General features: G+C 46.7%; 1 protein-coding gene across 1 annotated transcript; it reads right to left on the bottom strand.

The window, feature by feature from the left end:
• Nucleotides 1-8,212: 8,212 nt before the first annotated feature.
• On the bottom strand, nt 8,213-79,298 carry LOC146174607 (putative cytochrome P450 301a1, mitochondrial). The gene is made up of 10 exons (XM_084585417.1): nt 79,248-79,298; nt 79,139-79,199; nt 37,745-37,985; nt 33,970-34,164; nt 27,650-27,847; nt 21,516-21,672; nt 14,671-14,828; nt 10,404-10,482; nt 9,191-9,412; nt 8,213-8,393 (listed from the first exon to the last, which is right to left on the bottom strand). Exons 1-10 carry the CDS (start codon nt 79,296-79,298, stop codon nt 8,238-8,240), a joined length of 1,518 nt encoding a protein of 505 aa, XP_084441543.1. The 3' UTR covers nt 8,213-8,237.
• Between the last annotated feature and the right edge of the window lie 64,881 nt (nt 79,299-144,179).

The following is a 144,179-nucleotide window of genomic DNA, read 5'->3' on the forward strand; positions in this document are numbered from 1 at the left end:
AATCCGTCCTCTCTTCGATCATTGATACGTCCACGGTTGATCATTTATGCGCCTCGGGGTAGGCCAGCCGTGGGAACATGGATGCGTGGTTGTAGCAACGATCACTTGCATGGCACACTCTGCAAAATTCCAAGAGTCAGCTTCTGCAACGAAATGTGCAGCGCACATTTTCTACCGCGTACCTAAGTCCGGCGACGCATGCATATCTCCCGCTTGTTTCAAAGCTGCGGCCGTTCAGTCGGGTCACGCTGCCAGCTGGTGGAGCTGATTCAGTACGTCGCGTCGCCTGCAGCTATGTGCGTGACAGCGATGCTTGCCGTACCCAATCCTGAGTGAAGACCGTGATCTAATGGATGAACTCTGCGTAGTATCTCATCGAGAGTCGCGGCTAACTGATATCATAGCGTAGCAAGCGGAATGCGCACATACGCGTTCGACGTGCATATAGCCATGAACCTGTATATCGACGTCCGCCGTATCTTTACGAGAATCGAATGGGTACGTCCGACGTACCTTTAGACACTTCGTATTATTAATTCGAAAGTATTACTTCGCTATTTTTACAGATTTCTGTGAGCAGGCCACGTTTGCAGGCCGCGTCCGCAGGCCGCGTCCGCAGACCGCGTCAGCAAAATCGTGTCCGCAGCAGTTGTGAGAAATGAGAAGTGGTAGAAGTTAATGAGTGGTGTCAATTGATAAAGGTGATGTAATGTTTTGTCCGAAAAAAGAAATAGGTCAATAAGTTATTTATTTAATTAATTACAGGCGAAAAATATAAAGATTGTCTGCTGCAGTTATAATTGGAGAGTGGTCGAGGTAAATGAGTGGTGTCAATCGATAGAGGGTGACGTATTGTTGTGTGCGAAAACATAATTAGGCCAATAGGTTAATGAGGTAATTAATTAGAGGCAGAAAATGTAAATGTAAAGGCGAAAATGGTTTCAGCAGCCAATGGCTTGGTGCCACATTTGAATGTATCAAATACTAAATTAGTTAATGAAATTTAGACCTCCAACCTCCAGATCGGTTTCTTACAACTAACGAGCGGAGAGACTGGAGAAAATTACAAACAAACCGATTCTTTCCATAGGAAGAGAGAGAGGAACCATCATCTTTTTTTTTCAATCAAGCAATCAATCATTTATTTTAATAAATATACATATTGATGGAATCAGAGAGAAAGAAACCTGGGATGCTCTCCTCCGCAGTCGGGCTGCGGAGCAGCAAGCTCGAGTAATCCGTCTGGCACGGGACGCTTTGAGAAAGACGTCCCCCTGCGGGGCTCCCTCTCCCTTGGAGGCACCCCAGGGTCTTACTGAGGGAGCGGAGGGACCTCTACATCGACGGCAGTAAAGTTATCTTGAACTTGAAATTGAACCTATTTAAATCAGTCAAGGTGACGTCAAGGATGTGACTTCACGCAACCTGAAGTAGAGCCAAAAAAGGGCATGTGGAAACCAAGGTGGTGCAGCGTGGAACATCATTTGAGATCGCTCAGTTCTTTATGCAGCAAATCGTGTTGCGTCATGGCGCACCATCCGTAGTCGTCACCGATAGAGGCACCGCGTTTACGGCACAGCTAATGCATAACGTGCTTGAGCTTAGTCAGACGAGCCACCGCAAAACTACTGCCTGTCACCCGCAGACGAATGGTCTCACGGAGAGTCTCAACCAAACAATCGCCGACATGATCGCAATGTACATAGTCGCAGCACAAAACCTCGGATGAAATTCACCTCTATCACATATGCCTACATCGCGGCCATCCAAGAGAGAACGTGCTTTACACCACTGCGCCTGGTTTTGGATACCATGCTTCCGTGCTGCACAGATGATCATCCACTCACGCCAGACGCCGAGCAATTTTCTCAGCGCGCTAAGGAAGCACGTCAGCTTGCCCACATTCACATTCAGCAACAGCAGGGTACGTATGCACGCCGCTACAACCTTCGTGATCGACATGCCACATACCATCCTGGAGAGAAAATTTGGGTTTGGACCCCAGTGCACCAGTCTGGCTTGTGTGACAAAGTGATCTCACGCTACTTTGGACCTTACAAAGTTTTGCGCCATGTCATGGAAGTGACATACGAAGTTTTTCTAGCTGGCACTGTGCAGCCCTCGCATCGGCAACCACGCTCCGAGATCGTGCTCGTTGTCGTGTCAATCGAAACGCAGACGAAAGGCGGCTGCGTTTCCATGGAGGCGAAACGAAGAGGCGTCCGTGTGCTGTGCAATGTCAGCGCACGTTAAAGATCCCCAGGTGGTCGAAATTACTCCGTAGCCCTCCACTACGGCTCCTCTTTCTCTCTATCCACTTTCATTCCCACCTTCCTCCCTTCCCTTAAGGCGCGGTTCAGGTGTCAACAGACACTAGTGTGACAGATACTGCGCCTTTCCCTTCCTGTGAACCAACCAACCAACCAATTGTCCGCATGAAGCCGTATTTCCCGCGGTAATGTGCAGTGTGAGCTTGTACCGGCCATTGCTCGCGCTCAGCCTCAGAGTTCCCTCTTTTTAGGGAGGGGAGTAATGCAACCTGGTGTTCTCAGGTGGCGCCTGAAATAAAAGAACGTTGAAGTGGGTTCGCGTGCTGTCGGCGGAACGCTGCTTGTTGAAAAGCCTTGCCTGGCTTTTTAGTGAACTGTAGATCTGCTTTCCGTGATAATATTTAGGTGTATGCGTCGAAGAATGCGTATTTGCGTGGTATAACTCCGAACTGCGTCAGAAAAGATCAGCATTTGTTGTCCACATTTAAACTGCACGTGGACGCTAATAATGACAGCGTCCACATGCATGCTGGATGTAAGAGTGTCAAAAATTCAAAAGCTCGCGGTAGGGTGTTAGCGGAAGGTTCTCTAGCCTCGGTCGTGGCCATATTGTAGGCGCTTGGCGCTTAATTGCGCTTTAGAACTTTACCGCTATCTGTACCTAGAGGATCCCAGAAGCACGTACTTGCACGTGCGAGTTCAGAGACCGGAATAAAACGTTTGATGATCCAATAGCACCAATTTCCAGGGTATGATGCCGCAATGTACATGGTTGCAGAAGATTGAAAGTCTCGGCCAGTTGGTATATTATTGAATTGAAGTTTCTTTGCCCACACACATGAAGAGGAAAACCACTCAGGAAAAGGACAAGAAGAAAGGAGAGGCATACACCGGAATGACTGAACCCTTAACCAATCATATGGAAGATTCACCTGCCTCCAGCACTCAGACTTCCAAATTTAGACCTCTGGTTCCAGAAGACCAAAGAAGAACACAAGCCTCCGAGGTCCAAAATTTACATTGAGGCAGTGGGAGAGGATGCGCGCTCTGCATGTGACGGATGCGACTGCACTAAAACACAACTTAGCTTGGCTGGCAGAGGAGTGCGAATTTAAAAAGACGCCCAGCGAAGAAGAGAGGCTTTGTAGAAGATTGCAAACCTGGACCAGTTGGTACGTTATGAAGAGGAGGACCAGTATAAAAAGGAAAATGACGATAGGAGATGCACACACAACACCTCTACGCTCGAAATTCTGCTTTTTTGACTGGTGCTCTTCACAGCGTTAACGATCCCTGCTTGTTGGTCTCCTTGCGGACCCTCGTTTGAACATAAACATTTTTTTACTCACTCAATGACTAATCCCTTAATTTGCGTTTATTTTCTCTCACGCGTACTGGATGGATGGATGGATGGATGGAATATAGGAGCGTCCCCTTTGAAACGGGGTGGTAGCAGTAGCTATCATGCTCATTTTTCTCTCTATATCTTAATTATTGATTTAGAATGGTTAACTAAACCATCATTCTATTTATTACATTTTTGTTTCTACATTACTAACAATATGTCACTTCTGCTTTTAAGCCACCAATCTTCCAGTCGTTTTTTGCTAGTTTCCACCGCCAGTTTATTCACCCGGCCACTGGTATCTCTAAACCCCAGAGATTCAGGAACAGTTACTGCGCCTGCATCAACTTCCGGATGGATACCATTACATTCGAGTATAATATGGTCAATTGTTTCACTGCAGTTTCCACATACAGCACATGTGTCATCTCCATTGTTAAATTTCTTTTTGTAGCTGCGTGTTCTAAGGCACCCTGATCTAGCTTCGAAAAGTAGGGCACTGCCTCTTGAGTTATCAAAGCAATCTTCCTTCCTGATCTGCATTTTCCACTTACGGTATAATTCCACACTCTGTTTCTTTTCCATCGAATTTATCCAATTTTTACCTTCTGTGTTTTTCACCTGTTGCTTAATGCTCTTTATTTCTCCGTCCTTGTTACTAGCATACTTACTAGTTAGTTTCCTAGTTCTTTTCCTCCAGGTATTTAAATACTTTAGCTGCCCATCTGTTACTGTCCAATTTCCTCAGGCGTTCCTCATATAATATTTTACTCTGAGCTTCCCGTACTTCGAAAGATGCCCAGCCCATATCTCCCTGTACCGCCTCATTTGTAGTTTTGCCGTGGGCACCTAGTGCTAATCATCCAACGGATCTCTGATTTATTTCTAATGTCGACTGTACCTCTGATTTTAGGCACAAAACCGCGTTTCCGAAAGTAAGTCCGGGCACCATAATTCCTTTCCAAATATCCCTCAAAACCTCATACCTATTGTATCCCCACAATGCCTTACGCTTCATTATCCCGGCATTCCTTCGCCCTTTGGACTTGAGTGATTGCTCATGCTTTCCAATGTATGCCACTCCTTCGTTTACCCATACCCCCAGCTATTTATATTCAGCTACTCTAGGTATTTCATGGCCTTGTATTTTAAGACCCTGATAAGTTGAGCCGTTGAAAATCATCAGAACCGACTTAACTGCGCTGAAACTGAAGCCTAGAGCGTCCCCTTCGTCTCCGCAATACTTAACTAGAGTTTGCAATTCTTCCAGACTCTCAGCTAGCAGCACAATATCGTCTGTATACATCAAACCGGGGAGGCGCTGCTCTACCGCCTTTCCACCTAATCTATATGACAGGTTAAAACCTAAGTTACTGTCTTGTATCCTCCGTTCCAGGTTTATCATATAAAGCATGAACAGCACCGGTGATAGAGGACAGCCTTGTCATCCTTCGTACTTCTTATCCCTTCCCACGTAATTTCTACTTTGTTATCCCGGTATATTTCCTGTAGGAACTCTATTATCTCATAACCGATACCTTCTTCTTTTAATATGTTCCACAGGAGTTCCCTATTACGTTGTCGTACGCCCCATTTATGTCCAGGAAGGCCAAATACAAAGGTCTATTTTCCACTCTAGATATTTCGATGCATTGGGTAAGCACGAACAGGCGATCATCTAAGCGCCTATCATTTCTAAAGCCGTTCTGAAGTTCTCCAAGTATCTTGTTACTTTCTACCCATGCTTGCACCTTTAATTTCACCGCCTGCATGGCTAACCTGTACATAACAGATGTTATGGTAATCGGCTTGTAGGATTTTATGTGCATCCTGTTTCCTTTCCCTTTATAAATCAAATTAATTTTACTCTGCCGCCAGCTGTCCGGAATTTGCTTATTCGTTATGACTGTTTCCAGAGATTTTAACAACGTTTCTTTACTTGTTGGACCGAGTTCATTAATCAGCTTGATCGGAATTCCATCTATTCCTGTAGATGTGTTTTTAGGAATATTTTTTTCTGCCTTTTTCCAGTTTAGATTGGTCAGTTCTAAGCTGCTTTGCATTCTGCTACCTTGTGTTGCTTCCTGATTTGCGGAGATTACCCTATCGTCGCTCTTGAATGACTCGGCTATGCATGCCAATGACTGCGCCACCTGTCGGGAATGCCTATGAAGCATACGTGGACCGCGTTTGCTGTTCTCATCGCTAGTTTCTGAAGCTTGCGCAGTGTTGTTTTGGCATGGTAGGTCATGTGGGCTGTTGATTAGTCTCGAATATACATTTACTATGGTGAACTCGTTTCCGTGAGGCTGACAGCAAGGAAGCAATAGCACGGAAACGAGGGGAGAAGAAAGCTTAACAGACGCTTGCGGTGTCTCGCTCTCCTGTACCATCGTCTTAGCAATGTTACATATACTTGACGTCAAAATGTATTATCCTGTTCGTATTCGCTCTATTAGGAGTAGTCGGTGGATCAGAAACTGGTAAGACAATGTAAAGGCAAAACTGAAGCCAAAAATCGTAATTGAGGCCAGGAACGCCATAACTACATGCCTCAGGTTTGTAGCCAAAGAAAGCTTCCCCGATTATAGCTGTAATGCCCTTGGTGTATTAGTGTTACCCTTGCCGTATTCGGCCACAATCAATTACAACCATTACAGGAACAAATTACGGCCGTCAAAAGGGTTGGTTACTACTTGCCGACGTACTCAATAGCAAGTTGAAATCGATGTCGATTTATGGGACCAAACAATTTTCCACTTACGAAGTATGCTTGCTCCCACGTCTTACAAAGAACCCTGTTATATTTCTCTTTTTTTCCTGTTACTCTTGACCAGACTATTGCATATGATGGCACGTATTCTTCTACTACAGATCCCGAATATATTCATGCGTAGCAGAAGGCTAGTTCAGGAAAACCACAACAGCTGATGACAGACGTAATTGTTCTGGCAAGCACCAACCGTGGCTTCAGCTTCGTCGTCTCTCACTCTGTTGTCCATCGTCATCCTCTTCGGTGGCATATACGTAACAATATCGAACTCTAAGGAGATCAATAAATAGTTCAATATATCGACAGTTCGATAGAATAACCTCTGTCTAACCCCGAAACGTGAACACGTACGGTACACGTACGATAGCGGCGCGTTGTGTGCCGGTATATAGCCAGCACACCACTCGGCGCGAGTGCGGTGACCCGCAAGGTGCTCATGCACGCATCCCTGCTCTCAGTCACATCGTCCCTAGCGTCGAAAAGGAGAGTACACTGCGCACCTCCACATGCTGCTCCGCGGGAGCGAGCGCCATGTATGTGGCAGGGATAGACCGGAGCGTCGGAGATCACGCTGCTCGTGTCTCGCCCTGCGCCGCCTAAGAACAGTTGGTGTTGCGGCTGAGATCAAAGCTGCGTTGAGAAAAGCCATCGCAAATAATAAGAGGTGAAGCTTTGGTACTGATGCCTGCTAACGCAATAATAGTACCAAAAATGAAAGGCACATCTGATTCCGCGTTGCCTTTAGCCGCTAAGCAGCCCCGCACAAAAGCCGCCTCAAGCCTTCGATCAGTTAGGCTGGCTTCACCGCATGACAGAAATGTTGCGATAAAAAGCTCGCCACACCGACGGGTACTGTGAAGTAGACCCTGCTTTCAACTGAAGTTGCTTTAATGGGTTAGCGCAGCCAGCAGCTGCCAAAAGCCGCGCAGCCAAACCGGCTCCACGCGTGAAATGTGACCGTCGGTGCGCTGTTAGAAGATTTTCTTGCAGCACGGCGCCCAGTTCGATATATCTAATTCCCCATGAATGAGAGTTCGATAAATGAGATTAGCGCTGCTGTACTTTTACAAGGGATTATCAGGAGGATATTTTAAGAGTTCGATATGAACAATAATTAGGTACATCTGAGATTGACTGTTAGTACTTTTTGCATCATCTACTTCGTCTTCTTTTTTGTAATATGGTATTCTGAATGTGCATATGTTAGGCCGTGATATCATTCCTTGTCACCTTTTACTGTCATATGTAAATAGACACTTCATGAAGGCACTGATGTTTTGTTATCACCTTGTACAATACATAAGTAAACTTTACTTTTAATTTAATTATACCTTCTCGTATTCAATGCTTGAAATATTATGCGTTTTACAGATAGCTCCTAAAACCTATAATGACTTTGTGAATACTCTTTTAGAAACGTTATTATGTTTATATTACAACATATAATGTGTATTGTTAATTTTCAAGATGATTGGAATGTTCCACTGTAATATTTTACCCAATTGGAGATTGAATAATGTCTTTATAACAATATTCTAATGTCGACTGCTGCATGCATAGGTGTATATTCAGTTAGATATGAGCATCTAAAGAATATTTCAATGTCCTACGCATCAGTGTATATCTTCATTCTAGGCTAGGAGGTTAACTTGGACATATCACATGTATGTACATAGAGTTCAGTGCGCGTGTGGGTAGACTGTAATTTAGGTGTGTTCTACGCCTTCGCGAAGCAGCTCACCATAGAGTGAGTGTCGAAGACATCGCCGAGCAGGTTACGGTGTTTGCCTTTTCCCTCAAGAAATGATTGGAGTTACCGAAACCTATTTTGCCTTTTTATTAGAGCTATTCAACCGCTGCCAGCTGAACAGATTGATCGTGGTGGCATGTCTGCAGCTTGGAGCTCAGTAAAGCGGAACCTAGCTGGTCTCTGGGGCCGACTTGTGAGTTGCGACTGGAAGCCGATGTCTCCGTGGTGGTTCTCCACCCGGTAGTTGAGCAGCACCTTCAGCGGAAGACGAGAACAGGCCACAGTGAGGATAGTCGTGCCTTCTTTACATCAATGTCATCAATAAGTATTGTAGCATTTTGCGCTGATAAATCAACTTATCATTTTTTTACGCTACAGTTGAATTTTTACTGCGCGCATATGCCTGTAATAATCCTAACGAGAACGTCTTGCCTCCGGTGTTGCCTGTAGAACGCCAGGCAGAGGGGCATTACAATACTAGTTGGTCGAATATTGAAGGGAAACATCCAAGGTGGAACAGGCAAATAATAAGGTGCTAATTACTCTTGAACTTCCATCCAAGCACAGCAAAAAGGCTACAAAGGAAATCTGTACAGCTTATGGGTATCGTTCAAGAGGAAAGTATAACACAGTTGCATTTTACGTGTACTAACCTATGCGGCTGAAACGTGGAGGCTAATGAAAACGGCTGTACTTAGGTTGAGGACAGCGCAGAGAACTATCGAATGGAAAGTGGTAGGTGTAGCATAGGCGTAGAAATAACTGGAGTTACTGACATTCTAGTGGAAATCAAAGAAAAATGAGCATGGGCAGGACATGTAATTTGAGGAGACGATAGCCAATGGTAGCTCAGGGTAACCAATTAGATTCCAAGGAAAGGCAAGCGTAGCAGGGGCGGCAGAAGGTCGGGTGGGTGGATGAGGTTAAGAAGTTTGCAGGTGTCGATTGAATGCAGCTGGCATACACCTTGGTTAATTGGAGGAATATGGGAGATGCATTCGCCCGCAGTGGGTAAATCCGGCTGATGATGATGCATTGCCCTTAACGCTCACCTGTGCGAGGAGCGTGCACAGCTCCATCTCTGCGATCCTTCGTCCGATGCACATGCGCGGACCGGTACTGAAGGGGAGAGATGCGAAAGGGTGCAGCGTCCACTCTTTTCTCTCTTCCTTTCCGGTGGGGCAGCGCATCCAGCGTTCCGGTATGAACTCGGACGCCCGCGTGAAGTTCTCCTCCAGTCTGCCGGACACGAAGAACTCCGCCCGTAGCACAGTCTGCAAAGTACGAGCGCCCCCTCACACACTGCGCCTCGTGTGACACTTCACTTATTGCAATACTCTTAGCTGCTCAATTTGGTTGCTCACGTCGTACATCATAAATGCAAAACAGAGGGACAAAAAGTAACTGCCCGGCGCACTTCTTTTAAAGCCTACCCTCCTCACCGAGCAAAATTGCAAATTTAAGAAGAGAAAGAAACATAGCTTAACTCGGGCAATAATTCCATGAAGTCCACATCTGATGCGTACTCTATATTCACGCTCTGTTCATTTGGTTTAACCTAAGTCTTGTATATATTGATGCCTGACCAAGTCTGTCATTACTGATTACCTGTGCAGAGTTACTAATGCATCGCTAATGCCATTCCTTTCCTTTGCATTGAAGGGGAATTATGTTTGCCTCCAGGATGTGATTTTGAACACGCTAGTGAATTCCGATATAACTAAGGAATGTCACAAGAGCCAAAGAATCGATTCAAGAGCAAATTGACGCTGTTGTCATTCTCTCTTTGAGAATTTCGTTAGCCGAGCCGTTCAATTTCATTTCGGGTGTCTAGCGGGAAAAAAGAATATCTTTACACAGCTCATTAGGATTTCGACAGTTAATACTAACAGTCCAATTAATTTATTACTTGCACCCGCACGACTTGTATTTTTATTACTTGCACCCATACGATTTTATTCACTTTTAAAATTTTTTATGCAATTTCCTCGCGTTTTCGCTTTAATAGTATTAAAGTCTCACGTTAAGAAATGTATTTCTTCCATTGGCTGGAGCATGTGCAGTGATCCCTCGTCATAGCATTGTCCACCGAGTTTCGTCTTGTGCGGGATATGGCCCATAAACAGCTCTCGAGTCTGTATAGTCTTCCCTACACTTTTCCAGCGCGAGCTGCCTACTGTGGCCGGAGCCGCTTCGAACCGGTCGTTCGGTGCATCGTATGCTTGCGTAGTTTCTAACAAATATATGAGAAAAAAAAAGTCATACATTTTTCGGGATCAGGTAGCCAGACATCACAACATCGTGGTCTAGCTTCCGGTGGACCGTTGATATAATGGGGTAGAACCTGCAAAGTAAAATGTAATTAGGGGATACTAGTGAATGCCTTGTAATAATCGTTGTTATGTTCTCTTCGTAATTTATTTTTCGGCCTAATAAATTATGCTGTAACAGCACGTATTCATGGGATCGCTTGAGGCGAGGGAACTTTTATCAAGCTGTGAAGGTATAGGCTCGAGGACGTGTAATGGTTGCCCTCTGCGCGTAGCTTTGCACCTTGCGACGAAATTCAGCCAGGCTCATGTAGAAGGTAGGGTGTGTTGCTGGGCTAGTTGGTACTTGTCAAACATCGTGTAATCGTAGTGCTGGCAGACGAGGGCAAAGGGAGGAGCTGTATGTGTATACCCACATGTTTTGTATGTGTTGCTTACCCACTGCAGGCCCTTCGTCTTGCGGTGGGTGTAGTCCAGATGATTATGTATGCGTATATCCTTCCTTTGTCCTCGTCTACCAGCGCTGCGATTCCATGATGTTCACGTATAATGTTCAAAGCATCACGGACAAGGGAACAGCATTTACGGCGGAGCTCACTCAATCTATCTTGAAGTACAGCCAGACAAGTCACCTGAGGACGACCGCCCACCACCCGCAGACAAACGGGCTTACAGAACTTCCGAATAAAAATATTGCGGGCATGCTCGCCATGTACGTCGACGCCGAACACAAAATCTAAGACGCCATCCTGCCGTACGTGATCTTCGCGTATAACACGGCAGCCCAGAAGACAACCAGAGCGAGCGACCCCGTTCAACCTTGTGTGCGGCAGGAAGCCCACGACAACGCTCGACGCGATGCTGCCGCACGTGGCTCAAGACAACTTGGACGTCGCCGCCTACCTTCAGGGTGCAGAGGAAGCCCCACGACTCGTCCGGCTGCGCATCGAAGAGCAGCAACTCACCGACGCTCGACGATACAACTTGCGACGATTCCACGCAGAGTACAAGCAAGGAGACCAAGTCTCAGTATGGACGCCGCTTCGCCATCGCGGACTGACTGATTACTCAATGAGGAATTACTCCCTTATTAGAAATCTACTTCATCTTGGAGGATTCCCCTAAATATGGGACCGGACTTAGTGAAAAGTATTTACGTCGATACTTTTGACCGTACAAAATGCTTCGCCGCATCGGAAAACTGGACTATGAACTTCATTCCCGACGGTACGGCAGCATCATAATGGCGGCGAGCGCGCCCAGAAATCGTACATGTTGTAAACGGCTGAAACAGTATTACACGCGTTAAAAAATCCATGATATCAAAACTTTATCATATTTATGCGTACCGTTGTTTGTTTATTTTGGGACATCTAGGGGAGGTTTTTTTCTTTTTAAGGGGGAGTAATGCCGCAAACCATTCGAATCTTCATTGGTTCTTTTTTCGACAGCCACCGCCATGCGGCCTTATCACTCTGATTGTGGCACGCGGATCAATTCTGTATTCATTTTTTGTTCATAGTCATGATTGAGGGACGCAGCTTTATCAGTTTGTTTGTCGAGCAAGATGCACCAAGTTGTCTATCAAAAATTCCGGCCACTCACGTATGTTTCTGCAATGTTTCAGGTTGGGCTAGTCACCGTTTGCGGCTTTATCTAGATGTTTCTTTGTCGCATTTAAATTGAGCGCTGACGAGTGAAACGGGCTTTCCTTCTTCGTCAACAGCCGCGCACTATTGTTGCTATCGCTGCCGCCGATTGCTTAATTCTTTTCGGGTGCTAGTTAGCCCAATAAAGAGTTAATTCAAGTTAGCTAGAAATTCCTCGTTTGTTGACCAAGGCATTGCCACCACTACATGACATTGCACTTAATAATGCTACGTAAACGCATGAACGCCCCGCCGTGATGGCGCAGTGTTTAGGGCGCTTGACTACTGTGCCCAAGGATGCGCTCGTGTGCTGTGCGATGTCAGTGCACGTTAAAGAACTCCAGGTGGTCTAAATTTCCCGAGTCCTCCACTACGGCGTATATCTCTTAGCCTGAGTCGCTTTGGGACGTTAAACCTCATAAACCAAACCAAACCATAAACACATGACCGATCGGTGTTCAATAGTTCATCCCGGAGTGCAAAGCATTTTAAGCTAGTTGCACTAATGCCTGAGCTGCCGGAAACTAAAATTTGCGTTTCGTCTACCCCTCAATTTCACCCACGCGAACATGAAAGAAAAAATAAAAGAAACACGTCGCAGCGTCACCACAGATAACTATGTCGTCAAGAAAGCAGAACGCAAGCTTTCCCATTATGCGCTCAAATAGTCAATCATGCACTTAAACGTAGCGGGGGCATTACAGAGTCCGAAAGGCATGACATTGAATTCGTAAAGCTCGTCGGGAGTAGCGAATGCGGTTATTTCTTTGTCGGGCTTCGTGTACCAGAATCTGGCAGTAACCGGATCGCAGATCCAAGGTGCATAATTATTCAGCACCCTGAAGACAGTGGAGGGAGTCGTAAATCCGTGGCATAGGATAAATGTATCCCCCGTGCGTCGCTTCGGTGCGCCCAATGAGCCGGTGCACCCACATGGCTGAATTTACGGCAATAGGTAGTTGAGAGATTATGAAAGTGCTATGAGATGTCAACCAAATCGATGGCAAGCTGTTATGAGGAGCAAGGCTTTAAAATTATCTGTAAATTTACTCCACGCCGGGCTTTCACGTTAACTGGAATACTCACAAAGGCCGCCATCTGTCTGATAGAGTTTTATATCTATCATTCGGTGGTCCCTTCAAGAAACTCATTGAAGACGGCGCTACGTTCCCCTTTAGCTGACAGGAAGAAACTGTTATTTCCGATGTTTTTGGGCCTTTAACACTTACAAAGAGAAAACTAGATGATCCGAAATATGCTGCGTGGAAGTGCTGTCGTCGATGGCTTCGGTTCTGATAATTGAATAAAGAACGTTGAGAACAGATCCGGGGAGTAGTCATTATTTTTTTCATTTTGTTTTGCTCTTCAATGTACATTAAAATACGTGTCGTGCATAAATGGCCGTAGCACATTTATATTTACGAAACAAAAATAGTTTGCCTCGAAGCTAACTGAAATCTATTTTGACCACCTGCGATAAGGTTCAAGTCTTAACAAAGGAGTTCATTGAAACATATTAGGAAAACATATTACAATACTGCTGCTTTTTGAGGAATGCTGGGGGCGGTGGTGGTGGTAAAACTTTATTTGAGCCACTTACGTGGCTCGGCGAGGGTGGGGAAGGGGGGAGGAGGGACAGGACGGCGACAGGCCATCGGGCCGCTCTAGATGACCGGGCACAATTGGGCCACGGCGACCTTCAAGGCCAACTCCACGATGCGGAGCTGTAGCTCCGGTTGTGTGCTGGCCATGCAGCCTCCCATCGCTCCTCTGATTGTACTCCTTGAAAGGGGGGTTAAGGTTTATTGGGGCAAATTTAGTAGGTGTGCCCGAAATCAGCTTTAGTACTTGGCCATAATATTAAGTTAGGAGATTTTTCCTCTCTATGCATGAGGGAAATAAGGAAATGGGAAGGCGTTGTGGCGGTTTGAAGTCGACGCCAAGCCACCTGTTCGGTTTTGATATGGGAATGTTGAGGAGGGGGTAAATTTTGCGCGAGTTTCTATACTTCATAGTTATGTCGTGGTAGGTGAGGAGGTGGTCTGTCACACTGTGGAATGAGGGCAGGGCCGTCCACTTCCCGGTTGACGAGAGCTCGGGCTTGTTCATGGGCGGCTGTGTTGTTCGGGTGAGCGCAGTGCGCTGGACCCCAGAGGAGATTGATGAGGCGATAGGGAACAGATTGCAGAATGATAGCGACTTAGGCGTGGAATTGTTTTTGAAAAATTGGAGATGACTATTTTTGAATCGGAGAAAATATATTAGTTGAAGCATTTCTGACCAACGTTAAATCTCGCAACAGAGCAGTCTAAGCTGCGCTAAGCTTAATGTTAGTACCGTGATATCCTAGCGTGTTGATGTATGCCGCGGCAAGCACGCTGATGCTGTGTTTTACCGTTCCCTCCCACTTCCACTCTCACGGATTTCCCTCTGCGTCAGCAAGCTCAGGCGGTGAAGAGTCCTGACTGGTATGCGCGAAGCAGTTGCACACAGAAAGCTTCCGATTGTGCCCTAGAAACAGCAGTCAGAATATAAAAATCGTTTTCGCAAATTCAAAAAAAAAAAAAAATACGAATTCAGTGAATGCCCGACGACGCAAGTTCCGAAACGTACCTCAGCGTTTCCTTAATGCAGGCCTTCACGTATGGCAACTGGCTGTAACCGCTGGGTCCTCGTTCCGACATCACCGAGCACACCTCCTTCCTTGCCTTTTCCTGCACTTGCGGGTTCATTGCGAGGCAGTAGAGGCAATATGTGCCTAAAGCTGCTGTCTGAAAAGAAATTTGAAGAAAGGAGGTACATTGTAGGGTTTCACGTAAGCCAACTGACATAGCCAGGTCTCGCATCTCTAAAAGCCGCATTGCTGAAGCAAGAAAACCTTATGCTACTCCTAATCCTCAGAGAGATGCCTTAAGTAAAGGCCTCCTTCTTGCTTCCTTTAGGTAATTAGGCTACTCGAAGCTATCTTCATGCGTTCTTGCACCCCTCTCGACCCTGGAGAAGAGCTTCATTTTAATGCTGCCCCACGTAAGGCGCGATTGCGCATGCGCACTGCACTCTGTTGCTAAGAAACGGCCAGTCACACGCCCGCGTCGTAAGAACAGTCTAGGATAGGAGCAGCGAGGGTGGGAATCGCGAACGGATGACAGGGGAATGTTACTACACAAAATAAAAGTTCGCGCTAGTCACTCCGAATTTTTCTTATTGATAAAACAAAATTTGAACAAATGGTTCACGAGTGTTTATGCTAACACTCCAATTCTAAACGTATCTGATGAACTTCTTTTTTTGTTGAGAGGAGGCGTTCGCGTTAAAAAAAAAAGAAACAGAGTGTGGAATTATACCGAAAGTAAAAAAGGCACATCAGGAAGGAAGCTTTCTTTGATAACTCAAGAGGCAGTGCCCTACTTTTTGAAGCTAGATCAGTGTGTCTTAGAGCACGCAGCTGCAAAAAGAAATTTAACAATGAAGATGACGCATGTGCTGTATGTGGTAACTCCAGAGAAACAATTGACCATATTACACTCAAATGTAATGGTATTCATCCGGAAGTCGAGGCAGGTGCAGTCTCTCTTCATGAAGCTCTGGGGTTTAAAGATACCAGTGGCCGGGTGAATAAACCGGCAGTGGAAGCTAGCAAAAAACGACTGGAAGATTGGTGGCTTAAAAGCAGAAAAGTGACATAATGCTAGTAATGTAGAAACAAAAATTCAATGAATAGAATGGTGGTATAGTTAACCAATCTAAAATTATGATTTAGATAGAGGAGAAAAATGAGCATGATAGCTACTGCTACTACCCCGTTTCAAAGGGGACGTTCCTATATTCCGTTCATCCATGACGGGTTCCCTCGAACCCATTATTTCTCATATGTTACTTGAGAATTGATGAGGGGTGCTTTCACACTACACTTCCTTCTCCCATTAAAGCAGAGGGCGAGGAGGTCTCACGCAGGGCGAGGAAACATTCAGAGAAAATAAGGCTTCAGTGTTTGGGCTCAGGCAAAAAACTAAGTACGAGATAGCGAGGACCAACGGCAATAATCCATCGGCAGCATTCGCATCAGGTACAACGTCACTACAATGCCCGACAAAGCTCTGGTAGCCGATGATGAGAGCCATAAGGGGGAAGGTCGCGGTGGTGGATTAGTGAGAAAGCACTGCCTCACTATCAAAACTGCAGAATCCAGGTAGGGTCAAAATACTGTACAGTAACCGTATATAACACAGCAACGGCATAGTAACAGTCAAACGAAGAAAAGGACTGTCGGAGCGGATGCAAACCTAGGTATTTATCACCGGCTGCGAGTGCAAAACCATGAAGAGAGAGAATGAGAGAGAGAAAAAACTTTGTTTTTCGAAGGAACTTGAAGCACGCAAGCCACCGGCTCCCCGCATGATCCCACTGCACTCAAGTGTTTATGATGATCCTGAAGCTCATAACACTGGCTGCCCGACAGACACAATGTTGGCTTCAGGGGAGGGAAACATATCTCCTGCCAAAAATAGACATATTTCCATCAAACACTGGCCACTGCTTTCTTTAGTGTGTATTTCTACAATCAATGAATAATCCGTCATTCGTACTAATAACAGATTCAATTCGGCTTCAAAAGCGGCTGCATGGTCGCAGTAGGTGGCCCTTTCAGATGTTGGCCATTGAGCCAGTAATGGTGGCCTTTAGCGAGACGTTCGTGTTATGTAGCTTTTTGTTGGCCTCTCTCTGAACGACGCCCCTGACGTAGTAGTCGAGCGGATTTAAATCTGGAGAACTAGGAGGCCACACATTTGCACTGACGGGGTCGTGAAAGTTCCAGCCAATTCTGGGCGACGCAGGTGGAGTAGGCTAGAGCAGAATCAGTTCAAATACATAAGATCTTTTTTAAAAAGTCTCTATCCAGGGCTTTGCAATAATATAGAGCTATTCCACGTGCACGGCAGTACTAACGCGCAGTACTGTAAAAAGGCCACCCTCGTTGCGGTCGACAGCTAACAACGTCAAAAATGACGAAAATATTTTTTTCAACATCGTAGACACCGAATTAGCGCTAGCGAAAAGCCACCTGTCGTTGTTATGGTGGTGAACCTTTTGTTCTGTGCCAAAATTCTTTCCAAAAGACAAAAAAAAAAAAATAAAAAAACAGCATTCGAAGCGCCTCCGGTTTATTCAGCTTGCTTAGCAAGCGCTTGCACCGGAGCAGTTGATTATCTTGAGTTTTACCGGATAAGAGTTCCCATGTCATCTTGCAATAGCGCCCCTTATAATTATATATGAATGATGCTTCAAGTCCTCGTGCACAGCAAACCTGATAGTCGACTCTTAGATTTCAACCTGATTTGCAATGGCCATCATTGACTTTCTTGAATCATCACTGACGACGACATGCAGCCGCTGGAGAAAATCAGGCGTTCTGCACTACCTAACCGCTGACTGCGTTTTTTTTTCTTTTCGCCGTGCACTGATGTCACGTACACGCAAAAGCACGTCGGTCCATTCCGCACCTTGTAGATGAATGACTTCGCTATGTTTAAAAAGGTGGTAATTTCCATGTCGCTGTGGTGTGCGACCAGGCACCGAGGACTGCACGGTGTTTAATTTCCTTTTGTCAACCTGTACAGTTCATTTTGGATCGAACTAGGCAGTAAGAATGATAAGGCGTCAGTAAACCAGAAGCCGCACGACCAGGTCGATATGGTGACGCTGCTGGTGCGGTGGTAAGGAAAAGTATTCTCAAATACCTCACGCAGCCGTACATAATACAAGACACACAATGAAACACATACAGCATAGCAATTGACTGTACAAAATAAATGATCCTACTTATACAATATTGTCTAAAGCGGTTTCTAAATATTGGCTGCCAGCAACAGCATCGATCGCTATTTAACTCATTCTAAAAGAAACAAAGCATTCGCTCTGCATAATGGAACACCAATCGTGCTCTAACCTCGATGATATGAATTTGGGAGAGAGATCAGTTTATCACGAAGTGAGGTATGATGAAATATGTTGTGAAAAAATGAAAGCCCAAGGATTTCATGGCGAAGTGCTAGAGGAGACAGATTAAGGCTTTATTTCATTCTGGATATGCTAGCAGTTTGGTTACCATTACAAAGAATGTAACACACACAGCTGTTCGGTACCATATTTAATGAGTGAATTGAGTTTTGCTGAAAGGGATGCCAGTTGCACCATATTCGAGATTTGAGGGGACTAGTAATTTATATAATTGCAGTTTCATAGAAGAAGGTGCTTTAGCAAATTTTTTCTTCAAATACCAAAGCCTACAATTAACGTTACAGATTACGTAAGAAGTGCGTACGGACAGGGTGAGGTTTAAGGTAGTGTAGATACCAAGATACTTGTAAACAGGAACGTGATCCAGAGGCACAACGGCGTGATTCTCAATTCTGGGTTCAGCCATGGTGGTGGCTTTTCGACCAATCGAGCTCTATACGATATAGCGTAATATGAAATATTTACTTTAGGACCATGAGCCGTATTTTAGCGATTTGTCATGGCTAGAATTTTTTTATGGCTTTGGAAAACTCACAAAAATTTGACTAGTTCTACCTGGGTTTAGCAGGTTCTAAATGCTTTCGGTCGGTTCCATCTCGTTCTACTTCCAGCTGTTTTTCAGGGAGGATCAGCTGGTACCAGCTGGGACCAACTAGCTTTATTGGGTTGTGCATTGATCACAGTTGGCACCAACTGGCCTTAGTGGCCTGTCCGCTGGCGCCAAGCGAGACCAACTGGACTTCATTTTGTAGTCAGCTGAAACCATCTCGCACGTACGTTCACCTGGCCTCACTTGGTAATTGCATTATTCCAGCTCTGACCAGGTAGCATACGCCTCAGCTAGAGCTGTTCTTGAACATGGTAACTGCATAACTAAGTTCGGGCATTTAATTGAGCAGGATTAAGGCTGCATTTCATCCTACCTGAAGTTCATTATGACTAAAGTCTCAGGTTTTCTACCACAACTGCCGTTTGCTCTATTACTTTATTCCTTTGATTTCCCGTATTAGTGCTTAAATGCACATTGAGTTTTTAAGACATTACTCTGAGCAGAGGGCATCAAGCCCGACAAACACTTTGCACTTGTAACGGCCTACATTATGGGAAACTCGCGGACAAGAGTGACCAAATCTGTAAAACAGTAAACCAAATTTATTCCGAAATTGGCACACCAATCCTTATCATTAGTTACACTTTCTTTTTTGTAGCATAGCACAGAAGGCCAAACTCGCTGCAAAACCTTTATAAGGAAATAGCTAGATAACTACAGTGGCCACCTGTGTTACATCACAGGCAAGAAAAGTGTGCAAAATATTAAAATAGCTGTAATTATTTGATTTGTTTTCGTCTGCTTTCGTACATAAAAAGAGCGGATGGAATATTTTTAAATGAAAACTGAAAACTGCTTTTGGTGACGATTAATGAAAGCCTTCAAATCATCGCATGAAACTTGCATAAAATGTACTTTTTTGAGTCATTTAGCGCGCGTTCGCACTAGATTTTACAATGCATGTAGCAAACTGGGTCTCGCGCATCGTCCTTTCAGCTTCCTCCTCTATGGGAAACGGCGAAGGAGGGGTGAAGCGAAAGTGCAGAGGGGCACATGAATGCAGCTTATGATTTTTTAGTGAAAGGAGCCAAGAAAAAGCGTGCGGGGGGGTACGCGCAGGTGAGCATGGCAATGCGATGATTTTGCGCCGCGTTGTCACTGCGAAGTCTACAGTGACGTGAACAGATCATGTGCGAGCTCTCTGAGTGCAAATTAAAATTACACAGGTCTTTAAGTTATTATTTCAGATGACAAGCGCGAAAAAGTTTCTCATAGTGCTGCAGCAGTCAATGCACGAAGCAGTGCGGATGTGACACTGTAGTTAAGGAAAGACGCATATATAAACATCGATGTGAAAGTTGGCAGATACGAGAGGGTGCTGCGTCCCTTTATTTTTGCTCCGTTTAGCGATTTAGGCCGCATAGAAGAAATGCTGAGTAATTGTGGCTCTTTTTAGACACACGATACGTCTTGTCCTTTGTCTCTCGCCCACAGCAATCTGCGGCGCATCGGATCTGTGCCACAAGCTCATCCCAGACAGTCACTGGATGCATTTCGTCGCACGCGCCTTTATAGGCATTTAGAGCGCAGCTTTTCGGCGCCTGTTCCTAGGTTTCGCGTCGTCGTCGGCCGCGTCAGCCTCGTAATTAGCTCCGCCCTCCTTTCATCCCCCCAGTTCGAGCCGGCGCTTCGGCAACCGGAGTGTCGCAGGAAGAGGGGGGGGGATGGTACACTCAGCGGCGAACGATGGAGGCAGGAGCGCGCGCAGCAACCGGAGAACACGAGGTAAAGAAGGGGGGGGGGCGCCGGAGGCAGCGCTAGCAGCGACTGACTGATGCCGCTGACACCGCTAGCGAGTCAAGACAACGTGACTGCGTAGAACACCGTCACCGCCATTCAGAAAGAGGAGGTGGAGTCCCTCTCTTTCTCATGGCGGCGAGAGTGCTCTCCGGTTGCCTAAACGCCGGCTCGTTGTCAGCGGATGACGGTGCGTGCATCCCGTTCTCACTCGCTTCACTCGCTAGTGGCGTCAGCGGCATCAGTCAGTCGTTGCTATCTATCTGTTCGTCGCGCAACGTTCCTATGGGCCAACGCGCTGCTTCCTGCAACCTCCCGATAACTCAATTGCTCTCTTCATTTCTCCGACCACAAAGCTTCTTTCATGACAGCCAAGAACTATTAGTGGTGTGTTTCTTGAAAGAATACGTCTGAAAAATTTAATAAGTTGTCTGTAATGGTACCTACGTATCTTGCTCGAAATAGTTGCCTCAATCTATCGAAAAGGTGAAACAGCTGATGAGCTGCGCTCAAATTTCGTATTAGGAAGTAACATAATCGTGGGCAATTTTTTTTAATATTTGGCTCTGTTAGACGTAGCTTTTGACCGAAGTGAAGAGTCTAAGAGGCCTGCTTCTGGAACCATTAAAGGCAGTGATGTCGAAAGGAAATTTCGACTTCGAGTGTCTTGGAAGGCGGGTGCTGCTTAGGCAGCTACGCAGCATATCCCTGCAGCCAAACGAAAGTCAGCAAACATGCCCGACAGTTGAGTGCAGAGAGGACTTGCTCGCATTGCTGCCTGAGAGTTCACAACGGCGCAGTTGTTTTGAGTGTGTATACGCAAAAGGCGGGGTAGCAGGAGTGGATACTTGGAGCGTGCCGTTATTAAAGCGATTAAGGAACGGGTTAAACGGGTAGAGATTTAATAAGTCACACGACAACATTCACATTAAGTTTATATGAATTTCGTTATTAAAACCACAGGACCAAGCAATGTTCGTTTTTGAGACTGACAGTCCCAAATCGATATCCTTGCTGTTGAGAGAAATTTGCGTCTGTGGTTGAACATTCCAATGGCTGCCTACATTCGTGTTGATTAATAGTGCACACTCACCGTTTCAGCACCAGCCACGATGAAATCCGAAATGAGTGTAAATACCTCCATTTGGTTCAGCTTCCCTACACGCTGCAAATTTGCGAGAAGCGTATTGTTCTTCTCTGTACTCTTGATGGCCTGCTCAGCTGCTGCCAATATCAGCGGGAATAAATACCTGCGAAATCATTATACACGCACCATTTCACGTGTGTGAAATGTTTAGTAAGAAAATTGCATTGATAGAAATATATGCCAAGCAGTATGTCATATGCCCCCTCATTATTAGATAGATTAAGTAATAAGCACTGTTTTCTTCTAGAGTAAGGTCACATTTCCCGTTTGTGCGTCGTACGTGTTATTGGCCTCACACAGCAGGCGCCCTATGCTCACACTTGCTATTCAGATTATAATACACTCATGCATGTCGCCATTTGTCGCATTGACTGGAATTTTATTGACTGAGTGGTATAGCAGGCCGCCGACCACATTCGTACCATGGGGGCCCACCGTCGCATTTCGCCATGAAGTTTCCAAACTGTCATTCTCAAGATGTAGCGCCCTGAAGCTCAACGGCGTCGCTTCCTAAACCTTTTCGAAGACAGCTGCCATAGCACACGGTGGGTTTCTAGAATTGTAATCTCCATCCGGCTTATATTTTTTCTGCCTGCTTGTGGATCTCATTGTATAAGCTTACTATTAGAAGCGACTAATTTCTTTTGCCGTCTAGTCTGCCACTGCACATAAGGTTACAACGTGCGAACCCCGCCGATCAAATATTAATGCCACATACATCACGTCCATCTGGTTTTTCTGTGCTATATCCCCTGTAGATTACCTTTTTCAATGGTAGCAATTGCTTGCTGCCCTCTGCCCTCTGATGCCAGCATGTGTACTCAATTCAGCAGAGATAAATGACTCGTCCGAACAAAGAGAAGCATCGCCCACTTCACAAACCGCCCGTACTCAGTGCTCGACTTGGACTCTAGATTTCAGTTCACAATGTATGCATTGTGAGCGTTTGATTCTATTTGTATAACAATGAGCTTCCTCGTTTACGTCTCATAGCATTCTTGGGCGACGTGTGCTAAATGGCCTCATCGGAAGCAGTGACATGATGCGGAGTTCTTCCTGAAGTGAAGTGATCTATTCCAAGCACGAATACCTGCTCGAGGGGGAGGGTGAAATTCACAGTAAGCCTGAGGAGGGCCATTACCACTGGGACACTTGATACAGCTGCACAGCATATCTTTCCTGGCGGAAAAGTGCGCTCCGCAGATACATTATGGGCTCTTAAATCTAGGTTTCACGCCTTCGGTTTCCTGTCACTTCCTGGCCACATGGTCGGCTACCGCGGACACATAGGCTTATCTTCAAAGCTGTATCCTTAGGCGCAAGTTCTTAATCTCCAGCCCTTCCTCACCGTGAAGGTGTGATCGCCCAGTCTCCTCTCATTTACGCCCGTCCCCATTGGCTACACTCATACGGAACTGCTCTCCACCACCGCAGCTACTTATGTTAGTATATTAGTTCTCAGCGAACGTTTGTTTCTACAAAGAGCGACCTGTCGAAGTACGTCATTACGCAAGACCTTTTTCTGTTTTTGATCCACCGCAATATTCAAATATTCTCCTATTGGACTAATTTCATAGTGCTGAAATAATAAGAATAACTCCGAAGTTGGTAGCCGACCTGGCACCAGAATGCTTGAAGTTCTTAGCCATATCGCACATCATTTTATATCCAGCTGGGCTTAATCACAGCTCTCTCACAACTGCTTCTTTGAGCCATTTATATTGTGGCACCCGAAGAAGTGCGATCGCTACGACAAAGACGACTGTGCTGTTGTGACAGCCACGCGTGCTGGTTCCGCTGCTGTTGCGCTGCCCTGTGCCGTTGCCTTGTTGACCCGAATTCTCTGTTGCCATAGAGTCCCTGTGCGCCAGGACGGGATATTGGTGGAGGTTCTGGGTGATGATTCTTATGCACTGCACCCCAACACGCAATTCGAAACTAGTATTAAGTCCTGGCCGCCGGATGTTCTTGGAGTCGGCAGCAGCACATGAGATCCGCGCTAGCCGACATCAGCAAGGCCAAGCTCTGGAACCTGGGCTCCTCAACGATGGGAAGATGCCTCGGGCTAACGTCACCATGGCCTCCCAGATTCAACAGTTTGACAATGTGAATGCGACACGGATAGTCTACGTGCCTGTAACACCAAGGACTGTCGCCCCGTTCCGTGGCGATGACCTGGATGACGTTGAAGACTGAGTCCAGCATTATGAACGTGTTTGCCACAACAAGTGGACACCTGATCAATGTCCGCAGAACATTTACGTCTCACTGGAATCACCGGCGAAGTACTGTTTTGAGAACCACCAGGCTTCGCTGACGTCTTGGGAGACGTGCAAGAGCAAATTGGTACACACGTTCGCGAACCAGCACCCACGACAGCATGCTGAAGAGCTGCTACAAACTCGTGTTAAAGGCCCAGCGGAGAGCGTGAGAAGCTTCGTCGAGGACGTTCAGCGCTTAAGTTCTCATGCCGACCCTAGGGCTACAGATGAGAAAAAGATACACGTCTTGATGAGAGTGGTAAGAAATGAGATCTTTGGTGGACTTATATGAAATCCAATGACTACAGTAGCCAGTTTAGTCACAGAAGCGACTGTACTATCGATCGTGCGTTGGTAATAAGGAACAACCACTTTCAGCGATTAGGCAACTGTCCGGACTTATAGAGCCTTATCTCGTCTGGTTCTGGCATTGCCGATGTTCACGGAATTATTCGCGAAGTCGTGTGAGAAGAGCTCTAGGGTTTTTTCACCTTCATAGCAATGTTCCCTAGCAACCATTGCTACAGCCCTTCGGGAAGAAGTGCAACACACATTGGCTTCAGAAGGAATACCAGTTGTTACTCTATGCAAACAGGCGACGGCGAGCTATGCCGCTACTTGCCATCGGCCGCCTCCCGCCCCTCGCCAGTACCCACGGGCTGAGGATCTCGGCCCTCAGCGCAGCGAATTTGTGCCGCAGTATGAACCACCCACGGAGCCGCTAGGGCGAAGGAAGTCCGACATCTGGTGGACCAATGACAGGCAGCCGTTGTGTTTTCACTGCGATGAGCCGGGCCACATACATAGTCGCTGCCCGTATTGAGAACTCGGCCTTCGGGGATTCAACCGACATGATCTGCTCCCCTGTTACGGTTAACAGCCGCAAGAGATCCAGAAGTATCTTAGAAGTCCTCCATCGCCGGTTCAAGCACCACGTCCATTGCGCTCATCGTCACCACGTCGCCAAGTTTCTCTTCCTCGCGGGTCTTGCTGTCAAAGCCTGTCCCCTCTTTTTCGTCCGGAAAACTGAGTACGGCGACGCGTGGTGCTGGCGTTGACGAATTCAGCCGAAGCGAAGAGCCTCCATGTAGGTTACAACGTAGCGCAACGAACGAGTGCACGCTTAGGGACATAAACGGGCTTGCATAACGTTAAGATAGCAATCAACGGTCACCAAGTAGCCGCGATCGTTGACACCGGGGCTGATTCGCTATTTAGAGGAGAATTTTTCTGCTGACTGTGGAAAGTGACTACTCCTTGGCATGGTCCTCTAATAAGAACGATGTGAGGTCACCCTTAGGGAAAATGCACAGTCTGCATCTAAATTCATGGTGAGACGTGCCCCGCGAATTTTGTGATCTTGGAGTATTGATCTAAAGCTGTTATTTTGGGAATGGACTTTATTCGCGAGTATGACGCAGTGATCAACGTGGGGCAGAACATATTGATAGTCCGGACGCGTTCTGTATCGCCAGGCCATCATGCAGCGAACCGAGCTGTGCTTCGAGTAGACTCCAAAAATGTAAATTTGCCGCAGCTGTCGACAGTCTTTCTGCCTGTTCGAGCCGATACATCTGTTTGGGGCGAAGGTGTCATGGAAGGAAATGTTGAAATGCTGCTTACGAGGGGAATTGTCGTTGCGAGTGGGATAGGAGACGTTAACGAAGGGTGGGCCAACGTCATCGTGACCACCTTAGGAAGTAGTCACAACACCTGACGAAAAGGAGTTATAGTTTTAAATGAAAAATTGGTGACATTCACGAGGCTGCTGCGATTCTTGAGCAAGACTTGTCATCCGGACCACAAGGAAAACAGGCCTTGCAACTTAACCTAGATAAAAAAACAAGTTCTCCCACACGCGCGATCTTCTCGACCTTTTACATCGCTACAACGATTGTGCTGATGATGATGGTATGGCCCAAACCCTGTTCAACGGGTGATCAATGTTGGTTCTGGATCAGGCCTACAAAAAAAGAACGTTGCATACAATGCCAGTGCGTTGTTCACAATAATTTATCGTCCAGACGTCCCCGCCACCAGTGCTCAAGGCGTCATTTGATCGTTTTCACTGCCTTGTTTTTCTCATTGCGTCATGCACTTTATAGCGCAGCCCGAGTGCTATCGCCAGCATGTCGTCCGTGTCCGTCATGGCGTGCGTGGTCGGAGGGAGTTGTGGCGATAGCTGTCGGCCCTCGAACACAATATGCTGGATCGACTCCTCAGGAATAGGACATCAGGGGCATGCCGTGTCCAACCAAGAGGAGAACTTTGCTCGAAGTGGTCGGGTGCGCAGCACGCCAGCCTTAGCCTCGCATAGGAGGCCACTTTCAGTGGTGTTATCGTAGATGGCCTCCTTTTTAATCACTGTTTTGATGGTGCTGTAGAGTGCTAGCAACGACATGCTGCTTCCCGTCGCCACAAAGCCGTCTCAACTTCTTCGATTTTGTCCCACACGTTTCGGCGCCAGGTGGGTTCGTGTACCATTGTCAGTGCCACTGCGGGTATCCCGAACTTTGCTTCGGGCTGCTGGGTCCGCTTGATCCACCTAGTGTGTAGGTATTGTAGGTGCACATACTTGAAAACCTCTGTGGCCCTCCTGCCGTGCGGTAGTGCGCTGTTGTCACTCGAGTAAGAGCTTGGCCTAGGCCTCACGGGCCTCAAAAGTGAGCCAGCCGACGTTTCTTTGAATAGCAGCATTAGGGCGAGCAGCACGGCAGCGATTCCATGACATCCAGGGTTCGCCACACGCCTGTTACAATACAGAGAATTATTGTGGATGGCGCAACACATCCTATTCGCCAACCGCCATACCGGGTTTCCTTGAAAGAGAGAGAGAGACGTTACAGGAGCAAGTGCGTGACATGCTAAATGATGAGGTCGTCCAGCCTTCCAATCGCCCGTAGACTGCACCTAGCTGTGTTGCTGGTAAAAAAAAAGACCGGTCGTTTCGGTTCTGCGTACGTTACCGGATACTCAATAAAGTAACAAAGGATGTATACCCACTGCCCGGAATCGATGACACCCTCGACCGACTCCATCACACCCGCTCCATCACCACGTACAGCACCACCGTGGCTGGGTAAGCAGGCCGGGAAATCAGAAGATAAGGCCGAACCTTTTTTAGAGCGCAGCTCTTTGGCGCCCGTTCCTGGGTTTCACGGCGGCGTCGGCCTCGTAACCAGTTGCGCCCCCCTTTCAGCCCCCCAGTTCGCGCTTCGGCAACCGGAGCCTCGCAGAAAGGGGGGGGTACACTCAGCGGCGGCGAACGATGGGGGCAGGAGCGCGCGCAGCAACCGGAGAACACGAGGAAAGGAAGAGGGAGGGGGGGGTCGTAGGGGGTCGCCGGAGGCAGCGCTAGCAGCGACTGACTGATGCCGCTGACGCCGCTAGCGAGTCAAGACAACGTGCTGCGTAGAACACCGTCGCCCCGTGGGGGCGAGGGTAGCGGATCACGGTGCGTGCATCCCGTTCTCACTTGCTTCACTCGCTAGCGAAGTCAGCGGCATCACTCAGTCGCTGCTATCTGTTCGTCGCGCATTCTTTCATAACAGCCAAGAACTGTTAGTGGAGTATTTCTTGAAGGAATACATGTGAAAAATTAAAACAAAAATGTTGTCTGTAATTGTACATAGTGTCTTGCTCGAAATCTTTGCCTCAATTTATCGAAAAGGTGAAACAGCTGATGAGCTGCGCTCAAATTTCGCATTAGGAAGTAACGTAATCGTGGGAAATTTTTTTTTCTTTTCAGCCCTTTCTTGAGCCAAGCATGCAGGATTTGTTGGGAAAGACCATAAAAGACAGGAAGAAATGAGGCATTACCCATATGATTCGTCTGCGCGCCGTATAAAGCGTCTGTACATGGGCGTCGGGAAGTAGCGGTAGTAAGGAAACTTCGCCGTCAGCGTGTTCAGCATGGAGAAGAAATCTTCAATGGCGTTCATTGCGTTAGCTTCCTCTGAGTGCGGGTCGAGGCCGCTGTCCAGTGTTCCCAATCTTTTATTGATGGTGTCATGTACGCTGTGTGTTCCTCCAAGCACCGGGAGAACGAACGATCGGCTTTTGTGTATTTGTGTATGCCGTGCGCCTCGCGAAGCGTTGGCGGACTAAACGCATTCCCGAAAGCAGAGCAGCGACGCGGCGGTGGGGACCGGAGAATCGGCGCCGGGAGGACTGCAAGGAGGAGAAATTTATGGGCTCCCGCACTGCCCGTGTCATCCGAGCTGGCCGCTGCCCGCGGCTGGGAGCGGGAGCCTGCAACGGTCGCCGGCTTCTGGGAAGCGTTCGAACCTCCGAGGTGTTGGGAGCTTGGAACGCGAAGACAGCCGTGGACCTGGCGAGGAGGACTCTCGGAGGGAGAGAAGGATCGGAGGGAGCACGGTGGACGCAACGACGAGAGAGGACGACAGGAGGAACTGAACCGGAGTGTCGTGCGGAGAGGCCGCACTCCGAGTGATACGTGTCATATGCGCGAAATATGTAAATAAATTCCTAATAATCAAGATATGCCAAGTGTGGTCGAGCTTCGTCGGGGAATGCCAGAGGGGTAGAGCAAGAAACCTGCCTGACTGGCGCAGCCGACAGGATCTCCGACGTCAAGCGGAACCGACCGGGAACCGGACGGAGGATGTGGGCCCACAGCTGAGCGCGCACCGGGGGCGTCGACGAATTTGCAGTCTTCTCCTGCAGCGCAAGTCTGGACAGGTGGGTGTCTTGTTGGCTCCTGTTTTGAGGGCACTATGGCAACCATGGGATATAACTTGCGGAGTCGCGAGGCCGAAGTAGGGGCCCGAAGCGAAGAGCGGGAGAGGCAGATGGAGCTGGCGTCGACTGCCGAGGTGCGAAGCGTCAGCGAAGGGTCAGTAGTTTCCGTCGCTGACCAGACGGCATTGTTACAAATGAAATTAAAAATTGCGGAAACAAAATTAGAGCACGCAAGACTGTCTAACAACGGCAGTGCCGGTGCTGCGCTGATGGCGCCTCTGAGCGCGGAGGAAGATAGGAGGCTAAAATATACAAACATGCTGAAGGGAGTGCTGTTAGACATGCCAGCGGAAGAGGCGCTTGTCCCAGGCTGGTTTGATGACATTGAAGCAACGCTGGATGCCTACAGCGTCCCAAATGAATGGAGAGCAGGCTTAGTATTGCCCAGACTGAACGAAAAGGCTAGGGGACTGCTCGGTCGGCTCTCGGCGGAGAAGCGCAGGGATTACGCAGCGCTCAAAGAAGCGATTCTCAAAGGGCTCAGGCTGTCGTCAGCTGAATACAGGCGACTTTTTAACTACTCAAAAAAGGGTTCAAATGAATCATGGGACCAGTTCGCAACGCGACTGCAAAATTATTTTGCCTATTATTGCAACAGTTATAACGTTACTTCCCTGGAAGAGCTGCAAGAGCTCGTAGTGGTAGACAAATTGAAGGAGATGTTAAGTCCCGATGCCCGGGCCTTTGTTGTTCAAAATGAGACTACAGGGAAGGCAATGCGCCCGGATGAAGTGGCCAACCTCGCGGAACAATTTGATGAAAGCCAGATCGCTAAAGACCCTAATAGGAGCACAGGAGAATCGGTGGGTGGTACAGCGAGCCCGGTAAGGAGAGAGAGAAAAACAACTGACTCGGCTAGGACGCGCTATGACGATGCCAGACGATCGGCTCCATATGCCAGGGCACGTAGGCTGTGCTACGGGTGTGGCAGTCCTGATCATCTTGCCCGCGAGTGTCCGAAACGGCGGTCAGCACAGGCGAACCTCGTGCAAATGACAACAGATGACGGAGGTTTGGTGGCGCGTATTGCGGGAACTAAATTCCGGAATGCAAACGTAAATAGTGGAAAACACCCGTTCCGCGCCCTCAAAACGATCGCACTCGGTTGTGGAAAGGCCAAATTCGTGGGGCACTTGGATTCAGGAGCGGAGGTCAGTGTCATCAGACGATCGATTCTGGGAGACCATGTGTCGCTTACCAGTTCAAACGTAAAATTAACTGGTGCGTTTGGGGAGCAAGTACTGGCAGAATTGGCATATGTGCAGTTGAAACTGTTGGCTACCCCTAAAGACGTCAGTGTAGCCGCGGCTGGCACAGAAGTTTTGTGTGCTTTGACAGATAGATTAGCCCCAGGGATAGATGCACTTATCAGCCCGGGCACGCACGCGCAGTTGTTGGGAGAGACCGCAGAGACAGCGCATCAGACCACGCCAGCGGGCAGCAGCGGTGATGAATTGTGCGGAGTCGTGGCGGCGACCGGCGTCATTACTGCGACCAGTAAGCCACGCGGTGCTACTGAAAATGACGTTCCTCGCAGCGCTGGCATGGACTCTATGCTGAGAGATGTACGGAAGCAGGTCGGAGCGGTTGGCCACGGCGCGGTAGAAAAGGATGAAGTGAAGAAAACTGATTCTGACATGTTAGATACTGCGCCAAGTATCTGTGCAGTGACAGGTAAGCAGGCATCCAAGGTTGATGCGATCTCTGGTGATGATATACATCCGGAACGGTTAGAAGGTGCAACTGTAGCGTCAGTAGGAGTGACCGCACTAAGCCGGGAGAGCGACAACAGAGAGGAGAGCATAGACGCAGCTGGGAATGTAACAGTCAGCACCAAGGCTGGTGACGACAAGGCCGTTGTTGAGGGTAGGCGGCGAAAGGGAGAACGAATGCTTCTTGGTCGCCTTTTTCTGTTATTTGGTTTTTGTGTGTCCGCCTTGTTTGGGGTGCCATGGTGCTCTGAATATGGAGTCACGAGACATCTACCCTGTTAGAGTGCCGCGCGACCGGTGCTGAAGTGTGCTGCATTACTAGAAGTCATGCATCACAGTGGCGATGGGGGTGTCATGTACGCTGTGTGTTCCTCCAAGCACCGGGAGAACGAACGATCGGCTTTTGTGTATTTGTGTATGCCGTGCGCCTCGCGAAGGGTTGGCGGACTAAACGCATTCCCGAAAGCAGAGCAGCGACGCGGCGGTGGGGACCGGAGAATCGGCGCCGGGAGGACTGCAAGGAGGAGAAATTTATGGGCTCCCGCACTGCCCGTGTCATCCGAGCTGGCCGCTGCCCGCGGCTGGGAGCGGGAGCCTGCAACGGTCGCCGGCTTCTGGGAAGCGTTCGAACCTCCGAGGTGTTGGGAGCTTGGAACGCGAAGACAGCCGTGGACCTGGCGAGGAGGACTCTCGGAGGGAGAGAAGGATCGGAGGGAGCACGGTGGACGCAACGACGAGAGAGGACGACAGGAGGAACTGAACCGGAGTGTCGTGCGGGGAGGCCGCACTCCGAGTGATACGTGTCATATGCGCGCAATATGTAAATAAATTCCTAATAATCAAGATATGCCAAGTGTGGTCGAGCTTCGTCGGGGAATGCCAGAGGGGCAGAGCAAGGGACCTGCCTGACTGATGGCCACGAACATTATTGCTGTAAAAGGAGCCCAAACCAAAAACAATCAGCCGCATTAAAGAACGAACACTTCATACAAACATGCAATTCTCACATTTATTTTGTTCATGGCGAGAACCAGTAAGGGCCGGCGTGATTTTATCGATACCTTTAGGATTAAAACCTCGCGCTTTTCTTCCCTTAATAACTTCCTCCTTAGTGTGTGAGCCAGCTGTCCACCAACTATGTACAAGACTGCTAGAGCTCCTTTAGTCATAACGGTCATAACCCTTACCTAGACGCGTGTTATTATAGGCACAAGTATACTCGAGCCTTGACCTGCTCTGTGAACCGAATCGGAAATATCGCCACAACAACGGATAGCTGACATTGCTTTCTCTGTTTCCACGCTGCAGTGGGGGTCGTAATCTAGCAAGAAAAGAGAACGGAAGGGGACTCAGTGGAACAAATTTATTTTATTGCATGCATTAGACGAAGTGCTGGAGATTTAATGGTGCACTCTGGAACTTACGCAGGGAAGATTAGGATATGTCTATATAAGAATGAATTGAGATCTTGCGAATAAATGTTTTTATTCCACTAATGATGCCTTTCATAAACGTTCGACTGCATGAGTAATACATCTCGCTGAGGAAGTCTGGTCTACGTCTGACCCTCTCGTGTAACGAATATGCATTTTCAAATTAAAGGACCTCTTAAATTGTACTCGCGCTAAACTTCAAATGCACGAAATCCCTATATGTGGTATTTGTGAGCGCCCGAGTCAAATTGTAAAGCTTTGCTTGGAGCTATAAATTTCAAATCTATATAAAAAGTGCTCCTGGCGACCGTTGGAACCCTTTAGGGCAATAAGTCCGCGTGTGCAAACCCCTCCGAAGACGTTATCGGGGCTTGCTCAGTGGGTCGCTCCCAAGTGACGCGGACAGAATTGAGACAGAAGTGACGCGTATGAAATATTGTGGTAGGGTGCCGTCACAACTTTTTCTCTTGGGTTTTCTTTCGTGCCGTAGTGGACTGAATTGAGAAGGAGCCCTATTCTCAATCGACGATATGATCGGTGATAATGAAGCTAGTGTAAAAATTTCTCCGTTTCGGAGAGGACTGATGGGATACATACTGCTCAGGTCAGTTTTCTAGTTTTAGTCAATAGCCTTTCATGGCCCTTTTAAGAATGAAAAGAATATAGTTAAGAATGCTGATAGGTTTGTTTCCCTTATGCGGCTGCTCCGCGCACAAGGTATTCGCGTGATCCACGACGCTGCTATGCCTGTCTGTTGAGAGGGACGTACTGGTAGTGGCTCTTGCTATATACGCAGCAAGCTTGTGCAGAGAACTTTGAGTGGCGTTTAGATTTTTCTGCGTTGCTGTATAAAGCTATTTCTAGACGTGCATTAAAAACTTATTTGTGAGTCGACCGCGACACTTTCGCTAGCTGCTTTGTTCAGACGGCAGCAGATGCGGTGGCATGTGTACAGTTGAGATACCATGGGACAAGCGGCATCGCTCTCACAAACTCCATCGTCACGGTCAACTGCCTTCAAGCAGAAGCTGATACAACAAACGTCGGATCAAAATCACTGTCCTCCGTCACATTACGTCCCGTGATCGTCGAATGCGTGAAGGGTCTCCAACACGCGATCAAACCGAAGACAGCAAATGCAAGAAGGCCGGCTATGAGCGTGACTGCAGAAACGCCCAGCATTTGCTTGTGCGCAGTGATAAAGGGGCCTGTGTGACGCTCATCTGGTTGGAGAGTCGCCTTTGCATAGTCTAGTCTTCTCGGCTGCTATAGTTGCATTCTCCTATTAATACCCTTGAATGATCAGCTTTGTTTAGTTTTTTGGTTTACAGAACTGGATTCCAACTTGGGAAAAGAGCGGATTTCGTTCGAGAAATTAGAATCACAAGTCTTTCTAAGGTGTGAATGTCGCGTGATGGAATTTTGTCAAAACGACTATTCAATTGTGATTCGCTCAAGTCTGTTTCAGGTGGACCCTCCAGCCGTTAGAACAAATAAAGCGGTCAGCAAGGTAGGCCGGTGGCGCGATGCTGGTTCTCAGGTCCGTTATTTTGGCTGGACACTTCATTTCCTTCCCTTTAAGTTGTGGGGTTCCCACGCCCCCTTTTAGTTTCATTAAAAATACATGCCCTCATTTTCTTTCATGTTGGTGCGTGCGCAGGTAGCGCGTGTACAAAGTTTATCGCGATGCGTGATATGAGCTTGACGTGGCAGTATGTCTTGATAAGGGCGGTGAAATCCAAGGACTGGAAATTTCGGCGGGAGCCTTGCTGCGGGCGATTGCGGAGTCGGCGAGCGGCACGGGCCAGGCAGATTTGCACGGTCGGTAGGGCGGAGCATTACCGGATGAAGACGGAAGCGATGCGTCGCGATAGTTTACCGTGGTCACAGTTCTTTTGTTATTGTTTCGGGAGAACAGGTTCTTTTCAGGTGTACATGTCGCCTATTGCCTCTCTTGCAGTGGCTTTTCTCTCTTATAGAGAAATAAAACTAATTTCGCTTCATGTCGAACTGCAACGGCATTACGGGCTATGAAGAAACTACAGGGCGAAAAAAGCGCTGCGCAACTTAACATAGAGTTACTCGATCTTTCTGGTTCCTTTTGGTGAGTGATCCAAAGACTGAATAGGAGATAAGGCTTTCTTAAACTTTGTGACTCGAAATGCCACTCGAGGAGATTGCCTGTATATATTTGCCTTTACTGAAGGTATTAGGTAGAGAAATGACTCTTCACTTACACTCCAGCGCCCACCTCCGCATAATGAGGTGGCAGTCCTCCACTTCCCCCGTGTCGTCGCGCATCGAGGCGATGAGGCGCACGGTGTCGTCGGAAATGCGTGCCATGGTCTCGGCGTAGCCACGGGTAGTGCGCGGGTCTGAGACACTGCTGTGGGACTGAGACCGGATCCTGCTCCACTCTTCCCCCTGGCTGGAAACAATTGACTCATTTTCTCCCACCATGCTTGAAATGCTCCTTTTTATGGGGATTGCTCGTGTGCAATTTTTCGCGCTTTCATGCCACCTTTTAAATCGCTACCCATGTCTCTGAACATGAACGAAATCGGAATGTAGAAAGCAACTTTGTATCTACAAGAGCAAATCATCAATTTACGATATTAAATTCCCTAGAAGCGGTGTTGAATACGAACATCTGATAAGATATTTCGGTACTGCCTACCGCAGCTTGATGTCCAACCTCTATCGGTTACCCATCTCACATTTTAAGTTTTACTTAGTTATCAACCCAACCAGACAAGCAAATCTGTCGAAATGTTTAGCTTTCAAGTATCTTACTCCCGCACATGGGCTCTTCATTCAACTTGCTGCAGCGGCAAATGCTCCTGAAAGGAGAGGCACTCGAACGTAGGTGGCAGTTTCGTCTCTGAAGATTTTATAACCGCGATGGAAGACAGTCAGTCGACGTCAATTCCTGAAGGGCCTCCGGGAAGGTATATTTTCTGCTACGTTTTTGAGTTTTGTCCGAGTACAGAGAAACCGCTGTTTCTTCCATTTCCTTATTAGAAATGCCATAGCATAACAAAAATATATTCTACTTCAATTGGTTCCGGCCATAAAGTCACTGTGCTTTTCATTCTGCTGGTCATTTGTTATATCCCTTCAGCATTTGACAAGAAACGGGTCATCATCAGGAAATCACCCTGCCGTGAATAAAAAGAATGATATCCTCGCACTATTTATTCCTAAGAATCCAAACCGACTGTATCTGAAGGAACTGATTAGGGACCGCGCATAGACAGGTAATTCTGATAGGCATTAGATAATTCCTAATAATTGACGTTTTCTCACTATTTTTATAAAACACAGCCAAAAGCAGCTGTAAAAATGGGCTTTTTCCCGCATAAAATATGCGTGAAATATGTCCTAATATATGAAATATATGTCCTAACAAGCACAACAAATGTTTCAGAATCGTTATCTTTCATTGAAAAGAGAATGAAAACCTTGAAAACGCTTAAATATAGAAGCGGGAATCATGCGAGATCTAAAAGCGCAAAATATGGCAAACGAACCATTTCTCTAGTTGCGTAAGTTCTTTTTATCCTCGAAGTTAGAAAATAAGCAATGCACTATATGTTTCGTTTATTCAGGAATTTTCCATGTGTGTTTTGATTGCCATAGGCAAGCATCGAGAACATTATTCTCTTTGGCTTTATAAGAGTCTATTTTTGGGATGTTTATTTTTATGGTAATTTTAGTGATGGTTGTGTTTTGTGCAAGGCTATTTATTTAGCGCAACAAAGTATATATTACATCAAGATTGCTTTCTTTGACGGCAAAGCTCTTGCGGGACCACAGACAAGCCAACAGTTGTGGCAGGTGCTAGAAAATATTTTAATAAATTATTTTAATCAGAAACTCCTATAATACATATATTATTGGAACACAGTAATGTACTGGAATATACAAGCATTCTAGCACTAATCATAATTCTGTGTTTGTCTGCGGTCCCGCAAGAGTTTTGCCATGATAGAAAGCTACTTCACTATAATATACATTTTAGCACCACTAAATAAATGGGCTTTCACAAAAACTGCAGTGCCTAAAATGAAGATGTCAAATAAAAATGTAGAATATAGACTCTTAAACATAAAGAAAACGAACTTCTTGATGCTTGGCTATGGCAGTCAAAATCGATATTAAAAATTCGAAAATAACTGAAACATGGTGCATTTTTTTTGTAGCTTCGAGCAGAAAAAAGAGTTGACGAGTTTTTTACGACGCTTTTTCTCTGTGTGCTTTCCCGTACCAGAGTTCAAGAGGGCCCGTCTATCACGGATGGCACTGAAGAATGTGGGGTGTAAGATTCGGCTCGACCTTTCGCAACCCGCCATAGTCATACGGAATACATCTACGCTAGTCTGGTAAATGACAGCATTGAGATCGTGAGGGACCCTTTATAGCTATAGCGTCCTACGCTTAAGGCCTAGCTTAAGCTCACTCGAATAGGATACCACGGGTGGCCACACCACCAGGTGGTAGAAAACATTTATATAGGATACAAATACAGGAGGTTATGCATGAGCTGACCCTGAAGGGGTCAACCCTCACAAACACTAGGTGAAGGTCCCTAGTTCGGGACCCCAGTGGCGTCTGCCGCCGCTCGGGCTCGCCCGACTAAGGCACGTTGGGCCTGCAGGTCGGAGCAGCTGAGCAGGGTCGCCTCCCAGTCCTCCCGGGTTGGGTTGGGGTGAGGGGGGATAGCCGGATTTGAGGGGCAGACCCACAGACGCGTGCTGCTTTGCCTAGGTCAGGGAAGCGGGAAAACTGACCACCGTAAAGCAGAAACTTATGGCGAGAGTGGGGAAATGCACCTCACAGACAGGCGAGAGTGAAAAGAGGAGGAAAGTGATGCGACTATAGAGTGAGGAAGGCAGCGGCGAATGAGCCGCTCAAGGCGAGGTCGTACACGACGGTGGCGCGTCTAGGTGTCGTACTTGTGGTGTTCGCGGGTTGCAAAAGCAAGTAGTATGTGGGCTGTGAAGTACTTTATTGGGCAGCAGCCGGGCTGCTTTCAGGCTGTGCTCATGCAGGCGCTGCCTTTTTGTAGAGTCCCGGCTGACGTCATTTGACGTGTCACTTATAACGCCTATAAAAGACTGCAGCGGCACGTGTCAGTACAGGCGCCTACTTTTTCACAGACAAGGACTCACAAGGTTTTCAATGTCAGTTCAAGGAGCACGACAATATATAGAGTAGCCTTTATAAATGCATATATACACAAACATGTATCTCTGAATTTTTTTGCCAGTCTATATGCAAGATTTCAGTACCTGCAGAGCTGTGTTTAAACTTCGCATTTCCTCGTATCATAATCGTGGGCATTTTTTATTTTGCTTTTATTCTGATCTATCCTTTCCCCGATACGAACTGTCCAGGGTGTTTATAACTGTCGTAATTGGTTGCTAAATGGCCCCTCAAATATTTTTGTTTCTCGTTCGGCCCTCTGTACTGATCTTATATCCACCCTTACGTATCATACCTCCAGCGCTTAAAGGTTTAACAAAAGATGACCAATGTGGGAGGCTGGTCACAATTGCCTAAAACAATTCCCAAAAGATTACAACGTGATAGAGAAAACGCATCAGCATGTGAAATGGCGACCAGCGGAAGCAGAATAGCACAGAAAAGTTATATGCGCATTGAACACAGGTTCTGTGCGAGTGAATTTTAAGTTATGGAAAAAACAGAGGGCAGAAGCCTTCAGTATAGATACCACAGATACCGCATCAGTTACACAACGCACAGCAGAGGCCTATCTAGCATTCCCACTGCTCTGCCGAGTTCGCACAAGCCGAGTGGGCAAGACCAGCGTAAACATTCATTACCCGCCAAAAAAAAGCTTGCTCACAGCAATCTATTCCAACTATATCCTGAAAATGTTCTGATATTCTGCTATATCCAGCAGTGTTATGGGTGATTGAAGACAATGCTTTTCAAGCCAACCTATCTAGATATTTATAGCCGATATGTGTCGACCAGGCACGTACGCATGGAGCAGCCCGTCGTTTGCGAAGAACTTGCCCTTCCGGCTTTTGTGGTACAGCTTGAGCGGCAGCGCCCCCACGTGTCTGGGCGTTCGCCCTTCCTCTCGGTACAGCGTCCGGATGTCGTCGGCGCTGAAGAGGCGCACCAGCACACGGCGGCCGGGAAGCTGCTCGGCCGCAATGGGGCCCATCCGCCGGTGGATGTCCCACGCCGCCTGGCTCGAGTCGCGGACGTCGTAGCGGCCTGCGTGTCAAGTAGGCGTTCGTTCAGTTTATGGCCAATGTGCAGCTGGCAACAGAATGTTAGCAAACGCCTTTTGTGCGAGCAGGAACGGTCGCGCGAGTGCATAAAACTCTCGTGCGAGGCACTCCACCTGCACTAGATGCAGGAGGGAGTGTTGAGAATTTCGTGACATCGGGTCCCAATTTAAGGGGATGGAAGCCTTCGCGTCTGTAGGTGGGGCCATAAAGTTTGAAGGTAATTGTATATGGAGGAGCCAGATCGGGGGTAGAGCTGTCCGGTAGGACTGAGTCAGCTCATTTAACGTCTGCATGCGCTCACGGGAAAACGACGGCGCGGGAGCCGCCTCTGCACGGCGTACCATACCTCGGGATAAGCTGCCGACGGCCTCGTTGCCAGCGTTTCCCTACTGCGCAGGCACCCAGAGGATCTCCACGTGGCGGGACAGTTTAGCAGCGGGCACGGTCAGTATTTGAACGTGTGGTAGCCAATGACCCTCAAGGAGCCAGAGGGCAAAGTGGGGCTATAAATATACGGCACCTTCATTTCCTCCAACTATCCGACTGCTTCAGTGCAACCTTTGGGGTCACATTGGTGTTGCACCACGAAATCATGATCTTGACCGCTGACCTTGCTAAATTGGAGCTGAGGAGAGAGTGGAAAAAAACTTTGAGCCCGGCCGCGACGGCGCAGAGGTTATGTCCGACTTCTGTACCGCAGCACCCCGGCTCTAACCCGACCGCCAGCGGCTTCGTTTCTATGGAGGCAAAACGCAGAGCCGTCCGTGTGCTGCGCGATGTCTGTGCATGTTAAAGATCACCGGGCCGCGTATAAGCAAACCATATTCCGTAGGAGCACTCGAGCAGGCGACGCTCTGGCGCGTGGATAGATGGATGTAATATAGGAGCGTCCCCTTTGAAACGGGGTGGTAGCAATAGCTGTCATGCTTATTTTTCTTAATTATTGATTTAGATTGGTTAACTAAACCATAATTCTATTTATAAAATTTTTGTTTCCACGATTACTAACATTATGTCACTTCTCTTCATTTAAGCCACCAATCTTCCAGTCGTTTTTTGCTAGCTTCCACCGCTGGTTTATTCACCCGGCCACTGGCATCTCTAAACCCCAGAGCTTCAGGAACAGTGACTGCGCCTGTATCAACTTCCGGGTGGATACCAATACATTCGAGTATAATATGGTCAATTGTTTCACTGGAGTTACCACATACAGCACATGCGTCATCTTTATTTTTAAATTTCTTTTTGTAGCTGCGTGTTCTAAGGCACCCTGATCTAGCCTCAAAAAGTAGGGCACTGCCTCTTGAGTTATCAAAGAAAGCTTCCTTCCTGATCTGCCTTTTCCACTTTCGGTATAATTCCACACTCTGTTTCTTTTCCATCGAATTTATCTAATTTTTACCTTCTGTGTTTTTCACCTGTTGCTTAACGCTCTTTATTTCTCCGTCCTTGTTAATAGCATACTTACTAGTTAGTTTCCTAGTTCTTTTCCTCCATTGTGAGTCAACGCTTTTTAAGTATAGGTAGTGGGAAAGAAGGCTAGGTTGAGACGGCAAGGTCGTGACGGCAAGGCCAGCGATGCCTTGTCTAGTGTTTTAATCCGATGACAAAACCCAGGCGCGTGCCGGAGCCGCGCCGCGGGACGATGAAGATGGTAAGTACAAATGAAAGAGGAAGATCATGGCATGTACAAATTAAAGAACATCCACGGAAGGCTCACAGTATTTAAATACTTTAGCTACTCATCTGTTACTGTCCAATTTCCTCAGGCGTTCCTCATATAATATTTTACTCTGAGCTTCCCGTACTTCGAAAAATGCCCAGCCCATATCTCCCTGTACCGCCTCATTTGTGGTTTTGCCGGGGGCACCTAGTGCTAATCGTCCAACGGCTCTCTCATTTATTTCTAATGTCTACTGTACTTATGATTTTAGGCACAAAGCCGCATTTCCGAACGTAATTCCGGGCACCATAATTCCTATCCAAATATCCCTCAAAACCTCACACCTGTTGTATCCCCACAATGCCCTATGCTTCATTATCCCGGCATTTCTTCGCCCTTTGGCCTAAAGTAATTGCTCATGCTTTCCAATGTATGCCAATCCTTCGTTTACCCATATCCCCAGATATTTATATTCTGCTACTCTGGGTATTTCATGGCCTTGTATTTTAAGACCCGGATCAGTTGAGCCGTTGAAAATTATCAGACCCGACGTAACTGCGTTAGAGCGTCCTAGAGAGTCCCCTTCGTCTCCGCAATATTTAACTAGAGTTTGCAATTATACCAGACTCTCAGCTAGCAGCACAATATCGTCTGCATACATCAAACCGGGGAAGCGCTGCTCTACTGCCTTTCCACCTAATCTATATGACAGGTTAAAACATAGATTACTTTCTTGTATCCTCTGTTCCAGGTTTATCATATAAAGCATGAACAGCAGCGGTGATAGAGGACAGCCTTGTCTTAATCCTTTGCATACTTTGACATGTTCCGTACTTCTTATCCCTTCCCTTGTAATTTCTACTTTGATATCCCGGTATATTTCCTGTAGGAACTCTATTATCTCATAACTGATACCTTCTTCTTTTAATATGTTCCACAGGAGTTCCCTGTTTACGTTGTCGTACGCCCGTTTATGTCCAGGAAGGCCAAATACAAAGGTCTATTTTCCACTCTAGATATTTCGATGCATTAGGTAAGCACGAACAGGCTATCGTCTAAGCGCCTACCATTTCTAAAGCCGCTCTAAGTTCTCCTAGTATCTTGTTACTTTCTACCCATGCTGCAACTTTAATTTCACCGCGTTCATGGCCAACCTGTACATAACAGATGTTATGGTCATCGGCCTGTAGGATTTTATGTGCATCCTTTCTCCTTTCCCTTTATAAATGAAATTCATTTTACTCTGCCGCCAGCTGTCCGGAATTTGCTTATTCGTTATGACTGTTTCCAAAGCTTTTACCAACGTTTCCTTACTTCTTGGACCAAGTTCATTAATCAGCTTGATCGGAATTCCATCTATTCCTGTAGATGCATGTTTTTAGGATAATTTTTTTCTGCCTTTTTCCCAGTTTAGATTGGCCAGTTCTAATCTGCTTTGTACTCTGCTACCTTGTGTTGCTTCCTGGTTTGCGGAGATTACCCTATCGTCGCTCTCAAATGACTCGGCTATAACTGATGTAATGTAGTTTATTGCGTTGTCTCCCTTTAAACAATTTCCCTCGTTATCTTGAACCCGATCTTGCTTTCTTTGATCCTTTTTTCCTAGCCACCTTATATGGTTCCAGAATTTTCTTGCTCCGCCTCAAGAAGCATCGTGTATGTCAGCCGTTCAGCGATCGGTGGACTGCTTTACTTTACTTCGGACGAGGGCCTGTACCTCCAGTTTCTTTTGTCGATATGATTCCCATTTTTGGTCGATTTCCTCCTGAGATACCTGTGCTTTCTTTGCCACTCGGTGTTCCCTTGAAGCAAACCGTCGTTGTTCAATAGCTTCCCTGATTTCCTTATTCCGCCATCTCCGTGGCTTCCTCTTTCCATTCCAGCGGTTTGCTACTTTAACCTCCTTAATTTTCCTCCTTATGAGTAGTTCTACCAGTTCATAATCCCAGTTTTCCATGGGACTTTTCTCTATTGCTTCCTCTATGTCTGCTGCTACCTGCGCTATTTGATCGTCGTTTAATTTTGCGTTTACTTTTTGTCTAAATTCTATTTATCTTTTCATCAAGGGCCCCATCTGCAGACTAATACGTTTATGATCACTTCCCAGACTACACTCTCCTTCGTCTATTTCCATTTTTATGACCTTGCTATAAATTCCCTGCGACATTAGACAGTAGTCAATGGTCGTCTGCCTGTTGCAGAATTCCCACGTGATTTGGCATTCGCATTTTGTTTCTCTATTTACTATATCTGAATCGTGTCTCTCACAACGCTGTCCATCTTCTGGCGCCACCAAGTGGCCGATGTCAGCCTTTGCAGCTCATGATGACACGATCGATGCTCTCAAAGAAACGATATTTAATAAAGAATAAACTGGATTACAATGGTTACATTATGGAGCTGCCGACGTTAAGTCCGTCCATCACGAAGGCTCTCCTCAGTCCCCCTCTCGCTTCTCGCCGATACACCCTCTCTGTTGTCATTTCGCCCGCTTGTCGGTAGATGCCGCTAGTCTCTCTGCTAACACTGAACTACTGAACTATGTCTTGGCACGTGGCTGAGCACTACCGAAGCCATGCGTTATGACTTATAGCGATTATACTATGTCGACCTGCCCCCTAGCCGCATCCATTCCGTCCCGTTGCAGGACCACCACCACGCTACCTGCGCGCCGTCGAGCCGCAGCAAGAACTGCGTCGCTAAGTCAGCAAGGCCACTTGTGGCGCACTCCCAACAGACCGCCGCTCTGTTATCACTGCGTGGAAACTGTCCATACTCTTCACAATCGCCCCTACCGGAGAATAGGTTTGAGAGAATTTCTTCCGAACGCGCCTCGACCCCGCTATGGCGAAAAGCCCCACAAGATTAAGAATACCTGGCTGCTCACGAGACGCACTCGACGTCACCGCAATGGCAGTAACTATCGTCATCCCCGAGGCGCTTTGCTTCACCCAGTCGATACTCCTCCTCTGGGCAATTCAGATGTACTTCCCTTCGCCGGAAAAACTAACCACGGCGGCATGCTGTGGTGAGGTCGCCGCTACAGCTCATATTGAACATCCTCCACCCGACGATTTAACGCGACGGCCCGAGCAGCAATGACCCAATCTGAGGATCTTATAGACCTGTTGCGAACGCATTGTTTCCGGTGAGATCTATTTAACCGCCGAGAGTTGTGATGCGACCGCACTCATGGATGCCGGCGCCGATTTTTCCGTCATGACCAGCCAGCTAGCCATTGTACTTCGCAAGGTTCTGACGCCTTGGTCTGGGCCAATGATGCGCACCGCCGGTGGCCATGGGATGACGCCGATTGGCACGTGCACTTGCCGCATATAGATTCGCGGTTTTACTTTCACTGGTACCTTTGCGTATAACAAGAGTACTCAAAAGAGCTGATTCTCGGCATGGATTTTCTCCAAGATTATGGTGCGGTTCTAGACCTTCAGTAGCAGCTCATGGTGTCGTTTTCAATCAAGCTAGCAGTTGATAGCAACACGAACTTCCGGAAAATAATGTTGCGCGTCTGTGACGACCACATACCGATCCCTTTGCGCACGAGCAAGTTCGTTCCAGTCGAATGTGATCACAGCACCGGCACGCGTGTCATTGCTGAAGCGAGAGAGAAGAGAGAAATAACATTTATTGCACCCGTCAAAAGGTTGGTGAGGATCCGAGGCGAAGCTCTGTCCCAACCATGTCCTCCCCCTCAGCCGTCGACCTGGATCCGTTGGATCTTAGCAGCGGCCAGGGCAAGACGGATGACTTCTCGTTGCCCTTTTTCGTCCTGCTTGAGAAGTAGTGCCTCCCAGGACTCATCTGTTCGGTCAGGTTCTCCAAATCTAGGACACGTCCATATCATATGGATCATGTCCGCTATGCCATCGCAACGTTTGCACCTGGGGCTAAAAATTTCCGGGTGCCACTTGCTGTAAAGCTGATGGTTCGGGAATACTCCAGTCTGTAGCTTACGCCACATAACCTCCTCGCTTTTGGTGAGTTGCTTACACGCTTTTGGTAGTGCCTAATTTGTAATGATTTAGAATATCTTGGTAGGTGTTAAGGTCATCGTCGAACTGCAGGGGCTCCTCATCAACAAGGGGTACGGGGTTGTGCATAAGTCGTCACTGGGATCCCGGACTGTAGCTAATCCTCGGGCCAGTACGTGCGCTTTCTCGTTCCCCCTCAACCCCTGGTGCGCCGGTGTCCAAATGAGCGCGACCTGCTCTGCCGGTGGTGAACCACTGGCCAACACTCTTGCTGCTATGGCCGAAATGCGGCCCGCGTGAAAGTTTCTAATCGCTGATTTTGAGTCTGTAACTATAATTTTGACCTGTTGTTGTGTTAGAGCTAGTGCGATGGCCACCTCTTCCGCCTCCGTTGTGGTCGAATTTCGGGTACTGCAGCAAAGTACCGAACCCCCGTCTTCTCTAGTTGCTACTGAAACACGTCCCCTACCGTTCGCGCATTGTGCGGCATCTGTATATAAGACGTCCTGTCTTCCCTCAAAACGGGCTCGCAGCGTTGTTGCTCTATCACTCCTCCGGCTCTCATGGTAAACGGGGTGCATGTTTTTGGGGAGCGGAGGTATTTTTAATTTGTACCTGTCTAGGTACTTTTTCTGTACGTCTGGAGCATGCTTGCGGCTCATACCCCAGTTTTTCCAAAATACTCCGACCAGTACGACTGCGCAACAGTCTCTGGTATTGTGAAGTCCTTGCAGCTTCAATGAGCTCTTCGAGGGTATTGGAGACCCCTAGTCTCATAATCTTGTTTGTCAATGTATTGGGTGGTAACCTAGTGCCGTTTTTATCCCTTTACGAATGAGAACGTCAAGTTTCTCCTTTTCTGCCTTGTGAAGCCGTAAATACGGCGCCACGTAGACTATCCTACTGTTTATAAAAGACTGGACTAGCCTAAGGAGGTTAGCTTCTTTCATGACCGCATGTTTGTTTGCGATCCACTTCAGGAGTCTACAGGTTTGACTGGTGCTAGCGTCTAGCCTCTGTATCGTTTCCGAGATCCTGCCGTTGGCCTGAATTCGTAATCCCAGAACTCTAATGGTTGCCACCGTTGGTACAACGTTACCGTTGACCCTGAGTGTTATTTCCGGGTTATCCTGCTTTATACGCCGACGATGGGGCGATCGCATTGACGTGAGAACGAGAACTTCCGATTTCTCGGCCGAACATCTGAGCCCGATCGGTTCTAAGTATCTTTCTATAACTTCGCATGTCACTGCTTCTCACTCGACAAATTTCTCTATCTCGGGGCTTTGTCGAACTTGTCAATGGCGAGCCGAAGTGCTAGTGACAAACTTCACATGTGAACCCCAACATTTGACAGCGAGCCTGACGGTCACTCATTTTGAAGAAATTGGAGAGAGTACATGCCAGTGCGCTTTATCCAACACGCTTGACCTCTTCAGTGCGACGCCTACAGACATTAAGACCGATGTGAACCCGCACCTCTTGGCCAGTCCGAAACGCTGCGTGGAGGATCTTATCGATTCCTTCCACGACTGTTTTGCACCAACCTCCAAGAGCCGACAGACACCACTATCGAAGCATTGAATTATAGTTGCCGACGGCGAACGTCTACCATGTAGCGTCCTCACCGGGTGTCTTGAAAAGAACGTGACGCCATCCGCCGCCAAGTAACATAAATGCTCCAAGACGACGTTATCCAACCGTGGACGACCCCCTGGGTTTCGCCACTTGTCCTCGTTTCGAAGAAGGATAAAACCTTGAGGTTCTTTGTGGATTACAGATGCCTCAACAACGTCACGAAAAAGAATGGGTATCCCCTGCAGCGCATTAACGACTCCCTCGATCGCCTTCTACATGCCACTTACATTTCGAATACGTGACCTCCGTAGTGGATATTGGCAAATGGAGGTTGATGAGCAAGACTTACAAAAGACCACTTTTATTACGCCAGACGATTTGTATCAGTTTAAGGCGCAACCCTTTGGCCTGTGCTTGACCCCTGCCACATTCCAACGAATGATGGATACCGTGCTCTCTGGCCTGAAGTGGCAGTCATGTCTCGTATATCTCGACGGCGTTGTGATTTTCTCGGACACGTTCGACGAGCACCTGAAACGTTTGGAAGGTGTTTTCGAGGCAATCCGATCTACCAGTCTCCTCAAACCACAAGAATGCCACTTTGTTTTCAACGAGCTGAAGTTTCTCGGCCACATTGTCAGCGCTCGAAGCGTGAGCCCAGACCCGGAAAAGACGGTCGCTGTAACTTCATTCCCCAAGCTAACGAATAAACGGACCTTGCGTCGACTTCTCGGCCTCTGCGCGTACTATCGTCGGTTTGTTCACGATTTCTCCAAGATAGCTGAGCCTCTGAGCTGCCTGACAAAAACACCGAACCGTTATTTTGAGACCATGACCAGGAAATATCCTTCACGAAACTCAAGTCCCATCTCCAATCTACGCTTATACTTGGCCATTTCGACGAAGAGACCGACACGGAACTGCACACGGATGCCAGTAACGTTGGCCTCGGTGCGGTACTTGTTCAGTGGCAAGACGGTGCGGAACGCGTCATTGCGTACGTCAGTCGCACTTTGTCCCGTTCCGATGTTAATTATTCAACTACGGAGAAGGAGTACCTCGCTGTCGTGTGGGCAGTCATAAAATTTTGTCCGTACTTGTACGGCCGCCCGTTTCGCGTCGTGAGCGACCATCACTCACTGTGTTGGCTGGCAAACCTGAAAGATCCATCGGGGTGGCTTGCTCAATGGAGCCTTCGGTTGCAAGAATTTTACGTTACTATCGTGCACAAGCCCGCCCAGAAACACAGTGATGCTGACGGCACGAGCAGAGGCATATCATTTGTACTTACTTTTGGGCTGCCTCACCATAGTATATGTCTGTCCGCGTCCCTATTTCCTGTCACACGGACGGCTCAGACGACGATTCCGCTATCCTCAGTGTGATCACAACGTCTACCTTCGCCCGAAAGTTGCCGGCCGACTCCGAACTTCTGCCGCTCATCGAATACCTCGAAAGAACCATGCAATCTCCTCTTCACCTTTTCAAGCGCGAACTGTCGTCATTTTTCATGCGCGACAGTGTGTTCTAAAAGAACTATGACCTAACAGAAACTGCTTATCTGCAGTAATACACTCTGAAGGGCTAGTTGGTTCATATTAATTGAACGAGTAAAACTGCGCGAAAAAGACGGGACGTAAGAAACACACAGGCACAAACAAGGCGCAGAAGTACCTACAACGCTTCATGACGAAGTTCTTCATGCCTGCCACTACGACCTTTCTTCCGGTCATCTCGGTTTTCCTCGCACATTGGCACGGATACACCGAAAGAACTACTTGCCCAGGTTAGCTGCCGTTGTGCACCGCTACGTCATACCTGCCGTGAATGCCAGCAGTGGAAGACACCGCCGAATAGGCCAGCTGGACTCCTGGAGCCTATAAATCACCCGAAATTTTCTTTCAGCAGGTCAGCATGGACTTACTCGGCCCATTCCCGGAGTCCTTGGTGTATATAGGGGTTACCACTGACTACCTCACCTGCCACGGTGAGACCAAGGCCTATCCCCGCGGTACCGCAGCCGAAGTTGCCCATTTGTTTTTAATTCACAACATTGTGCTTTGTCACGGTGCCCCAACACTAGTCTTAATTAACTGACATGGGAACCTCGTTTACGTTGGCACTCACGAGCGAGCTCTTTCGAGTCAGTGGTACCACCCATCGTAAGACAACAGCCTATCATCCTCAAACTAATGGACTGACTGAGCGGCTTAACAAGAATATTGCCGATATTATTTCTATGTATGTAGACAACTATTATGGGCACTGGGATCGAGTCCTGCCATACCTCACGTTCGAATACAACACTGCGCTCCACGAAACTACACGCTTCACTCGATTTAATTTGATTCATGGACGTAAACCCTTGACTATGCTGGATGTCATGCTTCTTTTGGATTCTGCTCCCTCCACTGTCGTGGGGCCTGACCAATTTATTCATAATGAAGAAGCCCCGCGCCAGCTTGCCCGACAGCGAATTCGGCACCAAAAAGAGCACGACAACCAGCGCTACAACCTGCGACACCGAGAGGTGACTTACACGCCCGGCGACAAAGTCTGGATGTGGAGACCAATCCGGTTGCGAGGGTGCTCTGAAAAGCTTCTCGGCGCTACTTTGGCCCCTACGAGGCGCTCCGCTGCCTCAGCGCAGTGAACGACGAGGTGCTACCACAAGGCACTGCCGCTCCTCGCGACAGCCGAAGTCTGTAATATTTCACGTCGCCAGAGTGAAGACATATTTTATTAGTAAACCACTTGTAGGGTCCAAACCAGAGCACGAGACTAGCCCGTATACCTTGCCTCACTCTTTCATTGTTCCCTTATGTTTGCGACACCGAGTCGATGCCTCTTGGAAGGAAGGGGGTCTATTGGCAGAATCATATCTTGGCGTATAGCCGAGCGTCGTTCTCTTCTCTCTCGAGCTTCGCTTCATTACAAGACCTGCTTCAGTTTTATTGCGATAGCAATAGTGCGGCAGGTTTCTCCATAGCGTGGCCCAGCGGAGGCCACAGTTGACCTTGAACAGCCGAGGAGGAGGCGGAGGAGCAGAAGAATAAGAAAAAGTAGACTGGTAACTTACGCTCTCGCGTCATACTCTTAAAGGGTGAGCTTAGTGTCCCCAATAATGTAGCACCTTACACTGACAGGGCGAGATAGGGGAATAATGTATTAGGCAAAAGAAGCTTCCGCCATTGCTATCGGAATTCAACTAGGATAACCCAAGTTAAACCACAACTAATTTTTCTGTTGCTTGTCACGTTTGTCGGTGAAAACATAAACAGGTTTAATCTGTAATGGCTCCTGCAGTCAATTCAAAGATTGTTAGCAAACGTCGTAGCTTTAGCCTTTACTGCGACTGTCCTACGGCGAATTTTCAAAACCTTTCTAAAAGTCTTGCCAGCATTCGGTGAGATTGTTAGCTGTACAAATACCTACGGCAAAATGTCTGCAGCAAAGAAAAAAAGGTAAATTATAACCGCATCAAAAAGGGCCCTGTTCGGAGTGAATCCAAAAAAAGCAAGCGATACTCCTGACTCTGTGTGCGTCTCCTACTTCACGATGTGGTCGTAACGATTCGCCTGCAAATCACTTGCATCGACACCGTCATTCCAACTAAAGAGAGAGCTGTTACTAACTGTTCTTGAAAATTGTATCAGGCTTCCTATTCCTTACCCCGCCGGGGTGGTGCAGTGGTAAGACGCCCGATTACTGTGCCGGAGTACCCGGGTTCGAACCCGCACGGCGGCTGCGTTTCGATGGAGGCGAAACGAAGAGGCGTCCGTGTGCTGTGCGATGTCAGCGCACGTTAAAGATCCCCAGGTGGTCGAAATTATTCCGTAGCCCTCCACTACAGCTTCCCTTTCACTCCCACCACCCTCCCTTCCCTTACAGCGCGGTTCAGGTGTCCACAGAGCAAGTGTGACATATACTGCTCCTTTCTCTTCCTGTGAACCAATTATTATTATTGTTTTTTTTTCCTATTCCTGCCATAGTGCGTACGTCGGATTGTTGCGCAGGCAAAAACTCTTGTGCTGTGCGATATCAGCGCACGTTAAAGATCCCCAGGTGGTCGAAATTACTGCGGAGCCCTCCACTACCGCCCCTCTTTCTCTCTTTCCACTTTCATTCCCACCTTCCTCCCTTCCCTTACGGCGCGGTTCGGGTGTCCACAGAGCAAATGTGACAGTTACTGCGCCTTTCCCTTTTTGTGAACCAATTTAACCTTTTATTTAAAACTCTTGAAAAAAACTCCGTCATTTATTTCGAATAGCTTCGAGTAAACAATCCTGAATCTTTTTGTGTAAGATTACCAAACTTCGCTCGCGGACGCCAACGCATGCGCACATATTTTAGTTCTCGCCTTACGAAACGGGGATAACCTGTAACGGGTAACAAAACACGACACTGCAAGGATCTCATAGCAAGTGAAATTTCTAATACTTCAGTTATTCTCGACTTTGTTGCTGTTTGTCCGGTACAAAAGTAGAAGGGAACAAAGAGCTGCACGAACGAGACACTAAAGGAGACAATGCAAATACACACGGCGTTTGTATAAATTTACATCGTTGCCGTCCGCGGTTCTTTTGCGCCACTCATTGTTCGCTCCTGTAAAGAACTAACTAGCCAAACAACTTCTAGGTAGAAACCTATTGCCATTGCACGTTTTCTTGTTCATCTTGAGAGGAAAGCTTCTCAGCGCTTCCTGAATCTCTCTAAGCATTAACGACTGTTTATTGCTATCCTTTCCTAATTGCGGAACTGGTTATGCACTTGACGAAGGAAAACACCGCCTTCATTTGCACAACTAAGCCTCCATCATCTTTCTTTATGCTCAATCAATACCTTCAAACGCATCCCTTTTTGGCAAAGAGAGTGCCACCAAGTCCACACTGACGTCAACAACACCGACATTAGAGTTGTCCTCGCCTAACACTAAACGTTTTTGTGTCCGACACATCGCTCGGCGCGAGGTCACATCGCTCACATCGATGTAACTTCACAGTCACATGGCTCGGATGTGAGAGCGAAGAACATAATCCGCAGCAACAAGTGACAAACCCGTTACACTCAGATCAACCTCTAATGCAAGAATACGCACCTTCGATGTTGCTCAATCCGACCGCATTTGTGGTGCATCAGTTGTTTTTCCACGATTTAATCTTGGACAATGACTTCCCGACTGAACTAAGCGATAATCGACCTTCAATCTGAACGAATGACAATTCTGCCATATGAAGACCTACCCCACAGAAACAACCATACACTGTCACGTATTTCTGAGTGTTCTATAGTCATCCCACTCCAATTAAGCGCAAAAAGCCTTTCTGTAGCGGAGATGCCAGACACAACGTAGGCGTCGTCGAGGGAAACACGCTTTTGGGATTGGAAGAAGTCATGGGCATCGCAGGGGTAGCGACCGTGTCCTGAGCGGAACAGCCGAAGTGCTGATCGCCAACTTCGACGGTGAATGTCGACTCCTTAAAAAGAGCACAGTGATTGCATCTTTTGAAGAAATTTTTTGGGGTGAGCAATTTATTCCTCTGAAACGCGTCGTCGAAGACTCATGTGACTCCCTTGAACGGATTCACCGAGCCAGCATTCAACTCAACATTGTCCTGGTACCAAGAAATCCAGTTTCCTAGGGAACTACGAGTGCTTGTCATCATCAAAGGTTCGTTAAACGCTCATCTCTGGGCATGAGACTGCATGCGACAAAAAAGCAAGCCACTGTACTAAAGCTCATTATTCTGTGCCATTTACTGTCCCTCCCTATCATTTGTACATTGACGAAGCCTGTGACACAAAAATGTAAATGCACAAATGTCCTGGCCGAGGCGCATCTTCATTCAGATGAATGATGAATGTAATCGCCTATGCTAGCAGGTACCGCTGAAAAACCGAATTCTGTTAATCGACAACTGAGAAGGCGCCCTGACCTCGCTATCGTCTGGGCCACTTCGAAGTTTGTCCGTACCTATGTGCGGTCGACCATTCGGAGTAGGAGTCCACCATTCGAGGTAGGCTTTTGCTGGCTCGCCAGTTCGAAAGATCCCTCTGGCCGTCTTGCTCAGTGAAACTGCCTTTTACTGATTCGGCATCACTGTGCTCCACATGCTGGCCACAAGCATTCTGAGGCAGACTGCTGGTCACGAGTCCCTTGGACGCGTCGTAGAAGGTAGACGACGACATCGTTTTGGAATCGGCAGGGGCCATCGGTTTCCCAGAGCTGTAGAGTTGGTAGCGCAACAGAATTAAATCAATTACCTGCAAGTCAAGATCCATTCCCATCCAGCAGTGCTCAAGCATAAGTTCTCGTCCTTCGCCTTACACAAGTTCTCCTCGCGAAGAACGTTGCACCGAACAGGACCACACCCACCTTGTGTCGCGTGACAATATCTCCCAGAATTTTTACAGATACCTTTATCTATCCCCTGTTCAGTTATGCCTGCATGACTGCGGAGGTTTGGCTTGAATCAAGTACTCTCTTGCAATCTATGAAAGCGATATGTGGGAGGCTGGTTACGTCTGCGCTGGACATTTCCCTATCGCTCGGTTGATAGTGCGGGTGTGATCTGATGCCTAGCAGCTTTGACGAAATCCCTACATGGTGCATCGGTTGTTTGAATTTGAAGGTGGCTCTGATTCCTTTAGCTGTTATCTTAGTAATTTATTTGCAGGTAACGTGCAGTCAGCTGATTGGTCTGTAGTGTATGAAGTGCTTGACGTCTATATTCTTATTGATTGGCATGCTCGAATTCTTCCAAAAATCGGGTAAACTCGAGATCCTGAGGTGTTTTGAATACAGGGTAGCGAGTTTTTATAGCATGACTCCCCCCCCCCCCCCTTCCCCCCGTCGTTTATCAGATGGGAAGTTATATGTTCCTCTACAGTTGCTTTCTCTTCATGCCGTGCTTCGAATAGTTTCCTTACTTCATTCTTTCTTGCCGGCGGAAGTTTTGATTGCTCTCCACTACTCACTTGTCGATTATCGCCCTGATTGCTAGGATACCATCTAGATCAGTGTAGAACTCCTCGCCGACGTTATCTTATCCATAATTGCATGACGGTGCCTGCCTTATCTTTTAGCACACAGATAGGTCTTTGCTTGTGCCTAGTTTTCTTTTAGACAATGTTTAGGCTATCGCTATTTTTCTTTTGAAGCGAAAAGTTTCACTACGCTAGTCGCGCTTCGCGCGAGCTGCCGTATGCCGGAGCATGAGGGATGTCACGCATGGCGGAGGTGCCCGCCGCCGATTCCGTCACAAGAAAGGAAAGTCGCAGTATCTGTCACCCTTGCTCTGTGGACACCTGACTGCGCCGTAAGGGAAGGGAGAAAGGTGGGAGTGAAGGTGGAAAGAGAGAAATGGGAGTCCTAGTGGAGGGCTACAGAGTAATTTCGACCTCCTGGGGTAACGTGCGCTGACATCATATAGCACACGGTAAGTGGCAGTTCCTGGCCCTACTGGGTTGGGACGGTAGGTCAACGCCGCTTGCGGCAGGGGCTAGCCACCTGTTTTATCTGTTGTAGGTCGGCATTGCACCCGCCACCGCTTAGGTGGTGGACGACGGCTGTTGTTGCGGCGCGCGTCTTTCTGTCCCTCTTCTTTTCCTTTCTTCTCTATTTTCTCTTCTGTCCGCACGAGGCAGCGGAGGTGGCTCAGCTATAAGAACCAATAGCAGGCCCGTGCATTTTCTTTTCCCTCTTCCTACAGCCACAACAACAAGCACACGGTAAAGATCCCCAGGTGGTCGAAATGACTCCGTAGCCCTCCACTACGACTATCTTTTCTCTCTTTCCACTTTCACACCCAAGCATCCACAGTTTTTAATCATCAAAGCATAGTGCCGTGCTAGCCGTAAACATGACTTTGAAATAAAAGTAGACACGAAGAGACTTTAATATGCCGCCGATACATACTTCCAATACAGAAGTGCTACCACGGGAGTTGGCAGAAAAGGAAAGAAGAAATTAAAGGCTGAAACCTCAACGAGCGTCCGAGACACCCGAGGAGGAGGAGGAGGAGGAGGAAAAACTTTATTTAGTCCTATATTATTTGGCGGTTTTTGGACGTCTTCAGAGATGTCTGCTTGTTGTATCCACAAGAGTCTTCTCCGTCGACTTCGTCCACTTTTTACAATGGTCGGTTGCCCTCAGTCCAGGGCTCCGCTGGCTGCTGCCGCCCGTCGGGCTCGCTGTACCAGACCTTTCTGGTCTTCGCAGCGGTCGCTGGACAGCAGAGTCTCCCATTGCTCCGCACTCGGGTTTCGAATTTTGGGGACCACATCTATGTTTTGACATGCCCATGTGATGTGATACAGTGTTGGTTTTTCATAGCACCACGGACATCTGTCAGCGTATAAGGTAGGGTGCATTTTGTTTAGTATGTGTAGGTTTCGGTATGAACCCGTCTGTAATTGTCTCCATATGACAGTTTCCTCTCTGGTGAGAGAATTGTGCGGTGGGGGATATCGCATTCTTCTTCCTCTATAGTTTTCTAGTATGGCCGAGTATGCCTTGGGTGCTGGCAAAAGTTCCGCGGACCCGTCGGATGCTCGGAAAGTAGTGTATGCTCGAGCTATCCTGTCAGCCTCTTGGTTCCCTGCCACCCCCATGTGCCCCGGTACCCATATAATTTTGTGCCTGGTCTTGTTTTCTTCGTGGTTTTTAAATCTGTCGCTCGCTTCGAGGAGTATACGAAGCGCGTGACGACCAATCCTACCATTCATGAAATTTCGACAGGCTGTTTGAGAGTCCGTGAGTATCGTTAGCGACCGCCCAGCTCTATAGCCCTCCGCCACCGCTAGAGAAATGGCTACTTCCTCGGCCTCTGCTGCTGTGCAGTGTCGGATAGAGGCGCTGGTCACTTCGCGTAGAGACGAATTGATCACCGTGGCCACTGCAATTTTGTTCTGTCCTCCTCTCGAGGACGCGTCTGCATACACAGTCGTGTCTTCAGGAGCGTATGTTTTTTGAATAAAATTGGCCCTTGCTTCTCTTCTACCTTGGTGGAGGTTAGGGTCCATGTTTCTCGGGATTGGAGCTACCTTGAGGGACTTGCGAAGTTCGTCGGGGATCGTTACCGTCCTCGCTATTTCTCGCATCTGCTCACAGTATCCGAGTCTCTGTAAAAGCGCTCTTCCAGTCGTTGTCTGCAGCAGCCTGAGTTTTTGCGACTCAAGCTGCGCCTCGCGTAGTTCTTCGAATGTGTTTTGCAATCCAAGCGCCATGAGCTTTTCTGTAGACGTGTTGCGCGGTAATCGGAGCGCCGTCTTATACGCTTTGCGTAGCAGGGCATCAGCTTGTTGTATTTCACTCTTGTTGAGGCACTGGTAGGGCAGGCTGTACATAATTCGGCTCACTACCAGGTTTCTAACTAGTTTTAGTGTGAACAACGATGAGAACGTCTCGCTAAACGACGTAGCAAAGCCGAGTCTGAAACGCCAGAAGTACAAGAGGCACGTCTCGCTAAACGGCGTGAAAAGGAGACTGAACAGCGACGTTCAGCCATGTCAGCTGATAGTAGCCAAGATGGTGAAAGTTCGGGAATTGCTGAGCAGTTGCGAATAAAGAATGCAAAGGCTAGAGTCAAACGAGCTAGTGAAACACCCGAGCAACGAGAGGAGCGTCTCGCTAAACGACGCCGACAAGATGCTCAAAAGCGGCTTCTAGCCGCCAGTGCCAGCAGCATCACCGAAGCTTTTCGCTTCGAGATAGCCAGGCCTAACCTTAGCTAAGCCCCACCCAATTTTTTTAAAAGCATGTTCAACCTTTTTCAACATTATACTTTGTTATGTCCGTTATTTTCCCCTTATTAACTTTAACTCAGCTAATTCTATAGTGCCTACAGGGCTAAAGAATTTTGTTCTTTGACGTTGCTTATTTATAATTTTGCTTCTCTTTAGGTCACTTACCCGAATCCTTACCGCCTACCTCTACTGTTCTATAGAAGGTTAGTTCGTAAACGGTCTGAGCTGCTAATTGGTAAGTGAACGGTCACCCATCGGAATCAACCTAAGCGATCGCTATGAGTAACTATAAATGAGAGAGAGAGAGAGAGCGACCCTTTAATAAAGAACACATATTTTAGCCGGAGTTCAAATTTCGCTGACATGCTACTCAGCTTAGGAAGGGTAACTGGGGAGGAAAAGATTCAAATACGAATTATGAGGAGATTAAAAGAAATGAAGGGGGAGATAAAATGCGGCCATTAAATGCGTTGTAAGGTGCGTCATGGAATAATGGTATAAAATCAAATTATGAAATGCATTGTCCGATGAATGTGCTTATAGAGTTCGCAGCATGATAAATGCCTGAGGATAACATTCAAGGGGAACTTAAAGTTGTTTAAAAATCCAATTTCTTTTAAATACGCAAATAAAAAGTTGATTGCGAGTCTCTGTTGCCTAGGGCAGGAACAGAGACCTAAAACAATGTTCATTGCTAAAAGCACTGAGGAGAGCTGTTCCATGCTATGTTCGTACTACGCACGCTCGTCAGCGTACGCAGGACACTCAAGCAGGATATGTTGCACAGTTTCAACTGAACCACAGTTGTCACAAGGCGGACTGTTCATTTGACCAAAACGGTATCGCAAGCTATTTATCTAGGCAGTGCTCAGGCGAAGTCGGTGGTAGAGAGTTTCTAGTTGGCGTGGAAATTTCGGAGGGAGTCTTGAGCTAAGATGTGGGTCAATCGAGCAAAGAAATTGATAATGATTTGTCGGCAAGCTCCAAAGTAGATACTTTGCTTCGGCAGCAAGTTGTTTAGCCAGTTGGGATGCATCAGATTTCGTGAAAAAGGTCCGAATGTATCTTTGATAATGGTGGCCTTACGAGCCACTTCATCGACTTTTTCATTGACTTTATGCCACAGTGGGCTGGTATCCACTGAAATGTTTTTAGCGGTGGCCTGCGACAATAGCCAAATAATGCAGATACCCGATGTCAAAGGAACCAGGCTGACGATTGATGTTCTTCAGAAGGTTATACAGGATTTTCAAAGATGCTCTGGAATCTGTGAAGATAACCCATCGGCCGGGGGCTGGCGCATGATATAGGAAACAGCTTCTTTAATGCCATAGAGCTCAGCTGTCGTAGCTGATGTCCACCACTGCAGCTGGTAAGACAGGACATGGTTTGTTGAGGGCACATAATTCCACAGGAAGAAGTGTTTTGAATAGTTGAACCGTCGGTGAATATGTGCGTGTACTGTGTATATTCCTTGGCTAAGTAGGCGAGAGTGGCTTGCTGAATTGCTGCCTGTGGCATGCGACTCTTCGCATTCACGCCATGAACATACATGTTCACCTTTAGAGACGATAGTGTTCATGGGGGAAAGGTGAGTGCTAGTAGATTTCGATGCTGAGTAATAGTAGGGAGGGGCACAAACTACAGTTTGACCAAAGCCAGAGTTACATTGAGTTATGTGGACATGGTCTAATCAGTGCTTCTTCCCTTGAAGGACATGTCGGAGATGAGTGCGCAAGGTTTCTTTGGTGGCAATCACATCTAGCGGTAGACATCCTGCTTCTGCAAGTGTTCCTGACACAGATGATCTCTTTGGGAGGTCAAGGCATATTGGCAAGCAGTTTTTCCACGCGGCTTCAAGAATCGTCTGGCTTGTTGGAGGCAATCTTTGAAGCACTGGTAAATAAATAGTAGCGCAACGATCTTTCAACGTAGGACTTTTCAAGCAGAAACATCGACCGGCAGTTGCTGGCCCATCGTTTTCCCGCCATGAATCTGAAAACCTGTGTTGCTGCAGTAATTCTCTCGCGGCGTATTTTAATATTGGGTGAACAAGAGAGATTAATGTCATCGGTGTGATCGTACATACGATAGTTACCGTCCCCCCAGAAGGAGCGGGTATTGAGTCCTTTTTCTTTAGAAAGCCATAGCCACACTTTTTTCTGATGAGAGACTAAGACCACAGGGGGCCAGACACATTGTGATGTGCCGTAACGCTCTCTGAATTCGTTGCTGCGTAGTATAACGCAAACGTGATGCACTTCAGATGCAAAAATATTTATGTGCACTCGATCCTCGTGGAAGGTTTCTTGTTACATGTATAAGGGCAATATTAAACAGTAGAGGGCTAAGCACAGCTAAGAAGTGCTTGGGACTGGGCTAGTTGGAACATTTGTAAAAGAAGGCTAGGTCGAGACGGCGAGGTCGTGATGACAAGGACAGCGAAGCCTTGTCTAGCGTTTTAATCCGATCACGAACCCAGGCGCGCGCCGGAGCCGGCGCCGCGGGACGATGATGATGGTATGTACAAATGAAAAAAGATGATCATGGCATGTACAAATGAGAGAAGGTCCACAGAAGGCTCACACAATCTGCCCGGGGGGTCGGAAGCGGCCAGCCTGGCCGCTCCGAACTAACCGATGTCCCGCGGCGCACGAACGGTTTCAAGCAAGAAACATGAACGATTTCAGTTCCACGGTGGCGTCGATCGGCTGGGGGATCAAAAGGCGTGACTTTGTAGTTAACTGGAGAAGTTTGGCTGATGATCTCGTAGGGACCAAGGTAGCTATGGTGGAATTTGTCACTAAGGCCAGGGGTGCGCAGTGGTGTATAAAGGAGTATGTACTTCGTCACCGGGATGATAAGAGACCACGCGATGCGTAGAATCGTAGCTACTCTTGCGGTCTTCCTGGCTCGCTGCTGTGTTGAGGCGGGCAAGATGACGGCATCTGGCCACTCGAGATAAGAACTGCGTAGGTACTGATGTGGAGTGGTCAGGCGTAGAGAAGAAGGAAGCGTCGAGAATTGTAGTGGGAGGACGGCCATAAGCGAGGAAAAATGGAAAGTAACCGGTAGTCCGCTGTACTGCTGTGTTATAGGCGAAAGTGACGAATGGTAGAATAGTGTCCCAATTTCGATGATCCGGTGTGATGTACATGGAGATCATATCCGACAAGGTGCGGTGAAATCGCTAAGTCAGCCCGTTAGTCTGGGGATGGTAGCTTGAGGTTGTCTTATGAAGGGTGGCAACGACTGTCGATAGGAAGGCCGTCCCGCGGTCACTTAGGAGCACCCGAGGAGCGCCAAGACGCAATACAATTGATCGCAAAACGAAATTTGCTACTTCTTGAGCGAAACCGGTTGGGACAGGTGCTGTCTCAGCGTAGCGTGTAAGGTGGTCGACAGCTGTTATAATCCAATGGTTACCCCCATCGGAGAGAAGTAGGGGACCATATCAGTCGATGCCGACTATGTCGAATGACGTGGCGGGACAGGGAACAGGTTGTAGAAGGCCAGCGGGCGAAGAAGTCGGCCGTTTGCGACGTTGGCACAGAGGGCAGGATAAGACGTATTTGGCAACGCTGGAAGATAGGCCAGGCCAAAAGAATCGTTTTTTTTTCACGCGGTCATAGGTTTTGTCAACTCCAAGGTGACCTGCAGTAGCGTCATCTTGGAGAGCCGCCAGTATACGTGGGCGAAGCACACGCGGCACGAATGGGATCCAGCGAGTTCCATCAGGGCAATACACGAAGCGGAGTATGATGCCATCTTCGAGCTTGAGATTGCGAAGCTGTCGGCGAAGCCGAGCATTGGGTGGGTCCTAAGCGCCAATAAGGCGGTCGATGATGGAACGGCAGTAGGCATCGGCTAATTGCTGTGAGCGGAGAGCGTGTTTGTTCTCATAGTCGTCAAATGAAACTGTTGTGATATACGGCGGAGAAAGAGATGGTGGGCTGTGGTCATAGGTGGAAATGCATTGGGAAGAAAAACAGCAAGCCGATTCCGTAAGTGGACAGCGAGAAAGAGCGTCGGTGTCTTGGTGTTGGCGACCCGATTTATAAGTGACGTCGAAATGGTATTCTGGCAGGCGTAGAATCCAGCGGCCAAGTCGGCCTGTCAAATTTTTGAGCGAAGACAACCAGCAAAGAGCATGGTGATCGGTCACAACTGTGAAGTGCCTACCGTATAAGTAAAGGTGCAATCTTTGGACAGCACAGACGACGACAAGGCACTCCTGCTCGGTAATGGTGTAGTTTTTCTCAGCTGAGTCATAGTCCGACTGGCGAAGGCAATCACTTTCTCACGCGAAGTTGCATCGCGCTGCAGAAGTACAGCGCCAAGACCGAGACCACTGGCATTAGTGTGCAGGATGGTTGGAGCGCTGTCACTGAAGTGGCCAAGAATAGTTCTGATGGGAGGGCGTGCTTCAGGTTATTAAAAGCAGTTTCGCACTGTTCAGTCCACACGAAAGGGCTGCGTGCTTTAAGTTGTTCATGAAGTGTAGCAGCAATAGTTGCAAAATGCCTTATAAAACGCCGGAAATGAGACGCCAGGCTTAGAAAATTGCGCAATTATGAAGTACGTTGTGGACGAGCAAAGTTCAAGACCGCGATGATTTTGTTCAGGGTCTGGACGAATGCCGTCATGGCTGACTAGATGTCCCAATATTTTAATTTCCTTCTGTGCAAAGTGGCACTTCTTGGTGTTGAGCTGAAGGCCCGCTGAAGCTAGACACGTGAGGACCTCAGTCACACGCGTAAGATGGTCGTTAAAAGTTGACGAAAAGATGACAATGTCATCCAAGTAACATAAACGGGTTCTCCACTTTAGGCCCTGAAGCACAGTATCGATCATTCTTTCAAATGTCTCTGGTGCGTTACAAAGTCCGAAAGGCATAACATTAAATTCGTAAAGGCCATCGGGAGTTGCGAAAGCGGTTTTTTCTTTATCGTCCTCGTGCATAGGTATTTGCCAATAACCTGAGCGGTGGTCCAAAGTCAAGAATATTCGGCGCCTTGGAGAGAGTCAAGGGCGTCATCAATTCTTGTCAATGGGTATACATCTTTGCGGGTAATTTTGGTGAGTGCGCGGTAATCAACACAAAAGCGTACCGAGCCGTCCTTTTTTTAACTAACACTACTGGGAAGGACCATGGGCTTGTCGAGGGACGGATAATATTGCGATGGAGCATGTCATTTACATTTTCTTCAATTACCTTTCGTTCAGAGAGGGAAACCCGATAAGGCCGTCAGCGAACGATAGAGTTACCTTCAGTAATGATGCGATGGTGCGCAACACTAGTCCGTCCCAGTGGTGGGGAAGTGGCATCAAAAATGGCTTGGTGGTGTTGCAGTGTCAGCAGTTCTTGACATTGGTTCGGCTTGAGGTTAGGATTAATAGTCTTTGCGAGAACAGAAAGAGAGACGTCTGACGAAACACGTTGCTGAGGCGGAGGGGCTGTGAGCACCATCAAGGACAAAGGTTGAACATCCACCAAGCAGGGAAGAGAAGTTCCTTTTGGGAGCACGAGGGATTCACGTGAAGTGTTAGTGGCCGCTACTGTCGCTGAGCCGTTGCAGAACCTCACAAGACTAGACGGGAAGGCGATACCGCGTGCAAGCTGACGATGAGATGGTGCGATGAGTACGTCCCCGTCAGTGATGTGGTCAGAAACAACGGTAAGCAGTTTTTCGCACTGAGGAGGCTAAACAGTATCAGCGGCGGCAACGAGGGGATGATGTCGTTCAGAAACTTCTGATGAAAAATCGCTGTCTGTTATGTGGATAACACGGTCGCCACAAGAAATTAACGCCGAAGCGGTTGACAAAAAATCCTATCCAAAAATCATCAGATGCGCACAAGGTGAGAGCACAGCAAACTGCACATGATGGCGGAAGCCGTCAATAACAACTCGGAAGGTGCGCTTCGCTAAAGGGCGCAAAGGGACGTCATTGGCTCCACGGAGTTCAGGCCCATCATATGGTGCCGTCACTTTTCGCAAACGGTAGCACAAATCAGCGTGAACAACAGAAATTGCAGCCCCTGTGTCAATCAATGCTTCGACCGGTAATCCTTCAGCGAAAACAGAAATCACATTATGCGGGCGATCAGAAGGACTTTTAGTAAGTTCGCAGAGTGCAGTTTGACCTAACGCTTAGTTTTCCGGATGGCGGACAGGGAGAGTTGTTGCGGGTCGGAGAGGGGAAACTGAGCCTCAGACGAGGATTCTGGAGGTGGGGATGATCTTCGAGGTGGGCTTGGAGTAAACCAGCGTTGATAATATGACGTTGAAGGCATGTCACTTTCGAAGGTGTCGTAACCACGGCGCTCGTTCTGGAGGCGGTGACGACAAAAGCGTAATATGTGTCCTCTAATGCCACAGTAATAGCAAACTGGTCGGAAGGGGCGCCAAGGTGCGTAATAGGTTGGTGCAGGTTGCGCCGTCGCTATTGCATTGACGTGATTGTAGGTTGGTGCCAGTCGGGGCGGGCGAACCAAAGGAGGGGGGGATGCTGCGACGTGCGCGTAAGTCGGTACTGGGCAGGGTGCCGGAGGGTCAGATGCCATAGGTTGGGTGATTGTTGCCAGCTCTTCTTTGATAATGCTGCGGAGACCGGCGTCATTAGAAGGTACGGAAGAATGATCGCACACGTGTCGACAGACAGGCTTGAGGGCCTGGAGCTCTTCACGAATGATGGCTCGAATAAGTGCCCGTAGATCGAGATCAGCATAGATCGGGCCAGTAGCGTTGGCGGGCTGCAATCGGGAGGACTGCAGCTGGTCGATGCGTTGGCAGGTCGTAATAATGGAATCAATAGTTGAAAGATTCTCAGCAACTGGGGTGTTATAAGCCATCGAATTGATTCCTTTCAAGACGTGGTGTACTCGTTCAGGTTCTGCCATGGTGGGACTAATACGCCGGCAGAGTGCAAGTATGGCCTCTATGTAAGACGCATAGGACTCATCGGGACCTTGACGGCGGGAAGTGAGCTTTTTCCTTGCGACCTCCGTCCGAACAGCCGGGTCGGCGAAGTACTGTCGGAACTGCTGCTTGAAGGTGGGCCAGTTAGTTGTGTGGGGCTCGCGGTTGATGAACCAATTCCTGGCGACCTCAATAAGGTAGAAAGAAACGTTAAGAAATTTCAGAGCATCGTCCCACCGGTTGTAGGCACTGCAGCGTTCATAGATGTCAAGCCAGTCATCGACGTCTTCATCGCGACGACCAGCGAACAGCGGCGGGCCGCGCTGTCGTATGGGCACAGTCGGAGGGGGTGGTGCAGCCAAGGTAGAGGGTCCGGCCGGTTCGTGGGTACTGTCGGTAGACATAGTGATGGTGGTAGTTGCCAAACGGCGACCGGAACGTAGCTCCAGCTAGAGGCAGGGCCCAAGGCAGCAAGGAAATTCAATTTCACCTCCACCACTTGTAAAAGACGGCTAGGTCGAGACGGCGAGGTAGGGACGGCAAGGACAGCGAAGCCTTGTCTAGCGCTTTAATCCGATCACGAACCCAGGCGCGCGCCGGAGCCGGCGCCGAGGGACGATGATGGTGGTATGTACAAATGAAAGAAGAAGATCATGCCATGTACAAATGGAAGAAGGTCCACAGAAGGCTCACACATCTCATTATTGCTGCGCTGCTTAGTTGTGCACGGACAAAGGAACTGGACAAACGCTGAGGTTAAGCGCAATCTACCAAACGAAGTTTTATTTCTTAGAATAGGAAAGAGGAAACACAAGCACGCGACATAATTTGAGGATCGTGACTACACATCAATCATAACAGTTTACTGTAACAACAAGAACAACTAAGGAATAAAACCAGGAAAATGAAAATATGAAAAATAAACACCTTATCAAAGCCCGGGATGAAATCGCACTGACCCCCCCCCCCCCTTCATGCAAGTCTTTTGTTTCTTCTCAAAATGTCTATTTCCCGGCGGGAAAGGGCTACGGAAGGGGCGCTAACGTAATCGCCTTCTTTGCCAGACACCATCCGCGTCAAAATAACCGGGTTTTGGAAATATGGGCTGCACTCGTGTTTCAGACAATGGTTCGCCAAGCTTTCTGCACCCTGCAGGAAACGACATTTCTACCTTTCATTGAGGCGTCGTCCAGTTTGCCCTACGTAGCACTTGCCGCAAGAGAGGGGAATTTTGTAAGCTACCCCCTTAGAGCATGGAACAAAAGGCGAAACATGCTTAACGCCGCACGCACTTTTCTCATCTACAGTTACTTCCTGGTTAACTTTTTTGCAGATGCCTTTAAACTTTAAAGGAGCTGAAAAAAACAACCTTCACATCAAACCTCTGCCCAATCTTCTTCAGCCGGTGCGAGATGCCGTGCACATAAGGAAAGACCGCGAAAGGCTTGTTTCCATCACTTTGCTTCGGAGGCGAAAGCTCTTGGTGTATTCTTAAGTTCCTTAAGCAAGTTTCAGCAACGCCAATTAGAAGCCTTAAGGGGTATCCAGAAGAACCAAGCCGGCCCATTTGGAGAAGCAAGCTATCTTCCATTTTATGGTCATATGACTTAGTGAGGGCCTGCTTCACGCAGGACAGCGCGATGCCTCTCTTTACAAGCTTGGTTTGCCCGGATAAAAAGGAAGTATGCTCTTATCTACTCTAGTTTTATAAAACCAACACGTGTGGTCGCTTGAGAACACTAGACTGATATCCAAAAATCATATCTGGGAATCTGATGGGCATTCTGACGTGAATTGCAACCCATGATGTGCACGCGGGAATAGTGATAAGATATCTTCAGTTCTGGTCTCCGAGTACAAATCATATGGCAGGCAAATGAGGAAATCGTCGACATACCTGAATGACCCTGTAACCCCCAACTCAGTTAGCTTCGGATGCGGTTGCCTCTGGTCAAGTACAGATTGCTGTAGATTGGTAGATTGCGCTTAACCTCAGCGTTTGTCCAGTTCCTTTGTCCGCTGTAGATTGGTAGATTGCGCTTAACCTCAGCGTTTGTCCAGTTCCTTTGTCCGTGTACAACTAAGCAGCGCAGCATTTATAAGCACAGCTCCCTGAGGTACGCCTCTCTTCACTGCGTGAAATAGAGTTGGCCATGTGGAGTGGTCATAAAAATTTGCCGCTCTTGTAAATAGTGTCCGATCCAGTTGTAAAGCTATCCATTGAGGTCGAGGCTGGGCAAGGTTGCGAGAATAGCATGATGAAACACAGAGTCAAAAGCAGCTTTGATGTCAAGGAAAACGGCTGTCAGGATGTACCCAGCGTTAAGGTATTCTTCAAGTGATGAGACAAGTGCGATAACATTATCAGTCGCAGAAATATTTTGGCGAAACCCGTTCATTTCTTGAGGATACTCATTTCGGCTCTCGAGGAACCAGGTGACGCGGTTGCAGATCCTTCGCTCCATAAGCTTACCCACGCCACTCAGTAGGGTGATGGGTTGGAAGGATGCGTAACTTGTTTGTTGTTTAGAAGGTTTCAAAACGGGCACAATTTTCGGCGACTTCCATTCCGTGGGGACCTCGCCAGACATCCAGGAAGAATTGTAATATTCCAGAAGTCGAAGATGGGAATTGCGAGGCAGTTTTGCGATTGCGTCATAGGTCACTTAATCATGACCCGGAGGCATTCGTCTGTTTAATCCTGCGATAACTGAGGATAGCTCTCCAAATGTGAAAGGTAGGTCCATCGCGGGCACTGCTGCCTGTGGGATGTCTGACAGACCATCTGTGGAGTGTGCGGAAGGCCCTGAACCCGTTCATAGGAGGCTGCAGTACTCTTCTGGGACTTCTTTAATTGATTTCCGTTCATGCAGAGATAGTGCCGGGAAAGAATGAAGCTGTTGGAGGGGCGAGCGCGTACCGCGAACTATCTGCCAAAGTTTGGCTACTAGTTGGCGCACATCCAGCGTAGAGCAAAAGTCACGCCATCTCTGCCGACTAAGCTTATCCAGATATCGTCGAATGTGACGTTGTGCCCGTCGCCAGGCGCCAAGGTCTTCAAGGTTTTTTGTGCGCAAAGCTTTCCTTTGAGCTCGCCTGCGAATAGCGCAGATCCTTTGAAATGTCTTGTCATTAGAGGGTAAGATGTCGCTTTTAGCTTTGATTTGTGTGCTTTCTCTTAGGCAATAAGCCATTGTCGATATTAGTTCCTCATTTCAACTTGCAGCAGTAATTCCTCTGCTTGCAGCTTCTTTGTATGCATCACGGTCTGTAGATTTGATGAGAAATTTCTTTGGTGCCCTCTGTGCACATACAGCAGATATGAGTACTGGGTAATGGTCACTTCCACGTGTTTTCAGATCGGTGCACCAGCCAAAGTTGTGGGCAGCTAGACTTGTTACAATGCTGCTGGCAGTCGTCAGGCCTCGGAGATAGGTTATGCTGCCGTCATTTAGCGGTTCAATTGAATGTTTTAGAGAAGTTCTGCAAGCTTGGCACCTCGGGTACATGTGTGTGAGCTTCCCCAAATTTGATTGTCAGCATTGAAGTCTTCGCAAATAATATGTGGAGTGGGCGTCCTTATAATCAAGTTTTGAGGCCTCGAAGCCTCGAATGGCCTGCCTGGCTCAAGATAGGCTCCAATAAAGGCATACTCTTGTCTCCCAAATACTGCTACGGCGCACACATATTTGTTATCATTGTGAGGCGTGACTTCAACTAAGGAGGCCGGGATATCTGCGCGAAAGCCTATAAACAATCTGCTGACGCCATCTGGTCGTTGTGAATGATGAAAGTAGTGTCCATTTAGTCTGAAAGTTTTCTCCACGCGCGATTCAGAGATGACTATGAAAGGGAAGCGGTATAGCTCGCACAAAGTGCCGAAAATCAGAGAGTTTTGAGCGTAAACCACGAACGTTCTACTGGAAAATGGTGCATATGCGAAAGATGTTGTGGGTGGTCAACTGTGGTGAAGCTCTTCCTGTCGAAGCTATGGTTACAGGTGTTTGATATTACGCCTTTGCGAAGAGTATGAGGCCGAGAACAACGGTTCTATTGCTAAGACAGCTTCTTTCGTTGTCCTCCCATGTATGTACTACAGTGCATGCATGTGTGTGTATATACAAGTACCTATGTGCGTGGAAGACAATAAATTCCCTCTACTATAAGCAGTGTGCTCGTCTCACAAACCATATGTCGTTGTCTCTAACCCCATCGCAGCCTACCTAAATCCAACTTTCTTTCGAGCTGAAGTCCTGCCATTTAATTTTCAGAACCATATTCGTATTTGTTGCACCAATTAAAACACTGTTTCATATGCTCCCGAATTTTAACGCGGTAGCGTTAAGGAGCTCGTGTCGCAGAAAAGCCGGTGTCGTCGGCGGCGTTGGTCGTGAGCGATAAATCCCGGCATGCACTTCATAAATAAACATGCACTTCATAAATTAAAAGGAACTTCCAAGATGGGCTGGGTGGGAATCGAACCAGGGTCTCCGGAGTGTGAGACGGAGACGCTACCACTCAGCCACGAGTTTTTTTTTTCTTTATTGCATGAATTGGTACAAATACATCAGTAAAAGATCGTGATTGCGATGCCCCTTGGCTGACAACCGTGTCTAATGGACTTTCATTACCACAAGTTCGCCCATCAGACTCAAGACCTTCTCCGCAGCGTCTTGCTGCTTCAAAATTTCTTTTAGTTTATACACTTGTTCAACAAAATAATCACATACAGTTCGTGCATCGACATCACAGTGTCTATAAGCCATCCTACTCCTCCAAATACTGTGAAGGCCCAGTAGCATGATGAGGTCATACTGAAAATCATCATTAATAGTTGTCAAGTACCGAATTCCACGTGGCGTCAATGGCAGGTCTTTTTTAAGTGTCCTTTGTAACACATCCCAGTAAAACACCGCATCCCAACAATCCAGGAACACGTGCTCAACTGTTTCAGGTTTCCTACATAGTAGACAGTTTGAGCCCCAAGGTACAAAAAGGCCCTTTTCTTCCATCCATGTTTTGACTGGGAGGGTTCCTGTATGCAATTTAAAAAAGAATATTTTTACGCCCGGTGCAACAGTCATGTTTTTAACTCGTTTGAGCACATCTTTCCCTGGGCCTTCACAGTATAAGGTTCTGTACAATGGAGCTGGGAACAATTCTGAAATAAGATCCTTGTACAGTCGCTTAGGCGGTACCGTCGCTAAATACTCTACAGAGTACCTCACGCGCAAAAACTTGAACGACCACACCACTTTTCGCAGGAAGCGTGACACAGTGTATCCCCGAGCAGAGCATGATGAGACTATAAACTCTGGAATTGCACTGGATAGCATGATTTGTATAAAGGTTCTCAGGAATGCATCTTTTTGGTCACGTAGGAAACAAAACCTTAAAACCATCTGCCGCACATATAGATGCATTAGAGACAACCCTCCATATTTAACTCGCCGAAAGAGATTATCTCTGCTAATTCGTTCCCAGTTGGACGACCAAATGAAGACCGCAAATACGCGATGGAACCTTTGTATATTGCTTCGAGCACAATACAATACTTGAAGTAAATACATTATTCTTGCCACCAAAAAGGTATTGCATACAGTCGCACGGGCGAAAATAGAGAGGTTACGTCCCATCCATCCTTTCGTCCTTTCCCGTATTTCTTCCGCTTTTTCATTCCAGTAATTTGTATTTTCCCCGTATTTGTCCAATGGGACTCCCAAATAAACTCCGGGCTTTGTAGCCCATCTTACTCCGCAGAAAATTTCCGGTTCCTCTTCCCATTCCCCGTGCCAGAACTCCGAGACTTTTCTTTAAATTAACAGCACTACCAGTCTGCCTGCAATACCTTTGTGTTACTATCAAAGCTTCCGCAACGCTTTCACGATCTTCACAAAAAAGCGCCACATCATCAGCGTATGCGAATATTTTCACTTCACATACTCCCAGCTTAAAACCATGGCTGTATTCGTTAGCAGTTACCAATCTACGCAATGGTTCCAAATATATAGCAAAGAGGAGAGGAGACAGTGGACATCCCTGCCGCACAGATGCTCCTACATCAATTCTTTCAGATAACACTTTGTTAATCATAAGGCGTGCAGAACAACATGCATAAGCCATTTTAACTCCTTTCCATACAACGGCACCAACACCAATATGTTCCAACAAACTGTACAATATTTCATGAGACACACGATCAAATGCTTTTTCGAAATCCACTTGAATCATGGCCACTCTCCTGTTTAGAGCATCGCAGCACTCGAACACACTACGCGCTACATGGATATTATTAAATATGCTTCTGGTCTTTATTCCACATGTTTGACGAGGTCCAACAATATCTTTTATAATGTATTGCAATCTCTTAGCTAACACCTTCATCAGAATTTTATAATCAACATTTGTTAACGTGATCGGTCTATAGCTTGTAACTTTTAACAGCATGGCTGGCTCATCAGTCTTGGGAACTAAGACCGTAGGCGCGTTGCTAAACGACGGTGGCAGATAACCCACAGCAAAGCACTCCTTGAAAAGCCTGTAAAGCATGATAGCTAACTCACTTTTAAGGCTCTTGTAAAAGGCCGCACTCAAACCATCTGGACCCGGGGACTTTCCTACATTCAATTCATCAATGGCCTTTTCTATTTCCTACACACTTATTTCGTTCTCTAACTCTTCAGTAACTTCTTTGCCTAATATTGGCATCAGAGGCAAAAAATTATCTCTAAACCCTTCTTCACTTGGTGCTTTGCTCGAAAACAGTTCACGGTAATGTTCCACGAAGGCGTTCGTAATTCCGTCTTGCTCATCATGCCTCTGCCCCTTGTATTCAATAACCGTTATCTCGTTCGCGCGCGCATATCGCTTTTCATCAGCGAGGGCGCGTTTTGTTGGAGTCTCGCCACCCAGCCATTTTTCCGTGCGCGCTCTTATCGCAGCGCCTCTGTACTTCTGGGCATCCAAAGCTTCTAGCCTAACTCTGATGCCTTTTATATCATGCATGAACATACCCGGCGTTCGTTCTTCTTCACGCCCTAAATATTTTAAGAGCTCTTGCAGTTGCTTTTCTTCTTTCTTTTCCTCATACTTAATAATGGAAGAGCGCTCACTTGCATTCATTTTAACCTCCTGTTTAAATCGTTCCCAGGATTCAATACAGCCTGTTTCGCTCTCATAAAAATATCCATGCTTTCCTTAACTTTTCTTAAAAGTAGTTCGTCTTCTGTAAGCCTCGAGTTTATTCCTCAGGAAAAGACAGCAACCTGCCGAAAAACCGACTGCATGACTTACGCAAACATTGAAGCATGACCGCGAAAACCAAACACCATATTATCTGTTTGCTGCTCATCCTCAACCTTTGTTTCTTGTATGGCTACGATATGTAAATCTAGTTCGCTCAACAAACGGTTCAACTGCACTTGCTTCCGTCTCGAGGCGAGCCCCCGGACGTTTAGCGTGCACACTTTTAGCGTTTTTTACCAATAAGCCATACTCTAAACCCAGCTAACAAACAATGACTAAAGGCTCACTTCTTGTCTTTCGTCGCGAGTGAGCGACGAGGAACGCAACGCGGTTTGCGATAAGGCTAACTTGCCTTTCTTAGCGCCTTCCACCCTCCACTGCTTTTCTAGTCGACGCAGTTCCCGTTCTGTAGCTGGTACCTTTTCGTAGTCTCGTGGTCTCTTCATGGAGGCGGTTGTCATATCCATCGGGGACTCAGCAACGCTTCCTTCCGAAGCGCCTTTCGCTGTTGGCTGATCTGACGACATAGCAGCCTCCTCCCCCTTTCCAGTCGTTTCTGCAGCGGGTTCGCTAACTTGCGTCTTCCCTCCGCCGGTGGTGTATTCCGGCTGTCGGACATCAGGTCCTTCTCCGGATCCTGTAGGGGGCAGGGCTCCAGCGTTCTCCAGTTCCTCCTGGTTCATGATCAACTCGCTCCCGTCGTCTTGAGGGGGCACAATACCCGTGGCCACACGGGCACACGTGCGGACGCATCCCTCCTGGTCGTGCCCGAAGATATGACACGAACTACATCTCGGAGTGCGGCAATCACGTCGAATGTGGTCTGTCTTCTTACACCTTAAGCATATTGGTGGCCGTCCAAGCACCACCACTAACACATGCCCTCCGTAAAACTTGTACATGTGGGGCAAATCATAGATCGAAAGCCCCTCTTTGAGCACTATTTTTACTAGCCGAGTTGTCGATTCGGCCTCTTCAAACCCCGGGCTGTTCCACTGCTCACAAGTGACTTCTTTCACATCTCCAAAGTCTTCGAACGCCTTCTGCACCGCTTCACCCGAAACGTAGAAAGGCACCCAGTGCAACTTGAAAACCAACTCACGCTTGTTCGGGTCGATGACCGTACAGTATGCGTCTCTTCACTTCCAGCGCTCCTTCTTTCAGCAGGCGTTCCTTCGCTTCCTCAGTCTTCATCTTCAGCATCCAGATATGAGACATCTGGAAGGGTCCAATGCCAGCCACGTACGGTAGTGCACCGGCCTTTTCCAACCACTCAGCCACGAGTTCGATGCTTGAAAGCGGTACAAAAGCGCTTCTAGTGAATGCGGTGTTGCCTTAGAAACGTGCCGTAGAACGTTATACTGCGGTGTATATCGGTAATTATGAGCATGTTACTTAAAGAAGTCCCAGTTACACGAGTAGCGAAGTACGTTTCCGCTACATTTCTTCTGCGCTCTACGCACGTGCAGAGCCATCTTGCGGCAAACACAGAAGAACCCCTCCTCGCAATGCGCGGCGCTGCCCCGACACGTGGCGCGCCACTCGCCCCTAATGTTTCGCCGTGCACCCTCACGGGTTGTAGAATCAGGTGTCTTTCCTTTCTTTAGATCACTATCTTCGCTCACCCGCTCCTCCCCTTCGGGCCGCGCGGGTACCGGTGCGAGGATGCCCCAATACCCTTGCATTTAATAAGTTTTCTCGACGAGGTGCAATAACGCTATCGCGTTCCACTCTTGAAGGCGAAGCTTAAGCGTCCTCCAAATTTTAATATATGTTTACTTCGGACAGGATTTTTCGCTCACTGCTTTCAACGCCGATAACGAAGGCGTCAGCATTTTGTGCGAGACGAGATTAGATCTAAACGCTATCGTAATAATGCAGCACTTACATGAATATTAAACAGCACCTGAGCATTACGCCACTAGCTAATATATACAGCCTTTGTGAAAAGTGTAGAGCCCAGAGGGTTTGCTTTTATGCCGTATTTTATGACTTTTTTAACACACGTTTTAGTCCTAGCCATTAGAGAGGGTAGGAAGAAAACGTGTCTTCCATTCAGCAAGTTTGAAAACCTTGGAATGCATTACGAGCCGCATACCATGGGTGTACATGGGCTCATAATCGTTAATGCCCACATTTCCTGCAAGACGGCGGTTCAGATCGCATCAAGTTCGCGGCAAACATGACTGGGAGAACTTTGTGTTGTATGTCTCATGGCTTACTTCGTGAGGGTGATTAATGTGATGGGAGATATGAATTCGCTGAAGAATGAAGAGGTCATGTTGAGCGGGATGAGAGTAAAACGCTTATGAAACAGGACAATATAAATGGCTGCTCTATATATACGATAAGAACAATGAAAGACATACAATTATTCCATTGTAGGTATTCTAGCTACGTTGCTGTAATTAGCAGGAACAAAACGAACGCTGATATGTTTGTACAATTGTAGCGGTAATCAGTTTCTCAAAAGTACAGTCACATTTCAGTCGCTGACGCTCCTATTTGGAGCGAAATGGTGCTTGACATACTATAGCAATAGCTTCAGAGAGACATGAAAGTGAAAAAAGCCGGGATGTGAGTAGTATAGCTCGAGATAACGTTTTTAATTACGCGTTCTGCATCATGAGACCAGTTCACAGAGATCTACACCTAGGAGCAGTTATGCGATGTAACGCTTACCGACGTAATACAAGTGCGAGGTTCTAGTTTTGCGAGGTCTACAATTAATATTAGGTACATCAGTAATTATTTTTCAGAATCGAATGATCGACATCGTGTTGCCATTACATTACAGTTACTTCCAAATTTACTTTCAATTCATATATCTCCGTTAAAGCGAAAGTTTATTCTCTTCAGTGAGCGGGGTAATGGAAAGGAAAACTCTACTGGGAGCTTTACAGGCCTTCATGCATTTCGATTGTCCATACAGTCAAATATGAAAGGTGCTACTGCATGTTGAGTATTACAGTTATAGAAATGGCAACAGTTAATAGTTGCGTTGCAGTCAAGCTGCTACCACGCTTGTTGCAGTGACGTGCCCCCCTCCCCTGCCAGCATACTAGCGGCTGACGGCCTTGGTTTCCACAACTAGGTTTCCCCTGTTTTCGTTGATGCGACAGTGGACCATGCTTTGGAATGAATAAACATATTTGCAATGTGAGAAGCAATTTAAAATGACTATATTTACAAGAAATATGAAAGTAGGCGATGGATTACATAGTACTACGGGCAAGCGGCGATCAGCACGACCAAAAAAACACGCACTACGTTCTCTTCGCGTTCTCCACACGAGTGCACCACTTCTTCTTCGCAATTTCCCACCCGTGGCACAGTCCGCTGGGGCAAAATCACTGTCCCAGTGCCAAGAGGAGGACGAGTAACGGCTTGGTACCGTTCGAGGCGAACCACATGAACCAAGTAAGCCGCACGCCGGGCGCATATCTAAGGGATGTAATTTCGTTGGCTACCTCGGTCTCCTCGCAGAACACGTGATGAGGGCTGCTGTGTGGGGCAGCAGTTTCTCAGAGAAACCAAAGTGCAGAATGGAAGTCCAAAGGAGGACGAAGATTCCAAGAGAAAATTTGAAGTCCTGACGCGGCGATCGTAAATGCACTTCTGGCGGAGTTGGACCGAAGAGAGGTGTGCTCGGGCTACTTGGCCTGCCGATTTGGCTCGTGCGTTGGTATCTTGGGAGTACTAAGTGGTGAATGCTTCCAGTAAAAATGTGCCCAAAGGCAAGTGGGCGTGCTGAATAAACAAGACATAAGAATGAGAAAATCCAGCAGTGTCGTGGCGGGAAGAGTTGCACGCGAAGGTGACATATGGAATTGAAAGGTTCTAATCGCGATAGTCGCCATAGCGACCATCGCTATCATGAGTTTGGAAGAAGCACAAACATATTCCTGCCTCCACGCAGATATACAAAGCATGTCAGTCATCATACGACTGAAGTGTTTGGTGAAGCCTGTTTAATCCCGGTGTAATAAGCAGGAACGTGTTTGTGCTGAGTAGAAGAACGGGGAAGGTATTCGATCAGTAGTTAGAGCAAGTAGCCACACTGGTCGGTAAGAAATTGTCTGGAACTGCCACGAGAAATGAAGACTTATTTGAGGAGAAAGCCGGTAACATCAGTGCAGCACACCTGGTTGCCAAACGAACACATGGTTGCGTATTTTGTGCGTGTGGTCTGTGGCTGCGCCAATCAATTTACTGCCTTAGACTCGACATTAGAAATAGGCAAAGAAGATAGATGCCAACCCTGTGAAAAAGTAGCACGGATTGTGGAGCGGTTGAAGGGGATGAGCAGGCAACAAGGATGGCTTTTTTGGCGTTGACAGAGACAACAAGCGGACACATATCGCCGCACAGAGCGTGAAAATGTTGGCCAAAAGTAACGGCGACACACCTGGGCGCACATGCGCAACACTCCGAGATGTCCAGCGCAATGCAGGTTATGGAATTTGTCCAACATATCCGAGCACAGCCGGTGGGGCACCACAGTCAGCAGTTAAGGCCTATATGGTGATAGATTGCGGCAGAATAAAATGCCATATTGAATAGTAAACAAAGATAAACGAAAGCCAATACGAAATTCTGTGATTGCTGCGGCTGTAGTCGGGCCCAGCGCCCCCACTAAGAATATAACGTTAGATGCAACACAAAATGAATATATATATATAAGGGCAAATATACAAATAAGTAATAGATTAAGTACTAAGGACCAACGGCAATCAGCACGATAAAAAACAACCCGTGATTCGTCTTCTCATTCCGCGCAAGAGCGCGCCACGTCTTCATCATTATCCACCGGTGGCAGTATCTAAACGTGCTACTAGTACATGTTGGCCACAACCCATGGCAGTAAATTGTATCCTAAAGACAGGATACAGCCGTCCAGCACGCCTTGGGTTTTTTTGTTTACCCTAGGGTTGCCAGCGGATGCCCAGTGCTCTGCAGCGAACAGCAATACATGCGCGAGAAATGACAGAGGACATCAGTAGAATTGCTGCTTCCAGGGGCGCGCACGAAAATTAGCATTTTAAAGGCCTAAGGCATCGTATAACCGGGGTAGGGGCACGTCTTTCCATGATAAACGGTTCAGTCGCCGATAGTCGACGCACAGGAAAAATCTATTTCTTTGTTGTTTTGAGTAAGAGGACCGGTGCTTCCCAAAATCTGTTCAATAGCTGCATGGTTCACATCATCTAGCAAGATTTGCTAAAGTTGACCCCGAACAGCATGGCGGCGGTCGCACATTGAGGACCTTGTAGGAGCCTTGGCGAAGTGCAGATTTTATAATGAGATACCCCGCAAAAGGAATGCGTCAGAGAATGGACGAGGCAGAAAAATCAACCGCTGTAATTTCGTGGCCGCTTCCACGGATGTTGTGAGTGCTGTGCTAATGTTGCTTTAATGTGAATCGCTGATGTTTGGCGTTGCTACGGCAATTTTCTTGCTGATGGGAGGGAGAGAGAGATGGAGTCGCCATGCAAGTTCTTTCAGAAAAGCAATCATCGTGAACTTGTTCATTATGTGCGTAAAAAAAGAGTCAGTGTGCAGCCGCTGACGCAACGAAAGTTGTAACTGAACTTTGTGTGTTAATAATTGTGAAGTAAAAATTAAACATAGACATAAATAACTTGAAAGTAGAAGACAAGTAACCACATGCAGCCGGTAAGATACGAAATCGAAGTTTCCGAATTTTACGTCCAATGCTCTGCCACTGAGCAGCGCCGACGGCTGTTTAATCTTCTGATCCTTAGGTTCCTATGTTGTGTTTAAAAATTGTCCGTGAGATTGTTCACGATCGCCACCCTCTTTAATAGCAGCGGATGTAGAACGTCCTGCGATGCAGCGAGAGTCACGTGGAAAGTGATCTAGCGGGAAGGCTGTGAGCTGCGTGATAACCTTCTTGCGGTAGCTACGACGTGAAGGCCACCAGAGTCGGAGCTCTCGTTGAGCAAATTACGAAAGAAATGCGGGGAAACACTCTCAAGGATAGCTTTGAGGCAACACAAGTACCTAAGGAGGACGATTAAACAGCCGTTGCCGCAACCCTGAGGTAGAACTGCGGACGCGAAATGCAAAGCTCGTGGGTTCCTCTCACACCAGCGGCATGTGATTGTCTTCCTTCTATGTTCCAGTAAATTACCTCCGCAATTAATTACTGCGCAATCCTTCCGGAATAAAAATCAGTTACTAGTCAGCGGCGTGTTGTTTCATATCTGCCCTGCCAGTACGTGCTTTTCGCGCTGTTAGACCATGTCTCATTTGCATCCAAAATAGCTAACCCAGTTTTCTGTCTTCTTAGTATGCCTGTTACACATGGACACCCAGAGTAAAAAATTTACATGGTGATTTTATTTTCATGTGAATAATTATGTATGTGGTTTTATTTTTGTTTTTGTGACGAATACTTGTCATGTGCTTATGTAGTTTTCTGTGAGACATGTATTGTCGTTTTTCTAAATATGATGTACTACTTTTGCTGCCAAAGTAAACGGCTGGGTGCCTGTGGCCTTGTCAAGCTGCCCAAGAGGCAGCTTTTACTGTAGGCATCCTGCCACCATGTACTTTGTGGTGGTGAAATAAATAAGGTTATTAAAGTAATTAGAAGCTTGCCCAGGTTGGGATGCTTGCTTCATCATCCATGAAACCTTCAGGCTTCCATTCAGATGTGCAGTTCCGCCCGGCGAAACTCTGACAAGCTCTGACTGAAGGCCAATGAACGCTTGAATGCTCGATCAAACATATGTCCATTATTGTTTGGTGGAAGCACTGCTGGAGACATGAAGTGCGCATAAGATAAGCATGTTTTTTAACTATTACTCTGGCGCTGCGTGGCCTAAAATGAAGTTTAAACTGGCCTCCCGCATTACGAATTTAAGGGCCGTGCAATGCTGCTGACGGCCTTTTTTTCTGTGCGGCGAAGAGTCCATTATCAGGGAATAGTTATCTCCAGTGTAAACAAGAGTAACTATTATACGGCAGTCGAGAGGCGCTGCCAAGTCGCTGCTCTGAAATTGCATGTTGGTCTCATTTTGGAGTCACGGTTTCGTCGGGTGCTGGTACTGCGGCATGGTTGCGTCGTCGTTTCTGAAGTGACAGCTTTTTCATCTTGAAGTTTATCTCTTCAGGTGAATCTTTGTTCACAACGTCGCTGAAGTTTAATTGCCGTGAATATTTTGTCTTGGCGCTGAAGCAACCCCAACTACAACTTCAATTCAACAGTTTTTTTTTTTAGTTTTTTCTACGATTGCTGCTTAGCCTTTCGCAGGCAGCCGCAGCACAGTGTTAGGGGACAGCTGTGAAGTATCGGGCATGTATTCGAAGTGGCATCTGGAAGCCTCCATGTCCAAAGGAATGCGTTATTTGTTTCACATTTGCTGTCACCTTTTATTCGGGGGATCTGCGCAAGAATATACGAGATTATAACAGAACCTCCATCTTCCTGGACGATGGCCTCTAAAACGTCATAAGAAGTTGCTTTTTAGGCGTGTAAGATCAGCATTATTGGTACTTGCTTTTCTCGGTCTGCCCGAGAACATTCTTCTCTTGTAAAAAATTACATCTAAAGCATCGACTTAGAAAAAGGGGTTCAGCATTGGAGAAAAGGGTTTAACTTTGACTTAGCCATATAGCACGGCATCTTACCATGGAGCTAGGGGTTCTCATTCCAATGAGTTCTTCATAACATCCATATTCGATTAGCCGTCCTCTGGGTCTTTCCAAAGGTATGAACTTCTGCGATTGTGCATTCCATCGCTTTTAGCATAACCTCCTAAGCCACCACGCTATCGTCGCATGCCAGCCTCTTTCTTGAAACCCTTCACCTCCGCCTTATATCATCTCGTGGGGACAGCAGTCAAGCAATCAGGAAGAAAGCCAATGGCTTTCAGAATAAACTTTTTATTGAGCTATTTGCGCACTCAAAGAACTGAACAACTCGGCGGCGATACAAGCAACATTTGCGTCATCCGTCAAAGAATTGTGTTACCGTTTCTCTTAGCCGCACTCAACTTACATTTGCCGAGGAAGCTTCGAAATTGGGACCAAAAAGCGCATATATATCAAAAGGCGTGTAACCAGCTGCACGCCGCAAAAGGCATTCTAAAAAAAATCTCGTCCCACTTCTGGTCACAACCAAAGGAGTGTGCAAGTTGCCTTTAGCATAATCATTGCAATGCTTCGTAGCAATAGGTCGAAATATCCGATTTTACACATACATGCTCGAGTATTTCGAGAAGTGAGCTTGCTAACGTGGGCTCTGCTACTTTTTTACACAGATATTTGGTGACAACAATAATATTATCTGCTTTTACCAATTTTTCATCAGGTTATTCGAAGCGATGCACATGATGACGATGATGATTGCAGGACGAGTGAACGTTCTGCGTAGTTTTGGCGCTGCCGCGGTGGTGCAGTGGTTAGGGCGTTCGACTGCCGTACCCAAGAACGCGAGGTCGAATCCCGGCCGCGGTGGCCGCTTTTCGATGCAGGCGAAAAGCAAGGCGCTCGTGTGTTGAGCGATGTCGGTGCGTATTAAAGAACTAAAGGTAGTCAAAATTTTCAGAGCCCTTCACTATGGCGTCTATAATAGCCTTAGTCTTTATGAGACGTTAAACCCCCATAAACCAACAACCGTAGTTTCATTTCTACGCCTCTTACGCTGGTGTCATGTCACAAAAGCCAAAACATTGACCAGAGTAGAAAGTGAACGAGCTTTGCACAAAAACAATGCTTCCTCCAGAGATCAAATACGTTGATGGTTTTAGTGAGCGTGTTTAACAGCTGAATATATACCTACCACAAATATTTTATATTTAGTCATTTCCATTAGACGTTTGTGCAAAACGTTTGGTCAAGTCTGTAGAAAGAGGTGAAAAATTGCCACATTACTACGAGTTCGTGCGTAAGGGAAGAACGTTGAAAAGTGCTAAAGCACAATAAACTAGGTTTAACCGAGGCGCAGTGCAAAAAGAGGTTACCGCATACAGCCAGTTTTTTCATCAGTTCGGATGCTATGCTTCCCTATTCTGAGCTATCTGTTACGATTAAAGTTGCTTCCTCCCATTTTTACGGAGTCCTGAAGCAGGAATAGGGGTGCGGACACAAATTTTAGTTCTGCTACAAAGTGAGTGAGAATTGCAGTGAGGGATAAGTTGAGGTGACGATTTTATTGACAGTGGAGGTTCACACAAATTATCCTTTCTCGCGCTGTGCGTTTGCCTGGTAACGTAAAATACGTACATAAACAGCTTTCGCACACAGCTTTTTGTCTTAATATTTTTGTAAGTCAATTCTGACAATAAATGTTTTGAATCTCCATATTATTACAGCGTTGAGAAACATTGATGAAAATATCGACTGCATTATTTATTCTGTGGTAGCATTTTTGTGTCATTGCCTCACCGCCTAGGAAAGCAGGTTCAGAGAAGTTTTGCTACAAAAAATATCTGGTGGTGGGAATGCAGCCTACCTCACTTGTTTGAGGCGTGTTCAAAGCATTGCTTGTAAAAAAGCAATGACGAAATTAGTTTTTTGGAACATCAAGAGTAAAGCGATGGGCGGATCCTCCAGGATGTGCTATAGCAGCCACGAGTAACACCTGGCTTAGGCAATATTCGGTTCATTTGCACTGACTAAACACTACACATGCAATATTTATTGTCGCTGTGCACGTATTGGCCATAATTCTCTCACCGCAAGTAATGCTGACGGCTGCATTACGAATGCCCAACATCCCAATAAGAAAGTCATAGGGTTGATTGTTTTTAATTAGTGAATACGCAAATGTTGTGAGCGCGAATCACACTTTTTTTTCTCCGCTCTGAACATTTTTTTCTCGGGCCGCATGATGAACACGAAACATTGCGAATTTATTAGCTGAAGTAGCAAAAACAAATTCCTTCTTGTATGCTCTCTATTGTTCTTTTTCATTAAGGGACCGGCTTTACGTACGCTAATCAATCGGATGTGAGTTGACTCACCAATCAGAGGAAAATATATCCACGAACTTCCAATAAAAGGCAGGGATGTAATCCTCGGAATCTGATCAAAACGTTTTTGAGAGGAGTTACAACAAGTCCTTCCACGTACGGAGCGCAGAAAGGAAATGCCTTCGGCAGACGTCTTCAGCACGCGATGCATATTGTTAGATTTCAGACAACTACACAGTGGGCTCACACAAGCGACACTGCAAATACTCAGTTTGGAGCGATTGTTGTTGCCGTGCGTCGGCCTTAAAGAGGCTGACAATGTATGTCAGGGTCGCTGCACCCAATTCACTGCAGCAAAAGGCTAACGCGCGCAAATCTTTAGCGTAGACGCATACAGATGATCTGACAGGTCCGCCTCGACCTACGAACTGGAAGCTTTAATCTCTCGACCCTCTCGACAGAGCAGAACACTCTCTAGGCTCCGATATCCTTTTCTTTTTTAGATGGTTAAGGCCTCCTCGCCAGTTTCGAAATAAAGGAGAGAAAAAGAATTTTATAGGTTTTCTGCTTGCGACGTCATACAATTTTCGCTTAAACTTTGTTTAAAAAAGATTTAGCTTTGCGAACAGTTGTCAGAGAACGATCTGAATAGCTGACTTTGTTGCGCCTGTTTTTGTGGAAAATTTCACTAAAAAGGACGCGATAAGTGAGGCCAGGTAATAGAAATAATATTGCGAACACAGGCCAGCTGCACTTTGGAAAGGAAGTATGTCGGTGTAAAGGGTAAAGGAGACCTGACTGTTTCAGACGGCATTCTTAGCGCAGAAAAGACACGCACGCGAGAGAAAAGGATGGACACGGGACAGTCGTGTGTGTTTTTCTGTGCGTTGTGTGTTTTTCTGCGCTAAGAATGCCGTCTGAAGCTGAAAACCATCTAGCCCGTCTACAATTTCTTTTCAACCTGACTGTTTCTTCCAGGTGCACAGTAATTTCTATTCTTTTTCTTCACAAAATCACACGGCGAAAATTTTTTACTTATAGCGCCACTTCCAAGAACGCTCTATAAAAGCTCTTATCCTTTCGTTTCGGTTCCCAAGCGTCCATTTGCACCAGCTATACAAAGGAGTGGTGGTGGTAGAAAACATTTATATAGGACAAATACAGGAGGTTATGCGTGAGCTGACCCTGAAGGGGCCAACCCTCACAAACACTAGGTGGAGGTCCCTAGTTCGGGACCCCAGTGGCGTCTGCCGCCGCTCGGGCTCGCCCGACTAAGGCCCGTTGGGCCTTCAGGTCGGAGCAGCCGAGCAGGGTCGCCTCCCAGTCCTCCCGGGTTGGGTTGGGGTGAGGGGGGATAGCCGGATTTGAGGGGCAGGCCCACACCATGTGGTAGATGTCCGAAGACACCACCCCACAGTGCGGGCAGCTGCCAGAGAAAGCAGGGTCGAAGTGTTTTAGAGCTGCCGGGCACAGCAGTGTGTTTGTATAGAGGCGGAGTAAGAGCCGCTCATCCGCCTTTGAAAGGCCTTTACATGGGCGGGGGTAAAGGCTGTGGCTAGATTGGTAGTAATTTACGATATCTTTGAATGTATAAGCCGGATAAGGATCAGCGTCCTGGTCGGAGGGGGAGGAGGAGGAAACTTCCCGGAGAGAGAGCGCGCGGGCGGCGGCGTCGGCAGCCTCGTTTCCAGCCAGCCCCTGATGAGCAGGAGCCCAAATAATATATCGGGTAGCGGGGTCCCCAATGTAGGAGCTATTTTGAAGTATTCGGTAGGCTAGATAAGGGGTCCAGCCCTGTTCGACATTCCGACAGGCCCCTCGCGAGTCGGAAATTATATATTTCGAGTCAGAGTGGGAAGCAGCCAATGCTATGGCGACCTCCTCCGCATGAGTTATGTTGCGGGCCCTGAAGCTAAGTCCGTTGACTGTTTTCGACTCGTGGACGACTGCGGCCGTGTACCACCCCCCATGGTGCGGGCCAGAGGCGTCCACATAAAAAACGCCGGGTTTAGAACCATAATGGCGTGCCAGGGCTTCCGCCCGCGCCAGGCGTCTGCCATCATGGTCTTCGCGTGCCATTTTAGCGGGAAGAGGGCGTACGCGGAGGGCGCATCTCCACGGCGCTGGAATGCGTGCCCGTTCTTCCATAAGTGTCGTATGTTTGATGTGGAGCCGGGCAAGAAGGCGGCGGCCCGACTGCGTCTGCGACAAACGCGTATATTGATTTGTGAGGTGCGCTTCCCTCAGTTCCCTGAAGGTGTTCACCATTCCCAGTGCCATGAGGCGCTGGTTTGAGGTAGTCACCGGAATATCGAGGGCCCGCTTATAGATTTTGCGGAGAATGACCTCGAGGGCATCCTCATCTTGCTTCCGCAGGTGGAGATATGGAGTCGAATAAAGGATTCGACTGGTTACGAAGGCGTTTGCCAGCCGCAAGGCATCCTTGCTTCGTAACCCCCCGCGTTTATTGGAAACCCGGCGGACCATGCGGCCCACCTGGTCCCCCACCTTGCGGAGTTTAGCCAATGTGGTGTCTGGCTTGCGGTGTTGGTGAATGAAGAGTCCTAGTACTCGGACTTCTTGTGTTTCTGGAACTGGACCTGATTGAAGAGTAAGTTGAATTTTAGTAGTGCATTTTGGAGAGGGGCGGATGTGCACAAATTCCGATTTCTGTGGGGAGCATTGAAGGCCGCAGCGGCTAGCATAGCGCTCTACTATAGCCGCCGCCTGCTGCAGGCTGGCCTCAATGTCTCCAAGTGAGCCCTGTGTAGCCCACAGGGTGATGTCGTCGGCGTACAGAGCATGCTGCACGCCCTCGACAGCACCGAGCTGGGCCGGCAGGCGCATCATGGCCAAATTGAATAGCAGGGGTGAAAGCACTGCGCCTTGCGGCGTTCCCCTGGTACCTAGGAGGAAGGGGCCGTGTTCGTTATCCTGAATGCGGATGTAAGATTGGCGGTCTGTGAGGAATTGGCGGATATATTGGAAGGCACGGTGGCCACAGTTGGTTTGACTTAAATGAGTGAGAATAATATCATGCGTTACATTGTCGAAAGCCCCCTTAAGGTCCAGGGCGAGTACGACCCTGTCGTTATGAGGGCACTCGAGGGGGTCAAGGACTTCACGATGTAGTTGAAGCAAGACATCCTGTGCGGATCTGTGTGGGCGAAATCCGTACATGGTGTCCGCGAAGATATGTTGTGTCTCAAGGTACTCAGACAACCGGTCCCGCACCATCGTCTCCATAAGTTTGCCCACACAAGAGGTAAGAGAGATGGGGCGAAGGTTGTCCGTGTTTATTGCTTTGCCGGCCTTTGGTATGAATGTGACCACAGCGGTTTTCCAATCAATGGGGAGTGGCGTATCTCCTCGCCATATTGCATTGATGTAGTCCAATAAAGTGGTATAAGCTGAGTCAGGAAGGTTAGCTAGTAATTTAACAGTGATTTTGTCCCGGCCAGGTGCAGTACCACGTTTCATTTTGCCCAGGGCTGCCCGTAAGTCGTGGAGCTTAAACGGCTGATCAAGCTCAGCGTTCTCAGAGCCTGCATAAGAGTACGCCTGCCCACGGGTGTCCTGTATGTTGCACAAATATCGGTCCCTGAGTTTGTGCGCGAGTTGTGTAGTATTACCAGAGAAGGTGTGGATTACACGCTGAAGATGTTTTTGTGTTTCTCTACGGGTCTGAGTTGGATCAATGAGGGCGCGAAAGAGGCGCCATGTGTTTCGGCTGGACATTTGACGCGCTGCCGTGTTGCACCTATCCACCCAGTTAGAGTCGGCGAGCTGGACCGCATACTCAGCCGCTCGCTGGGTGAGCTCGGCAATTCGAGCTTTAAGGTTTCTGTTATGTTTCTGCCGGCGCCATCGGCGGACGAGGGAGTGCCGAGCTTCCCAGAGGTGGAGTAGGTGGTTGTCCACATCCGATACCACCTCTGAAAGCTGAATCTGAGTTTCGGTGGAGCGAAGGTGTGAAACCAAATGCTGGGACCATGAGGTGTACCCTTGCTCTGTAATGGATGTTGTGTTGTCGAAATTTTGTCTGAATTTCGTCCAATCTGGGAGACGGGCTTGTGTTGTGGGTTTAGAGAGTGGACGAGTTCTGATTGTGGTATTGATAATGCAGTGGTCGCTGCCGAGGGTTTCCTCGGTGTTGACCCAGTCTGCATGTTGGATGTTATAAGTAAAGGTGAGGTCCGGACAGGTGTCCCTTGTCACGGAGTTACCAAGTCGGGTTGGGTGGACGGGGTCAGTGTGAAGAGTGAGGCCCAGCGTGGACGCAAGCTCCGCCAACCTGCGCCCTCGCTTTTCTTCACGGTGGTAGCCCCAAAGCCGACTGGGGGCGTTAAAGTCGCCTACAATCAGGAGGGGGTCTCGACCCGCGACTCTCAGCGCTCGGCTGAAGAGGTCTGAAAAAGAAATGTGTTGCAGTTTAGGAGGACAGTATACATTGAGAATGTGAAGTGGTGGGTCCTGCTTGCGGAGAGGGAGGAGAGTCACCATCACATAGGAATATACAATTTGGAGGTCGAGGTCGACAAGATTAGCTGTGTAATTTTTGTGGACACAAAGACAAGTCGAGGGGTCTTGTTGGAATGTCGTATAGCTTGTGAGTGCGGCGCCCATCCCTGGCTCTTGGAGGGCTACCACGGCTGGTAAGCATTCAAAAGTTGCGAGGTAAAGACGAAAGTTGGCCCGCTTACAGCGAGCACGGAAACCTCTGCAGTTCCACTGTGTTATTGTAAATGGGGAAGCCAAGTTTGAAGGTGGAAAGCGCCTACATTTAGGGGGCCCCGCCATCATTAGGATTAAATATAAATTTGGAGGGAGCGACTACCTCAGAGCCAGCACCCAAAGGCTGGGCATGGGGCTCAGTCCCTGGGTGAGGGGCAGCTTCCTCGGAGTCCGAGTCTATGACTCGACGGCTTGTTTTGGGAAGTCGAGAGGACACAACCCGAAGGGGACCCGATCGTCGGAGAAGGCGAGCATTTTCACTGACATGTTTTGAAATCATAGCCGGAACAGTCTCCATGACCTTGGTCAGGACCTGCTCCATTGCTGCACTGATCATTGAGGTAAGTTTCATAGTCAGGCGGGCCTCCATCTCAGCAAGGACCGCCGGGAAGGCTGGTGATGATGCCACCGGCTCGCTCTCCATGTTCTCCGGGCTAGGAGGGCAGGGAGGATTAGAAGCCAATCTGCTTTCTAAAGCTTGAATTTTGGTAAGCAGCATCTCATTTTGGGCCCGGATTGCTGCCATCTGTTTTTGGAGCTCGATATCAACGTGAGAATGGGAGGGAGGGGGAGGAGAGGAGGCAACCCCACCCATGCCACTCACCTGTTTGTCATTTTTCACGGCACGGGCCCAAGCGTCAGCTGTGCCATCCGTCTTGTTAGTATGGGCTTTGTGGCCTTTTCCCCCATTCGGTGGTGGCGGAGGCGTCTTTCCCTTGGCGCCACCTCCGTCAGGGGACTCTTGCTGCTTTTTCGCTGTGATGTTGGTCTGACGTTTTGCGATGTCTTTGGTTGTGGCGCCGGAGTGTTTTGGCTTCCCGTCAGAATGCCGTGTTGCTGCAGGTCCCGAGCGCTTGGCCGTAGAGGGCGAGCGGAATTTCCTCGAGCACTCAGGAGAGTTTGTTGGGTGCCCGAACCCACACGTCGCACATTTCGGCTGACAGTCGTGAGGAGCCCGCACCCCCTCCACTGCCGGCACTTTTTGGCCACACAGGCCGCAGTTTTCACCATTCGGGTTGGGACATGTGTCCGCCCGGTGTCCAACTGTGCCGCACTTCACACATGCCGGAATTGTTCTTTTGTATGCCCGGACCAGGGCAATTTCTGAATTGTAATGCACATACCGAGGCACAGTCTTCCCGGCGAAGGTGAGCTGGGCCGCGTTGGAGGTGCCGTATTTTCGGATGTCGACGATCTCTCCGGCTCGCCATTGAATTTTTTGTTGCAGGGACGCAGTGGTCTCGCAGCTCGCTACGGTGATGACACCTTTAGAAACATTGTCGGTTTGCTTAAGATGGCCCCGCATGGCAATGGAGCCTTTCGGAGAGGCAAGTTGAAATTCGCCAATGAGGCGATCTGCCACGTCGGCAACCGGGGTGCCCGTGACAACGAGATTTTGCTCCCATGAAGGAAGCAGAGTGAGAGTAGCTGCTGCCGACTCACCCAGTAGGGCCTTGAAAGCTTCTCCCAACTGACCGCATTGATACAAATCCCGGAGGGCCACCGGTGTGCTGGGTTTGAGGACGACTTGATAGTCATCCGGATGGAATCTTGGAAGTGGTCTGGGCTTCCACTTCGGTGTCGGCTTATGAGCTGAACCGCCTTGGGACGCATCCTCGCGCTGGACGCCATTTTGCTGATTTGAGAGCGCTGACTTCGCTGACGCGGCAGAGGACGCTATCTTGGCTCGTCGCTGGGAGCGGCGTTCCACGAGCTTGAACAGATTTTCATGCCGGAGAGCTGATCCCGGCGGAAGCTCTTCGGTTGGGGCAACCGGGACCGTGGACCAGGCCATAGTCTCGGGATCGTAGCCTCGCTGAGCTTGCAGAGCGGCCATATTCTCCGGAAGGGCTCCTCGGCTCGGAGACGGCGTCAGCCGCCGGGCGGAGGAGGCAGCCGCGGCAGCGCGGCCTGGGCCAGACGCTTTTCGGCGAATTTCAGCCCCGCTTGGGTCGGCGGGTCGCAGTTCGCGGCGAGAGGCACCGGAGCCGACGGAAAACACGTCAGCCCTTGGTGCGCGCTCGAGGTGAACCATCATACAAAGGAGCGACTTTGGATAGAACGACGAGCCTCCTAAAAAAGAACTAACATAATGCTTGCATTTAGACAATGCCCACGTTTTATACCCAGAGGAAATGAGAAAAAAAAATAAACACCCTAAATAATTTATAGCTTACAGTAGATGGAAAATCGAAAGTAAATTATTAACTAGGGGCAGCATTCGGAGGTCCGATCTGAATCAGTCTGCAGGAGGCTTTGAAGTTGGAAATAACTCTGTTGATGTTGAATTTGTGAGCACATGAGTGCGTCGTTGCCTGCATATTTACAGGCACAAAGCTTGAGGTCGCTGCAATTAAAAGAAGTTCATCTCCACCTACAAAGGTGCCATATAAACTTCATTGAAACAAAGGTAAGAGCGCTCATAAAAACGCAAAATGCAAAGGACTGCACGGAAGCTCTTTTTTCTTTTTTATTCAGACAGAGGTGCCTGAACTACCACAAGATGGCGTGATCTGGAAGAAATGTCTCGCCACCACGTGTTGCTACTCCCGCTCATGTAGAAATTGAATTAAGTGACCATGTCACGTGCAGCTAAAGCTTTTGTAGATGCTTGCGCATCGCCCGCAGGCGTGAGTTAACGAAAATCTAACTTTACTAACCTAAAGTTTACGAACAGGAAGATATCGACTGATAATCGCTTGGAAGGATTTAGAGCATAGGCTTTACTAGTGCAGGGCCACAAATGCAGAAATGAACTTAATATCTTGCTTTGACCTTTAACCCCGGTAGACGTCAAATCAGACTTAGTGCTGTCGGCTAAGCTAAGCCAAGTTTGCTGTTTGCATATAGCCCTGGGTAGTTAGTGTGTATTGCAAGTGTATCAGACAGTTTACGTCTTAATGACAAGATGATTAAGTAGTAATTAAGTATAAGTAAGCGTTTTGAGGAAACAGCGCGAAACACAGAGGATAAGAAATGACAGGATAAGTGCTGACTATAAACTGACAGTCAGCACTCGCCCCTTTTTCTCTCTTGTCCGCTGTGTTTCGCACTATCTCCACAAAATCTATCTCCACCTCACTCGTCAGGAAGCCACTATATGGCGAAACATGCAAACCCGCACACTACCAAACCCAACCCGACACAATAAGATTTGGCCCGCGCAATACCCCACAAATGCATGTCCGGCCTGCGGAGAGATGTCCGACATTCTCCACATGGTTTGGAACTGCCCCGAACAACTTAAATCATATGGTTTACGGAAAATTAGCCATGAGCAGTGGGAGGCGAAGCTGGCTCACACAGAGCTCCCCCTTCAGCGCCAGCTGATCGGTCAGGCCTGAAGGGCCGTATTCGCCAATGGTTTCCCGGAACTGGGTGAACAACCCGCGCAATCACTTTGTATCAATAAAGTTAATTCTCTATCTCTCCCTCCACAAAATGTCATACCAACTGGCTCGGCTGTGGCATATTATTCAAAATCAATTAGTAAATCGTGTGATATATCATTGGATAGCTACTGACGCGTGCATTATATTTACACCAGTGCTTAGTCGTTACCGAACAATGCGAACAAGAGATTGCGACCGATAAAATAAATTTTACCGAGTTGAGCGCTACGAATCGTTTAGGGTGACCGATTCAACCTCCGCCTAATCTCTTTTCTTTAAATAACCTCATTGCTGTGCTGCTTCAATACTGAAATGGACGAATTATTTACAACCACGCCTGAAGAGACCAGTGACAGTGAAGCTCAGGAAGATGAAGCTCATGAAGATTGAAGAGCAATCGGAATATGCCAAAGTGAATCAATGTAGCTCTAAAATAATCAATCGATACGATAGTTTTAACCGCGCAATAAGTTTGATTTCATTCCCTTATATTTCCGATGAAAAATGACAGTTCGAAGAGATCTGTTCTAAATTACATTTCTTTACCTTGGTTATTTTATGTAGATGAAAGAAATGTATTGTCTTTTGGGTCTTTAAGGGCGTAACAAATGGTGATCGTGCTGGTTACGCAGGTGGAATACGGCGCTATACGCAGCACTACCCAAGAAAAAGATAGTGACCACTTCATGGGCGTGAGCGTACTTTATCTACACATTTAACATGCCTGTACAGATATATGCCGCTACGAACTACTTTATTCTATTTAAACCATAGGCAACATAGGGGCACACAAAAGAACAGCGCGTGATAAAACAGCATGAGTCAGAACAGACAGCAAAGAACAGCGCAATGCAGAAACAACAGAGGGGAAAGACAGCCCGCGTCAAAACAGCGCATGATATATAACAGCAAAGCGAGAAAACAGCACATCGACAAAACAGCAAAACGACGAAACAGCGCAGTGAAGTACGGCGCCACTCTGCAGAAGCGAGGAATTATCATAGCCATATCCGCGAAGTTTAAGGACGACGGATACCACAGCAGTTTTTGGAGTTAGTGTTCTTCGTGTTTGTTAATGAGAGGAACAGTACTTGATGTCCCAACAAAATAGAAGATTTGGTTCGTGGGAGGCTACATGCAAGCGATGCTCTTTTCGGCGCTTAATTAAAGGAAGAGGGCAATGATCCAACGTCTAAATAGAATAGAAAACCCACTCTCACCCGGAATGTTTTTTTTTTTTTCATTTAGTTTCATTTCAGCACAAATAGCTGTTTACTTCACAAACTGACTGGCAGAGAACAATCAAAAAAGAATAAAATAGGAACTACTTTAGAGAAATGACTCAAGACAACTTGTTTGTGAGGGTTCCTGAAGCACATAGGGCTTGTTTCTGTCTATTAAAAATGAGTTCCAGCCAGTTTATCACATTGAATATGTCTTGATAAAAACTATTACCTCCTGAGTAAAAGCCTAAGATATATGTAGCCGCAAAGTAATTTGCATATTAAAATAATTGATGCTGGCATCAAAAATTCCAGAACAGACAAAAATATTGAATATCGATTGTACCAGCGCACTTCCTTGCTTTGCTTCGTATTTTACAAGTTTAAATTCCTTGTATTTGTTCTCAATGTCTATAATGTAGTCTACATCATACATAAAATATCCCTAGAAAACATCAATGAAGCTGTTTTAGGAGCCATTTCAAGTTTTTCAGCATTAAATATTATCATTATTATCAGAAGCCCAGTTTTGTTTAATTTAGGTGTAACGTCCCAAAGCGACTTCAAGCTATGAGAAACGCCGGTGTGGTGGGCCTCAGAAGTTTCTACCCTAAAATTCCTTAACGTCCACTGACATCACACAGCACACGGGCACCGTGATTTTCGCGTCCATCAAAAAGAGGCTGCTGCGGGTTTTTATATTGCCCCGAACTATTAAAAAAATTAGAGGGTCTCTTAGATGTCTCTTAAGAGGAGAATGGCGAAAGCCTACCCTTCCTATCCTATAATTTTCCTCCTGTCATTAGCCTCTTGTCGGCATTTGTTACAGTGCTACATATAGTTATAATTGGTTTACAGGAAAGGAAGGTACAGTATCTGTTACACTTTCTCCGACAAGTGCGCGTTTGGATGGTACACCATCGCTCCCGTCGCATGGCGTTCCTTGACGCGCGTTCAAGTGTGGCATTGCAGATGGCAGGAACGCTAGGCAAGATGAGACTTCTTTTATCGGCGTTCGTTGCAGTGATACATACAGTTTTCTGCAACTTTATCGAACCCCCGTTTGAATCATTTTCCCGCCTCGACCGGAGGCTCATTTGTGCTGAAACTGCGCACAAAGCTTGCGAGTTGTCTTCTGTGCTGTGCGATGCCAGTGCACATTAGAGAACCCCAGGTGGTCGAAATTTCCGGAGTCCTCCACTACGGCGTCTCTCATAGCCTTAGTCGCTTTGGGACGTTAAAACCCACAAACAGAAACCAAACCATCTTTATTACGAGGTAAATTTGACCATGGTGCTTACTCGGGTTGGCCGCGCATGATGAGAAACCAGAACCGTCTGCGACGAGACTGAGGCGCAAAAAAAGCGCCAGCGCAGAGTTTCTGCCAAAAGGCAGCTATGGCGTCATCTGGTGTCGCTGTAGGAAAGCGCTACTGTTCAAACGCGCATTCAAAAACCTTTATTCATGAGGATGACCTGAGGCATGCGTTCAGAAGCGCCGGGGCAAACTTGGCACATTCCTGTAATGGTGCTAGATGGCGCCGCTGCTGCCCTTCTGGCAGAAGATTTACGTTAGCGTCTTTTGCTCCTGTCTCGTCGCAGACGGTTCTGGTTTCTCATCATGACCAAATCAAGTGAGCACCATGGTCAAACGTACCTCGTAAAGAAGGGAACAACAACGCGCAAGCTTTCTGCGAAGTTTCAGCGCTAATGAGCCTTCGGTTGAGGCGGGAGAATGTTTCAAACGGGGGTTCGATAAAGTTGCAGAACACTGTATAATTGATTTACAGGAAAGGAAAGGCGCAGTATCGATCACACTTTTTCCGACAAGTGCAAGTTTGGACGGTGCGCCACTGCTCCTGTCACGTGGCGTTCCTAGCGTGCTTTCAAGTTTGGCATTGCAGATGGCAGGGACGCATCCCGCCTCGGCCAATCAGAACGCGCAAAAGCGGGAGATACTTTGTCCACGACAGCATGAGGCACTGCCCCGCCGTGGTGGTGCAGTGGTAAGACGCCCGACTACTGTGCCGGAGTACCCGCGTTCGAACCCGACCTCGGCGGCTGCGTTTCGATGGAGGCGAACCGAAGAGGCGTCCGTGTGCTGTGCGATGTAAGCGCACGTTAAAGATCTCCAGGTGGTCGAAATTACTCCGTAGCCCTCCACTACGGCTCCTCTTTCCCTCTTTCCCCTTTCACTCCCAACTTCCCTTCCCTTACGGTGCGGTTGAGGTGTCCACAGAAAAGAAGTGAGACAGTTACCGTTCCTTTTCCATCCTATAAATGAATCAGTTAAAGGAATCAGCATGAGCCACTAAAGGCTTTCGCTTTAATATTTATTTGTTATTAGGGCAAAAGCCTTTATGGCTCATGCTGTTGTGGCTGTAGGAAGAAGGAAAAGAAAATGCATGGGCCTGCTACTGGCTTCGTAGCTGAGCCACCTCCGCTGCCTCGTGCAGACAGAAGAGATTGATTGATTTATAGGAAGGGAAATGCGCGGTAATTGCCACGTTTTCTGTGGACACATCACCCGCGCTATAAGGGAAGGGAGGAAGGTGGGAGTAAAAGTGGACAGAGAGAAAGAGGAGCCATAGTGGAGGGGTACGGAGTAATTTCGAACACCTGGGGATCTTTAAAGCGACACTAAGGAGAAAAATGAAGTGGGGAGCCTTGTCAGGAATCAATGAATGAAAAACTTTATTTACACAAAGGGAATTCTCCCGGCGTTGGTGGGGCCCTCAGCCCAGGGCCCCAGTGGCCTTTGCCGTCTTGCGCGCTCTGTCAATCAGCTTGAGCTGGTCGTCAGGCGTCGAGCAGGACAGCGCAGCCTCCCACTGCTCCGGTGTTCGTGTGCTGTTTATTGGTGCTACCTGTGTTTCTTGACAGGCTCATGTAACATGGTAGAATGTAGGGGAACGGCCGCTCGATGGAAGCGCACTAGATGCGGCCTGCTGCGTCGCCCTAAACCGGCGGGAGGCGCCTACTTCCCGTCGCCCCCGCCGCGGCGCCACCGTTCGGGGACAGCCGCGCGCGGAGAGCTGCGCCTGGCTGCGCTTTCAGGAAGGCGTCGGCGTGGTAGAAGCCTTTTATTTTAAGGATATAAGAGCTCCGCTTTGCACAATTTGGCAACACGAATTAGTATATACTGTCATGTCTAGTGTGAACATGTCAGCACTTAGCTCTTGCTCGACAAGGATGTATACTAGAGTGTACCCCGAAAAACTTAATGTGACGGTGGTTCAAGGCCACTCGATTGGAGAGCTCGCATTACCATGATGTTGCATTCGGATCAAGTTGTTTGTCACATGAAAACGTCACCCGGCTGTGAACAATTCGAAGCTGTTCAGCTGCCATGGTAGCCTAATGCATAACCACTTAATTACCTATGTCGCGAATTCCGTGTGTCATTTTTATACCATTTACTCATTCCTGCATACAGCTTTTATACAAAAATTGATGTCAACCTGTTCTAAGCTGACAGCGCTATCCAATAAAAAAATGTCCTACTATGAGCAACCTCTGTGAAAATGCGACATGTAACCAACCTTTCTATCCCATTGTGACAAATGTTACGGTGGAAATATGAAAATGTTTATTAGGTTAAATCTAGATGATAACCTGGGACCTTCGACTCAGTTGGAGACCTTAAACTTTGTACGCCAGAACGCTATCCGTCATGGGTTCACGCATTTTGCATGAACGAACTAAGCGCGCTTCATAGAGCCGGTCTGCCTCAAGGTGCTACGTATATGCGCCGAAAGTTTTGTTACCATTTTTATTGGCTGCTCGTAAACCCATACAATTTTGCTGGTTTTTAATTTTCAATGGAAGAACGCGCATCGAGTGTTAGCTGCGATCACAAGAAGGTTCACGCTTCAGAGCGCAACTGCAGCCGAGTACGCTTATTAAATGGCCACACAAAAAAGGAAGAAAATTACCAATCGCAGATGGAAAACCTTTCTTGAGAGAGGTTTATGCCATAGCCTTAAACGTCGCTCTACTGCTGAGTTCACATTTCCAGCCCAGCTTGCTATCAGTGGGTTCAGCAACTTAACGATATCTTGCATAGCGCCTCAGCATGGGCACGATCATTGTTTTCATAGATGAGCTGCAGGTACTGTGTACAGTGAGAAAAAATGATAAAATCAAACATTTACACAGCTTGCTACTTCGCCGGACCTTTTCAGACTTCATCATCCTGTTAATGAAGGTGCTCGTAAGCTGACAAAGCTTCATTACTTCCTTTGCAGGGTGCATGAAGCCTCCATTGTCCTTGGGTTTCATTAACCTGTAACTGGTTCAGTTAACTAATATTTCCTGCAACAGACTCTCGCACGACCGACATGTCGCCTTAAAACCATTACCAAATATCGCATAAATTAAGCAACAATCTGATAGTGATAAACAAAACTTGGGATTCTTAAATCTCATTGCAGAGCCTCGTTGGAGTAGCCGCACTTTGCTACCTGCTTATTCACCGTGTCCCGTAATTGCTGCCTCTGTCGCATATCATTAGAATGCATCCTTAAGCCGCCGCATTATATGATATAGCACCCTACACATAGCTATATAAAGCCCCTCTTTACCGAAGCCGTAAGAACGTGCCCTATAGGAGTATAGTGTGCCTCACTTGGGAGCTAAGGGTCCCACTTTCAATTATTCCCATTTCACCCTTACATCTTATTGACTCTTTCTAGTTTGGCAGCTCCAGCCACATTGAACATGACATGTGTTCTCATCGCGCCAAAGGTGTCTGGCCATGTCACCAACTAAAGTGCCTCTTACCTGAGAGGTATTTCTCCGACTTTCTGCCGACAGAGCGGGCTCCGGATTTTAATTGGAACGGGGCTTTTCACTTTATCGCGTCGGCCCAAACAGTCTCAACAGTATAAACAAATGTTGTATGCACAGGCTCCTTTGCTTGCAGGGCCACTCAGGAAGGCGTAGCGCGGCAAAATTTAGAATAAATTGTATGCTTATATAAAAAAAGAAACCTTCGTACCTGTCTCTGATATGCCCTCGCCCCATAATCTGCGAGAAAAGCGTCTGGTGCTACCTCATTGTGTTTATCTGCTTCACAGCACATCGTTAAAAATCGTAGTTCACTGGCCAGCTCCTTGGTAATTGAATAGTGAATAGGTTAAACAACGTTACGGGAACACAGGAAAAGAGGACGACACAACTAGCGCGATTGTGCCGTCCTCTTCTCCTGTGTTCCTGTCACGTTGTTTGCACTGTTAACCTATAATTAATCACCAACAAGTCCAATGTGCTGCCCCTTGTAGCAAATTCAATGGCAGCTGATGGGGCATTGTGCTTCAGCATCTGGACTTTTTAACCTCAGCGCCGCTTTCATTTCAGAGGAAGCGAGTGCATTTCCACTCCTCGCTGCTGCCTTTGCCTGAAGCGAGCTCAGCAGATAAAATTAGAGGGTCTCTTAGATGTCTCTTAAGCGGAGGATGGCGAAAGCCTACGCTTCTCCTATTATTTGTCTCTCACCGTTTGCCACAGTTCGTCATTTCAAGTCGTCATTTGATATATTGGTCGTTTCCCAGTCATGATGAGTCTGCCTGCGCAGTCATTGCAGCCCTTACCACTCATAACTAAGCAGGTTACTCATTTAGAATCAGCAGGGGTCATTACATGTCGTCGTTTCACATATTAGTCATTTCGTAGTCATTAGTAGTAATGATGACTCATTCCTAGCTATTATAGTCATTACCACACATCGCTAAGCACTTTTACTCATTTCTAATCAATTGCGGTCATTACATGTCGTAGTTTGGTATACTGGTCATTACAAATCATTTTAGTCATTGTTACCCATTATTAGTCACTAGCATTAGTCATTACCTCTATCAATGTCTATTTATAACTTTTATTGATTACCTATCACCATCAATCATTTTCATTATCTCCTTCCTTGCACGTCCGCTTTTGCGACTGACACACCAGTGCACAGATACGACGCACAGATTACAGGCACAGCTTCTGCGCACAGATTTTCGCTCCATGAGCCAGAACGGCTTTCGCCTTAAAAAACAAACGCATCCCAGCTCAGTGTTAACGTGCTTGCACACGCGCACAGAAAAAAATGTGCGTTTACCACGCAGACACGAGGCGAATGCATCCATAAAGGAAGCAAACCGCGCGCTCAGAGCCGGCGACCCCGGCGGCTACGTGTCCCCGAACAGTGGCGCCCTCAGCAGAAATAGCGGGCGCAACTGTAAACTCCCCAAGGACGCGCTTGCCCATTGACGGCGGCGCGACGCAGCAGGCCGCACCCAGTGCGCTTCCATCGAGCGGCCGTGGTAGGGGGTTCTCCGCATAGTGGGCATTTATTTTCATAAGTAGTGGGGTGGATTTTACTGAGTAGACTCAGATTGGGGTATGTGTTAGTCTGTAGCTGTCTGCAGGCAACCGACTGCTCTCTATTGAGGTCTTCGTGGGGAGGCGGATAGATCCTCCTTAAGGCTCTTTGATGTTCAAGGATGGCTCCATAGCGTCTAGTGACTGCGTCCGGTTCCCCGTCGTTGTGCGCCCCCCGGTTGACGTATGCTCGGGAATTGGCGTCGGCACGTTGGTTACCTTTGACAGTCTCATGGCCTGGTGTCCACGTTATGAAGCATCTCGAAAAGCTGATTTTTCTTGCCTTGAGTACGCGGATGGCCACAGTGGATATGCATCCGCTGCATGCTTCTTGCGAGTCCGTAATTATTTTTATGGTAGCCTCCTCACCCTGGTTGGTGATAGCGAGAGCGATTGCCGCTTCCTCAGCCTCGAGAATGTTGTTGCTCTTGATCGAGGCGCAGTTGACTTATTTAAGCTGGTGATCAACCACACTGGCTACCGCTCCGCGTTGTTCTTTGTATGTGGTCGCGTCGACGTACAATATGTTTTTTTTTCCCTGCGAGGCTTCTTTCGTGTGCCTCGGATCTTGCCTCTCTTCTGGCCTTGTGTATTTTCGGATGCATGTTTTTCGGAATCGGGTTGACCTTAATGATCTCTCTTATTTCTTTCGGTATGCTGCCCGTGCTGTTTATTTCTCTGCAAGCATCTCTCATGCACAGTATATTTAGCGTGTTCCTTCCCGTTTGCGTCCGCATGAGTCTTATTTTCTGCGCGAGAAGGTGGGCCTCGATGTGCTCTTGCACTGTGTTGTTTATGCCCAGTTTATTGAATTTTTCGGTCGAGGTGTTGACCGGTAGCCCGAGAGCGCATTTGTAGGCTTTCCTCAGGATTGCCTCCAGTTGTTCTTTTTCCCGTTCTAGCGGAATTTGGTAGGGGACGCCATATAAAATTCGGCTTACAAAGAAGGCCTGTACTAGCCTACATGTGTCCTCCTCGGAGATGCCTCGTCTTCTGTTGGAGATTCTTGCTATCATTCACGTGATCTGCGCGGTGGTACTTGCTAGCTGCTTGATTGTTTGATCTAAACGGCAGTTGCTTTGTATCCGCATGCCTAGGATTTTTATTTGCGACACTTCCGGGATCTTCTTTTCCCCTATGTAGATGTCTATGGAGTTGTGCAGATCGTACCCTCTTCTGTGGCCTTGTCAGGAGTGCCTTGCACTGGAACTGGCTCAATACGTATTCTTACTGATTCCTATGAAGCTTACAAGGAAATCGCTACTCCGGGCTCATAAGATGCAACTGCTACGGCCATACAGCGCCTCCTTAAACGCCACCAACTCGCGACCAGAACTGTAGCTTATTCACTGGACCCCAGGTCACTCGGACGAATCAGGCGGCAATGCGGAGGCACACGCCGCGGCTGCCTTGGCAGGTGGGATGTCCATGTTTACTTTCCCACCCTCCTTGCTTTATCCTTACTCGACCTTGGGCGGGCAACTGACCCCTTCTTTTGCCCTTATGCACTATGCTCGGACCAGTCTTCGTAGCCTCAGTCAGCATCGCATGCAGGTGGCCACACCAGACCCACCTTTTACGAGAAAAACCCACCTCACCCGAAGTCAAGAAGTCTTTTTGAATAAGCTCATCGCCCATGCGGCTTACACGCCACGTATTATGGCCCGCTGGCGTCAGTATACAGAGGAAATGATTACGTGCCCCCACTGTACGACTCTAACTCGCGGTGGCATATATTAACTACTCTGGGATTGCCCTGCTTTTCCTACTGGACGCTCCGAGATCAAACCCTACCGCCTGAACTACCGTTCCCTTCTAGAAACTAATGCTAACACACAGATGATATTTGCAAGTATGGCTCGCTTAGTGGCCTGGTTAGAGGCCATTTAACAATCGCCGTTTAACGCGCTGAGAGGCAAGCAGTGAGGAGAAAGAAGTCGCGGGACCCTACCGTTGACGAGACGGAATTACGCCGGTGCCTGAAATACGAGCTGGGAGCAGCAAGTGTGCCTACCCTAGGTGCGTATCGAATGAAGATCATGACTTGGCACGCACCTGCGAAGTATTCTGAGCTCCCCGCGCGCCAGCAATCACGGAGGCTCCTCTTGCGTCAGTAGTGTGCGTCATCCTACCCTACTACGTAGGAGGAGAAAAGAGTTTGAATTCGACCGGCGGGAACAAAAAAAACCTCAACTTCTTCAAACCTCAACTTCTCAATAGTTCAATTCTTTGCTGCCGGATATGCGGCGACAGTGTCACCAAGTGCCGTTTATTAGATTTTGATAGCATATTTGGGTGTATTTAGTGTCCCTTTAACGTGCGCTGACATCGCACAGCACACGGGCGCCTCAATCCTACGTAGTAGGGTAGGATGACGCACACTACTGACGCAAGAGGAGACTCCGTGATTGCTGGCACGCGGGGAGCTCAGAATACTTCGCAGGTGCGTGCCGAGTCATGATCTTCAAGACAAAGAAGGGCCGCCTGAAGTTCAGTCTCCATAGAATATTTGTCTACGTAATCCGGTGCCTCAGTCCAGACAGTAATATCATCGGCATATATAGCGAATCTTGCGCTTGTGCTGATTTCCAGGTTCTCGGCGACGCGTGTCATGGCCAAGTTGAACAATATGGGCCCGAGAATGGAGCCGTGAGGTACACCCCTATCCAAGTAATAGGTTTTGGGCACCCTTCCCGGAGCTTTGCCATGTAGCTGAATGGGTCTAGATGTCAAACAATTGCGGATCCAGATTTGGGCACGAGTACTAGAAAAGCCTTTGGCGAGTTCCTCCAGGATAACCTCATGGCGAACATTGTCAAAGGCTTTGTGTATATCGACAGCCAGGAGATAGTCAGGTAGCGCTTTACGATGAGCTCTATTCAGAAATCTTCGCAAAAGCCAAGGCAGTCATGCGTTCCGAGGTTAGAGCGGAAGCGGGCTTGAGCTGGATGAAATCCAGGACTGACGTATTCAATGTAGTGACTAATTCGGTCATGCAGCAGGCGCTCAATGAGTTTACAGAGATGTGAAGTCAGGGCGATTGGACGCAAATTACTAGGAAGTCGAGGGTTTTTGCCAGGATTAGAGATAGGAAGAATAAGGTTGGTTGGTTGGTTGGTTGGTTTGTGGGGTTTGACGTCCCAAAGCAACTTAGGCTATGAGAGACGCCGTAGTGGAGGGGCGCCTTGCTTTTCGCCTCCATCGAAAAGCTGCCGCCGAGGCCGGGATTCGATCCCGCGTCCTTGGGAACAGTAGTCGAGCGCCGTAACCACTGCGCCACCCCGGCGGGGTAGGAAGAATAAGAGAGCGGCGGAAGCGACTCAGCGTACCAAACTTCTATGAGAGGCACAGCCTGCTCAATTGCATCAGATCTTGGATACGAGCGCAGCGTCCTAACTTTTCCAGTCACAACTTCAGTTCTGACAAGCGGAGGATTCAAGGTGCTGCCGCACGCTCCTCAACAGTCCCGCTTCCTCTACCGCTACATTTTACTCAGCCGCTACCTCCTGAACAGCCATTGAAGAAACCTACTTGCCCCTTGGACTACGACTTGGACAAGAACTTAACATGTGCTTATGTGTATAGCCTTCTTGATAGCTTTTTAAAGCAGTGCCTTTTGCTTAGACTGTGAGTTTCTTTACCTTTTTCTCTTTTTTTCGACCAATCGTCTAGGGGAGGAGCCCTGTAGCGACTCGCGTGGCATGCGTCCGGCACGTGCCGAAGAGAAGGCAGTAGCGCCGGCACGAGAGCTTAGGAACGCTCGCGACGTTCGCCTCGGCCGGACGCTGCCGTCGTCACCTCTTCAGCCTCTCCTCAAATAAATGTGGCCGCGGTCGCCCCTGCTTGGCGATCTCTACAATCCATTCCAGACGCCTCGTCAGTGGGGTGACATTCCCATGGCAGAAATGGGGCGGAAAAATCGCTGGCGACATTAGCGTCTGCTGTTCCTTTATTTTTTTTTTCGGTAAACACTCGGATCGGTAGAATGCATTCGTACGCATCCGAGACTAGGACAAGGTATTTAACGATTAAATTATATATTTTGCCATTAGAGCGCTTGAAAATTTATTTCCAGTGTGTACGACCAGTAAACGTCTCAGATTTTACAGGCATTTCTTGTTCGCTTCAAAATTGCGCAGGCCAGGTTTGCCGCAAAAAAAACAAACAATCAAATCAGTTAACGTTGGGAGCGCCTACCGCACTTGTATTGCTCCTGCTCGTCTTTTAATACGTTTTGTCTCGTACTGCTCTCATCTAGCGATTCCGCATATTTTGTTTAGCATCGACATCTCGCGCGTATCGGTTCTTCTTTTGCAGCATCTCAGGCGCGTTAGTAGAACTGTAACCGAATGCGCCTTGGCACGCAGCGCACCCGCGAAAGTGGTCGCGCACTAGCTAGGCAGTAACGCAAAATATTCGGTATGAATTGCATACTTTATTCGAACAAGACCTCAGTCTCGACATTGCACTCACAAAAATGACGCGTTTGCGCATTAGTATCATAACGGCAGTGGCTAAACTTACTTGCATTCACAACGTAGAGACCTGACCTGATGAAACTGCAACCCACCGGATTTTCACTGTAATCGTGTTAACAAATTCATTAAAAGTAGTAGTAAGTGGTTTTATTATAAAATAAAATAAAAATAATAAAGGAAGGAAAGAGATTTTTTGCCTACCCCGGTATCTGCTTTCGAAATGAGCTGAAGCACCTGCAGCGGTGGCGTAGCGGTAGAACATCCGCCTCACATGCAAGTGGACCGGGATTCAAATCCCGGTGCCGCGCAATTCTCCACCGGATTAAAAAACAAAATCGTGTGTCGATGGAATTGCATAAACAGGTTTGGGGTGCGACCTGATGCCGGTGAACACCTCCGGCAACGCACTCCCTCACCAGAACAGGAGTTGGCAACCCTGGTGCAGTAATTTGCCGCAACGTCGTATGATAAACTCAATAAAACCCCGGACCCAAGTCACCAGCGGCTGCGGAACAACTGACCACGGCGGCGGTCAGACTTGTGACGCAGCCGGGGGTGCTGAGAACTTTTGGCTCCGCTGGAAAGGCCGCCATTGAAAACTGACCCTGGCCATGTTTAATGCTATAACCCTAGCTAGTGAAGCTAGTTTAGCAGTGCTGTTAGAGGAACTAGAGGGCATGAAATAGGATGTCATAGGGCTTAGTGAGGTTAGGAGGCAGAATGAGGCATATACTGTACTGAAGGATGGGCATGTACTTTGTTATCGAGGCTTTAAGCAATGAACAATAATTTCAGAGATATCATTATTGAGTGTGCGGTAGAAGCAGGCGGTACGATAGTTAGAGAGGATACCAATAAGATGTCTAAGGAGACGAAAGATTTGATTAACGAACGCCACAGTATGAAAGCTTCCAATCCAACAGACCCAATCCAACAGACCAGATCGAATTGGCCGAGATATCGAAGATAATCAATAAGCGCACGGTGGCTGATATAAGGAAGTATAACATGGAGAACATTGGGCATGCTGCAAAGAACGGGGGAAGCCTTAAAGCGGTAAACAAGAAAGTGGGCATAGGCAACAACCAGATATATGCGATAAGGGACAAGGCGGGCAACGTCATCACCAATATGGACAAGATAGTCAAAGTAGCCGAGGAGTTCTATACCGATCTCTACAGCAGCCAAAGTGATCTGGACCGTAATGAGATTGGCGGCAGGAAAAAACAGACGTTCCACCAGTGACGAAGGACGAGGTGAAGAAAGCGTTAGAAACTATGCAAAGGGGGAAACCAGCTGGAGAGGATCAGATAACTACAAATATCCTAAAGGACGGAGGGGATATCTTGCTAGAAAAACTGGCCACCCTGCATACGCAGTGCCTGGTGTCATCGATGATACCGGAACCATGGAAGAATGCAAACATTATCCTCATTCATAAGAAAGGGGACTCTAAGGACCTTCAAAATTACATACCAATCAGTTTACTGTCTGTTACGTATAAGGTATTTACTAAGGTAATCGCTAATAGAATCAGGACAACCTTAGACTGCACTCAAGCAAAGGATCAAGCAGGTTTTCGGAAACCGTACTCTATATCATATATATATATATATATATATATATATAATATCCATACCATCAATCAGGTGATAGAAAAATCCTCGGAATATAACCAGTCCATATACATAGCATTCATTGATTACGAAAAAGCATTTGACTCAGTTGAAACCTCGGCGGTGATGCAGGCATTGCGAAATCAGGGGGCAGACGAGCCGTACGTGAAAGTGCTGGAAGATATTCACAGTGGCTGCACAGCAACCATAGTTCTGCATAAAAAAATAACAAAATTCCCATGAAGAAATGTGTTAGGCAAGGAGACACTATCTCCCCAGTACTATTCACAGTTTCCTTAGAGGAAGTATTCAGAGACTTCAAATGGGAGCAGTTAGGGATAAGGGTAGATAGAGAATACCTCAGTAATCTGCGATTTGCTGATTACATTGCCTTGCTAAGCAAATCGGGGGATGAACTGTAAATAATGATTGATGACCTAACAAGAAAAGTAGAAAGGTAGGCTTGAAAATCAATCTACAGAACACTAAGGTAATGTTCAACAGCCTCGGGAAGGAAAAGCAGTTTGCATTAGGTAGCGAAGTACTGGAAGTAGTAGGCGATTTTTCTACTTAGGACAGGTAGAAACCGCAGATCCGGACCATGAAAAGGAAACAACAAGAAAAATAAGATTGGGATGGAGCGCATTTGGCAAGCACTCGTAGATTATGACTAGCAGCTTACCGGTATCGCTCAAGAGGAAAGTATACAACAGTTGCATCTTACCTGTACTCACCTATGGGGCTGAAACGTGGAGGCTAACCAAGAGAGTTCTACTTAAGTTGAGGACAACCCAGAGGTCTATGGAACTAAAAATGGTAGAGGTATAACATTAAGAGATGGGAAGCGTGCAGAGTGGGTCAGAGAAATAACTCAAGTTACTGACATTCCATTGGAAATTAAGAAGAAGAAATGGGCATGGGCAGGACATATAGTGCGAAGAGAGGATAACCGATGGTCGCTTAGGGTAACAAACTGAATTCCAAAGGAAGGAAAGCGTAGCAGGGGGCGGCAGAAAGTTAGGTGGGCGGATGAGGTTAAGAAATTCGCGGGGGTCAAGTGAATGCACCTAGCACAGAACCGGGTTAAGTGGAGACATATGGGAGAGGCCTTCGCCCTGCAGTGGGTATATTCAGGCTGATGATGATGATGATGACCTGCATTATAGGACAGCGGAAATAAAGGGATAGGAAGGAGACAGGTAGGAGAAATCAAAGAGGTGAGCGACAGGGAGAAAGGACAGTTTAGATTATAAGGTAAAGGAGTATAATACAATTTAAAAAAAGTCACCTAACAAAAGCACAATAAAACATTCTGAATATTCCGTCGTAGGGACTTCAAGTAGCAACTGCCACAGGCCTAAGATAGCTAACAGTGTCACTATCGGTTGTAACGATTTCGCTAACATTTTAGCTGAAGTGTGAAAAATACCTTTGGTAAGCAGGAACTGCAGAAATCACACAATGCTTAGTAGCCGGTACTGTCGCACAGCTTCTATACACAATAATGGCCCACCAAGTTGCGTTCTTTCACTTCACACTTTCAAAACAAACTTCTAACGGCACGTGGTAGCTTGCGGTGGGCGCCCGCGCCTGCACATTTCTCTCCACCGGTGATTCAAATGAATTAGAGGGGGGGGGGGGGGCGGGGGAGGGGGTAGTGTATCGCATGAGCAGATAGCTTTTTCGCAACTAAATGCTTTCAACTGCATGTGGCTCGTTTCGAAATTAACCTGCGAACAAATATGTAATGTGTCCCATGTTTCTGTAGGTTAGGAAATTATATTTGTATTAGGCCCAGCTCAATCTGCGTTTTGCTTCTGCCACCGGTGGGCTGGGATCGTTCAGGCGGTGGCGGCTCCTGTAGCGCGGACGCGCAACTCGCAGCATGCCACCCCCCTGGCCTCGTGAACTGTCGGCGTCTCAGAGGTTGCGAAGACGACGGGCTGAATCCGATCATACCGTGAACGTAACTCGCCGAGAGGCTGTCGCACAGAAACGAAGAGAGGCGGGTCGAGCGAAACGTGCCGCTTTCGCTTTGGTTAATTAGGTTTAGCAGGGTTACCTCTGCCTAACTTTTTTCTTTGGGGAAAAAAGCAGTAGTGGCCTAGGCGGCCTCAGAATTAGGTATTCAAAAACTTTGAGATCCCTGCGGGAACCCGCATTGGAGGAATCCGAAAGCATCGTTATGACAATTTTTTTTATCACTAATTCCCTTATCACTAACTTTCTTATAAGTATTTTCGTTAGCAATAATTTGTCAATGCTAATTTTCTTATCATTATTTCTCTATCACTAGTTTCCTTATCACTAATTTTCTTATTAATGATTAACTTTTCACTAAATTTTCTCAACTCTTATTTCCTTTTGACTAATTTCCTTCACGCTGGATCATTTTATTAATTCATTATCACTAATTATATTAATATTTTTGTGTTTTCATTTGCGTCAACTATGTTTTCACAACCACTTTCATGGAACACCTTTTGGCCTCAGTTTTTTTGCGACACAATATAGCCTATAGGCAACCTGCAGTGGCCAGGCGGCGCTAGTGGAGTGCAGCGTCTGGGGCGGCCGGCGCGGTCGGGTTGCGTTCGCGTTGTACGGCGGGAAGCATCTCAGCTCTCATTTTCTGCAATTTTAAGGCAATCAAATGCCTTCAGAGCTACTTCCGAAGACCAATACTGGCGAAAGGACACCGCCTGTTCGAGAATGGCCATGTTTAGAACGTGAACGATGTCGACGTCACCACGAAGTGCACGCCGCTCGCGACGGAACACCCGCGCGCACAACTTTGAATTTCGCGTGAGTAGACGGAGATTTACTTTTTTGTAACGAAATTCATTGTCTCAGGGCATCAGTCGGATATGTGATGATGAATTAAGAAATCATTAAATGAATGAAAAATGTCGTAAACGTAGCTTTTCATTTACCTATTGCGTTCACACCTCATACCCAAACATTGAAAGTGCAGAAAGAACCTGAGAAGAGATCGATCACCGTTACTTCCTTTTTGTTCTTGCTGTTTGATTACAGCAGCATGATAATTTCCTCGCGGTTTCCCTTTACAATTTAGTACCATGACGAACACTTTTCATCGTGGTGCACCTTTTCAAATTGCTGCGGAGGTTACAGGAGACATGGTGCGGTACCCGGTACGGATGTCGTGGCGATTGCAAGCACTGCCCGGTTGTAGCGTGCGTCATCGACGAAACCTTGCATGTAGTCGCGGAGGCCCAGGTCTCTGTCCCATAGGCCTGTGTGCCACGGCGGGGATTAGGGGGCCTCCTACATCGTTGGAAAACTAAATCTCTTAACAACAAACTGGCATGCATTTTGTACCTCCGAACCTCAAGCTTGGGGAAAGCCGGCGGGAAATGCTGGCACTCAACGGCAAAGCTTCCGTAAATGAGGTCGTTAAATTAGGATTTTTTACTGTTGCTGCAGATGATGGAACGGTCTATCGTCTGGGACGAGAAACTCTTGAGCAGCTTGAGCAGTCGGTGAAAGAAATGTTTGGCGCGGAACAATAGAACAAAGTTCCATGCTCCGCGTACACACTATCACGGGCCGTCACACTCCGCCACTTCAACTTTTTCAGCACCTTAAGAACTAATTTACACCTAAATATGCCTATTCAAATCTGTAATTTGAAGTTTTCAATATGTTTTGGCTTTGTGGTTCCGAATAGACACCTCATTAGAAATCCGGTTCACAGATCCGCGAGCGTTATTTCTTTATTTCACCTCCGATGAAACGCGGCTGGAAATCGATGCTGCGGTTGCGCGACTGTGTTGCTTTCCTGGACGTTACGTCCTTTAAAAGGACAATGCCACTCGATCATGCCAGTACACCCCAGATTTTACAGCGCGGAGCGCGTACTGAGGAGAGTGCCCCAACCAGTGTGCGACTCCTCGAGTCAGAAGTTTATACTGTTTCCGCCGCTCAACGGGCAATTATCTTTTTTTAGCTCTTGGCGTCTGTGCGCCATTGGATCCATAACAAAACGAATTCCAGTTATATTACTCTCTCACAGCCACTATCCACTTCTCTCATCATTCTCCCCAGGTTCTCCCAGCAAGCGGTACGCTTAGGTTTCTTTCGCGATTGTGGCAGTCTTTCTCGTCGTCCCTGCGCTTATTTTTTATTTTTGTTCACATCCGTAGTAGTCGAAGCATCGCACGAGACCATTGAAATCACTAAATGAGTAAATTACACTGACTAGGATAACAAAACGCGAACGCAGAAGGAACACAGCGGCCGCAACATACACGACGTCAGCTTCTGCGCCGCCTCAGTGTTAGCCCCCGTCGGCCGCCAGGTGCTGCCACATGTCTCAGCAAACTACATTGCAGGTTGCCTATTAAGCCTTTCACATAAAAAAAAAATATATTCCGCAGAACATTCAAACCGCGTTGGACGACTGTGTTAAATCCAATAAAGCGGCTGAAAAATGTGCTTCATACAGTACTATCTATAAGTTTCAGAATAAGTCGCAATTCATGCATGAAATTTACCACGCCTCTGAGTCTGTAAGATACAGCTTAATTGAAGATTTTGGGATGGTTGTGTTCTACGTATGAATACGGCTTCGTGTGATCAAATGTTAAAACCCTTTCTTTAGAAGCTTCTTTTTTCTGTAACTCGAGGTTATGCTTATCCTTTCAATAGAAAACTGCAGAGCTTGTGCTGTTTTTCGTTATGACAAAACTAAAGACCTTTCATTTCTCTTTTTTTTATAAAGAAAGCAATACCACCTAATTTGTTCTTGCATCATCGTGGTATCCTGGGCAGAAAAATGTGTTTCGAAGGCATCAGCTCTGCCACTCTCACGGAAATCACGACAGAGCAAGCAACATTGAAATTCGTTTGGAGATGACGACAGAAATATTTTATTTGTGATTTAGGTAATAAGACATGCTCTTACTTGTGATACTTATTTATGAATGCCGCAGTAGCAAAATGTACTATTTGGTATTGAAGTAAAATGCCAATAAACAGCTGCTTGAAGCCTGCATAGAACTGGCATCCCTCCCAAAACATATTTGATATTGTCGCTCTCCAAGGTTTGCTTGCGTATTGTTCATGCTTTGAGAACGTCTACCACATAAGCTGATATCAGTGAGCTAGTCTCAGATAAAGTTGAAATAGTAAAATGGCAGGCGGGCAAAGAAACGACAACTGCTGATTTGCTCTAGGTGGTTGGTTGGACCAAACAAAAATTTAGAGCTGATCACTCTGGTATTAAGGGACTGGAATGTTCATGGCTCTTCATGAGTATTAGACTTCTTTCGTGCTTTTCACTCATGCGACCACAGATTTCACCCTTGTCTTGATATTTTTGCTTGGCACTTAAGTAATACACAACTTCCCTTCAAGAGCTTGAAGGGACTATGAAAGTTGTTCGTCAACTCAGAAGTTCGTCTCAGCAGAAGTGCCACTAAAAAGAAGCAAGCCTTCTAGATGTGTTTGTATATATGTTATATGAAACCAAGCATGAAATGCCTTCTAGGTATACAATAATTGTGGTAAAGCATTTCGGCCTATTTCACTATGTCTAAAATGTCAGTAAAGCAGTAAAGTCGCTTACATTACAATACTCAAAAAGTATGAGCCAAGTTCGCTTTATCTTGACTATTTCATCTTTCTCACTGCATGTATGCCACTGTGTCCTTTTTTATTTTTTCTGATATGAGCACTTCGAAGATGTCCAGCAAGATATCCATCTGACCGACACTCACACCATCTGCGAAGTATCTGCCACTCACTCTAGAGCAGGCACACCCCGCGTCTTTCTGAATGGCGTAGGCAATGCGCGTTGCGGAGATATCTGACCACTTCCGTACTGAGATAACGTGCTTTACGACGTTGTATCAGTCAGAAATGCGGCCCCGTATTTTAGGCCTCAAGTGGACGACGAATGGGCGCACCTTGTGCATGCGTGTCTTTTGTTTTATATTGATACTGCTAACCTTCGCTTGAGGGTCGATACAGGGAGTGTATACAATACAATGCATAACAGATTATTAACGTTAAGTTGAACGCACTCGACACACAATAGCAATAGATCATTAGAATTTTTGTACGTCTGTTTGCTCAACAACATCAGCTGGCAGATCATTCCACGATTCTATCACATCAGGAAAAAAAAAAGTTGCGAAAAACAAAACCACGTGCGTCATAAGTCTTAATTGCTCTCGTGTGATTTGTTCTAGCGGTCCGCTTTCCATGGGATTGAATATATCTATCTTTTGTAATCTTTAAATGCACTTGGAGTATCTGAAATAAAAACTTTAATCTGGATTTTCGCCTTCGAATTTCAAATAACTCGAGATCACACGTGTTTAGTATTTCCGTCACTGAGTCCATTCTTCTGTATCTTGACAGAATAAAACGAGCGGCCATTCTTTAAATTCTTTCCAGTTTAGCTTTCAAAACCTTTTGGTGGGGGTTCCAGGCAACACAGGCGTACTCCAAGGATGATCGTATGAACGTTTTGTAGGCGATTAATTTGACATCTTTTGTTGCATATTCTATTTTTTTTAATCAAAAAGTAAAGTTTTTGTTAAGCTATTGAGCACACATTATTAATATGTTTATGCCACTGGAGATTATGTGTAATTTTGACTTCTAAATATTTGAAGGTATCAACATTTCTTAGCTTCTTGTTCCCAACGTTATAACTAAAAACCTAACACTCTTTTTTCCTTTAATATGTGTAAAGGTTGATCTTTATGCAATTATTTTCTATGTCCCATTTTTCGCACCAAAGATGCAAAGAATGAAGGACTCGGTTTATTCGGATTTGGTCGTCAGCTTGAGTTATTCGATAATAAATTAAACAGTCGTCTGCAAAAAGGTAACTCTACAGGAGACTCAATAACCTTGTTAATATTGACAACAGGTGAACAGAGGACAGAGAGAAGATGCTCGATGGTCGTGAAATGACGTTTAATGAATATGTTAGCGGGCCTAGCTAGCGCGCTCCTGCCCGCGCCACTGCCCTCTTCTTCCTCCTTCATCCGTAATATGACCCGGGGGCGTATTAGCAAACCATATCCCGTAGGAGCCCTCGAGCAGACGACGCTCTGGCGCGTGATTTCTCTGAGCAGCGCCACCAGGCGACAAATAGTGGACATATTGTCTCAACCAATAAGAACACATTTAAAGGCCACTGTTCCCGTCGTTTTGGTAGAGCGCTGGGTTAACACCAGGCATCTTTTCGCAGATACCACTTAAACATGCGTTCGACTCCTGTGATGTATTTTTTTTCTGAATATTTTTTTTTTGCAATTGCCTTCACTGTAATTATATCCTGCCTTCAGTGAGATTATGTTACCTTTAGGTTGCGTTTACAGACCCCTTTAAGTAACAATCGGCATGACAACAGTTACACTACGCAATTACCTTCCCCAGAATCATTTCCTGCCTCAGTGAGTGTATGTTACCTTTAGGTTGCATTCAGAGACATCTTTCAGCAACAATCCCTGTTTACAGTTAGTGTATGTTACCTTTAGGTTGCGTTGAGAGAGATCTTTCAGCAACAATAGCCGTTTAAATCGCTGAAAGCGTCGTATGCTCGAGTGCTCCTACGGGATATGGTTTGCTAATACGCGACCCGGGGCCACCGAGCGATCGTCCCGATCGTAGACTAGGAAGTTTACCGATGATGATTTCATGGCATGATGATGGGCGTGTCTGGATGTTTGAAGAAGAAGAGGAAGCAGTAAGAATAGAACGGCTTGCCGGCACGATGATTCCCGATGAACCTTGGCCCAGGACACTCTCGGGCCACACATTGTGACGACTCGATGGTGGAGGCCAAGGCACGCACCGCATGGCATAGGCAGGGGAGGATGTGTAGCGGTGTCTTGGGTCGTGGGGTCGTTAGTCGGCTCATCAGGTCAGTGTGGTCACTTATGGTCGTTCAGGTCTCTCCTTGTGTCTTGTGGTCATCTGTGGCGTCTCGGGTCAGTCTCTCTTTCGTCGCGTCTTGTGGTCGGGGCAGGGGGACAAGGCGGAGGAGCGGCAAGTCTTGCTGGGTCCGGCAGGCTAGGGAACAGCCATGCGATGCCTCCTAACCTTCAGCCAACGGCGCAAGAAATCGCACGGTGCCGAAGCTCCGGACCAGGATAAGGGGGTGATGATGAAGTACCTCGCACCTCCAACCAAATGTCACGTGGCGACAAGCGATGAAAACAGAACACAGGGAAGATGCTCGATGGTCGTGAGATGACGTTTAATGAATATGTGCGAGCGGGCCTAGCACGCGCGCTCCTGCCCGTGCCACTGCCCTCTTCTTCCTCCTTCGTCCGCAGCAATATCATTACTATAAAGGAAAAACAATAGTGGAGCTAGAACCGATCCTTGAGGAACGCCAGAAAACAATTTTAATGTTGACGAAGATAAACAGTTACCTATACGCACAACCTGCCTGCGATTGTTCAGATAGGCTTTAATCCACTTGAAAATGGTTTCGCTAACTCCTGCTTTATGTAACTTAAAAAGTAATTTATTGTGTGGGACCTTGTCAAATGCTTTTGCGAAATCTACGTAAATGACATCAATTTGTTCTTGGGAATCTATAGCTCAACTAAAATCATGTATCGTTTCTATGAGTTGTGTTATAGTAGACAGTCCTTTTCGGAACCCGTGTTTATGCTGATAAAAGAAATCGTTATCCTTAAGAAAAGTTAGCAAATGTTTATTAATAATATGCTCCATGATTTTACCGCTGATATTGATCAACGAAATTGGGCCGTAGTTATTTTGAGTAATCTGTTACGCTTTTAAAAACAGGTATTACGACTGCGCAATGCCGATGTTGTGGCAACGAGTGAGTGTGTAGGGACTTCATAAAATTTTTTTGAAAAAAAGGACACCCACTCCGCGTATTGCTTTAGAAACTGGGCTGGTATTCCATCTGGTCCGCTAGCTTTCTTAGAATCCAAAAGCAACTGTTGATTAAACACGCCAGCCTGAGTCTCGACCAGGTCTCCCATCCAAAATGAAAAGGAAGAAGGCGGATACCCGTTAGGGTCATCATTGCCTGGCATAGCAAATAGACTGGAAGAACTGGTTGAAATGGTCTGCTAGTTTTGTTTTTCCGATCAGTACTTCATAGATAACTTGAATTTTATTTATTTCTTCTTTATTACCACCAAGGTAAAGCAAAACTTTCTAGGTTCTGTTTTGATGAAGCTATTTAATGTTTGACTGCAAAATTGCTCTTTTAATTCCTTCAGGAGCCGTTTTTAATGTACTTCGCAATTTCGATACCTCAGCAGAGCAATCCTTTTTCTTGCGTAATCGCTTCATTTTGCGATTGATGTGTATGACAGGTCGATTCACCCGAGGACTGCGGGGCTTTATTTCCTTTTCCCGAGTAGGAACGAATCTGTCAACGCAATGATTTGTAGTATTCTTAAAGCGTAGCCATAGTTATTCAACCGATTCAGAATTGCGGGCAAGCTCGAATTCACCAAAAGACAATTCTAAAAAACTCCTGAATGGACGCGTCGTCTGCCCGCCCATAAGCCTTAACTTGCGCAGGTATGAAAAGTTTGGCGCGAGTTTTCGCTTTGACATGGATGTGCACAGATCATCTTATGATGAGATATCCCGTCTTTTACAGATGCAGTATAATCCCCCAATCTACCCGAAATAAACACCAAGTCCAATAGTGACTGAGAATCAGTACCCTCGTGTATTCTTCTACGATTTGTTTCAGATTGTGCGAAAACATTATTTGCAGCAGTGTTTCGGTGCTAGAAATTTGTACTTTTTCTGGTAGTAAATGTTCCCAGTTAATATTTGGCAAATTAAAATCTCCGGTCATTATTAGTCTGGTGTTACGGTTCAAATGATTGCACAAGAACATGTTTAGGTTGTCCAAAAATTCTGGTGAAGTGGCAGGTGGCCTGTACACTGCCTCAACAAGGTAAGTAGCATTCCCGTGAGTAATCTTGCACCAAACTATTTCAGGCATAGTGCCGGCACTCTGCTCATTACCGCATCTATAGATATTTTCACAATAATTGCAACACCACCACCACAAGTGTCCCTATCACATTTGAACATCTGGTAGTTTGGGCTACTATACAATGACTAGGCACACCGTTGTTTAGCCGTGTTTCACTTACGACTAGCACGTGCGGACTTCACGTCAGCGATACATATTTCAACTCGGTCACTTTATTTACAATGCCACGAGCGCATACAAAAATTTCTATGGTCAGCTATAGAAAATCCTTTGTATAACCGGCTATAGAAATTTGGCCCAAATAGCTATAGGCGCTTCTACGGCTGTCTTTAGGTTTTTCTACAGTCTGTTCTATAGAGGTCTTTAACCTATTCTATAGAGTTATGGTTCCCTATGTACTGCAGTTTTTAGCATTTTCTATGTTCAGAGCTTTCTTATTGCAAGTTATTTCTCGTACAGCGATAGCGATATTCCTTGTATGGTGGGCTAGAGATATTTGGGCCAGAGGCTGTAGCCTGCTATAGAAGTCTGTAACGTATGGACTAATTCTGGTGTCATAATGTATTGCAGTCTTTAGCATTTTCTATGGTCAGCTATAAAATATTCGCGCGCGCGCGAGTTTGTGTGTGTGTATGTCATGCTCTATGTCTTCAGACGTTTATGTTGAATTCGATGCCTAAATAACTAAAATTGGCCAACAGCCGCCCCACGACTGAAACCACATCGTGTGTCGGAAGTACTCACCGCAGGCGTACTTCCATGCGGCGACAATGCTCCCACTAGTTATACCAATATTGTGACGCAATCCATTTGTCGTACAGCATTGCGGTTGGTGACATGTGGTTTCTCGTTGCATACAGCACACAACTCTTAATCAAGTTAGAGGACAAGTCGTACGAGGGATTCGACCCGACGATATATGTACCTTCACAAAAGGATGTACGCCTACTGGTCTATAGCTTTTGCTACATACAATATTCTATAGCCAGCTAAAACAGGTTATATGGCTTGCAGTCTGTAGCTTTAGTGGCATTGACATTTCTGTAGACAGCTAAAGATAACTGTATGGCTACTTGTCCATATCTTCGGAAGCATACACTTTTCTATAGCCAGTTAAAGCAGCTTATATGGCTTGCAGTCTGTAGCTATAGAGCCATTCAAATTTATATAGACAGATAAAGATAACTGTATGACTAATAGTCGATAGCTTTAGGAGCATACACTGTTCTATAGTCAGCTAAGCAGCTTATATGGCTTGCACTCTGTAGCTTTAGAGACATTCACATTTCTATAGATAGCTAAAGGTAACTGTATGACTAGTAGTCTATATGTTCAGGAGCATACACTTTTCTATAGCCAGCTAAATCAGCTTAGATGGCTTGTAGCCTGTAGCTTTAGAGGTATTCAAATTTCTATAGGCAGCTAAAGATATCTGTATTACTAATATTCTATAGCTTCAGAAGCATAAACTTTTCTATAGCTTGCTTAAACTGATTCTATTTCTTGCAGTCTGTAGCTTTAGAGGCATTCAACTTTCTATAGAAAAATAAAGGTAACTGTATGACTAATCGTCTATAGCTACAGGAGCATAAAAATTTCTATAGCTTGCTAAAACTGATTCTATGGCTTGCAGTCTCTAGCTTTAGAGCCGTTCAATTTTCTATAGACAGCTAAAGATAACTGTATGGCTAATAATCGATAGCTTCATGGACATATGGTTTTCTATAGTTAGCTAAAGAGATTCCGTATGGTCCAGAAGCTATAGACAAAGTGGTATAGACTTTTCTATAGTTGCCTATAGATACTTCGATGGCACTTTATAGCTGACTATAAAAGTCCATAGATAGACATAGCTGACCATAAACCTTCCCATGGGAGCACATAGACCATTTTCGTATGGGAGCATTCGGTGATAAAATTCGTAGCTATGACAGGGTGGATTCAAGCGGGGTTTCGTCAAATGTATCTGAGGAGCCAGAACTGTCATTGGTGTGCCTTTACTACGAGCGCATGTATTGTACTTATCTCGGGGGTTTAGAAGCGAGCGCGCGTTTTTCTTGTGGTCCGATTCGTATCACTTGTCATTTATTTTTTGTCGTTCATAAAAAATACCTTATCACCCTGCGCCCTTTCAGCAGAAGAACTTTCCCACAGTTTCGTTCGCATAGTCATTACTTTCGCTAACAGATTTTCCTTTCAGTTTGCTGCAGTTTTCCAGCCGTTGCCGTTTTTCTCTGCTGTCATAAAATTTAATAATAATTTGCCTTGGTCGTTGTTTGTTCTTTTTGCTTATGCGATGAATTTTTTGGACGGTTTTTATTTCAACTCCAAGTGCTTCATTAAAAATTATTAATGACAGCTTTTAAACCTTTCTCTGAGTCGCCGATTTTTACAGAAACGCCAAAAACAAGCAAATTGTTACGACGTAGTTTTCATATTCGACCAGGTTTTTCGGCTTGTTGCTGGACTGTTGCCTCAAGAGATTAGGTTCTTTTGTTCAATTCCTGTATCACTGCAAGAGACTCAGTCAATCGTTCAGTCTTTTTATTTAGTTGACAAATATCCTTGCTGATATCACTCACCGGCAATCAGACGCCGCTTGATTGTCTATTATTGTCTGTAGCAGCTCAGCAGTTTTAGGCCCGAGGTTTCTTCTATGCCTCCCGACATAGGTAGCGCCAGCATAAACCAACAGTCAATAACAATTCAATGAAGCCTACCAGGGCACGGCAGAACAACTAAGGATCTATTATTACTCCGGTAAAAATTGTCTGTGGACGGGGAACCAACCTGCACAAACAGCAGCAGCGAGTGGGCCATGCTGTCCGAAGGCCAGGTGCCGTGCCCTTTGATCTGATAGCGGTCGCGTTCCTTCTTAAGTAGATAGACTGCTAGATTACTAAGTAGATGAAACACCTGGAGTTTTTAACATTCGCTGACACCACACACTAAACGGGCGCCTCGCTTCTCACCTAAAATCGAAAAGTGGCTGCTGCGGTCACGATTCGATCCCGCCTCCTTGGGCACAAGCGCCTAGCGCTCTGACCGCGGTAATTGTAGACTATTTCCAGCATTAGATGCTTTTTCTTATTATCATTAGCCAGGAATCATATTGTGCTAAGCTAAAGGACAACACGCGCACATATGTACAGTCATGAGCAAAAGTGCTATACAACACTCAGCCAGTGGCAGAGCTCGAGAAAACTGCATCCCAACTTTATCTAGCAACAGTTATCTATGATCGAGACAATAGTGGCGATGCCCCATTTTGTCCACGTGCATATAACGATGTCGCTGTCCCTTACGCTGTCACTAGATGGAATTTTGATGCAGTTTTCCCGAGCTCTGTCACTGCCCGAATGTTGTATACCACTTTTGCTCACGACTGTACTTATGCCGTCGTTTTACTATGCAATGCTTCTAAATACGAATTAAGTGAACACTTTCGCTTTGCTGGAGTCCTGTCACCAAAACATTACTCTGCTGTGAAACAGTCTACAAATTCATGCATCAGATAAGCATTAGACTGTTCAGTAAAACTGGAGCTCGCCTGCATAAACTATTCATGCAAAAGCTCAGTTTTCTGTGAAAAATTGCCTGTCGAGTGAAACTAGTGTGTCAAGTGCTTGAGCAGTAATGCGCTCACAAGCTTGTACGAGAAGCACTCCAAAACTGGCAGTTGTCAAAAACACGGCGCGTGCTTCTGTCTTCATCAGTTTTTTTTTTAATTGCATGCTTCATAAGCCCTTTTTATTTGTTGGAAGCAAGATTAAGAACCAAGCTATAATGCAACCAATGCAAGTTTACTTATTTGAAATATCTACAGAGAGCTCACTTAAAGGCTTATGAGCAGCGGAGAAAGAACATTATTGAGAGCCATAAATATCCAAGGCAAAAAATACACACTGCTAAGAAAAAAGAGGAAGCAATCAAAAAATTTTGAAGAATGCAGAAAGAAAATATTGATGGGCTTGCGCAGTACTGTGAGCACAGAACACAGAGCAGTTAAACGGGACCTACGACATCGCAGGCATTGCCGTTGTGGCCATTCGAAAGGCCTCTATAAATTAACATTCTGGATCCTTTCCAAGAAATATTGCACATTTTTTTATTCTCGACTTACAGAAACAAAAAAAATCTTCCGTCGCAGAAGCTTAGGAGCCTTTTCACATGCCAGTAGCAATATTGCGACTTATACGCCTGTCATATTTGGCTATGTAAAGTATTCCTGTTTCAAAATTAAAGGAGAAACTGCAATCTATGGTGCAACTTTGTGTTGGATGGCTATGATTGAGACATTTGCATTCTTAGCTCAACAATGTGTCTTGCTGTTCGTGCCTCTATTTCTTGTTATCCTTGTTATCCTTGTCACCTGTTCTTTTCATTCTCTTTGCATCTTTGCAGGCGCACCTTCACATATGCATTCTGAGCTAAACAATGTGTCTTGCTGTTCGTGCGTCTATTTCTTGTTATCCTTGTCACCTGTTCTTTGCATTGTTTTTGCATCTTTGCAGGTGCCCCTTCTAGTCTCTTCACATATACCGGAATAAATTATTACTGCATGTGCATTTTACTAGGTCGCTAACCAGCTCGCATTGCTTTATCCCCCCTTAACATCATTCTTATAGTAAGCCTTTGTTCTTGTTTCAACACCTCAAGAAAGTTTTACACCCCGTACCATGCTTCAGCTGTATCTCTTATAAGGTCCTTATGGAATCTCTGAACCTTTCCTAGAAACAGGTGTTAACATAGAACATGCGTCTTGGGTAACTCACAATGAACCTCGCATTATGTTTCTCCCTCCTCATGCGGCGCTTCTATATCATGTCATAGATCACGAGACTAATGATCCTAGTTCAGAGCACACGTTCGCATGCAACTCCACGTCCCAGAACCCTTGTCCGGTTTTCTATTATATGTCTTCTAGTCGTTGGGCATGACAACCTAGATTAACTAATATGTTAATAACAGTAATATGAGCCTTTATTTCCATAGGACTGTAGTGTTATAAGAATAGACTGTCGGAAGCTAACCTAGCCTACTAGAAATAAAACGAACGCTAGCCCAGGTTTCAACAAGCCCTGAAATTCAGCACATTCAGCACATTTAACGAGAATAAATTTGTTCTAAATATCCTCTTCAGACAACTGGTCTCTATGAATTTCAATGATTATTCATTAACACCTATCGATGTGTATTTATATCCTTTATCCAATACCTATTATTATTAATCGTTTTCGTTGCCATTCTTAATCTCCCTCCTCCCGTCCGCTATTTACGAGTGTACCATCAGCGCTCAGATTGATTATATAAAACATTTTTCCACCGATTTAGGACGGCCTATACTCCCCACGCCGTTACGCAGGCCTCAGTACGGCGACTGGGACCTCCGCTACTAAGGACTGGGGAAGATACATTGGTTTCTTCGGGCCTCAGTCGCCAGGCGGACGGCTCCTTGATGTTTGCTTCGCAGCAGGGTCTCCCATGTTCATCTACATTTATTACCGTCCCTAGCGCCCGGATATCTAAGGCATTCTCAAATTATGTGGTCAAGGGTCCCCCTTGCTTCGCATGTTTCATATTTATCATATTTGTTCTACTCATCTGGGTGTGAAATAACCAGACAGGGTTTGGGAAGTTTCCGGCTTGTAATCGCCGCCAGGCTATGGCCTGTTTATTATTTAAGCTATGATTCTGTGGTGGCATGAGACGTCGTCCTAATCTGTAATTTTCGACAATTTCTTTGTATATTTAAACGTTGATCCATCTCCTGGCAGTCGGGTGACTCCTCGTTTGCCCGGAAGTAGAAATTTCAGGCTAAAGCGTGGGCCGCCTTCTTGCCGGGACGGAAGTATGTGCTGGGACACAAATTAGGGTTATTTTGCGATCGATTTTTGCTGTGGATAGAATTAGGGTGGTTTCTCGCGATACCCTGGCTTTTTTTATATTCCAGATGGCAGTTTTACTATCGCTAAGGATCAAGCTAGCCTTGGTTTCGATAGCCTTGGTTCCGATGCAAGCGAGCGCTATTGCGACCTCTTCAGCCGTGACTATGTTTCTGCTGTGGTTGGTGACGGAGGCGACTGATGCACCGCCACCTGCCGCGACGACTACCGTCAACGATCGGCTGCTTGCAGCGTCTACGTAGGTGACCTCTTGGGCTCGGAATTCTTTTGCTTTTTTAACTAGCGCACCTGCTATATTTTCCCGTCTCTCCTTGTGGTAATCTTGCTGCATGTTGAAGAGGAGAGGATGGACTATGATGTTCTCGCGACATTCTGGCGGCAGGGCCACCTTGTCGCCTGTGCCTCTAAAGTTTTTCTACCTACCCATTCTTAGATGGCTCGACCCACGCTTGTTCTATACTTAATCTTTCGTGCTGTTCGATTCTAGCCGATTCAGCAGGTTCCGCCCAGCTGTTATACACCCCCATCTCTAGCAGGCAGTTCGTAGAGGTGATTGGTAGACTCACCGCCCTCTTGACGCAACGCCTGATGAGTGCGTTTATCTTATCTTTTTCTTTGGTCTTATTGTTGAGGAACAGAGGATGATGGACCTCCCCAAAATACTGCAGCTGGTGGAGGGGTAGCACCATACACTTTAAGCCGATGACATCACCCTCTGGACCGACACAGGATCCATCGGCGCCATGAAGGAGAGCCTCCAGCAGGCAGCCACGATAGTCGAGACACATGTTAACGCCTGCGGGCTCATCTGGGCCCCCACCAAACCGGAACTGCTACACATTCGCGCTGCCAAGACCGAACACTCCTCGAAAATATCTCCCTGCGCGAGGGGCCTGTGCTTGAGGTCAAGGAGGTGGTACGGGTCTTAATTAGGCCTCCGTATTTACCGTTGGCTCAAATCACACACGGCAATTGCTAAACTAAGCGCACTTGGACATGGTGGTCCACGTGCTGCGGCGGGTATCGAACCAGCGCGGGGGTCTCCGGGGACGCGACGCGCTCCGTCTTGCTAAGGCCCACGTTACCAGCCGCATCCTATATTCTGCCCCGTACCTACACCTCAGCGCAGCCAATGTGCGACGACTCAACGTCATCATTAGGAAAGTGGTGAAACAGGCATTGGATCTCTAAATCACAACTTACAGAGACCAACTTCTCGGTTTGGGGTGCTGTGCACATTCCGGGAGTTTCGAGAGGTCCATACTGCTAGCCAGTACGCATGCTTGGCACAGACCGGGCCAGGGCAACGTCTGCTCAAGCGCCTCAAAATCGCACCACCTAGTGGTCCGGAGGACGGAACTCGCCACACCCCCAGGGGTGCCGACGCAAGCTGTGGGTGGACTCTGTCCCACTCAATATGAATCCGCACCTCCATGAAGGCCGTCGCTTAGCACGAGCGCGTGCCCTGTACTCTAAACACGGCTTCAAACCAAGGGTCTACTACGTCGATGTGGCTCGTCCGACCTGTTAGGTGCACAACACGGCAGCGGTAGTGCACCACAACACACAGGTCAAGGGCTCTCTTTCCGAGCCGGGAGTGCTCATCGGGCTGAGGAAGTCGCAACTTCCCTCGCGGTATCTGACCTCCAATGCCGAACGGACTTCACCGACTCGAAGTTCTCCTGCGGAAGTTATATGCGCGGTGAGGGGGGTACACCGGCTCACCGCTTGCTTTACAATGCGGTCCGCGACGTGGAACCCCAGCCTAGAAGCATCGTGTGGGTGCCGGCCCATCAGGGGCTACCAGGGAACGAAGCGGCAAACGCCGCTGCCAGCGCACTTATCCTCCGAGTACCCACCCTCCGATCTCCCAATGGCGAGCTAGGCCGACCGCTGCTGGGGTTCCGAGAAATTATTGACGACTGCACATTTCGGCACTAACGGTACCAACCTCCGGCGAAGGGGCTGTCGAAGGCCGACGAAAGGGTTCTGCGACAGCTGCAGACCAAAACTTTTTCGTGCTCGGCTTTTTAGATCTTTTAGATCTATATTATATCTTTTATGACACTAAAAGTGGCGGGAAGGTCTCTCATCGCCACGTTAAAGAGGAAGGGGAGAAGCATCGAGTCTTGTGGAGTGCCCTTATATACTTCCTAGATGGACTTCTGGGGATGGGTACTGAAATTTTAGTTTCAACATCCTGTTTGTCAGGAAATCACTATGTAATTCAGTGTCCTCAGGAAGACTCCTAATTCCTGCAGTCTCGCGAGAATTGCCTCGTATTTTACATTGTTAATGCTTTTGTTAGGTCTAGTGCTAAAATTAACTTCGCGCGTCTAGAGTTCGAGTCCATGACGTGTTGGAAGCAGAGCATCATGTCCTGCGTGTAGAAGCCCGGTCTGAACCCGACCATCTCGGGCGGCAGCAGGCCTTTCTGCTCCATGAAGCTCGTAGCCTTATTTTCATTGCGCGTTCCTTGAGATTTCTAATGCACCAGGTTAGGAAAATGGGTCTGAGGTTTTCCAATTTAGGTTGTTTGCCAGGTTTTTAAATAGCACGACGTTCACAGTTTTCCACTGCTGGCGGAGACGACCGCTACTTATACTTGCATATAATTTATGAGGGCCGTTATGTAGGGATCGTCTATGTTTGTAGCATTTTTTTTTATCCCATTGGGGCCGGGAGCTGATCGCGTTTTTAAGCTCAAGATTTCGGCTCTAACCTCAGCCTCAGTGATGGGCGTGTCGAGGGCGTCGTTCGGACAGCCTGCGTATTGCGGAGGAAGGGGGAATTATTATTGCCGACATATTTATCTGCAAGTTTGGTTATTATTTCCGCTACCATCCCCTCAAACGCGTACCCTGCCTATGCTGTTGTTATGTTCGAATGTGTTTTCGAACTCTCGGGATCCAAGAGATATCGCAGCTCTACTTCTTGGAAAGTCTCATTTTGCACTCCATTTCATTGCACCTGTTACCTGTTACACTAGTTTTGCTCGCAGAATTTAATTGCATAATTCTCAATTTCTTATTGTGCCTGGCTCTTTTTCAGCTTAGGTTTTGGTTCCATCTCACGATAGAGGCGTTTTTCCATACCTGTTTTATGTTTTCCGTTTTGGTGAACTGTTCCCCTCTAGAGTCATTGTAATGGATTTAATTTGGCGCACGAGGGATTCTCTATCGTCAGAATCGTCAATGGTTTGAATATTTTCTTATTTTTTTTTAAGATTCCCGAATTTGTCTGTATTTGTCCCATTCGATTGCGCTCAGTTTCTTTCCGCGTCTCACTCTGAGTCCCCATTCAAGCATTGTTTCGAGGACGTAGTGATCACGCCAAACGTTGAGCTCTGTGTTCTTCCATCTAAGCTTCTCTACGTGCTTAGTTAATGCGAAATCTGAGATTAGGTCGTTGTTCACACTTTTTCCTACCCTGGTTGGGCAGTCACGATCTGTTTGCAGGGGGAGGTTTAATTCGTGAAAATCTTTCCATAACTGTCTTCCCTTCAGATCTTGCCTATCACTCTTAGTGGTTGGCGTTGAAGTCTCCTACAATTGCAGGGGGTTGGCTCCAGCTTCCCTGATCGCTTTGCAGAAAAGGGCCTTGAGCTTACCTTTGTGATGATAAGGAGAGCTATGTATGTTTAGGAGGAACATACTGGGTTCCTTCCTCCTACTCGTGACGAATTCGAACAAAATAGCCTGAATGTCGCCAGAACTGGTTTCGTTTTCGATCGCCGCTACGTTCTTTTTGACGAATGTGGTAGGCCGGGATTCTTCTCTTCGGTGGCTAGCAAACGCTTGATATCTTGATCATTTATTCACTCCTTTGCCATTTTCAGTAGGGCTACAGCTAGAGGTTTTTCTACTCTTGTTTCAAGGTGTTGTTTCATAAACGCAGGCTTGCGCGGGAAACCTCGCATCTTCCAATGCCATGCCATCGAATTATTTTTGGTAGCGTTTTGTCCTTGTTGGAATTCATTCCGGTCTTCGTTCTATCACTGTTCGCCTTTCTGCTATAGCAATAAGTGCCGTGTTCGCATGTTTAGACTGTTTCTGAATTCGGTTTAGAGCGCCTATGATGCTTGTCAAGCCGATCTCGAGCCTCTCGAGTCTCGTCCTTTATTTGGCCTCTAGTCTACAATCTAGTGCCGCAAGCGGATCCGATTCGCCGTCTCTTCGTTTCTACGGGAAGGTGGCCTGATCTGTTCAGGGATCATTTTTCTTGCTCGCCATGTTAGCACCTTTTGCTTCGGTGGTGGAGGTATCGGTTCCGTTACTTGTTTGTCGGGGGGTGCCTCTTGACGCGGGGGATACCCCCAATTTAGCTGGGATTTAGATCGGCGGAGGTGCTGGGTGAGTTTCTTTATCGCCTCCTTCAGCTCCCTGACTTGCTTTCTCAACTTATAAATTTCTTTTTCTTTGTTTTCCTCATCTTTAGCCTGGTAAACCCCGCTGCTGAAACTCAAAATTTTACTCTCCCCGCTCGGGCTTCTCTCTCGGGAGGCCCACGAGTTTTTTAGGTCCCTGGAGTTGGCTCCAGCTCTAGGTTTAGACTCCGACCTGGACTTTGATATGAACCGATCTCTGCTGCTTCAGGGGCTCGAACGGCGGCATATCTTGGCGGCCTCCTCCAGCTGCGGGAAGTCTCCGCTTTGCGCCCTGAAGCCTCCACCCCTGGTTTGAGAATTTCCTCGTTGTTCACGTGGTCTCTTGGATTTCGAGCGTCCTCTGCAGCCGCTCTCCAATGTAGTGGTGGGCTTTGGTGCTGCTCGTTGTGCTGCTGCCATAAGTCGATTTTCTGGTCCCATTGCTTGGCCTGGTAGGGAATCCTATAGAGCTCTCTGCATGAATAATCGTTAGCACATAGCTGACATTTTACTTCGCAGGTATGTGCCTGGTCTGGGCATTGTGGAGTCTGCATCCTCTGCACTTAGCGTTCTTGGGATCTGGGCAGACATCTTCGCGCGGCACTAGGCGCCAGCATTAGTTGCGAACTTCGTACTTCTTTCTGCATATTATACATCTCTGTCATGTAATCGGAACCTCAGATTTTTCAAACAGTATGAGAACTGCGGTCGAGTTCTTGCCCAGGCACCGGGGGCGGGGGGGGGGGGGGGGGGTCGCTCTTTATGGTTGCGTAGCCATTGCACTATTTCTTCCTCTGCGATGTGAAGACGGATTTCGTGTACTACCCCCTGTCCACAGTCGTCGGGCGTTGCCACTTACGCGGGATTTCGATTTTCAGGTCCTCGAACACGAGGACGCGTAGTGCGAGGTATTTTCTTTTCCGCTTTGCACTTTCTAGATTGCTACATTCTTGTGTGAATATCTTTGGTAACATTGTGTGTATCCGGGGCATCATTTGTTATGGCTTTTTCTTGTCTTTGTTTTTCTGCAAATGAACAAGGGGGTGCGTTTGAGACATGTGGAGCCCTTCATACCCTCAAGAATGCTGCGTGTAGACTGATTTTGGTTTGGTTACAATATCCTTATTTTGTGATCTGCGAATGTGTTAATCCTGCTACTGTTAACTCTTGTTCATTTTGCCTTCAAGCGAGCAGAGAAAATGTTAGAAACGGCCAAAAAGTTATTGAATTAGCCTGATAAAACTGCCAGAAAACGTCTGCATAAGATTTATTTATCTGATGAACAGTTGCATGATGGTTTTCTGCATTCGAGGTGGAACCCGAGGGAAAATGACAGCTTTTTCCGGTTTTGTCAAGCACTTTGCTTCATGCACACTGTCGGGAATGCGGAAGAGTGCTTCAAAATCGCAACGACCTCCGCTACCCTTCTCGCGGCGCAATGCATGAACAGTGGTGCCTCTTCACAAAATGGCCCCATCGCGTTTAAAAGGGTGCTTCACAACGCTTATTCAATGCGTGGAGCATTGCAGTAAAGTGCACAGTGCAATGAAACTGCGATGTGCGCCCCCAGTTGTATCCGCAGGACGGTGTGAAGATAAAGGAAGCGAAGCGAAACCAAAACTATGCACCCGAGTTTAATTTCGCAAATGTCGATCTTCTGATCGTCGTGCCTTCCAAAGCGCTCTCAAAGTGCTAGCACATTGCTGTTTGATGTAACTCAAGTTCCGGAAGGTCTATTTTAGATGGTTTCAGGCTGCGTGGTTTGTACCTCGATGCGATTTTCAGTCCAAATTAACCAGAGCTAGCCAGCCCGCACATGTCAAAATTAATGAGCATCCGATACCGTACACTTGCATGGACAGTGGCCAGAACCACTTTCCTAGTTCGGGTTATCCAAATAACGGGATCGAACCAACAAGCTTTTACTGTCTACTGTGAAGAATGAAGAATATTATACCGAACTTACCAGATTTTGTTTTCCAATGAATTCATAGAGCTTTTTCTACTGAATAAAACAGCACAGTCCTTTTACTTCAGCAGGGGTTCTTTACTTCAAAAATGGCGTAACAAATTGCAGAAAGCTTCTCTGATTGGCATTTTTGCCTTGCAGTAGAAACAGTTTGTAGATTTGCTAAACTATGAAAAATTAATATGAAGAAACGATATGCGAAGTGGTGCAAAAAGACTTCCACTTGAATAGTGGCTACTTTTTTTTCCGCTTTTAAAGCATGTTTAGTGGGATGCATTTTCTTGGAAGAATTCGAAGCGAGATGTGGCATGGAGGCCAACTCCGCACCGTTTGCACCCCTATCGCATTTCCTTTTTCTTTTGTGAAGCATATTTGTTGTCACATTCATAGCAAACTGCATCTTAGTGTGGGTGCTGATGTCTTCCATGATGTGAGGGAAAAGGGGCGGAGGGGGGATTCTTGTGGGGAACTGTCTTCTTTGGAATCACAGAAATGCCATGCTTCACATGCTGGCGTCAGAAGTGGGAAGGCAGCAAAAGGCGTAACAAAAATGATACAGCATGAACAAATGTGACTGTCTAGTGCCAAAACTTGCTGCTATAAGTTTTGGTCATGGGTTTAACAAATGTAGTCGTTGCTAAGTTACGTTGGCACGATATCATGACGACTTTACTCGTCAACGGGAGGGAAAGGATGAATTTAGCGTTCATCTCAGCTGCCTGCGCATGCAATCTATTGATTGCCCTTCTTTACAAGTGTTCCCTGTTCATATGAAATTGAGTAGAGATAAGTCATTTTGTCACATACAGTTTTCTTATGTTGTCATTGTCAAGTCATAGCTGGTTGTGTGTTCGCCCTGGTTAATGTCTTCTTGAATCACATGTTTTGAAGCCGTTGACTGAATACGCTCTTGTTACCCTGCCACCCGTTAATAATTAGGGGGTATTATTAACGATGCGCCCTTAACGGTGCGCACACTCCCAGACACCCTTAGAGTGAGTGGGGGTAGCTGTTCCGGTCGCGAAGGAGATGCCCTCGACCTGCGTGGCAAGCTCAGCCGGAATCCAACTACCTAGTAGTGACAGAAGGGGGTGGCCGTTTGGTGCCCAGCTGTCGCCGGTTCAAACCAGAGTAAGGATCGGAGTCAGAAGTAACAAACAAAACACAATTTATGTACAGCAAGAGACGATACAAATGAATACACAAGATCACTTGAAATACAACAGACGAGAGGTTCACAGAATACAAACGCTAAGCATGCAACTACAGAATGATTCAATAATACAGGCTTTACAACAGATCAAACACGAGAGAGTTACATAAACAAACACCAAACTGTTCACCGGGCACTGTTGCAGTCCGACGCCTCAAGAGTCACGATGTGGCCGCAATACGAGACGAGCGCCGCTCCCTTGAAAGTCCCTGGGCTTGCCAGCAGCGGGTGATCCCCGGGAGTCCAGCCGAAGCACAGGCGAACACGTCGCAAAACACTGACTGACTGACTCACTGACTGACTAAACCAGCGGCGCGGTCGCTTTAAATAGGGCGCGCCGCGTCTGTTTGTTAGCACGCGTCAAAGCTAGCGCGCACACACACTTAGCTTCGCTGGTTATAGCTCTCTCTTCTCCCCCAGTCGAGCTGCGCGTCGTCATTGGCTAGGTCCCATAGAAGATGCTGGAATTTTCTGGCGTATTCCAGTCCGATGAACCACCGTCCTCCCCGGGCAATGGGAAAGAGGGTGACGGCTATGCGTACAAAGCTACGCGCTCTCCCGCGTGGGGAAGGGGGCTTTTCTCTACATGCTTTCCACGCGACGCCGCGCGGACCTCGCGCCGTGCCGGCTTGATGAAAATGTGCGCCGATTTCGTGACATACCCCCTGCCTTTATTTTGCTAGGACTGACCTGCGGGAGTTATTATCGGCACAATATTTTGTGTTTTGTTTACTTAGTCTTCAGCTTTTTTCAGATACCTTATGGTTCCTTTATAATGAGATGATTTAGGTTTTGTCTGTAAATGGAGAGAGAGTAACATTTACATGGTGATCGACTACGAAGATGCAGTTCGACCTAAATGTGGTTTGAACCATGATTTAAGCACCTTCATCTGGCTTATTCGTAATATGCATCATTATGAAGAAGTAATGAGTCTGACTTCCAGTGAATTTCTTTTCAGAGTGGTACATATCAATTATGCAATGAGTCTGACTTCTGTTAAATTTCTTGTCAGGAAGGTACATATCAATCATGCCTCTGTTCATATGTGTCTCATCGAACAAGTTTACGAGCCCGGAGTCATTTTTTTTTTGTCAAGGATTATATTGGGTGCGGAAAAGTGGTGCAATGTTTTGTGAAGGTGTGCTGGTGAGGGGTTTTGCGAACGTGAACCTGTGCTGCGCGTTCTCTGTGGTACTGTGTTGTCAGCTTAGTTGTGTACTGTATATAAACATATGTACTGCTGCTCAGCCCAGCAAGACTGCAGCATTCCACATGGAAATTGAAAATCTTGTCACAAGCTTCCTCATTTTTGGTTTTTATCCTCGTTGACTGCAGTATGTCTAGATCTCAGTCCGTATTCAGAATTTGCGTCATTGTAGAAAAGTGTCACCATCTTTCCAACCTCAAGTCATCTGATTGAGGGAAATGCCGGAAGTGGTAGTGACATCCAGTTCCAGTGTTTCCAACAATCGGATGTCTCGAGGATATGGAGGTAGCGACAGTTTTCTATAACGACGCTCAGAGTGCCCATGAGCGTTGTTACCCTGATCAATTAAAGTTAAATTTTTCCACATTACTCGAATGACCTTTCAGATGAACTCAAAAGATGCGTAAAGGAAATTTCCTCCCATTCAGTTTATTATTCACTGCATTCCACTTGCTTTTAGGCTTGGCTTGAAAAAAAGAAGCTGACTTTATACGTAGTGCCTTTCAGTTTTCTGTCGTAACCTAGTACCAGTTGGAAATTTTTGTGGGTTGGAGCGAGTCGAGACCTGCCAGGACCAAAACTTTGTTGTAACCTTACTATAGCGCACTCATAAAAGGCAGGCTGTGAAAAAGACATGCTAGCTTGCCTCTGTCTTTGTATTGTTGAGGTTGTATTCCTAGTCATTATACATATTCAAGTGCCTTAGGTCATGCTAGCGCATCATGCGGGGAGTTTCACTGGCAATAATTTATCAGAATACGTTTGAGAACTGTTGTGAAGTATAATAAACAAAGGGCATAGAATTTAGTTTTTTTTTAATGAATAATGCAGTGCACCTGAGTCAATTTTTAGCACTTAGTAAGTAAGTGCTTTATTTTCCGTTTGCAAAGTACAGTTGTAAACGGACGGGTTCGAGGAAAAAAGCTGCGGAAACAGCTTGACAGGTCCTCAAACCCGTTCGTTGGCAGCAGCAGCCGTGCGGAATGGCAATGGACTTGTATCTATGATTTACTTTAAGCATTTAATGCCTGCTTTAGTCATAAGTACTGCTGGTGACAATCTTACTAAATTAAGAAGGCTGTAATCCCATATGCTCTAATAGGGGATTAAGGCAGCCTTCCCATAGTGAAGACGACTGAGGGCCGATTTTCTAATTTCAGTTTCCTCGGCGCTTTTATTTTGTAGTCACTATATAAGACAGGCAATGTTGAATCAATGTTGATTTCTTTTGCAAAGCTTTCAAGAAACCTTCCCTGAGAGTGCTCTTTGGTCACGCTTTCGCACTTTGTAATTTGTTGGTTTGTGGTATCGAGCTGTTTACTTCCAAGCATTGTCAAGTGCATGCTTAAGGAAGTGCATGTTGTGACGGGTGGCATTATGCAATTGCATTTCACGTTGAGGTGTCATTGTGCAGGCCTTCAAAGCTCTTGCTTTTGGTGTCTGTGCAAACCTACGGTCGTAATTATTTCATATCTTTTCTTGACGATTTTGTGCATTTTGGTGTCCCTAAATGTAAAGCATATTCTTAAACCAGGTTGGACTTAACATTTTGCGCAGTGCTGACAATCAATTTCATTGCAATCAGGGACTACGGAACCAGGGGGGCAGGGAGGGCGGTCGCCCCTCCCCCCCCAACATTTATACCGAGGAGGCGGCGCCCCCCCCCCCCCCATTTCCACTGCTCACACTGAAATCACTTTTATGAGCGCTCAAATTCTAGGAAGTTAAAATGCAGACTGTGTTATAAATGGGCTAGCATGTACTGCCACCATTTTGAAAACGTTTTCTCTGCTTGAAATAAATTCAGTTCAGTTCAGTCGTTCAGTCGTGTCCGACTCTTCGTGACCCTATGGACCATGTCACGCCACACTTTCCGGTCTCTCACTATCTTCCTAACATCACATAACTTCATCTGCAGTGCCTCGAGGATGCCATCTAACCATCGCGTTCGCTGCCTACTCCTTCTCCGGCGACCCTCAACCGTTCCCAACATCAAATCTTTCTCCAGCGACTCCTCTCTTCTCATCAGATGACCAAAGTAGCTGAGCTTTAACTTTAGAATTCGACCCTCCAATGAGCAGTCAGGGTTTATGGTCGACAATATCGACTAATTTGATCCTCTGGCAGTCCAAGGAACTCTCAAGAGTCTTCGCCAGCACCACATTTCAAACGCGTCAATTCTTCGGCGGTCAGCCTTTTTCACAGTCCAACTCTCGCATCCATACATCACAACTGGAAAGACCAGAACGAGTTATACGGATCTTGGTTGGCAGACTAATGTCTCTGCTGTTTACTAGGCGGTCAAGGATAACCATTGCTCTCTTTCCCAGAAGCAGGCGTCTCCTAATTTCATGGCAGCAGTCTCCTTCCGAGGTAATCTTGAGCCCAAGAAGAGAAATCTGTCACAGCTTCCACTTCTTGTCCATTGATGCTCCAGGACTTGATAGGGCAAGACGTCATGATCTTTGTCTTTTTAATGTTTAGTTTAAGCCCAAACTTCTCACTCTCTTCTTGTACGCGCATCAGAAGTCTCTTGAGTTCCACTTCACTTTCTGCCATTAAAGTGGTATCATCCGCATATCTAAGGTTGTTGATACGTTTTCCAGCAATCTTCACTCCAGCTGAAGACTCGTCCAGGCAGGCCTTCCTCATGATGCACTCTGCATATAGGTTAAATAGGCAGGGCGACAGTATGCAGCCTTGCCTCACTCCTTTCTCAATCGGAAACCAATCAGTAAGGCCATGCCCAGTTCTGACTGTGGCCTCTTGTCCTTCATACAGGTTCCTGAGAAGACAGATGAGGTGAATTGGAACTCCCATCTCTTGGAGAGCTTGCCACAATCTGCTGTGATCTACGCAGTCAAACGCTTTCGCATAATCAATAAAGCAGGAGTAGATGGGTTTCTGGAACTCTCTTGCTTTTTCCATGATCCAGCGAAGGTTGGCAATTTGGTCTCTAGTTCCTCTGCCCTTGCGAAACCCAGCTTGCACGTCCGGAAGCTCCCGATCCACATACTGCTGCAGCCTTCCTTGGAGGATTTTCAACATCACCTTGCTAGCATGCGAAATAAGCGCGATCGTGCGGTAGTTGGAACAATCTTTGGCACTGCCTTTCTTTGGAATGGGGATGTAAACTGACCTCCTCCAATCCTGTGGCCACTGCAGGGTGGTCCAAATCTTCTGACATAATGTATGCAGAATGTTAACAGCGTCATGGTTGAGGTTTTGAAGCAACACAGCTGGAATGCCATCAATTCCGCTAGCTTTGTTCTTAGCAAGGCTGGCTAAGGCCCATTCAACTTCACTCTTCAGGATGCCCGGCTCGAGATCAGTAATCACAACTGTCTTATGTTGGGTTTGCACATTCGGGTCCTTCTTGTACAGTTCTTCTGTGTATTCCTGCCACCTCTCCTTTATCTCTGAGGCTTCAGTGAGGTCCTTGCCTCGTTTGTCCTTTATCACGCCCAGCTTAGCACAGAAGCTTCCTTTGATATCTTTGATTGTTTTATACAGAGCTATTGTGTTCCTTAAGTGAAATAAATTAATACTCTCAAAAAAAAAGTATTGAATGACTGACCACAGTTGATGAGCAAGAACCAGGGGATTGAAACAGGCCATGCGCGAACTTCCTTAACTCAAGTGTGTATTTAATTTTGAGTAGGTGATTTCTGCTCTAAAATAAAGTGCTTTTACTACTACTGCTAATATATTGTTCGCGCGTATAGTTCTTTGAATTAAGGTCTTTTTTATACATTTCATACCCAAATTAAGGCCCTCTTTCATTTCTTTGCCCAAGTTTCGTTCGCTGGTGTGAAAATTGACAGATTGCATGAATATGGCACCCTTGAGCCGACATAACAATTTCTTCTCGCAAAGAATCTGAAGGCAAGTTGTTGGGACTGTTAAACATGTTGGCTCCCTGAAGTTATGTATTCTCTTAAACCAGCCTTTCGATTGCTTGAACTTGAAACATGTTGGTAATTTTGAGTGAGTATAGTAACGCGCATCTTGAAAGTATGAAGTGCGATAGGGTTTTAGAAGGCTGTATTTGCGAACAATTTATGGCCTCATTGTTCTAGGGGTAAAACATGCTTTAAAATTGCAGAAAACTAAATTTACAAAGTGTAAATTTGGGGCTAAATTTAATTAAAAATTTAAGATAAAATGATAAATTAACAATAAAACAAAATTAAGATAAACTATAAAATCAAAATTACCTGAAAAGTAACAATTATGACCTGACAAAATTTGCCCCCCCCCCCCCCCCGCACACTCAAAAAAAAGTTCCGGAGTCAATGATTGCAATCTTCTATTTCACTGCATAATCTTGCTGTCCATGTGTACGCAGTGTACTGGACTTGCTTGCTCACAGACTGCTAGGCAATGATGGAATTCAGCAGCATTTAACTTGCCGTGCTGCAGTGTTATTGATGACGCCACCTAGGCTCACTGTAAGTGCAATCGAGAGCTCTGTTTTTGCCCTGCTTTGATGTGCAGTGTTGGGGAAGAGGCAGTAAGTGATGCAATAGGGCATCTATGACGTGCAAGATGTGCAGTAAACCAGTTACACCTCGTTGATGCGTGCTTTAAAAAATGCCGGGAAAAGCGCATTATCCAGGCAGACGTATGATCCGAACTGCCTAATATTTAAAGCATTTAATTGCTGAATGAGGTACAAAAGTCATCTTGAACACAGACTTTCACTACATAAAAGTGTAGGTTAGAATTCACAAACGTGATGTATGCACAGCTCCTTTTCTAGCTATCGCAGAATCCAGTCCGTATTTGCGTTGTCGTAGGGGAAGAGATTTAGAACAGATCTAGTTCGCAGAACGGGTAAAGAGCTGGGATCGCTTCCTTATATTTCAGGATGCTTCGCCCCCTTGCACTTTTGACACGTGGAGCAGCCATCGCGATGGCTTACAGTCGCTGCTCATTTGCTCATGCTGCTTCCCCCAGACCTGTTCGCCCCTATGCAAGTGAATAGAGTAAAATCTTGTTAATTTGAACTTTACGAGACCGGGGAAAAAAAAATTCAAATTATTGAATGGCCTCGAAAAAAATAAGAACCATTTGCATTACGGTAAATTTACCATATTTATTCACGTAACGACCTCCCTCATAACGTAATGAACCCCCCCCCTCCCCCACACACACACACTTTTTCCACTGGAAATTTGAAAAAAAGAAAGCGTTCGTTAGCGCGTCCCTTCGTTTCGCGCCGTCGCCGTCTCATTTCAACGGGAATTGCTTGGCAGTGTGCGCAGATGCTGTGCAGCGACAACATATCACGGTGCGCTTGCCTTTTCACGCTAGCTCTATCGGGAAAAAGGAAGCGGAGAAAGGGGGGGGGGAGGACTTGGCAGATTGCCAGCGCTCATCCAGTTGCGTAGGCCTCGTTTTCACTTTATCGTGTCGCGTTTGCAGCGGGTGCCCTCCACTGCCACACAATCATAAGAACGCGTCATAGTGCGAACGCCTTTTAAAGTGAATGATGCTTAATCTGGCGTCATGATCGCGTGCTTTCGCTGAGGACTTATAAATGAAAGGATTGCCGACTTTCGCAAAAAAATAGAAAATTTTTTTCCTGCGTAATGATTTGGGTTTTATTATAGGTCATAGCAGACCGATGTCGTAGCCTTTCATAGGCGTTGGCTGGGACCGCGCTGACAGAAATACTTATCTGTATTTTCGAATTAAAGGGGGTCGAATTAACGAGTATTTAGTTGCACGCTTCGGACGTTGCGCGGAAGAGAATTAAGAGCAGACAGAAGCTGCCGCCAGCCCCTACCATCCGCCTGCCGCTGCGCCGGTCATGGAGCCATTTCGAATTAACCAGCTTTCACTATAGTTGTAGTCATCAAATAGTTCGTCTCTTTTCTCCTCATGAAGTCATGCTGCCGCGGGAACGGGTGCCTCGTATGTTCTCTTTCTTTGATGCTTCGCCGCGTCGCACCTAGGCACTGCAGGAAAGCAACTGTAGTGGTTGATCGCTGCTGATTAGTTTTTCAGGTCGCGAAAGCTCTTTAGCGTACGTCCAATTGATCGCAAAACGTATTATATATGACCACAGTTTGTCTAAATCCCGAACGTAGTAACCAGGAACTCGTGTTATCCGGGAACCGGAAGAAAATATTGAACGTATGAAACGGAAAATCGTATTAACCGGGAACGTACCGATGAGGTTTTGCTGTACTTGCAGCTTTATGCACGAATACTACTTGATGTAGAACTTATGAACAGATTTTGCAGTAAGTGCAGAATGATAAAAAATTAAATCAAATCTGGTGCACAGCCATGCTGTGCATGGATTCCTGCTACCGCGTCGCACAGAATGTGTCGCTGGTGTGCCCAATGCAGCTGTCAAAGTCTAGCAGCACTGCTTTAGGGCTGGTCACCTGAGAGCTGGTGCTAGGGATCATAGTGCAGGCGGTTACAACGCTACTTCCCGGTTGGCTTTACTCTGCAGTGCATAAAGTGTGCCTTCTGCCACGCGGTTATGCTTGTAAGTCATATTTATTTGGATTTTGCGGGCTTTCTTTTGTGCTCTGAAATAAATGGCGTTAAAAAATGCGCGCTTGCTTAAAATTGCTATGTGGCGTTGGAAGTGTTCAGCTGAAACTTTCCAATTGAAATTTTGCCCTTAAATCATCAGCATCATCATCATCATCAGCCTGACTATATACAAGCGTCAGCTCGTGACGTCAGTGGAGATGCGGCGGCGCTGGCGACAGCAGTGACTTTCGTGGTGTAGGCAAAAGCCCGAACCGTCTGCATTGGATGCGCGGCGCTTGCTGCGTTTTCGGGCATAATTCCCGATATTTCTGCAAGCTGTGGTGCAGTTGATTGCGCCACGAGGCCCAAAAAACAAAATGGCACTTGTTTTAACATGTTTCTTGCGGTCGGATAAAGATGAGAGCGAAGGAAAGCAGCGTTGAGCGCGACAAGTAGACTTCGGTGACGGATTACCGTCGCGGCTAACGTGCGTTGCACTTCTGCACTGCAACTAGATGAGTTCGTTTGCAACCCTTAATTGTCGTGATTACTTTTCGGCGGCAAGACGAAGAGCGCAATAACAATAAACGCCTGCAGCTCGCACCCGTTTTGATATACTATCACGTCATAAGAAGTTTAGACGCGATATTCTGTGTGCGTATGATCCCGCAGAAAAGCTGCACTACTTCTATTCACCTGCAGTATTTCCCGTGCATATTCGTACAGAAAAAGACACAAAAGATGCTGCGAAGGTAACTGCAATTACCTTGAGTGGTCACTCCAGCGCGATATTGCCGATATAACAGGCCCGCGGACTTAATTGTAAAGTTGCTTTTCTTTGTTTGTGCTTTCGCGAGTTTCGAGTGACTCTTGATCACCGGTTCTATAGTAACATCGTTATGATCCGGGCAGTCCCGCAGCGTTATTTTTCATAGTCTTCAATTTTCTTTTTGAAGGTCATTAAGATCCTGACGAACGTACGATATCCATGTACAACCTAGCTAGCTCTGGTCAAGCAGGATATTTAATTATATATGGTACATGTAGTTTAATGTCCCAAAGTGCATTCGGCTATGAGAGGGGTAAAATAAGCATAATAGATGACGCGCATTCAAATAAAATAATTCCAAGTATATTCAAAAACATCAGCAGATCGCGCAAATTTCGCTGCAAGCGATCGTGGAGAACGTTAATTTGCATCTGCTCTCATGCGTCTCTCCTAGGGAGCAAAGAGAAAAACATAAGAATGTTCTCACAGACTTTCATGTATTTATTGACCTGTGCATGACCTTTGCTACTTATATATATATATAAGATGAGACAGACGTCAAACGTCTTTTTTATCGAGCAGTCGAAAACAAGTTGGTTGAGCAATATGCGAACATGTTAATTACTAAAGGATTGAGTTCTTATTAAATATGAAATTCTATAACCTAAGTTGGCGGTAAAGGGAGCTAGAAATGTATTTTATAGTTCACTATATATAGTTGCCGATAATATTGTTCCTTAAGTGAAAGTGCTTGAAGCAGCTAGAAAGGCGCGCAGTCAAAAGAGTCGCCATTTGAAAACACACTTCCAGTCATTCACGTCGTCGTCCTCCTTGCATGCGCTAGGAATAGGCCCGGGAGTTGACCAATGTTGACTATTAGGCTTTCTTGTACATTGAGCTTTCTCGTTTTATTTTAACTTAATCATTCACTGCAGTCGCCTATGCACCATAGCCACGCGCTATTGAGGTCACGGATAAGGAAGCCAATGCAGCGCTCTTCGCCAGGTAATTCCAGCTATAATCGGCTGATAACTTGCTGAAATACAAACTATTTCTACGCAGACGCGAAGCTTACGCTTCAGAATATTCGCTCGCGCGAACAGATTTCGAAGTGTAGGCACGTACGCTAGTTATTTTTTTATGCAGAACTATGGCTGCTGTGCAGCCACTATATATATCATCCAGCACTTTCACGTACGGATCATCTACCCCCTGATTTGCAATGCCTGCATCACCGCCGAGGTTTCAACTGAGTCAAATGCTTTTTCGTAATCAACGAATGCTATGTATAAGGGCTGGTTATATTCCGAGCATTTTTCTATCACCTAGTTGATGGTACAAATATGATCGATAGTATAGTACCGTTTCCGAAAACCTGCTTGATCCTTTGTTTGATTGCAGTCTAAGGTTGTCCTGATTCTATTAGCGATTACCTTAGTAAATACCTTATACGTAACAGACAGTAAGCTGATTGGTCTGTAATTTTTAAGGTCCTTATAGTCCCTTTCTTATGAATGAGGATAATGTTTGCATTCTTCCATGGTTGCGGTACCGTCGATGACACCAGGCACTGCGTATACAGGGTGGCCAGTTTTTCTAGCACGATATCCCCCCCCCCTCCGTCATTTAACAAATCTGTAGTTATCCTCTCCAGCTGATTTCCCCCTTTTCATAGTTTCTAGTGCTTTCTTGATCTCCTCCTTCGTCACTGGTGGAACGTCTGACTGTTTTTCCCTACCGCCAATCTCATTACGGTCCTGACTACTTTGGCTACTGTAGAGATCTGTTAGAACTCCTCGGCTACTTTGACTATATTGTCCATATTCGTGATGACGTTGCCCGCCTTGTCCCTTATCGCATACATCTGGTTTTCGCCTATGCCAAATTTCTTCTTTACTGCTTTAAAGCTTCCCCCGTTTTTTACAGCATGCTCAATTTTCTCCGTGTTATACTTCCTCATATCGGCCACCTCGCGCTTATTGATTAGCTTTGATATCTCGGCCAATTCTACCTGGTCTGCTGGATTGGAAGCTTTCATACTCTGTTGTTTCTTAATCAAATCTTTCGTCTCCTTAGACAGCTTACCGGTATCCTCTCTAACTATTCTACCCCCTACGTCTACAGCGTTCTGCACCCTTCATCAAAAAGAGTGCTAGTGTCTACGTCCTTTGTTAAAATGGGTGCTATGCACGCCTGCGTCCTTTCGAGCAGAGATGCATATATTAGTGCCTCGCATGCACTCTTAGCTATTGTTGGTTGGATTACATTATTACACTTGCTTAATACACACTTGTGTGGCATTGCATCTCTGCAATTGGCCACATAGTCTTGAAATATGTGGATAGGATAACATAAAATAATATGCAGTACGCAGTGAGCGGGAAAATTTATTCAGCAGAAAGGAGCGGCTTGGTACAAAAGAACATATGAAGCATCAAATAAGATACACATTCCAGGTTAATGTAAATAAATTTTGATTTAAATACCGATAAACCGTTGTGCAGCAGCTTCCGCTTCGATTGAGAGGCTCCTAAAAACGATTCTCAGCTACCCAGTTAGAATGCTGCCATTGAACTCTGGTATTAAGAAGCCAATATGGCAGTAAGTCCTTGGGTACCGTCAATAACACGAAACAGGTGCTGTCTCTCATCAATGAGGAAGTCAGCAGCATATTCGAGCATGTTGGCGAACACCACGCACCTCAGTGGCTTCTCTTCATCCTGCATTTGTAGGACAGTGCATAAAAATGCAGATTAGAATAACTCAAGTCAGTACAGCAAGCAATCGCAGTTCATACATATAAATAAAATTATCTGGACATGACCTGTTGAAATGCATTGTCCCAGGTTTTCTTTAAAATGGGCATCCTTCCCTTTTCTGCTTCTTAGAAGAACACATACAAAATCGGACTTCACAGTATTACATCTGTAAAATTCTTACTTGGTGCTGTTACGACCGAGCATCATCCGCACTTGCGCGCTCTATTGTTCGCCTGTGGGCATGGATAAGTGCTGTGGATATGTGGTGTTGGTACAATGGCTCTAAGTGAGCCTGTTTCCAGGAATCCTGTTTTGTAAGCCTGTTTTGCTTTGTGGACACCCTGCAAATGTCAAATTGACCCTGTCAAGAGAATGTCTAGAAAAACACAAAGAAATGTCCCTCTGCGGGAAATAGCCGGAAGTGATTTCGTTCAATTGTTCACCCTTCCCGTCGAGAAGCGCTATGGTCAAGTAAGGAATGCCTATTGTCCAAAGGAGGCGACAGAGTGACACGTCCGCTGACGTACAGGACAAGAAAGGAGCAAGGTGATTACGGCCATTAGAGGATTTCCTGGGAATGCAGGAAAGATTTGCAATTGTTGGAAAGGGACAATGCTGGGAGCCGTATGCGGCGCGCACGTGCACTTGGGTTTCTGAGAAGTGAATCCACTTTCCGGAACCAGCCTATCGATTCTTGGCTGAAGAATAGAAATGTACCTCCTCGCCGTTCCCAAGCTTTTCCCGCCAACAAGTGACCAGGCCCAACGAAACAATGCCGGGCCAGTCAGTGCTTCAGACCATCAGTGCAGTGATGGGCTCGATTGGATGCCGATATCTGAGGGGCGTGCCCTGGATTTGGTTGGTCAGCATCTTCAGAGAGGGGCTGGACATAGGGGGTTTTAAGGACGCTGCAGAGCACGAAATGTCGCTCTGAGCCCTGGGTAAACGGCTCATCCAGTCGCTTCTCGCTATGAACTCTTGACGCTTGCCATTTTGCTGATGTACCCTTCTTTTTCTTGTAAATAATCTTGTAAATAAGTTTTCTCAAAGTGCCATTAAACCTGCTTGTACATATTTCACCAACTTCGAAGATTCAATCCTTCTTCAACCCGGAGTCTCTGCACGCTACCAAGTGAAGGCCGGGTCGACATAGCCCCAGCGTCACGACAGTGCCCAACATGCTGACTGCAAGCAACTCGCTACGCAAAATAATTCCAAGACTGTAGACATATATATAATTGGCCTGATTAATATAATTAGCGAGATAATGTAATGGAAATATAGTTAGCTTGTCTACGTTCATGCTCAAAGTTATGGATTAGATTATGTTATTTTAGCAGCAGAGCGCCTTCACAAAAATGTTCTTAGGACATTAATGCAAACAGAATCAGACGCAATTTTGTGCCACACCTTTAGCAACACAGCATGCTGCAAAGACTGAAGTTTTGGTTTTTATAGACAATACATGTACTTACACCTGAATGCTATATCAATGGCAAGAAGAAGTTATCCGTTTAATATTATAGCTACATGCCAGTAATCATACAAGCGAACACTTCAGATGCCTTGTTGCGACAGCTTCGCCTCAAAGAGAAGCTAGTGCACTTATCAATGCTACTACAGTGTCAATAATTAACTCAATCATTTTCACTAACAATTACATGGTTATCTTCTGAGCAATAAAATACAGTCAAGCCTTCTGTTAGGCAAGACTACCACTGCCCCATACTCATTGAAATCTTTGTCCAGCCCCTGCAGACACCATAAGATTTTCTCACAGCACTATATAATGAGATACTCTCGAAAATGCATCGCAAGGCCTGATGCCGGTATTGCTTGGAAATGCCCAAATATAAAACCATATCATTCACGGTGGTAATGCGAGTATGCGCGTGCCTCAAAACATTTTGCGTACTCATTATAAGAGTCTCACAAATGTGCGAGAAGCATATGCTCCTTTCATTCCAAACCGTCGCTGTAAGTCCGACGCACCGTCACAAGGCGCCAAAATACTCGACACCACGCGCTTCGATTCTCGCGTTTCGTTCCTTGAACAGTGGACGCGCAATCTGTTAGTGCTTCTCTCGACCTTCTCCCCCTTCCTTATTATCAGTGTTGACCCAAAGCACAAAAAACTGCGCCTATTTGAAGCTGGTAACCTAACAAGTCAAGCCCTTTAGTTAAATGTGGGAAAGCACAAAAAACTGCGCCTATTTGAAGCTGGTAACCTAACAAGTCAAGCCCTTTAGTTAAATGTGGAAATTTTATCGGATGTCGCGAATACAACGTCTGTGATACAGCACTGGTGCGAGCACAGGCCAAGTGCTTCTAGTGGTACAGGTGCCTGTAATGACTTTTGCGACACGTGCACAGAAGTAGCAACTTTCTTGAAGTGTCGACATGAAAGATTTGCAATTTGTATATGAGTCAACAAAAGAAATTCATCGTTGCCCTAAAATGGTAAATTGCACAAACGCGCTGTAACTGAGCTCTTCGATTAATTGACGGAGTAAAGTTGTACGTGGCTTACACCTTGAAGAAATTGCCAAAATCAAATACAAGAAATCACAATGAATGAGCGAGTCAGCCTCAGAGATTTCAAGTTGGTATTATATGAAATTGGTTCACTTCAAAGTTGGCCTGGGAAGGTTGAACACCACGTGATCGACGCCTTTTGGCCAATGCTTGCAAGTTCATCACATCACGCGTGGAAAAAGGACGTAGAAGAATGAATTGAATAAACTGCGCCAACGACTGCCGCCAATGCGAATGGTCGTAAAACATCCTCGCCGGCCCCGGGCAACACGACGCACACGACGCATTCCATCGAACAAGATCGCATGCTCTGTTCTCACGCAGCCACCGCTGCAATCGAAGTCTCTCAAAACACCACAAACAAAAACGGCTTCCAGACGGCGCCAGAAAGAGAGAGAGGAAGCGAGGCTTGCCCGGAATGCATAGGCTCAAAGGCTGACTGAGGGTACGTCTCGTATGAACACTGCGAGACAGGCATGCGGTGCGCGCGCGCCGAAGAGGGACCCTGCCTCTGTATGGCTTTTTTTTTTTAGATAGTGTCCATCATTAAGAGCAGTTATTAGCTTGCTTGAATTGAACTGACAAGTTTAACTTTGTGGGCCATGCTTTTTCTTTGATCGACTCCATTTGCTGCCCCCTTGCATATTGGCCTCGAGATCGAGCAGAGTCGCCACCTTGCGGCTCAGCGGCGAAACCTACTCAGTGTGGATGCGTTTTCGCGTCGCGTGCCAGCCCGCAGTGATTTACGCGCGCGCATGCGGCGTGTACAGGAGTGTTTTTGTTTGTTTCGCTGTTCCTGTGAGCTTTTGCTTACCTATATGCCTCTTGAAAAATAAAATGAACAGTCTATAACCCCACGCTTCTATTAAAAAAATATATACTTGTCCGTATTGAGCATGTCATGCTTGGATAAGGACATCATCCATCGCGGTCTTCGGCGCTTGAGATCCTTTGACATGCAATGTCTCAACCGAAGGGGTACTGTCGTTACCGCCGTGTCAAAGTAAAACATGTCGCTGCCGTCAATAAAAGTTAATGCAAACGCTCACAAATCACATATTTCCGTTTCTGTTTGGAATACCGCAGCTACTAAAACGTATGCCACCGCAGACTGCTTCATATAGCAGAATGCAGTTTAAACACGCCACTTTATGCCTGCTATGCCTTCTGTGTTCACGATAGAGTTGTGTGAGTACTTTTTTTTTTTTTTTTTTGCTTTTAAACCTCTGTCGCGGTGTCTCAACGTTAAGGGCGCACGGCTGCTGATTCCGAGAACGGGGGATTCAATCACAACCGTTTCGAAAGGCGCTCCTCTGATGTGGGATTTGACTGCACAATAAACAATCCCACATGGTAAATATGGTGTTAATAATGAAAAAAAAAAAAGACACCAAAACCAGCCTCTGCAATCATCCGTCATAGCAGATGCCGCTTTCATGCGTTAAACCCGGGCCAATATGCATTTTTTTGTTGTTGTTGAAGGCTTCTGTGCATCCGTAAAAGCTTTAGTGAGCACATTTTGCTTTAGAGAAATGCTCGAATGTTTGGGAAACATATTTCCTGCGCCTAATTGTTACCCTAATAATTGCATAATACACCTCAGCAAACTCGTCGTTTCTGACAAGGGGCGTAAAACAGCTTCATACGGGCTTAAATATGTGTTTAGTTCGGGAATAAATACATCTTTATAGTCGCATGATAAGATGACCTCCATTTCTTTCGAAATAGTTTTATATCCGGCATCTGTTTAGGAAGCAACCCTAATATTTTACTTCGCATGAGATTTAGTCACTGCTAAATAATTAGTGATAAAGAAATTTTCAGTCTGTAAAATTGCTTCCCAGAACATGACAGTGCCCATGCGCAGTTTATAACGATGTCTTCGCAGCGAGTAATTCGTAGCTTGCACTTTAACGTTACTGAAAATTCATCGCTGATTATTTTAAATTCTGTCAAGTGTGTAAACGTTCTCTCACACGGTGAAATTTATTGGCATTGCAAAACAAAATAATTACACTACCAATTTACCATTATATATTAACATCACACACATCAGAAATCCCTTATACTTTCCTCGGTTTCAGGAAATCATTTACAGTTAGTGGAGCATGCAGTAATACAATATCACATTTTATGACAGTAGCCGCAAAAAGCATCTCGGCAAATTCAATCCACTCAGTGCTGTACACGTGAACAATCAGCTTTCCTGTGCGGCGAGGTTTCCTGTATAGTGTGGGCGTGATCTCATTTTTGGGGAATACATGTGCGTGGTTGTCTGGGCCAGAGTTGATGTGCATTCAGTCTAAAGCAACTCGCCATGCAGTGCGCTGCCAGTGCTACATTTAACCTGCTTAATCCTCGAGTGAAGTACGATACAATGAACCAGCTTTCTCAATTCAAATCTAAACAACTACGGCAGGTATCTGCGTGGACTTGACACTAAATTCGCCGGTCTCACTCGCATGAGACACGCGCAAACTGTTTAAAAGTCGATAAGAAAAACAAAGCTGTCATTAGGCAGGCCCAAGCATTAGGCGCGTGAGCGCGGTACAGCGCAAGAAACGTGCAAAGTAAATCTAGAAGTCTGGTGGTTGCGTGCTTTGTTTTCCTAAAATTCGCTCTTCTTCTGCTGCATTGGCGAAATCCTTGGATTTTTTTCTGCAATATTGCATAAATACTGCAGAAGACACGTTTTCATCGCCAACAAACCCGCTGTAAACTCTTAAGCAGACCTACGCAGCGTGCGTTTCTGCGAGCGCCGCCGGCTGCCGATCCACACTACCGGAGTGACGGTGGCGCCACCTCTAGGTCGATCTCGCGGCGAATAGGAGGAATCAATCATTTTCAATTTCAATACTACGTTTACAACGTTTTGGAAACCATTGGCAGGCAGAATGAATGCGGCGTGTGTTGCCGAGTTAATAAGAAATGCAATAACTATCCCTCTTTTTTACCACTACTAAATGGTTACAAACTGTTTGCAACCATATAGGTGGAAATGCGATAATTGCTAGGCAAGGCGACGGCGTTAGTAACCACTGCGAGCTAATACACGCCGCTTGTGTGCGGGAACGACGGCATGCCCTTGTAGGCCAGTACCATCTTACGGGCTCCGCGGCGCCAGTGCTCTCACCACCATCGAACAAAAAATAAAATAAAATAAAACCTTACAAATCCCATAGCCGTTCCTTGACGAGAGCCGAGCACGAAGCGTGAGTAGGCGAGGAAGGGGCACACCATAAACGCTACGCCAGAATCTGAGCGTTGTAAGCCCTTTCCTGGATACCTGAGCAGTCCAAGCGCCGGCGCGTCGACGCCACCGCAGAACGCGCTGATACGAATGGGAGGAATTAGTCTGCTGTCGCTGGTTCAAACAATCGAACAGCGCCGAGTAGAAAACCGAATACTAAAGTAAACAGACGCAGGCCTTCAGAAAGACGCCGTTGTGCCTTCGATAGCGCGACCACAGCAAGGCACATAGGATGCATTTTGGCGGGGGAATCCTATTCGCGCGTCACCGCCAGGGCAGTTGTGAGGCTGAAGCTTAACCTGTTCGTTTCATTTATGCATAACTGCAATTCAGGAAAAGCTGCAAAGCCTCTACGCACGAATTTTCTCCAGAAAAGAATTGTATTCGAGTGTATAGAAAACACAAGATGATGTTGACGTTCGAATATTTAGCAACATACCCAAAGGTGGAATAGATGCGTAATAAAGGAGTAATTACACATTGACATACACCCAAGTGCTGCCACACGGCTACAAAGGAAAGCTACACAGCTTTATCGGAAAGCTTGCAGCTAAAGAAAAATTCTGGTGGCGTCGGTGGGATAGTCGTTTTTGTACAATAAATTCCTGAACAATGACTTTCCAGTATCAGCGTCGGTTTCTTAGCATTGTGAGGCAGTATATGCATTACATGGCTAGCAGCGCAAAACTGATGCGTATATCTAGTGCAGTGCATTCTTTTTGCAGCGATAGTGTCTGTCAGGGACAATTAATGCTTTCCGTATGCATCTTATCGAAATAAAGAATTACCACGCAATCAAATGATCAGAAAGCACGACTCCGAAAAACATCTAGTAAAAGTTACTAACCTAGACTTGTTGTTGCAACTCGGCTTATTTGTGGTAGTTAGCATCTGTTTGTACTTAAATGATACAGTGCTGGTAGTTAGAGTCTATTCTGTGAGTTCACATATTTGAAGTACAAAGTATTGCTAACAAGACTTTTTTATACCTATACTGGGTAAGAACCTGTGCAGAGAGTACCGTGAAAGCAGTCTCTAGCTTTTTCTGATAGTCGTTAGGGCATTATTTAGGGCATATACGTGAATCGAAAGCAGAGTTCAGTCGATTTATAGAATAGAGACTGCTCGGCTTCATAAAAAAGTGGCAAAATATCGCACACAATGAAGCCGACTTGCTTCTCTTGACAAATATAAAACAAATACACCATGATTGTAGGCGTGTGACTATTTTATACTCATGCTTCTTGGTGTTGACAAAAATTAGTGATATATTTAGAGGTAAATGAATTTTTTAATGAATATTTGATAATGTACAAGCATTACGTTCTGTGAGGTGTAATTATAAATTTGGTTTAATACCGTTCTTTTGTCTTTATAATCAGTAATGTAATATTTCATTATTTTGCCATGTCTAACACCCTTACACTCTGTGGAACCAAACACCTTAACACCTTTGCATCCATAAAGGGTGCAATAAAGTGTTAAAGCTGTGAAGGGATGCTTTGAACCCTTTTACACAAAAAAGCAAAACAAAAAGGTGTAAAAAGTAGGGAACAGCAATGTTGCACGTTTAAGGGTGTAATTTTTTTTTTTTTTACAGTGTACTGCTACCCTAAACGCAAGCTCTCTGCTGCAGTATAGTAACTCTCAGAAAATGAATTGTAACGTATTATTCAGTATTCGCTGCTAACTGAGGTATCTCTTGGTCATTGTGTCCTCCCGCAGGGAGGGTAGCCATACATAATAAATAATCAGTTGATACACAGAACAAGCAATTTCTTGCACTGTTAGGCATAAGCATACGATGGAAAAATTAGATGAAGGATTAAACTTCGCTTTAATAGTTGATCCAATATAGACTTTAACACCACCTTTCCATTCCAGGAAAATTTTATTTTTTAGTTGGTTTTGGCGGAGAGGTGGGCGACTGTCTGTCTCACTTTACAGTGGACGCTAACACTTATCTTACATAAACATGTGTAGTCTGTTCCAATCCTGACCCCGCCGGGGTGGCACAGTGGTTACGGCGCTCGCCTGCTAGGATGCGGGATCAAATCCCAGCCTCGGCGAGCGCTTTTCGGTGGAGGCGACAAGCAAGACGCCCGTGTGCTGTGCGAGGTCAGTGCACGTAAAGAACCCCAGGTAGTCGAAATTTCCAGAGTCCTTCACTACGGCGTGTCTGATAGCCTTGGTTGCTTCAGGAAGTTAAACCCCACAAACCAAACCAAACCTTGCCACAACTCTTATTTGACAGGCACTGGTGCTAAATGCATGGGAAGCGAAATGGTATGCCACCACCTTGAACACTGCAACGCCGTGCAAAGAGCGGCTGTGTAGCAATTCCTATCCTAAACGTTTTCCGGCACAGTTTTCCTTAATTCTGGGTGACAGCGACGCCTTTTCAACGGATCGTGCTTTAGACGGTTTGCGTGATATCTTCTGTATTTACAGCTTACATTGACTATAGTACCATGGCATTGCTCCTCCTGGAAGGTTGAGGGAGTTAGCTGTGCCGAACATTAGAAATGGGCCCAAACAGGTTGTTGGAAAAGCTATTTTGGTTGGCCAAATGGCTGTGCACCTATGGTGGCTATCAAAACTAGACGGACCCAAAGCATGCACTGGCTGTTATTAATTGTTGTGTGTACCTAAAAAACATTCGAGGGATTCGACGCCGCTGAACCGAATGTGGAGCGAAAGCTTTGGCTGCGGACGACCGAGCGTTACATCGAACACAACCAGCGTTTCGTTGAACGCATCCAAGTTCACCGGCATTCTAGGCAAGATGTTACACGGTTGCAACCCACTTGACACTCTCATCGTAGCGGGAGGC

Source organism: Amblyomma maculatum, chromosome 11, assembly GCF_055883805.1.
Source record: "Amblyomma maculatum isolate TAMU_Amacu chromosome 11, ASM5588380v1, whole genome shotgun sequence".
Taxonomy (NCBI): domain Eukaryota; kingdom Metazoa; phylum Arthropoda; class Arachnida; order Ixodida; family Ixodidae; genus Amblyomma; species Amblyomma maculatum.

Coding starts and splice junctions, on each gene's coding strand:
- LOC146174607 (XM_084585417.1), bottom strand. CDS start 79,298: ATGCATCGCGTGCTGAAGACGTCTGCCGAAGGCATTTCCTTTCTGCGC. Junction 14,829..21,515: donor TCGTGGCTGGTGCTGAAACG/GTGAGTGTGCAC, acceptor ATTTCTTTTCAG/ACAGCAGCTTTAGGCACATA. Junction 10,483..14,670: donor TGCATTAAGGAAACGCTGAG/GTACGTTTCGGA, acceptor TTTACTTTGCAG/GTTCTACCCCATTATATCAA.